Raw genomic sequence first — 144,179 nt, 5'->3', positions numbered from 1 at the left:
TGTGTTTTGGGTTTTGTTTGCCATTTTAAAGCATTTGAGATCATTTTAGCTGAGCAGCCAATTATTTTCTGCACTTCTTTATATGTTTTCCCCTCTCCAATCAACTTCTTGATCAAAGTTCTTTCTCCTTCGGTACAATGTCTGGAACGACCTGTTTTACTCACTGAGCAAGGGCTAAAACCAGCAGGTACAACATTTGCTGTCCTCCTTCTTTAAATAAGGCCCATCATTGACACCCTGTTTCTTCACAGAATGAATGACCTCACTAATTGATCTCCACACTGCTATTCATTTGAACATGCCTCTTTCATTAAATGAGTCAATTACACCCAATTAGCAGAGTGCCTGTCATGACTGTTGATTCTGTTGTTTGCCCATTACTCGGCTACGCCTATTTTTTCCCACGTTGTATTATCTTCTCATCTCATCTCATTATCTGTAGCCGCTTTATCCTTCTACAGGGTCGCAGGCAAGCTGGAGCCTATCCCAGCTGACTACGGGCGAAAGGCGGGGTACACCCTGGACAAGTCGCCAGGTCATCACAGGGCTGACACATAGACACAGACAACCATTCACACTCACATTCACACCTACGGTCAATTTAGAGCCACCAGTTAACCTAACCTGCATGTCTTTGGACTGTGGGGGAAACCGGAGCACCCGGAGGAAACCCACGCGGACACGGGGAGAACATGCAAACTCCGCACAGAAACGGCCACGGGGCTCGAACCCGGACCTTCTTGCTGTGAGGCGACAGCGCTAACCACTACACCACCGTGCCGCCTACATCCTAAATGTTTTTCTAATAATTATTGGGAATATACTAACAGCTCGTACCATTAATGAGCAATTTTATTGAGAATATATAAAGAAAAACTCTTGCCAGTCATTTCAACCCAGACACTGGTGCTGCGATTCTGACCCACCATTCCCAGAGGACTTTTCTGTGTTCCTTTCTTCTGTAGGTATTGCACGCGGCTTGAATTGATATGGTAATGCTTGTTTATCATGATCATCATCGCTATTCATGTAATTGTCTGAACTACTCGAGGAAATCGGTGAAGAAATGTCTCTGGCGCCATTTGTCCATTTTGTCGAATATGGCCGGGTACTGTAAGTGACGACATGACACCTTACGGAAACCATTCAGAAAGCAGCTCAGGTGTTTCCGGCGATATTTCCGCCTTTTTCCGTACAAGTGTAATATAACGCATAGTTTCAGCCTTGTTTTACGGGTAAAGACTTCAGATTTGTCCGTAAGTCAGTATTACATCTCATTAATACACTATTTCAGATGTATAGTGGAAAAAAATGGACATTGTCACCTTAGTAGACCTTTAAAAAAATCAATGGAAAAGCAAGAAATACAGAGAGAGAAATATTGTCGATCAACAATGTAGGGGAAAAGGCGGGCATTAGGTCTCAGTTTTGTTTAAAAAAATATAGTATAATGAATGTAACTTTTAGCAGTGTAATAGAACAAAAACACAATTACAAATTAACTGGTATCAAATCCAATGATAAAAGTGCAACAATTTTTCAAGAAGTCAAGTTTTATTTTTACAGTAGAGCCAATTCCCTACAGGTGTGGGGCAGTCAGCTCCCAGCAGAAGAGTCTGACTTTCAATTTCTATTTTATTTCATTTTACTGGGTTCAGTGATCACATATAGTATATCTGACTGGCTCGTGAGGAATCTGCAATAATGTCTGACATGCTGGTGATAAACTCTATGCGCTTTTGATGTAGTGGGGCTGAATACCCCACAGGGCCGAATACCCCCTTTGCCTTACTTGTTAAACACACAAACATGAGTGTTGAAAATACGTTCTGTAGGATATATACAGTGATCCTCTGGTTTACAGTCCTCACTTGGTGATTTTACATCCTTTGAACACTTATGTGCACTTGTTACATGCTCTCCTAACATATTGTTATTAACTATTTACAGGCCTCCGAGACATTCAGCCAAAGTTTTTCTGGAAGAGTTTGGTGAACTGTTGTCAGTCATTTGCTTAGAGTTTGACGGTCTTATTATATCTGGGGATTTTAACTTGCATGTAGATAATCCTGAAAACACTTATGCCAGAGAACTACTTGCACTTATTGACAACTTCAACCTAGTACAACATGTACAGGGGCCGACCCACTCTCGTGGTCATACCCTTGACCTCGTTATCGCAAAGGGTCTTACTGTTTCTACTACTGTTGTTGACCTGGCCTTATCTGATCATTTCTGTGTTTTCTCTGATGTTTCTATGTCCCCTCACATTCAGAACAGTTCAACGACTATGGGTAGGAGAGTCATAAACGACAACACGTGTTCTCTTTGAGCAAGCTCTCTCTCGGATCTCAACTAAAATGTCAGACTCTGTAGACGACTTACTGGAAATTTTAAATTTAAATATGACCCAAATTATGGATGATATTGCTCCATTCAAAATCAAAAGAGTCAATGATGAGCAGAAAGCACCATGGAAGCAGTACCCGGCTGTTAAACTGCTAAAGAGAGAATGTAGGAAGACTGAAAGAAAATGGCGCAAATCTAAACTTCACATCCATTATCAAATCCATAAACAGATGCTTTGTAAATATAATTATGAAATTGGTAAAGCAAGACAGTCTTTCTTCTCCAACATCATCAACAGGAATATGAACAATGCCCGTGTGCTATTTTCAACAGTAGAGAAGCTAACTAATCCCCCACCACAATTAGCACCTGAACTTCTCTCAGTTAATAAATGCAATGAGTTTGCATCCTTCTTCAAAGGTAAAATTGATAAAATACGGCAGAATATTGCTCATAATATATCTCCGTTGCAAATAACTGAAAAGCTGCAATCACCAGTGACACAGACAGACAATTTCAACACAATGTCAGAATTTTGTTTGATTGATTACGAGACTCTTGAAAAAACTGTACAAAATCTCAGTTCCTCAACATCTGAATTGGACGTTCTGCCCACCAACTTTAAGTCTGTTCTTCACCTTATAATTACAGATGTGCTTCAGATCATAAATACATCCCTAGAGACTGGCATTTTTCCTGTGTCCCTGAAAAAAGCCGTTGTAAAGCCCCTACTTAAAAAGAATAATCTGGATGCTTCAGTATTGAACAACTACAGGCCAATATCAAATCTACCATTCGTCGGGAAAATCCTTGAAAAAAATTGTCTTTAATCAATTAACTGCCTTCTTGATATCAAACAGCTGTTTTGATAACTTTCAGTCAGGATTTCGTGCCAATCATAGCACTGAAACAGCGCTGATTAAAGTTATAAATGACATATGTCTTAATACTGATGCAGGCAAAACATCGGTCCTGGTGTTACTGGACCTCAGTGCAGCTTTTGATACTGTTGATCACAACATACTGCCATATCGACTTGAACACTGGGTTGGGTTGACTGGTAAAGTTATCAATTGGTTAAAATCATACTTAAAAGATAGAAGCTTCTTTGTTACCATGGAAAATTGTACCTCAACATCAATGTCCTTGACCTGTGGTGTCCCCCAGGGGTCGGTCCTTGGGCCATTACTATTCAATCTTTATATGCTCCCACTTGGACAAATTATCAAGAACAACTCAATTTTGTATCACTGCTATGCAGATGACACCCAAATTTATTTTGCTCTATCACCTAATGATTATGCCCCCCTTGAATGTCTCTACCAGTGTATTGACCAAATCAACAACTGGATGTCACAAAATTTTCTTCAGCTGAACACAGATAAAACAGAAGTAATTCTATTTGGGGAAAAAAAGATGAAAGACTCAGGATTACCACTATTCTTGACACAAAGGGGATTAAAACAAAAGATATGGTTAAAAATCTTGGTGTTTTCATTGACAGCGAGCTAAACTTTGACAGTCACATGAAATCAATCACTAAATCAGCATTTTATCACCTAAAAACATTTCCAAACTAAGAGGACTTATGTCAAAAAATGATCTGGAAAAACTTATACATGCCTTCATCTCTAGTAGGGTTGACTACTGCAATGGCCTTTTCACAGGCCTGCCAAAAAAGACCATCAAACGACTTCAGCTGGTTCAAAATGCAGCGGCTAGGGTTCTCACATGAACAAAAAGAACAGAGCACATTACTCCAATTCTAAGGTCCCTTCACTGGCCTCCAGTAAGCTACAGAATTGACTTTAAAGCATTGCTGCTGGTGTACAAATCTCTAAATGGTACAGGGCCCAATTACCTCTCTGATATGTTGCAGCGGCCTAACCCAATCAGATCTACCAGATCGCAGCAGCAAAATTTACTGTTAAAACCTGTTGTTAAAACAAAGTGTGGTGAAGCAGCTTTTAGCTACTATGCAGTACAGCTATGGAACCAACTCCCAGAGGACATCAAAAATGCTCCTGCTGTTGGCAGCTTCAAATCTAGACTAAAGACCAAGTTGTTTTCAGATGCTTTCTGCTAACTGATAAATATCGTCATCTTTACATGTGGGCGGCACGGTGGTGTAGTGGTTAGCGCTGTCGCCTCACAGCAAGAAGGTCCGGGTTCGAGCCCCGTGGCCTGCGAGGGCCTTTCTGTGTGGAGTTTGCATGTTCTCCCCGTGTCCGCGTGGGTTTCCTCCGGGTGCTCCGGTTTCCCCCACAGTCCAAAGACATGCAGGTTAGGTTAACTGGTGACTCTAAATTGAGCGTAGGTGTGAATGTGAGTGTGAATGGTTGTCTGTGTCTATGTGTCAGCCCTGTGATGACCTGGCGACTTGTCCAGGATGTACCCCGCCTTTCGCCCGTAGTCAGCTGGGATAGGCTCCAGCTTGCCTGCGACCCTGTAGAACAGGATAAAGCGGCTACAGATAATGAGATGAGAATCATTAAGACGTGACGACAAAATGTGACACCATCTCCACTAGGTGTCCCTGTGGAGATGAATGTTGGATTGTTACGAAACCTTGAAACAATTTCTAGTATGACCGCTTCAGATATTTGTTTCACAAAGCCTCACTCTGCCCACCAACTGTTTTATAAAGAAATATGTTTGGCATGTACCGAGCAACAAATTATTTGTTTACGTGTTCATTACAAGTTCATTAACATCAAGAATAACAGAGTCAACTTTGGCAAATTATTTCAATGCTCACAAGACCTGCAGGACCAAAAGGTGCAACAATATAAACAGAGATCCTTAAAACTGAATTGTAAGCATTTATTCATTGTCCGTAGATTTTTGTCTTCGGAAGGACGCAAAGCATCTCGAAAAGCAGGTTGGCTGCAGTCAGAGCGGTGTTTCCTGTCAACAGAAGAGACAAAAATGTAACATTCATCAGAATAAAGGATCAGAAGTCTTAGCTGTTCATCTTAAATATTCCGGATGCGTGTTACCTGTAGTGTCGTACGGTGGGGAAACTTCCACCAAGTCACAGCCAACAAGGTTCAAACCTCGGCATCCACGAACGATCTCCAGTCCCTGAACACACAACGTGCAGCTTGTCATGTTACTGAGAAACCTCAAAAAAAAAAAAAAAAAAAAGCTGTCTTGAAGACTTTCCCATATGAGAAAATGTAAATCAAATAATAATATCAATATCATGTACAATATTTACTTTCACTGTCAGGTTAGTCTCTTACATGACACACCTTATTTCTATTGTCAGAATGCTAACTATCTAGGCACTGGTTTCTATCTCCCCACCATCTTAGTTTTTAATTCAGCCCTTTATGTGACCTACAGCATTTCTATTGTTATTTTACTGTTGTTTTATTAGGCACTGGGTTTTTTTGGCATTTATTACCTCACCCGCTACAGGGTAAACGGGGCAAGGTATTGTTTCTTCAGTCAGGTTTTTTTGTTAACGATATTACGGGAAAACGGCTGGACCAATCTTCATGAAACTTTCAGGATAGATGGGCATTGGTCTCAAATAGAACCTCCAACATTTTGAGGGTCATCTGGTCAAGGTCACCAAAAAGGTCAAAATCATTTTTATTGTGTCTACTGCCTCATATAGAGGTGCTAGCCACTACGTCATCATGCTGTAAGGATGGAAGTGTAATGATTGCGCACTGCGCATACACGTGTTCTGATTAAAATGGCCGGTGAGTGTATACAATTCGGTTCACCATTCGAAATAAATGGACTAAGAAATCGCTTTCAGACATGTTTATGCTTATTACAGAGGGAAAGTGCGTTCCACTGAGCTCTAGCGCCGGGCCATTTCCAGGAAATAAGAGTTCCGGTCATGGCGACAGCGTGTGTGTGTCAGCCTCGGTTAGGAGGTTTTAGTTTTGAAAACTGTAAGAGATAAAGAGTAGCATAATATAAAGTACAGACACTTGGTATATTTTACTTCTATGAGTTTTAAATTGTTTATTTTTGGATTACGCTTCATTTTTGTGGCTACTGCCTCATAGAGTAAATATATATATGCTATATTTACTGCATGGACACAGGATCAGAAAACTATTTTATTTATAATAATAATAATTTCAATTTATATAGCGCCTGTAGCCACATGTACCCATAGGCTACCTATTTTTTTCATGATATCTTCCTTCATATTCATTATAAGTGCTATGGGGTGAGGTTTGTTTTGCCTGGCAACACTTGTTTCTTGTACAGTTTTTTATTTTACATATGGTTTATTTTCAGCTTGTATTGTTGCATTTTAACATACTGTACTGCTATGGAGCAATTTCTGGCACAAGAATTTCCTTCAGGATTAATAAAGTTTTATCTTATAAGCTTTACTGCTGACCATTACAAAGAGCTGACATTGGAGACTACTCTCGTAAATGTTAAATAAACATCACCTTGCAGAAAACATCAATCTATCCATATCATCAATGTTATTCTTATTTAAGTTACATTTTTTTAAAAACTCTGTGAATGAGCTGTTATTATGGAAATGATACCTGTGATTTGCCTTGCAACACCTTCTCACTAATCAGGGGTGGGTTTCCCAAAAGCCTCTTAACGCTAAGAGCATCTTAACTAGGAGAGAGAGCATTTGTTGTGCTGCTCGATCTACCATTTAACGATGATCTTTGTGCTGCGATGCTTTTGGGAAACTCAGGCCAGATTTGAGAATTCAACAAAGTGGGCTATGTGTGCTGTATAAATATTTAGCAATGAAACTTAAATCATAACTTAAAATATTTGTACATTTGATACATTTTGTCATATTTTCAAATACACCATATTGATTTGTGGAATACCAACACAGCTAGAGAACTAGAAAGGAACTCGGTTGGGTGGATACCGGTACCAAGCCACAACAAAATCAACATCAGAATCAAATCACTTGAACTTAGGATAGTACTAAAGCTGTCCACCAAATTTCATCCAAATCTGTTCACTACTTTTTGAGTTACGCTGGGAACAGAAAAAAAATCCTGGATCTACATACATATCCGGATTTACATCAAATTCTAATCAATTGTTCCTTGGTCCATGGCTCACCTTTCCTCAAAATTTCATCAAAATCCATTCACTACTTTTTGAATTCATCTCATCTCATCTCATTATCTCAAGCTGCTTTATCCTTCTACAGGGTCGCAGGCAAGCTGGAGCCTATCCCAGCTGACTACGGGCGAAAGGCGGGGTACACCCTGGACAAGTCGCCAGGTCATCACAGGGCTGACACATAGACACAGACAACCATTCACACTCACATTCACACCTACGGTCAATTTAGAGTCACCAGTTAACCTAACCTGCATGTCTTTGGACTGTGGGGGAAACCGGAGCACCCGGAGGAAACCCACGCGGACACGGGGAGAACATGCAAACTCCGCACAGAAAGGCCCTCGCTGGCCATGGGGCTTGAACCCAGGACCTTCTTGCTGTGAGGCGACAGCGCTAACCACTACACCACCGTGCCGCCCTACTTTTTGAATTACGTTGGGAAAAGCAAACAAATGGAGTCAAAACCATAACTTCCTCCAACAAAGTTGGCAGAGGTAACTAGCTCCTTAGCTAATATTAGCATGAGTTATGCTACCAGTGCTATGCAGAATTGGAAATTCTCTGAAGCCTGATTGATGTATAGGCAAGGTTTAATGATAAAGGTTCAGCGATCAGTATATTAGTCACGGCATTACCTGAATAGGTGTGAGGCCTGCGATCTCAGGGGTTCCAGTGCCAGGGGCAAACGCAGGATCCAAAGCATCGATATCGAAGCTGAGGTAAACAGGCCCTTTACCCATTTGGGCCCGAACCTCTGTCATGAGTGGCACCAGAGATTTGTGCCAACACTCCTCGATCTGCACCACACGGAAACCCTGCAGAAAAGATTTCTTCTTTTCATCATGTACATATCATGCGTGAAATTTTCCAAATGTCAAAGCCTGGAGTAGCAGGAGCTCAAACGCACACTCCATCACGCCTCTCAAATTACAGACCAAAAGAGAACCACTGGCTCATCATCCTTTATCGCCAAAAGATATTAACAATCTTACAGGGCCTCCAGGTGGCTCAAAGGACTTCAGCGACTGCTTATTATTATTATTTCCTAACCTGTTCTCTGCTCCACTTATAAGCATCAGGTGTATAAGCAGTGCCCCGGAGTCCAATCTGAACCACACGTTTACAGTCGAGCAGTCCCTCCTCCACACAGCGCCTGAATGGTGTACCGTGAGTGATCTTCTCCCCCATGGCCACATCCCCTGTATCAGCATGAGCATCCACATGGACCAGACCTACTGGACCATGTCTGACACAAATGAAATCAACATCAGTTAGGAAAAGCCATGTGGCTCATGTTTTAGCTCACACTTTCACAAGAAAAGTTATGATAAATACAGACATTATTCCTGCCTACTTTTCTGCCACGGCCTGCAGAATCGGGTACGCAATCGTGTGATCGCCCCCTGTCAAAGCATACAGAGTTTTATTCCTGTGCAGAGGTTCAAGTTCCACAAACACATTTAATATGACAGTAAATCATTGATTGGCCTCATGTATCTGCTGGTAAAATACACAAACAAGGTTAATCATTTATAGAAGAAGCATCCGAGCTGCAGAAGATGAAAGTTCAGTCAGGGTGAAACAAGTTGAATGGAGTCATTCATTATTTTGCCTCAGACTGTTATACTGTATGACACAGTACAGTTTTGTCTTTCCCTGATTATTTTAGTTTGATCAGAGGAAATCTCACCCAGTGTAAGCGGGATGCAGCCAGTAGCCACGACTTTGCGATAAGCCTCACGAATCCGTTTGCAGGCATCTTTTAGGTCATACAAGTTCACATTGACGTCACCAATATCTGCAACCATCATGGACTCCCAGGGTGCAGCTCCTGTGCCACAGTAGTGCCTCAACATGGCCGATTCGGCTCGGATGTGCCGAGGGCCAAACCTGGCAACAGAGCATTCCACATTATTCAGCACAAATGAACATCTGAATCTGGAACTGTAATGACCATCTGGTGCAGGATACCCAACATGCCAAACTGAAATAAATGTCACTAGCAGATCACTAGATATGCCTGAGATAAGCAATAAGCTCATCTTGCATAATTTGGTGACTAGACAGCTCTGGAGTGACCTTGGGTTTGAACCTGGGCTTTCTGCCCAATGTCATATCACCCCATTCTATAAATCTGTCCATCTAGCACATCTAGCCGCCCTTGTCTAAGTAGACCAGGGCTCCACAGTGCGCACATTTCACTCGCATTTGTGAGCGAATTTTTCGGCATGTGAACGAGGAAAAAAACCACACACATTCGTGCGAGGGCTTCTTGCGGCCGACAATTTAGGAAAGCACTGAGCAAAGACGCGACGAGTTTAACATTCTAAAATGTATCAAACGTTAAACTGCAAAGTATGTAAATCCAGCACTGGATAGCCTACCTAATATAGTGTAACGAGTAACGGCCTGTATTGTTGTAAGTGTGTGTGTTCAGTGTTGTGTACGTGTGTGTGTTCTGTCTGCGCCTTGCTCCCTGTCTGTAGTTGCGTGCATTGCCTCTGTCTTGCACTGCGGTGGTTCCCATGGTAGCCGGGGTGGAGTGAAAAAGTTACATTTTTTTTTTTGCCGTTCTGCCATGCTAGTGCGTTTTACCGGGACTATGTTTTACTTTGACTTTGTACTTTAATTGTAATGACTTAGAGCCTTAGTTATTTGATTTTTTTTAATCAATTAGAATGAATCCCATACGCCATTATTTTTTACAGAACCTGCTGCATCTTGTGGAGATCCTGCTGGTTCTCCCTATTTCTGCAGCACAATGCAAGCAAGGCTTCTCTGCACAAAAGCGCATAAAAAGCTCACTGCGCAGCTGTTTGCATGTGTCTACAACAGAAGACCTAATAAGGATTGTGGCAGAGGGCCCATCTCTTGAATTGTTTGATCCCACAGAATGTGCCGAAAAGTGGCTTTCGGTCAGAAAAAGGTCACGACGACCAAATTACAAATCCTGGCCAACCGATAGTGACATGATTTTTGTTTAATAGAATAATGAGATGGAAAGCACACACCCCAGTGCAAACATTTAGATGGGAACATACAACACAACAGAAAAACAAATAATATACAGTATATACAAAGGGTTCATGTCACAACACAGCAGAAAAACAAAGAATATATTATATATATATATATATATATATATATATATATATATATATATATATACACACATACACACACACACACAACTGGGCGTGTTGAGTTGCAGATGTTAATTGCACATTAGTTATAGAAACTCAGTTCAGCTACAAAACTCAGGATATTGCACTGTATTTGGTATTGCATTGTATTAGGTATGGATGTAAAAGTGTAGAAATATAAATATAAAATATACAAAAGCTATAAAAACTAAAAAGTTCCTCTGTGAGGTTGCACTGTAATAAGTATTGCACTGTATCAGGTAAGTGTGAGAATATTGTCCTTTTAGGTCCTTGTTGGTGCATTGTTGCACCTGCCAGAAGTGGCATCAGTCAGTGCATGTAATTAGCCTTTTTCACATTACGTCACTTGCAGAAGAACCTCACATCCGTTTTCAGCCTTTTGAATGGAAGAAGAGGTGGCATGCTAATCTGCTGGCTAACAAGTAGCAACCATAGAAAGTCAGTAAACTTCCTTTCCAAAACAAGGCAGATAGGTGACTGGAATGGTCGCTAACAATACGTAATGATAAACAACAATGCGCAATATTATTATCATCAATCTTATCTGTGAATGACACGGTTTTGTTAACATATATTGCCGCCGTATACCTCTTCTTCCATTCAAAAGGCTGAAAACGGATACGAGTTCCCCTGCAAGTGATGTAATGTGAAAAAGGCTAATTGTTCAAGGTGGTTATGGCCTGTGGGAAAAAAAAACTGTTTCTGAGTCTGTTGGTCCTTGCTTTGATGCACCTGTAACGCCTGCCTGAGGGCAGCAAGTCAAAGAACTCAGAGCCAGGGTGGGAGCTGTCCTTGATGATGTTGTTAGCTCTGCTGAGCTCTGCTCTCTGTTTAGCTTCTGTTTGTTCATTCATTCAGTTGTTCGTTATTCATTTGTTTGTTCATTCATTCATTCGTTCGTTCATTCATTCATTCTCAATTGAATTTTGCGTTTTATGTGTTGGTGTGTCTAAGGTTTGCGCTGCAATAAACCTTTAAAATGAAAACCTACTTGTGCTTGTGCCCCCATTTTTTTCCCTGTGCTCCTAAAATTTTTAACTTAGGAGCACGTGTGCTCCTGAAAAAAAAGTTAGTGTAGAGCCCTGCAGTAGACACCAGACCATTAGGTTGTAGATGTCCTCATCATGACTTACACACAGGCCTATATCCGACCCCTGCTATATCATGCCATTTGATGAGAAGTGTCTCTTCTTCCTGGGTATTATTTAGAGTCCACTCTAGGACATATGCATTGATGCTACATCCATCCATCCATTATCCGTAACTGCTTATCCTGTGCAGAGTCGCAGGCAAGCTGGAGCCTATCCCAGCTATGGGCGAGAGGTGGGGTACACCCTGGACAAGTTGCCAGATCATCGCAGGGCTGACACATAAAGACAAACAACCATTCACACTCACAGTCACAACTACGGTCAATTTCTCATCTCATTTCATTATCTCTAGCCGCTTTATCCTGTTCTACAGGGTCGCAGGCAAGCTGGAGCCTATCCCAGCTGACTACGGGCGAAAGGCGGGGTACACCCTGGACAAGTCGCCAGGTCATCACAGGGCTGACACATAGACACAGACAACCATTCACACTCACATTCACACCTACGGTCAATTAATGCCACTTTTCCACTACCAACGCGGGTGAGTCGGGCTGAGCCGTGCCGTGCTGAGTTGGGCTGAGTCGAGCTGAGTGGGGCTGTTGGAGTTGCATTTCGACTACAACTGCGCTGAACCGTGCTGGCTGGAAGTGGGTGGACACATTGGGTGGAGTTAGCGAAAGTGGGTGGACGTCAGGTGATGTCGTTAAGGAGCGCAAACAGTGACATCAGTGAGCTTTTAAGCGGTAGTCTCACGACCCGAATAGTAAACAATAAACATGGAGGACATGGAGTCGTTAGTGTTGCTGGTCTTGGTTCTGTGGCTTGTTGTCACCGACAACGCCAACAGATACTGGCAAGAGCGTATAGATGAGGCGAGGCGCATAAGGCTTCAGAAATTCTCGTAATTCGTAATTATTCTTCTTCCGGGTTTACGGTGTTTACAGATCCCAGCGTGCTCGCGGGGCGTGTGTGGGCATGTGAGGACACTCCTCCTCACCAATCAGTGCACAGGGGAGTGTCTGCTCACACCCCCAGCCTCACTCGGCTCGCTTCAGCCCCACTCCAAAACGGTGCGAGTTTTAGGGGCTAAGCAGGGCTGAAGCAAGCTGAGTCGTGCTGTTCTTTGGTAGTCGAAACGCGAGCCGTGTCGGGCTGAAGTGAGCTGAAAAAGGGTAGTGGAAAAGGGCCATTAGAGTCACCAGTTAACCTAACCTGCATGTCTTTGGACTGTGGGGGAAACCGGAGCACCCGGAGAAAACCCATGCAGACACGGGGAGAACATGCAAACTCCGCACAGAAAGGCCCCTGTAAGCCACTGGGCTTGAACCCAGAACCTTCTTGCTGTGAAGTGACAGCGTTAACCACTACACCACCATCACCCAAATCCTGAAAAAAAATCCAGTTGAGCATTTTATTGGATGATAAGCTGCAAAATAAAGGCAGCCACTTATCAACTTAACCTGATGAGTTTTTAATAAAGTGCTATTTAAGATTCAGAGGAAGTTAAATGCATGAGCCTAGAGGAGGTTCTGTCTGCCATGAGCTTGGAAATATTCTACTTGTGCAACAGGTTTTCATATCACAAGCTAGTGCATGGTTTCTGAGAGATATGCAGGAGCAAACCTGGTTCCGGGTCGGTTGGAGGTCCCGGTGTCGATGGGTACCCCGATGAAGGCTGCGTCCAGACCCTCGGCTGTGTCCTGATATGGTAACTTGGCCATGGTGGCGATTCCGGACACGCGCGCGACAAACTTGGTGCTCGGAGGAACATTATATGTTTTGCTAGACATCAGTCTGCTCATGGTGGCTGTCCCTGTCCCCCTGACCACCCGATCCTGCATCAACACCATGCACGATCTCAGCTGGCCGATTCCTCTCATCTTCATGAAGTGAAACATGCTACAGCCGCGCTGCTCTTTGCACGCAGGAGATGAGATCTGCTCTGCTCTCCGTGTGTCCTCCTCTTATTATTTTCCGCTCCAATTCAGAGCTGAACTGTTGCACTCCTGTAACCCAACCCCAGAGGGGTGTGTCCTCTCCCTGCTGTTCATGGCAAATGTATTTCACTCATCCTGAAAACACTCGACAGTCTGTATTTGTGCAGGTAAAGGAAAATAATCAATCATGATTGGCGTGATTTGTATGGAATCAATTTTGTGCCAAAAATGTTCATACAATACTTTTGAAATATCAAACAAAAACGACAAATCAAAATACAAAAAAAGTCAGTTTTTTTAGACTGGCAAACAAATTATTCGTGTAATCGTGCAAAATATCAAAAATATGGAATCAATTTTGTGCCAAAATGTTTGATATTTTGTGCAAAATATCAAAATATGGAATCAATTTTGTGCCAAAATGTTCATACAATACTTTTGAAACATCAAACAAAAACGACAAATCAAAATTTAAAAAAGTCAATTTTTTTAGACTGGCAAACAAATTATTATTATAATTTATTATTATAATTATTTTAATTTAATTTATTTTAATGTATAATAATTATTATAATTATTATTATAATTATTATAATAACAAATTTATTACAAAATACAAAAAAAAGTCAGTTTTTTTAGACTGGCAAACAAATTATTCGTGTAATCGGGCAAAATATCAAAATATGGAATCAATTTTGTGCCAAAATGTTCATACAAGGGGCGGCACGGTGGTGTAGTGGTTAGCGCTGTCACCTCACAGCAAGAAGGTCCTGGGTTTGAGCCCCGGGGCTGGCGAGGGCCTTTCTGTGCGGTGTTTGCATGTTCTCCCCGTGTCCGCGTGGGTTTCCTCCGGGTGCTCCGGTTTCCCCCACAGTCCAAAGACATGCAGGTTAGGTTAACTGGTGACTCTAAATTGACCGTAGGTGTGAGTGTGAATGGTTGTCTGTGTCTATGTGTCAGCCCTGTGATGACCTGGCGACTTGTCCAGGGTGTACCCTGCCTTTCGCCCGTAGTCAGCTGGGATAGGCTCCAGCTTGCCTGCGACCCTGTAGAACAGGATAAAGCGGCTACAGATAATGAGATGTATGAACATTTTGGCACAAAATTGATTCCATATTTGTGCAGGTAAAGGAAAATAATCAATCATGATTGGCGTGATTTGTGGCCCAGCTTCCTATTTCCATCCATAAGTTGTCTATTTTCCTTCAACAGCATACCTCGTGGTGTTTTATTTCTCTTACACAAGAGCAATTTGCACCATTCTTACAGTTTTATCAACTTTATTTTTATCCCTTCATAGTTGTGGAATGTTCAAGAAATAAACGAGTTTGTGTTACAATATGTTCGAGCAGCTTTAAATAGACCTCCTGTCACCATAATGTTTTCTCACTTCAAATTAATAACAGAAAAAAACCCCTGCAGCTTGTTGTGTAACCTGAAAACTAAGACTTTCCTGACCTTTGGCACTGGAGACTGAGTCCATAAATGTTATATAAACATCTGCTTACAAAAGAATGTCACCATGTCAATGATCACCGGACTCGCCTGCTGTGTCTCACCCAGAGAGGTATGGAATCAATTTTGTGCCAAAATGTTCATACAATACTTTTGAAATATGAGCAATTCCAGCGTTATGGACGTGACACTTGAACTCAAAATGGCAACAAATGACCCAGTGCATGTTTTATTGTCTCCCAGTATTTAAACAGGTGTTGCATATTTTAAGGCTGTACCATACTGGAGAAGTGATAGAACAAGAACAATTCCCATAGTACATCTAGGGCATGCCAGAAAATGCCAATAAAAGATGCGTTATGGATGTGACAGAAAAAGTATCACTTTTCTTGGGTGACTGTACATTTTTATCAAACTCTGTGAAATTGTAAACCTAATGTCGAAATGGAGATATCCATTTGATAGAGGGGTCCAAGGTGAATATTAAAAAATCTTTGTTTAAAATATTTTGTATTTCATGCGGAGTTTCGGAAGGAAAAGTCAGCGTTATGGATGCGACGAAATTCCGTTATGGATGTGACGCGTCTGAAATAGACATGGCATATGTTTAGAAAATCAGCAATTTAACCACCATAACCCTTTGAAAAACTCTCTAAATATCAGCTAAAACTATCAAAGTTCTTAAATAATATTTAGGATGGCTATTGTTTTGCTGTTTTGTGGATTTTAGCATACATTTCTGTGGCTTGTGGCAATAATATAGAATTGTACATGATCAAAGTTGATTTTAGCTTGGGTTTTACATTATAAGAAAGAAAGACTGACAGTGACATTAGGTTGGTTACAAATTGGTTCAACTTATTCACATCTGTAAAATACAGGCCTAGGTGATATCTCTGGGAGTGGTTTTGATGTATTACATGTTGCTTTATTTTTGCATGGTGAGGTTGACATTTACATGGAATTGCCCATATCAAACAAAAACGACAAATCAAAATACACAAAAAGAAAAAAAAGTCAATTTTTTTAGACTGGCAAACAAATTATTCGTGTAATCGTGCAAAATATCAGTCTATTACTCTTCAGAAACCTTTTATTTTTGTTCCGCGTCTTTCTCAGTTTTGTTTGATGTAATTTATTTTGGTTGCGATTCCAGCTTTCTCGTTTGCGCTCCCTGACTTTTTGTTTGCAGTTTTGGCACAAACTTGACGTGTGGGTGGGCTGTCCAGGAATGCATTCCCATTGGCTAACTTGTGTTTGACTGACAGCTACGCTCAGCCATTCCCCCGGAGGCTGTTGCGGCCATTTCCTACTCGGATTCTGGCGGACTGTTTGACGAGTGACCGATCCATTGACGGTAAACAAGGATCGAGTGGACTTCAGTGGCGACTATAATATTGAATTAATTCAACAAAGTGTAAATTCAATATCATAGTCGCCACTGAAGTCCACTCGATCCTTGTTTACCGTCAATGGATCGGTCACTCGTCAAACAGTCCGCCAGAATCCGAGTAGGGAATGGCTGAGCGGAGCTGTCAGTCAAACACAAGTTAGCCAATGGGAATGCATTCCTGGACAGTCCACCCACACGTGAAGTTTGTGCCAAAACTGCAAGCAAAAAGTCAGGGAGCGCAAACGAGAAAGCTGGAATCGCTACCAAAATAAATTACGTCAAACAAAACTGAGAAAGACGCGGAACAAAAATAAAAGGTTTCTGAAGAGTAATAGACTGATATTTTGCACGATTACACAAATAATTTGTTTGCCAGTCTAAAAAAATTGACTTTTTTTTCTTTTTGTGTATTTTGATTTGTCGTTTTTGTTTGCTATTTCAAAAGTATTGTATGAACATTTTGGCACAAAATTGATTCCATAGAGAGGAGGCGCCGGAAGCGGTGTGAGAGAAAACAGAAGCGTGGCAAGCGCGGAGGCATTGCTGTGTTTTCATCTTTACGGAATCCTGGCTGAATAACAACATCCCGGACTCTGCACTGCAAAATTCTTGTTGAGAGAAAATATCTTTAATATGGGTGAATTTATCTATTATTTCTTATTAGAAGTTTACTAGAACTCAATTATAAGATTATTTAGCTTACTTTGAGATGCTTTTACTAATTTCAAGCCTTAAATGTTCTTATTCTATTGGCAGATAATTTTGCTTCTTTCTAGAATTGAATGCTTAAAGGTGGGGTGCGAGATTTTTTTCAGGAGTATTTTTTACCATATTGCTTGAAAAGCTCCTCACACCCATGTTACAAGCAGTACAATGGAAGGTTTGACCCAAAAACGAAATATTTTAATCCAGTCTACAGTGTAAAATAAAGGAAAAACGCCATCCAATCATATCGAGGTACCACCTCAAAATGATTGGATACTGACACGTCAATCAGACTGAAGCCCGCGAGCAGCCCGGCCCTTCTGTGTGAGAGAGCGAGCAGCCCCTCCCCCAACCCGCGCACTGCGAACAGTGTGTCACACAGAAAGTGCAGGATTTTCTCAGTGCGCTCCCTCCAAACAACGGGGATTTACACGAAAACGGAAGGAGATATTCACAAAATTCTTTCACAGTGAGTGCCACAAGGCTCTCCTGAACACACTGATGTATTTTTTTTGTCTGTAGTTTAAAAAATGAGGTCACTAGAGCGAGTTAAAAACGAGTGACTTTTCTGCCAAGTTCATAATGGGAGTCTATGGGGAAGCGCGCCTGTCCTCTCCTCACTTTCAGGCTTCTTATTCAAAAACCGCAAGTTCTATCGTGTAGGTAGACACATTGTGTGAATCAGGACAAGTGTGGCTACTACTTTTGAGAAAATTATGTGTGTGGAGTGAAAATTGGGGCTGAAAACACAGTTTAAATGAGAAAGTTTGAGCTATTTTTTCAAGCTCTCTGCACTCTAACTTAACGAGCTCCACTGGTGTGTAACGCAATAGACACCCATTATAAAGCCGGAATTTCTCAGGCTTTATAAGGGGGAGGAGGGGTGGAGACGCGGGGGGGGGGAGCATGGCGAGGGCGGGCGGGTTTCTTTTCAAAATATGGCTTGCGGGAACCGTTATTCCAAAATCTCGTACTCCACCTTTAAAATGAGCAAAATTATCTGCCAACAGAATAAGACAATTTAAGGCTTGAAATTAGTAAAAGCGTCTCAAAGTAAGCTAAATAATCTTAGAATTGAGTTCTAGTAAACTTCTAATAAGAAATAATAAATAAATTCACCCATATTAAAGATATTTTCTCTCAACAAGAGATCATTTTTTGCAGTGTGCTATCCAGCTAGCTGGGCTACTCTGCAAAAAATAAAAATCTTAGGAAGTTTATTTGTCTATTTTCAAGTCAAAACATCTAGCCACCCTTATTATAAGACATAATTGCCCAAAAAGCAAAACCTCATTTAGCTAGAAAGGCTAGTTTTTAGACAGTCCATCTTGAAAATCTTGTATAGACAAAATGTCTTGAAAAAGTCTTATTTGGAACACCTTTGAAAATAAAACAAGTTTTTTTTTTTTAACAAGTAAGTACATTTTGGACATTTGTCAAATGCGGTTCATCTTGTTTCAAGAAAAAAAAAACAAAGTATGCTTATTTTGGGAATAAATGAACTTTACTGAAATCTTTGAATCTTTCATTACAATTCAACTCCACCTTACAGATCCTAAGTTTACTGCGACTGTTTTCTCAGTCATTCAGAGTGAGCTCCTTCTAGATGCTGTACAGACTCTAGACCAGACAAGCGCCTTCAAAAAGGCTATTATGAGTGAGTGGAGGGCATTTTAGTGAGGGCTTTTTGGAATGCTGTGAGTTAAGTTCAGTGTTTTGTTTTGTTTTTGTGCCTGATCTTGTAAACCCCTCGTACACATGAATAGTCAGTGCCCCCAAAATGCACTGTTGCTTTGGCGTTGTGTAAGCACTAAGTCAAAATGCGTAGACTTTTTTATTTTTTTTGTGCCTGAGGTCCTGGGGAAGTGGAATCTTAAGAGATGTTTTAATGTTTGAATGTTGAAATGGGAAAAAAAATAAACTTGTTGCAATGCTACACGTGTCGTCAACTTGATTCAAGATAGTCTCTGGTCTCATATCTAGAGTATTTTACTAATTACAGGTCACAAAAGGAGAATCTTTTAAGCTAGCAATGCTTAGTTGTAGAATTTAACAATCCTAATATTAGTATATTTATCTTAAATTCAGTTTTTACTGCTAAGACTTTTTCATGAATTTAAGTGAAATACCCTTAAAATGAAATAAATAAAAATGACTTGAATGGCTAAATGTAAGAAGTACGATCTTGTTATAAGAACTATTTTGATTATTTTGAGTTAATCAGATCTCGCATAATAAGTTCCCCAATCTTATTTTGGAATTATTTCATCTAAAAACAGGTTAGATTTTTCATCTTACTTTAAGAAATCTTACCAAGTCAAATTTGACTAGTTTCACTGGCAGATTTTTTTTCACCTGATTCAAGCAAATATGCTTTGTTTTAATCTCATCTCATTATCTCTAGCCGCTTTATCCTGTTCTACAGGGTCACAGGCAAGCTGGAGCCTATCCCAGCTGACTACGGGTGAAAGGTGGGGTACACCCTGGACAAGTCGCCAGGTCATCACAGGGCTGACACATAGACACAGACAACCATTCACACTCACACCTACGGTCAATTTAGAGTCACCAGTTAACCTAACCTGCATGTCTTTGGACTGTGGGGGAAACCGGAGCACCCAGAGGAAACCCACGCGGACACGGGGAGAACATGCAAACTCCACACAGAAAGGCCCTCGCCGGCCATGGGGATCGAACCCGGACCTTCTTGCTGTGAGGCGACAGCGCTAACCACTACACCACCGTGCCGCCCATTGTTTTAATCTTTTATTTCTTATTTTTGAAAGGCCATTTTTTGCAGTGCATCAGTGAACAACAGACAGCGCACCCAGATGGATTCCTCATCGCAGCAGGTGACTTCAATCATGCAGATTTTAAAGGAACAGTCCACCGTACTTCCATAATGAAATATGCTCTTATCTGAATTGAGACGAGCTGCTCCGTACCTCTCCGAGCTTTGCGTGACCTCCCAGTCAGTCAGACGCAGTCAGACGCGCTGTCACTCCTGTTAGCAATGTAGCTAGGCTCAGTATGGCCAACGGTATTTTTTGGGGCTGTAGTTAGATGCGACCAAACTCTTCCGCGTTTTTCCTGTTTACATAGGTTTATATGACCAGTGATATGAAACAAGTTCAGTTAAAAAAATTGAAACGTAGCGATTTTCTATGCTATGGAAAGTCCGCACTATGACAGGCGTACTAACACCTTCTGCGCGCTTCGGCAGTGCACTGATATCTGAGCTCCGTATCAATGCGCTGCCGAAGCGCGCAGAAGGTGTTAGTATGCCTGTCATTATAGTGCGGACTTTCCATAGCATAGAAAATCGCTACGTTTCAATTTGTGTAACTGAACTTGTTTCATATCACTGGTCATATAAACCTATGTAAACAGGAAAAACACGGAAGAGTTTGGTTGCATCTAACTACAGCCCCAAAAAATACCATTGGCCATACTGAGCCTAGCTACATTGCTAACAGGAGTGACAGCGCGTCTGACTGCGTCTGACTGACTGGGAGGTCGCGCAAAGCTCGGAGAGGTACAAAGCAGCTCGTCTCAATTCAGATAAGAGCATATTTCATTATGGAAGTACGGTGGACTGTTCCTTTAAGGTTTTACTGCCCAAATTACATCAACATTTGGACTTTCCAACAGGAGGTGACAAGTTACTGGACTTGGTGTACACAACCCACAAATGAGCTTACAAGGCCTCCTACCTCCCCCACCTGGGTCTCTCTGATTACATGCTGAGACCTGCATATAGACCCTTTTCAGTCACGTGACCTTCGTAAACGCGACCGCCATTTTGGACATGTAGTGGACTTCGGCTCAAATCGGTTTGAATGCGAGGAAGGCGACAAACATAAAAGAAAAAGGAGCGAGATGCAGAAAACTGTATTTACTAGTTTACTGTAATTATGATCTGGCAGCTATTTACACCGGAGCCAACGTCCGAGGTTCCGGAGTGCGCTGGCTCCGGCCGGGCCGCGAGCGAGCGTGCTGGCTCCGGCCGGGCCGCGAGCGAGCGCGCTGCGGAAACTCGGACGTTTTCTCCGGCAGCTATTTACACTGGATCCGGTGTAAATAGCTGCCAGATCATAATTACAGTAAACTGGAATGGAATGTTAACAGCAATGTAATGCCTTTTCTGGCTAATTTTATTCGTCTTACCTCCAACAAAGTGGTCACTACACAAGCGTTGGTATGCCGCTATCCATCTTCTCCGTCGGTCAGCATCTACCGGGATCCGATAAAATGATAACCCTTGCCTTGTTTGTTGATGATTACTACATCCAGGTGCACAACAACATAGTGGCATGATGGAAGTCTTGCTGAAAATAAACACTTTCTTTGCTGCCGTTCCTCAATGCTGGCTGTGGTAAACTACTGGTAGTACATGTCCAAAATGGCGGCCGTGTTTGTCGTGACGTCACGTGAAAAGGGTCCACAGACCCAGAGTGAGAGCCATCAGACCAACACAAAAGGAGGTACGTGTGGGGCCAGAGGGGCGTCCTATGCTTTGAAAGACTGTTTTAGCACTACACACTGGGACATTTTCAAAGAAGCAGCCACTTACAATGACCACATAGACCAGGGGTCGGCAACCTTTTTGCCATGTAGTGCCAATTAGAAATTTTCTTGTTAGTGTGCCATTCAAATAGGTGTTGTTAACTATGTGTAATTAGACACCACACATTTTAGACAGATATGGATATTTAATGCATTGAGCAAATGTAAAACACCATTGCACTTGTTTTATGCCATTAACCTCACACACAAGGTTTAAGAACACCCCCCCCACACACACACACACACACATTGGATAACAACATTGCAAGCAGCTTATACAAATTCACAAAATAACATCCACAATCTTTCAGTAGGTAACAGGCCCAAGTTATTCACAATAAAGACGTAGCAGCCTAATGGAACTGATGAATAATAAAACTACAGAAAAGAAATTAAATAATGAGTGTCAGAGAACATTGACAAGTAGCCTACATAAAGTGGCTTAACAATAAACTGCAAATTTGAAGTAGCCTTGTTACATAATAAATGTTTTGCCTATCAGTCAGTGTGATCCCTGGCCCTGCTTCCCCTTACTTAGCTCCGAGATGTGGGGATGGTAATTGGTCACTTTGAGTTGGACGCATGCTTCCGAATGGCCCGTTGTCAGACGACTTCGGGAGGGGCAAAGTACATTCTTCATGTGCGAAAATATCTGTTCACACAGATATGTTGATCCAAACACTGACAATAAAGCCAGTGCGATATTGCGAACACAGCTGAACTTTTCGGGTAAAGATGCCCAGCAGGATTCATTGGCTTTAAACAGCAGAGCTCCTCTGTCACAGTCACATCACAGTATCTTGTCATCACTGCCAAACATGCCACATCATTCACATCTACGCTTTCGTCAAGCGCAATGCTAAATACCGCTGCATCTTTTATGCCAGTTGTTTGCTGCACCCTTACGTTTTCTGCCATTTCACCAATTCGTCGCTCAACAGTTCTGGCTGATACGGGCATGTCTTTTATTCTTGATTTTATTGTCTCTTTATTTGGCAGCCCCTCAAAAAGACTATCCGAGCTAGAGAGAAAGGCCTCCTTAATGTATTCACCGTCTGTGAACGTCTTTCCATGTTTAGCTATGCAGTGAGAAATTATATAGCTAGCTTCAGTGGCATTGTTTTTAGCTGAGGTAAAGACTGTTAAAGTGCCATTCCACCATTGGATGTATTCTTTGGCATAAAATACAATATATTTTGACAACATATATAAATGGTATCACTAGATAGAGAAATCTTTTAGCTTCAAAATGATCTCATCTCATCTCATTATCTCTAGCCGCTTTATCCTTCTACAGGGTCGCAGGCAAGCTGGAGCCTATCCCAGCTGACTACGGGCGAAAGGCGGGGTACACCCTGGACAAGTCGCCAGGTCATCACAGGGCGCTTCAAAATGATATATCAAACAATTTTTTGACAACGACAAGTATATTAATTTTGCGACCAAAGTCACCTACCCTTTTAATTTCCGCGTGTGATGTCATCGGCAGGTTCCCCTTCTTGTGTACCGACGTGGCACATATTATCAGCAATGGCGGATAGAACGCGATAAAAATAATACCAATAAATCTAGCTAATACCAATAAATCTAGCTAACTGAAAGATTAACTCAAAATTTTTCGCAATGTTTTGGCCCCCATATACGAGGAGAAATGACTCTCTCACTTTGGGGGTTTCCTGGTCTAAAAATAGACCGACACGTGGTACACAAGAAGGGGAACCTGCCGATGACATCACGTTTCACTACCGCGCGGAAATTAAAAGGGTAGGTGACTTTGGTTGCAAAATTAATATACTTGTCGTTGTCAAAAAATTATGTTTGATATATCATTTTGAAGCTAAAAGATTTCTCTGTCTAGTCATGTTGTCATAAAATATATTGTATTTTATGCCAAAGAATACATCCAATGGTGGAATGGCACTTTAAAGTGTGGGCTTGCTTCCCATATCTGCACACTGCGTGTGAGATTGATTCGTTCCTATCTGCCTGATCTTTGAAAGTCTTTTCGTGCTTTGCCTCGAAATGACATTTAACACTGGATGTTCGACACACAACACTTTCAAAACACAACGTGCACACAGCACGGTCCCTCTGAGAAACGAACCCATATTCTTTGGTCCACGAGGAGAGGAAAGCCCGAACTGTCGGCTTCTTTGCCATCTTAGCGCAACTGCTTCATCAAGTGGGCCCATCTCGTGAGAAATATGGGGAGGGGGAAGTGTTGCCAGATTGGGCAGTTTTAAATGCATTTTGGCGTGTTTTGAACATATTTTGGGATGGAAACCGTCAGCAGTATCTGGCAACACTGGGAGTGGGAGGGGGGGCGCTATATTGTTGTGTAGTCATGCTAAAAGAGCAGGCTCGCCATGCAACAGCCAATGACTGTTCAAGATGACGTTTGAACATTTTTAATGTGTTGAATAATTAGGTTTGTGTATCGTCGTCAGTGTGCCACTGGAAATTCCTCGGCGTGCCAGTTGTGGCACGCGTGCCTAGGGTTGCCGACCCCTGACATAGACTTATAAGAATACACCGAGGCCATCACAGCATACATTGCTAAATGCACTGATGATGTCACTCACTGCAAAACAATCACTGTTTGTGCTAACCAGAAGCCTTGGCTGACAGGAGAGGTTCACAGGCTCCTGGGGGCTCGGGACGCAGCCTTTAGGGCCGGCGACACCCCAGGTCTAGCAACAGCCAGAGCCAAAGGTGCACCTTCTCTGTTACAGATATTGTACTGTATTTGCATGACTGCTATTTTGTACATTGATTTTAGTGTATTTTTACCTATATTTATATATATTGTTTTTCTGTTTTTACAAGTAAGGTGAGAGAGAAATGGCATTTCGATTCTCCTATACGTCCTGGATATATAGTGAATTGACATTCAAGATTTTTTTTATTGTTTGCTAAATAACATCCATTGATTATTAGTTTTAGTGGTGAGTTTAATGATGACATGACAATTTAAAAGGATAGTGTTTATTTCATGTGATGTGATTAACAAGAACAAAACTGTCCCTTTAACAGAAACATATCTGTACATCTTCTTGCAATTACTTAGAAATAATGAATACACTCCTGATACTCCAGGTGTATTTCCACACTGTTTAGTCACATCCTATGTAAAACCCATGTCAAATCCGTCAAACAGGAAACGTACGAAGAGCAAGGAAAAGTGCATGTACATAAAGTGCCATCGCATCCACAGTGTTAACTCAGGAAACTACGTGCCGTCTCTGTGCTTTTCTCAAGATAAACACTCCAAACAACAGCTTCTCATAATCTAGCTCAGACGCTAACACTCGGCCATAGGTGTCGTCCGTACAGGAGGTATCCCGCTGCCGTGCGAAGCTCCTCCAGATCCAGGCTGGCGAGGAATCCTGTCTGGAGCTCGGCCTCCACCGAGGCACTGCCTCCACAGCCTTTAAGGAGAACTACAGCTGAGTGACATAGCAGCCAGTCAGCCATCTTCCCCATGCTGGCAGGGTTCAGGTTGGCTAGTGTGCGTTTGTCCCACAGGCTCAGGTGCAGGATATTGGCAGCCACACGTGCAGTGGGGCGCTAAGTGCAAAAAATAATACAGAAGAAGTCAGAGAGTGAGTGTAAAATAACACACACATTAACCCTCTGGGGTCGAGAGCTTCGCCGTCGAAGCTCGGCAGATTTAGAATCAGTCGGTCATGTATTTAGATAAATACCTTCATGAGTTTATCATCGTACGAGCATGATAAACGTATTGACAAACTTTATACTTTCCTGTGTGCCCACTGCCAAATAATATTATAGGTTTTTAAATGACCTAAATTAGACGAAACATAAAACTTGTCACCTTACTCGGTCACACCGGAGTCGGAGCACCGAGCGCCCACTTAGGCATTCATAGAAGACTATCACGCTGTTACCGTGTGAATGATCACTTTCACTCTTTCGGTTTCGATTGGTTTCTCTTTCGCGGTGGGAACACCCACTGTAAACAGGATAAAATCTATCAGCGACAGTGGTGCTTGAAAGTTTGTGAACTCTTTAGAATTTTCTATATTTCTACATAAATATGACCTAAAACAACATCAGATTTTCACACAAGTCCTAAAAATACATAAAAAGAACCCAGTTAAACAAATGAGGCAAAAATATTATACTTGGTCATTTATTTATTGAGGAAAATGATCCAATGTTACATATCTGTGAGTGGCAAAAGTATATGAACCTCCAGGATTAGCAGTTAATTTGAAGGTGAAATTAGAGTCAGGTGTTTTCAATCAATGGGATGACAATCAGGTGTGAGTGGGCACCCTGTTTTATTTAAAGAACAGGGATCTATCAAAGTCTGATCTTCACAACACGTGTTTGTGGAAGTACATCATGGCACGAACAAAGGAGATTTCTGAGGAGCTCAAAACGCGTTGTTGATGCTCATCAGGCTGTAAAAGGTTACAAAACCATCTCTAAAGAGTTTGGACTCCAACAATCCACAGTCAGACAGATTGTGTACAAATGGAGGAAATTCAAGACCCTTGTTACCCTCCCCAGGAGTGGTCGACCAACAAAGATCACTCCAAGAGCAAGGCGTGTAATGGTCGGCTAGGTCACAAAGGACCCCAGGGTAACTTCTAAGCAACTGAAGGCCTCTCTCACATTGGCTAATGTTCATGAGTCCACCATCAGGAGAACACTGAACAACAATTGTGTGCATGGCAGGGTTGCAAGGAGAAAGCCACTGCTCTCCAAAAAGAACATTGCTGCTTGTCTGCAGTTTGCTAAAGATCACGTGGACAAGCCAGAAGGCTATTGAAAAAAATGTTTTGTGGACGGATGAGACCAAAATAGAACTTTTTGGTTTAAATGAGAAGTGTTATGTTTGGAGAAAGGAAAACACTGCATTCCAGCATAAGAACCTTATCCCATCTGTGAAGCATGGTGGTGGTAGTATAATGGTTTGGGCCTGTTTTGCTGCACCTGACCCAGAACAGCTTGCCGTCATTGATGGAACAATGACTTCTGAATTATATCAGCAAATTCTAAAGGAAAATACCAGAACTGCTGTCCATGAACTGAATCTCAAAAGAAGGTGGGTCATGCAGCAAGACAATGACCCTAAGCACACAAGTCATTCTACCAAAGAATGGTTAAAGAAGAATAAAGTTAATATTTTGGAATGGCCAAGTCAAAGTCCTGACCTTAATCCAATCGAAATGTTGTGGAAGGACCTGAAGTGAGCAGTTCATGTGAGGAAACCCACCAACATCCCAGAGTTGAAGCTGTTCTGTACGGAGGAACGGGCTAAAATTCCTCCAAGCCGGTGTGCAGGACTGATCAACAGTTACTGGAAACGTTTAGTTGCAGTTATTGCTGCACAAGGGGGTCACACGGTGTGACCCCCTTGTGCAGCAATAACTGCAACTAAACGTTTCCAGTAACAGTAACTCATGCAGCAAGACAACGACCCTAAGCACACAAGTCATTCTACCAAAGAATGGGTAAAGAAGAATAAAGTTAATATTTTGGAATGGCCAAGTCAAAGTCCAAAATGACTGAGCAGTATCTGTGACACCAGATACTGAAAGCAAAGGTTCACATACTTTTGCCACTCACAGATATGTAATATTGTATCATTTTCCTCAATAAATAAATGACCAAGTATAATATTTTTGTCTCATTTGTTTAACTGGGTTCTCTTTATCTACTTTTAGGACTTGTGTGAAAATCTGATGATGTTTTAGGTCATATTTATGCAGAAATATAGAAAATTCTAAAGGGTTCACAAACTTTCAAGCACTACTATATAGTTCAGGCTGTTTGGAGGTAGAACTTGTTGCAAGATGGTACGTGGATTTTATGTGCTTTGGATGATTCAGGACAGTGATTCAATTCAATCTTGAGAACCGCAACACTGATGATGTTTGTTTATTTATTTTTTTAAACTTCGACTCGATCCGGCCAAAGATCAACTCAAGTAAGTATAAATATTTTTTATTTATTATGAGCAGATCGGTTGATATGTGTGCGCTGTAGTGTATACACAGGAAAAATGACTGAGCAATTTTCCCCAGAGTTAAAAGTATTTTCCTCAAAAATAGTTAATTTTGCTCTATTTTGAGTTTAGTGTGTAAAATTTGGAGTTGGAGCAAAATGACAGAGTAATTGTGTAACAGAGTTGGTTGTGGCTCTGAACTGAGTAAAATAGTACAAGAGTAAATTTCAAGACACACTGAATCGAGTCAAATACCAAAATAAAGTCAAATACCAGATAAATGAAGATGATGTTGTAAAAAGCAGTTTTAGAACTGTGTTGGAATGTGTGAAAAACAAGACCTTACCCATTGTGACTTGACCTGATGGGATTAAGAGTTGGCAGTGGGAGAGGTTTTCACTCTTCTCATTGAATGGAATGGAAATTTTGACTCTTCTCATTGAATACCCCTCCCACTGCCAACCCTTTATCCCAAAACAACAGGACGTACATTATTTTGATGGCCAGTTAATTGTCCAAATCAATGGAGCAGATTTAAGTTTTTGTGCTTAATACATTCCTAAGACTGAACAGAATCACCTCAAGTGACCAAAACGGTTCGTCACAATGGGTAAGGTCATGTTTTATCACACATTCCAACACAGTTCTAAAACTGCTTTTTACAACATCTTCATCTGTTATTTTTTTAAACTACAATCATGACATACAAGACTACATAGATATTATGGTAGCTGAACTTGTTCTGAATAGGGGGAAAAAAAAAAGTCATATGACTCTGAAAATAATGCTTAGATTTGTTGAAATTGACAACAAAATCAGAGCATGCCAAAATCATTAGAGTGCCAGAAAATCCCCTCAGACCCCAGAGGGTTAATATCAATGTTTTGACGTTAGATGTAACCCAAGATGGTATACGGGTTGCACGAGGAACGCTTACCTTATTAGGGTTCCTGCGCAGAAGCAGCCTCACCACCAGCTGTACAGGCGAAGGCACGCTGGCACCCATAAGAGGCAACTGTTTCTCGTGATAGGTGCGGCTTTCCAGGCCTGTGGCGCTGTAAAATGGGTTCGGTTGACCGAAGATCTCATAACCGATGGCTCCTACTGCCCATGCATCCGCCTTACTGTAATCAATCTCCACACCGTGGCCAGGCTTGGCTGTGGCCACCTGCATAGATTTGTATTAAATTAGATGCATCTGTATTGGATTTAAAGCCAGAGATTGTATTTTTTCCATGCTTACGGTGTGATCTACAGCCACAACAGGGTACCCCCAGGATTTTGAATCTGAAATTTAAGACTTAAGACATTTTTAAGACCACTGTAAATGAAATTTAAGACCAACGTCGCACCTTTCCTGGCATGCATATGTATGAAATATCAGAAAATAAATCAATCAAATCAAGCTTATAAATAACTTTTTAATGAACAATAAGCTCTACAAATATCAGCTGCAATCTCTCAACATAACACAACATAACAATAATGGTGCAAAGAGTGTACGCAAACATGCACACATCTGGGGGTGCACCCCTGTGTGGTTTTATTACAACAATATTGCTACAGCCAGGGATGAGAATGAAAAATATTTAAAAAGTCTGAAAAAAACGGGGCGGGGCCCATGGCCCAGGGGTTCTGGGGGCCAATGATTTTTGGCTATTTTTTTTTAACCCCAAAACCATTAATTTTATCAGCAAAAAGTTGCAATTTATTTGGAAATAAATTCCCCTTCTTGGTGGACTACCAGGTGAAAATGATTAGGTACAAGAGACTTGTTTTTAATCAATTCATATTTGATGATTTCAAAAAATCAATGCACCTTTTAATATAAACGAGCTCTACAGTATTACATTCCTGCATTTTTTGCTATTCATGTCTTTGAATACTCTAATCCTTTACAATGAAGTGCAAACCAGAAAAAAGTTCTATCATATAATTCTCTTAAGCTTTCTTCTGATGTTATCATGGTAGCAGGAGGTCTTACATATTAAGCAGGCAACATTCAACATCACTTATCACTTCCCTTTCAACTGTTGTGTGTACTAACTAGGTTTTATCTGGACAGGATGTTGTGTAACGTAATACAGATACCATATGGTCAATCTGAAGATCAAGACGGTGATTTTGAATTAAAGAACAGGCATGTACAATTGGCATTACATATTGGAAAATTTTTTTAAATCAAGAACTATAAGTTCACCTCAGCCTAAAAAATTTGGGCAGACGCTCCCGCGCGGCACATGCCAGCAATCCCCCCCCCCATGAAATGAGCAACACGGTATCATACCTAAAATTTTATCAGAAATATAGATACGATACTATGATTCTCCCCAACATGCTACATTAGACAAGCTAACCCCATTTATAAAAGATACACACTTATGATATGTATTTGATATATATGTGATATATATGATGTATATTCATACATTGTTACTTTACGGAAATCTTCAATAAGTTTGGTCTTTTCATGCCAGCCTGTTGTAGACCGAAATATAATGCACATGAAATGATACTCCTCACCTCAACATGTCCTTTACAATCATTTAAGCCACCATGGGCAATGCTGAAATCACTGCTGCAAACAGTACATCGCACGAAACTGTCATTATTGTTGACCCTTATTAGACAGGGAGATTCTTTTGTGTAATCTGAGCTGAAGTGGGTTTTGTACTTTGGTTTTTTGGGGCGCGCGCTCTCTCTCTGCCATGCCGATCCTGTAGGCCGCACTGACTCAACTGAAAACTTCGGTCCTCGAGAAAAGGGATAAAAGCCCGCCCACACTGAAAGCTGATTGGCTTATTTTGCTGAGTAACCCAATCAGGATGCTCTTTGTCTGGCATGCGCTACATGAACAGGCACACAGGCAGTGCTGCCACATTGGGCGGTTTTAAGTGCATTTTGGCGGGTTTTGAACATATTTTGGGATGGAAAACGTCAGCAGTGTCTGGCAACACTGCACACAGTCTCCCTCGCGCGCACATTCTAAGATGCGTGATGCAGACCTTAATGTTGCGCGCGCACGCTCTTGCTCGCTTCTATCAATATGCAGGAGACTCCCGGAAGTTCCGGGAGACTTGGGATGTCTGCGTTATAAGGTGACCACAGATCGTTAATCATACACCCCCCCGAAAATTTCTCAATGGATTTACATCGATCTCAAAAACGATCATTTTGGTCTGAAAAAGTCGGAAATCCGCCGATCGGCGGAAAATTCTCATCCCTGATCATGACAGAGCAGCCACTTCTGATTGGGCAGAACACATTAACCACGAGAAACGGAATACTGTTTGTTTGTGGGACTGAAAATAAGAGAGGGGGAAAATAATACTTGATGCACAAAATTTAAGACCTGCAAACGAAATCCAATACTTTTTCAAGGCCTTAATTTTCTAATAGTAAATTTAAGACTTTTTCAAGTTTTTAAGACCCCACGGGTACCTTGCACAATAAACCACCAGATGTGCTGATACATATAAACTATTATTTATAATTTTCCAAACCAGTTTTAGGCTCTCTTTAAAATCATACAACTAAACATTTTATGCATTTAACCCAAACAGCATCGCTGCTCTAAACGAGTAATCAGTTTTGCTTAAATAAATACACATCATAAATCATTGATGGAAACAATGATGGAATTATTCCAGGTTGCCATGTAATTTAATCCTGTCCAATTAGAGCTAAACAGAGAGCTTTTTGCAACACATCAATGAAATTCCCTGTTGTCCCAATACTTTAGAACCAAGATATTTATGAAGGGAAATGGTATTGACGATAGTCCTGTACCTCAGGTGCCATGAGGCAAGAGTTCCCTCCTCGGTACACATAGCGGCTGGTGAAGGGCAGCTTCAGTCCTAAACCTTCCTCTGCCAGGCAGCAGCCAAAGTCAGTGATGACCAGTCTGGGGCAACCCACTGCGGGACAAAAACGAAACACCTCATGAGTTCTATATTTGCACTCCATGTTGTGTTATGAGAAATGTATAGTGCACTAACCAGAGTCAAACTCCAAGAGGATGTTATCGGATTTGAGGTCTCTGTGGGCAATGCCCTGCCTGCACAGGTGATCCACACCCTCCAGTAACTGCAAAAGCATCATGGAGCCTTGTCTGGAGCTTGGCACACACACTTGCAGGTACTGGTGCAGGGTACATGGGTAACTGCAGCACAACATTATAACGAGCTGAATATCACGAGCAAAAAAGCAATACATTCATATCTATATTTATTCACGTGAACATTAAACGTGCAAACTGAAGGTAAATAAGGTCATGTAAGACTGAGACACTGTAGCATTTGTGTTCTGCACACTATTTGACCTAATGTACTGTCTGCATGTCTATGGAGGTCATGACCATAAACTGGATTTGTTTGTCGAATCTGCCAGAACACATTTTCATGTCTGTGTGGAAAACGAGTATTTGGAAAGAAAGTTCGATGTTTAACAAAGGAGGGGGCATTTTGGGCTCTTACTTCTTCATGACCAGGAAGAGTGTGTGGTTGTTGCCCAGGCCGGCAGGGTTGAGTCTGGCAGGCAGGACAGCAGGGTACTCGTCCAAAGCATCAGGCAGAAGTGGCACCTCAGCCGTGAAGGCCCGATACACTCGGATCACATTGGGGTGGGCCGGCACTCTTTTGAGTGTTTTTCCAAAATCACTGCCAAAAATAAATAAATAAATAAAATAAATAAATACAAAAGCATCAAGTTAAACCTACCTGCAGAAAAAAAAAAACCAACCTCAAACATGGAATCTGTACTCTAAAAATAACAAACTGCCCCTTTAATCTCATCTCATCTCATTATCTCTAGCCGCTTTATCCTGTTCTACAGGGTCGCAGGCAAGCTGGAGCCTATCCCAGCTGACTACGGGCGAAAGGCGGGGTACACCCTGGACAAGTCGCCAGGTCATCACAGAGCTGACACATAGACACAGACAACCATTCACACTCACATTCACACTTACGGTCAATTTAGAGTCACCAGTTAACCTAACCTGCATGTCTTTGGACTGTGGGGGAAACTGGAGCACCCGGAGGAAACCCACGGGGAGAACATGCAAACCCCACACAGAAAGGCCCTCGCCGGCCACAGGGCTCGAACCCGGACCGTCTTGCTGTGAGGCGACAGCGCTAACCACTACACCACTGTGCCACCCTACTGCCCCTTTAATATAAATTAGATTTCTGGGACACCATCATGCCTAAAGACTCACCCACTCAGGACAAGCTCTCCTTTTTCTTTCCTCAAAGCCTGAGGGCTTGCAGGAACCAGCTCTTGGGACATAGCATTCAGGATCGCCTCGCTAGAAGAACCTGCCTGCAATGCAGTTACAAAAAAACAAACAAAAAAAATGTAGGAATAAAAAAGCAGCTCATTTACTGTTGCACCACAGTGAATAATTCATAGTGCTGTTGGAACATACCCCAATATTCCACATCATTTTCACAGCCAGGGGGTAACTGAGTGAACTGGGGAATTTTAGATGAGCTCTGACATGACTTTCTTCTCCATTCTGTTTCAGCTCCACGAGGGAGCACTTGTCGTTAGCCCTGAGGGGAGCAAACGGAGCCGCAGCCTCGTAGACAGCAGCGTTGCAGCCTTTTCCTATCTGCTTCCCAATCACATAGTCCTCCAGTTTATATCCAGATGAGAATGGTTTTACAGGGCTTTGAAACTTCTTCTTTACAAAGAACGCCTTTAAGTCAGTGGACATAACAAGAATAAATCATTTCATTAACCAAACAGGTAAATATCATAAAGTGAAACAATTATTCTCAGTCATTTTCTGTATATTAAGCAGCACATCTAGAGCCTTATGATCCTTTAACTGTTTAAACTCTAGCATTTTAAAATCTAATTTAGAAACTTCTTTATATCATCTACAGTGCCTTGCAAAAAGTATTCATCCCCCTTGGTGTTTGTCCTGTTTTGTCGCATTACAAGCTGGAATTAAAATGGATTTTTGGAGGGTTAGCACCATTTGATTTACACAACATGACTACAGCTTTAAAGGTGAAAATTGTTGTTTTATTGTGACACAAACAATAATTAAGATGAAACAACAGAAATCTGGAGTGTGCATAGGTATTCACCCCCTTTCGTATGAAACCCCTAAATAAGAGCTGGTCCAACCAATTCACTTCATAAGTCACATAATTAGTTGATTAAGATCCACCTGTGTGCAATCAAAGTGTCGCATGATCTGTCACATGATGTCTGTATAAATCACCCTGTTCTGGAAGGATCCTGACTCTGCAACACTACTAAGCAAGCAACATGAAAACCAAGGAGCCTCCAAACAGGTCAGAGACAAAGTTATGGAGAAGTATAGATCAGGGTTGGGTTATAAAAAATATCCCACTCTTTGAATATCCCACAGAGCACCATTAAATCCATTATAGCAAAATGGAAAAAATATGGCACGACTACAAACCTGACAAGAGAAGGACGCCCACCAAAACTCACAGACTGGGCAAGGAGAGCATTAATCAGAGACGCAACAAAGACGCCAAAGATAACACTGAAGGAGCTGCAGAGGTCCACAGCGGAGATGGGAGTATCTGTCCATAGGACCACTTTAAGCCGTACACTCCACAGAGCGGGGCTTTATGGAAGAGTGGCCAGAAAAAAGCCACTGCTTAAGAAAACATGTTTGGAGTTTGCCCAACAGCATGTGGCAGACTCCCCAAACACATGGAAGATGATTCTCTGGTCAAATGAGACTAAAATTGATCTTTCTGGCCATCATGGGAAATGCCACGTGTGGCGCAAACCCAACACCCTGAGAACACCATTCCTACAGTGAAGCATGGTGGTGGCAACATCATGCTGTGGGGATGTTTTTCATCTGCAGGGACAGGAAAGCTGGTCAGGACTGAAGAAAAGATGGATGGCACTAAATGCAGGGCAATTCTGGATGAAAACCTGTTCGAGTCAGCCAGAGGTTTGAGACTAGGACGAAGGTTCACATTCCAGAAGAACAATAACCCTAACAAAACATACTGCTAAAGCTACACTGGAGTGGTTTAAAGGGAAAAATTTAAATATCTTGGAATGGCCTAGTCAACGCCCAGACCTCAATCCAATTGAGAATCTGTAGCATAACTTGATTGCTGTACACCAACGCAACCCATCTAACTTGAAGGAGTTGGAGCAGTTTTGCCTTGAGGAATGGGCAAAAATCCCAGTGGCTAGATGTGCTAAGCTAATAGAGACATACCTCAAGAGACTTGAAGCTGTAATTGCAGCAAAAGATGGCTTTACAAACAACTGACTTTGGGGGTGTGAACGCCTATGCACTAGGGATGTTAACCGATGACCGTTTGACCGGTGGTTGACCGAATCAGCGTCAACCGGTTAATTTTTTTTGGTTGTCGGTTAAAAAAAAATCAATCGTTTTGAAGCTGCCGATTTTGGAGCGGACAGCTGACAAATCAGAAACACCCATTCAGTCATGTCCCGCTCCAGTTAAAGACAGCTGACAAATCAGAAACACCCATTCAGTCATGTCCCGCCCAGCTGCCACTCGGTGAAAGAAAAGTGTAGACACCGGCTTTTTAGCTTACAAATTACTATTGTTTTTTTTTTTAAATTATTAGAAGGCACATGGAGTTTAGTCCTGCCTTGGCCAGTGCATTCTGAAAGTATGTTTTGGTCTGTAGCCAACAATGCATGTTATTGCAGATCATATCTCTCCACACAAACTAAAGGCGCAGATGCTGACTTTTTTTTTTTTAAATCGCGCAGATCCGTTTGGTTTTTTTTTTTGGGGGGGGGGGGGGGGGGGTTGGAGTGTCCGATTGTAATTTCAAGGTGGATTCTGTATTAAAATTACTAAATAGGCGGGTGCCGTTGCAGTCCATGAGGCGTGGGGGGTGTGAAAGAAGGGCAGTGGATCGGGGGGCTGCGCGCGTTTGCGCGGAAGCTGCGCAATCAGTAGATCAGAATGCACACATTAAATTTTGCGCGGGCGTGCGGCTTTCTGATTTGCTGTTTTCTTCTCGTGCTTGTACTTCCTGTGTTTCGTGGACTGTGGTGGCATTTGCTTATATGCAGAATTTGCTTTGATGAAGTTGTGGTCGGATGCTCCAACGCCCCCCCTTGGGAAAGGAAGGTCGGATCTGCGCGATTCAGCCGTGGGGAGGGTGGCATCTGCCAAAAGGCGCGCCGTTTGCATCCCTGTAATAATTCCAATTCTAGAATTTTAAACTCATAGGTTAACCGACTTTAACCGGCTAATGAGGCTTGGTGGTCGGTCAAGATTTTTTTTAGTTTTCGCCATCCCTACTATGCACACTCCAGATTTCTGTTTTTTCATCTTAATTATTGTTTGTGTCACAATGAAAAACAAATTTCACCTTTAAAGCTGTAGGCATGTTGTGTAAATCAAATGGTGCTAACCCTCCAAAAATCAATTTTAATTCCAGCTTGTAATGTGACAAAACAGGACAAACACGAAGGGGGATGAATACTTTTGCAAGATACTGTAAGTGCATGTTTTATCTTGTTTTGTATTGTGACTAGTGCTGCTTTCTCTTTAAATAAAATTAAGCAATAAATTGCAGTTATTTCGGTCTGATTTATATTTTAATTTTTGTTGAATTGAGCAGCACTTAGTCTTTAAATAAAGACAATAGAATGCCGTCTGGTGGATCGACACACCCAAGCTTTCAGTTCCCGGCTGTAATCAAATACAGGGCTCTACACTAACTTTTTTTTCAGGAGCACACGTGCTCCTAAGTTAAAAATTTTAGGAGCACAGGGAAAAAAATGGGGGCACAAGCACAAGTAGGTTTTCATTTTAAAGGTTTATTGCAGCGCAAAACTTAGACACACCAACACATAAAACGCAAAATTCAATTGAGAATGAATGAATGAACAAACAAATGAGTAACGAACAACTGAATGAATGAACAAACAGTAGCTAAACAGAGAGCAGAGCTCAGCAGAGCTAACAACATCATCAAGGACAGCTCCCACCCTGGCTCTGAGTTCTTTGACTTGCTGCCCTCAGGCAGGCGTTACAGGTGCATCAAAGCAAGGACCAACAGACTCAAAAACAGTTTTTTTTCCCCACAGGCCATAACCACCTTGAACAATTAGCCTTTTTCACATTACGTCACTTGCAGGGGAACTCGTATCCGTTTTCAGCCTTTTGAATGGAAGAAGAGGTATACGGCGGCAATATATGTTAACAAAACTGTGTCATTCACAGATAAGATTGATAATAATATTGCGCATTGTTGTTTATCATTACGTATTGTTAGCAACCATTCCAGTCACCTATCTGCCTTGTTTTGGAAAGGAAGTTTACTGACTTTCTATGGTTGCTACTTGTTAGCCAGCAGATTAGCATGCCACCTCTTCTTCCATTCAAAAGGCTGAAAACGGATGTGAGGTTCTTCTGCAAGTGACGTAATGTGAAAAAGGCTAATTACATGCACTGACTGATGCCACTTCTGGCAGGTGCAACAATGCACCAACAAGGACCTAAAAGGACAATATTCTCACACTTACCTGATACAGTGCAATACTTATTACAGTGCAACCTCACAGAGGAACTTTTTAGTTTTTATAGCTTTTATATATTTTATATTTCTACACTTTTACATCCATACCCAATACAATACCAAATACAGTGCAATATCCTGAGTTGTGTAGCTGCAAACTGAGTTTCTATAACTAATGTGCAATTAACATCTGCAACTCAACACGCCCAGTTGTGTATATATATATTCTTTGTTTTTCTGCTGTGTTGTGACATCCACCATTTGTATATACCAGGGTTTCCCATACATAGACCATTGTGTGGCGCAGCGCCACACAATGGATTCCTATCGCCACACAATCAGACTCGCGATTTTGGGAAAAAAAAAAAATTCCGTTGCGTATCGTTCCGTTCATTCATAGTGCTCTTTCTTCTCGTTCACACGCGTGCACAGACAGAGAGAGACGGAGAGGCATGTACACAGGCCTGCCGTTGCCTGTTAGGCTAATTAAAAATAACGCAGCCTTCCCGATTCGCCTTCCGACCCCTTATTTTAAAGGAACAGTCCACCGTATTTCCATAATGAAATATGTTCTTATCTGAATTGAGACGAGCTGATCCGTACCTCTCCGAGCTTTGTGCGACCTCCCAGTCAGTCAGACGCGCTGTCACTCCTGTTAGCAATGTAGCTAGGCTCAGCATGGCCAATGGTATTTTTTGGGGCTGTAGTTAGATGCGACCAAACTCTTCCACGTTTTTCCTGTTTACATAGGTTTATATGACCAGTGACATGACAAAGTTCAGTTACATAAATTGAAACGTGGCGATTTTCTATGCTATGGAAAGTCCGCACTATAATGACAAGCGTACTAACACCTTCTGCGCGCTTCGACAGCACATTGATACCTTCACAGTCCCATGGAAAAACTGCACTTCCAGGAGGGGCTGCCGTCTGCCTCCCGAGCCGGCCGAGAGCGCTCCTCGTCGGGCACGGCCAGGCAGGCGAATGCCCTGGTCCGTCCGCCCTGTCTAAAAAGAATGGTACAACTCGAGCCCCATGGTAAAACTGGGACTTTGTCATTTTTCCGCATGAGGCCCATGGTAAAACCACACTTCCAGGAGGAGCTGCTGTCTGCCTCCCAAGCCGGCCGAGAGCGCTCCTCGTCGGGCACGGCCAGGAGTGCTAACAGGAGTGACAGCGCATCTGACTGACTGGGAGGTCGCGCAAAGCTCGGAGAGGTACGGATAAGCTCGTCTCAATCCAGAGAAGAACATATTTCATTATGGAAATACGGTGGACTGTTCCTTTAAAGGTGCAACTGTAATATGAATTATAAATGTTCTAGATGTTAAAGGATAGTGTAGCAGTGTTTTACCCAGAAAAAAAATTAAAAGTCGGAGGTGAAATGTAGAATATCAACTTTACTGTCTAGAAGAACGACCCAAAAATCAAATTAAATCTTCCTGGGGTCTAATTTGCACCCTAAAATTGAATCCTGCGCTCTGATTGGCTGGCGAACAGGTCCGTTTTTTTTTTGTCAACATCTCATCTCATTATCTCTAGCCGCTTTATCCTGTTCTACAGGGTCGCAGGCAAGCTGGAGCCTATCCCAGCTGACTACGGGCGAAAGGCGGGGTACACCCTGGACAAGTCGCCAGGTCATCACAGGGCTGACACACAGAGACAGACAACCATTCACACTCACATTCACACCTACGGTCAATTTAGAGTCACCAGTTAACCTAACCTGCATGTCTTTGGACTGTGGGGGAAACCGGAGCACCCGGAGGAAACCCACGCGGACACGGGGAGAACATGCAAACTCCGCACAGAAAGGCCCTCGCCGGCCACGGGGCTCGAACCCAGACCTTCTTGCTGTGAGGCGACAGCGCTAACCACTACACCACCGTGCCACCCTTGTCAACATATTTATCTTTTTTTTTTACAACATTTATTTATAAGATTATCAAAAATCTTAATTTTTGCCAGCATTTCTCAGGAGAATAGCATTAATTTTACAGCATGGATAGCGATAACGACAGTGTTCACAGCGAAAGCGAGTTTTACTACCCTGAGGAAGAAGAAATAAAATAAAACATTTCAGGAGAAAGCTAAAAACCTCTAACTGTTGCTAACGCCGAGCAAAAACATGGCTGAATCCTGAATGACTCCTATTTATATAAATAGGGGACGACATAAGCGCCAAAATGTAGTTTTCCCCCTGCCATGGAAGTGCACTTGTATACCGAGGAGGAAGCCATTTGCATTACAGCCGTGAATGAGGATTCAAAATGGTGGCTCGGCTTGGTTTTCCTTTTCAGGTGCTCTCTTTTTCTGTTAGAATTTGGTAAAGAAAAAAAAATTACCAGCTTAAGGTCGGTCCGTATGGTGAAATACCGTGACCTCGGTCAGTACTTTCAAGACCTCGGTCACGGTATTTCACGATACGGACCTCCCAGCTGGTAAATAACATGTCACGGACAATAAAGGCCTCTGCATGCTCTTGCGACAAGGCTTTCGCAGATAGCTTTTCGCAGACAGTTGTAATTTATCGTTGAGCGGGGAGTAATAGGTGTGTGCGATGTTATTCACCGCCACAACGCAAGGGGGTGCGAAGTCGCGAAATCACTAGGAGTAGTTGGTGGGTGTGGTTAGTGGAGTGTTTATCCTCCAGTTACTTACAATGACTAGAACTGGAGTCGTATAGATGTACGTACTTCCTCACTTCCTTGATCAACCGCTCTTCGTGCTGCTCCATCTTCGCTCGTGTTTTTAAAAATGGCGGTCGTGAAAACAAACCATACCGGGAAAGCAGGGAAGCGGAAGTGCGTGTACAGCGGATGTAGAGTGGACCAATCAGAGCCCTCTTGTCTGCGAGGCTGTCTGCGGTGGTCACAATTTTTGGGAGGTGCGCGCAGAGCGTCTGCGAAGGGGGGGGGCTTCGCAGACGCCATCTGTGAGGACTGGGTTGTCAGCATAAATTGGCCTTAAGGTGGGATCTGTCTCGTCCTGTATCGTGGGGAGGTCACTGCCCGAGCAATAATGTCACATCCTGTTCTGTGTCGGGGGTTTTAGTAACAACCGGTTATTTATTTAACCCACTGCACATATTCATGTCATGACTCTTCATCATGTGACCTATTTCTCCATGTTCCCGGGACACAGTGTACAGCTTGGACTTCAACAACTCATGCATATGCCCCTTAAATATGTCCACTTTTCAAATTTGTATATTTAGGGCCCGAGCCCGAATGGGCGAAGGCCCTATTGTTCTTGTAAGAGTTCACTATTCTTCTTCTTCTTCCTTCTTCTTCTTCTTCTTCTTCTTTATTTTTCTCCGCTGTTGGGCCATTTTCGGGGCGCTTGCCATGGGCGAAAACGCACGAAATTTGGCACCAGTTCCGAGAATTGCCACCGCTATTCAGAACCAGAAGCCCAAACTTGGCCGGGGCTCAGGGCCTCTATAGCGCCCCCTAAGTCGTTGTGATTTTGGCCTCCCGCATTAAGGTGCCTGGTTGCCATGTAGTTTGTAGTAGTGGCATGCCATTTGGTACGCGTATGTATCTCACTAAGCCGGACAAAAATGTAATGCCAATGCATTAGCCACGCCCAACAGGAAGTGAGGTAATTTCACTTTTGTGCGAAATGCATGGCCACGAAGACGGCGCAACTCCTCCTCGACCGTTCATAGGAATGTCACCAAAATTGATACACATCATCTACAGACATGGCTGACAAAAGTTACTAAATACGTTTCACGTAGGATAAACCGTTCAGAAGTTATACGTCAATCAATTTTCAATGCAAAATTTTACATGCTTAAAAATTCATAACAAATCTTCTAATTGCTCAAAACTGCTCATACTTCACATGCAAATCACTCATTGGGCTTCTGACATGTTACCCAATTTCTGTGATATTTCGCCACTGGGGGCGCTATTTTTGGGCAAAAATTCCAATCTTTCCTCAAATTTGGTCAAACTTCACGGCCACCCTCTTACTACCTCCCATGTCATGTATACCACATTTTGGGAATTTTCGTCCATGGGGGGCGCTGTTTTTGGCCGACGCAATTGCTCCAAAACGGGTTTTTGGTAAATTATTCCTTAATGCTTTTCCTTCACACCACTGCCTTGTGATAGTACGTTGCTGTTGTAGACACTTATTTTTCCAACTCATAATCGCTCATGTACAGCATAGCGCCACCTACTGACATGGGAAAAACCAAAAAATTTATTCTTCACAAATCTATATCTCATCTTCTATTTACTCAATTGTCATCAAACTTCATACGCAAACTCTTCATAGCTCACCTGACATATACACCAAATTTTGTGCACTTTCGCCCCTGGGGGTGCTGGTTATGGCAAAAATGATATTGCAGCTTCTGATTTGTCAAACTTGGCAAGCAAACTCTTTACAAGACCCTTATTGGGGCGCTTGCCATGGTCGACAACGCACGAAATTTGGCTCCTTTTTCTTAGACTGCCACCGCAGGCGGGCCTCTGGGCCTCTACAGCGCCCCCTAACGTGTTGTGATTTTTGCCTCTCGCATTAAGGTGCCTGCTTGGCATATAGTTTCTAGTTATTATTATTATTATTATTATTAGGGCCCGAGCACCGTACAGTGCGAGACCCTATTGTTTTTGAAGGATTATTATTACTATTATTAGGCCCCGAGCACCGTACAGTGCGAGACCCTATTGTTGCCATGTGTCCAATTCTGTGCTTTGTCGCCATTGTGGGAGTACTGTCTCTTGCCGAAGAAGCTGTGGAAGGTATTTCGCGGGGACGCATGCCCCCGCCCCCCTTGGCCGCTGGCGCGAGGGCCCGTCAAGGCCGCTTGCGGCTTTAATTTAGATTCTACTTTTTTATTCTATGTATATAACTGCTTTTGTCTTTTTGCTCAAGTCTTTAACTGTTCAAGCACCAATTACCAAAGCAAATTCCTGGTATGTGAAAACAGACGTGGCAATAAACTTGATTCTGGTTCCGATTCTGATGTTCATTCCTCTGCCCAGTTTGTCGTCATGAATTATAAAAGTTTCAACTGAAATGAGCATTTGTGGGGGGAAAAACAGTTGTGTTCATCAATCTTTTTACTAATTTCTGCTGTTCTTGTTTTAAAGACTTTCTCGTCTTCTCAAGCATCACCTGACGATAAAAAATGTTAAAAAAAACAGCCTTATACATACTTTTGGTATTTATTGACTACCATACTGTACAGAACACAACTCTTCCTATAGAGATCGGTGCATGCATCATTCCACCGGACATTAACATTGCTGTAGAAAACACCAGGCGAGTGAAAGTACTACGAATAGCAGAATTTTTCTCGTTAATCTTTTTTTCCCCGATTTTTCTTCATGAACGAATGTATAAATGGCCTCACTACAAATAAAAACACCTAAAATAAAATAAACTATCTACTGTATTTTCCGGACTATACGTCGCTCCGGAGTTTAAGTCGCATCAGCCAAAAAATGCATTATGAAGACGAAAAAAACATATATACGTCGCACCGGACTATAAGTCGCACTTTTTTGAAGGGTTATTCTATCCATAGAATCTGTGATTGTATCTGATAAGCGGCGCGTGGTTACTGCGCGACTGCATTGTTTATTTAATAAACGAACAGCTGAGCAGTGATAACGCGCCCTTTGCCCTGTAAGTAGCCTAGTCTGATTATTTTAAATATCTACTACTATCTTTAATACTATCACTATCGTTATTACTAATAGCCTATATTATTATTATTATTATAACTAATATTAGTAGCCTATTACTGATGCATTAATCAGTTTGCTTTTAGATTATTTTTACCGGTAGGGCTTATTATCGCCCCATGGCTCTTTCATCTTTGTTATTAAAGCTGTAGTCATCATCGAGGAGAATCATTCTTCATTTTTGTCGAATTTTATTTCATTAAATCAGAGGTCAAGTAGGCTATAGGTATATCATCTCCAAAGACAACCGTCTAGTGAAAAAAACAACAACAACCGCTTTTAAATACCCTACTTAAATCCTTAAAAAGAGTAATTTAACTCATGTCTTGTGTGATCTGATCTCCAATGGTGAAATAAACCGGTTGTGATATGAGTAGTCTGTTATTTTAGAAGATAAATTTAATATATAATTTAATATATAGGGCGGCACGGTGGTGTAGTGGTTAGCGCTGTCGCCTCACAGCAAGAAGGTCCTGGGTTCGAGCCCCGGGGCCAGCGAGGGCCTTTCTGTGTGGAGTTTGCATGTTCTCCCCGTGTCCGCGTGGGTTTCCTCCGGGTGCTCCGGTTTCCCCCACAGTCCAAAGACATGCAGGTTAGGTTAACTGGTGACTCTAAATTGACCGTAGGTGTGAATGTGAGTGTGAATGGTTGTCTGTGTCTGTGTGTCAGCCCTGTGATGACCTGGCGACTTGTCCAGGGTGTACCCCGCCTTTCGCCCGTAGTCAGCTGGGATAGGCTCCAGCTTGCCTGCGACCCTGTAGAAGGATAAAGCGGCTAGAGATAATGTGATGTGTGTGTGATTTAATATATAGCCTAATAAAAATAATATTTTAGAACATATCACGACATATTACTGTCTGTAACTGTTCGTCACTAAAGCGTTTTCTAAGATCATAATGTCTGACATTATTATTATTATTTTACACACACAATAAGTGCGTGTGCGTAAAGTTATAGTAACCCCCCCCCCCTTTTTTTTTTTTTGAGTCGCCGGACCCACCCACCTCCTGCGTTCTGGGACCTCCCACTTCACAAATTAAGCACTGCCTAAAATCATTACATAACTTATTTAAATAACTATAGGCCTATCATTAATAATAAAACACAGGTCAATCAAGTTTATCAAGCTGATGATTTCACTCCAAATCAGCAAATCCATTGAATTCCTCATCCTCGGTGTCGCTTCTGAACAACTCTGCCAACTCCAGCAGCAGACGAAGCGCCGTTTCCTCTTCTTCTGCGTGGCTGTCGTCAGACTCAGCATCAGCTCCAGTTATTCCGCGGTGGAAAAAAAAAAAAAAACATATATACGTCGCACCGGAGTATAAGTCGCATGGCCAGCCGAACCGTGAAAAAAAGTGCGACTTATAGTCCGAAAAATACGGTATTTGATCAGGGCTCTACAGTGCGCACATTTCACTCGCATTTGCGAGCGAATTTTTCGGCATGCGAACGTCGAAAAAAAACACGCGCATTCGTGCGAGGGCTTCTTGCGGCCGACAATTTAGGAAAGCACTGAGCACAGATGCGATGAGTTTAACATTCTAAAATGTATCAAACGTTAAACTGCAAAGTATGTAAATCCAGCGCTGGATAGCCTACCTAATATAGTGTAACGAGTAACGGCCTGTATTGTTGTAAGTGTGTGTGTTCAGTGTTGTGTGTGTGTGTTGTGTGTTCTGCCTGCGCCTTGCTCCCTGTCTGTAGTTGCGTGCATTGCCTCTGTCTTGCACTGCGGTGGTTCCCACGGTAGCCGGTGGGGGGGGGAGTGAAAAAGTTACTTTTTTTTTGCCGTTCTGCCATGCTAGTGCGTTTTACCCGGACATGAGATTTCAGCATTTTTATTCTTCTCGGTCTGTAGCTTGAATAAGTTTAGGCTACTGAATAACACTTTCAGTTAAAGTTGAGTCTGGTGCTTTTGTGCTGACGCTACAATAGCCTACTATCACAATAAATATCCCCCGTAACATTTCCCGTTTTCTACTCATCTTTCTGTGATTGCCCCTCTTTCCCAGGTTGTATGTTGTGGGTGTGGCATTAGGTACAGCCCCAAAAAATACCATTGGCCATACTGAGCCTAGCTACATTGCTAACAGGAGTGACAGCGCGTCTGACTGACTGGGAGGTCGCACAAAGCTCGGAGAGGTACGGATCAGCTCGTCTCAATTCAGATAAGAGCATATTTCATTATGGAAATACGGTGGACTGTTCCTTTAATGGTTTCAGCCGGTGATAAACAAGATCACTGTACCTGGATTTCTTGGCATGTCGCTGCGTTCCTTCGGTCTTCGTCCAGCTGCTGATCGAGCAAACCCAAACCGACACCGAAAGCCAGAAAAACCGCTCTGTTTCTCGGAGAGCCGCCTCCGATTAGCCTCCTGAATCCGGCGGACTGGAGCTGCGCGGCGAGGCCGCTGACGGACGAGCGGAAATACCGGTAGCGAGCAGGCAGGAAAGTCCGAGGCTGCACGGCGCGGCCTGTCTGACTCACCCGCAGGCGATCACCTCGGAACTTGGCTGCAATTCGGCCCGCAGGTTTTAAGATTCCCAGCTGGAAAAGCGACCTTCCCAACTCCAGCCCACGACTAAGAGCATGTTTAACCGACATGGTTTACTTAAATGTTAAAAAATATATATATAACTATTGAACGAATCTTCTCCAGCCGCACTAACAGCTACACACCAAGGACACTGTTTACCTGATTCCTATTGGCTGAAAGGGCGCATATGCAGTCACGTGACATCTGTCACACCATTGCTTTATTTTTGTCAGAGATAAAAGTGTTAAAGACACAATAGACACGGAGACCGATGATACATTATGAGCACTGATATGTGAATTGAATAACACTGATTATTCTCTCCACATTCACTGCATATGAGCAATCGTGCGCTCTGATTGGCTAGTCTACTACTAGGCTATCAACTCATATAGACCCTTTTCAGTCACGTGACCTTCGTAAACGCGACCGCCATTTTGGACATGTAGTGGACTTCGGCTCGAATCAGTTTGAATGCGAGGAAGGCGACAAACGAAAAACATAAAAGAAAAAGGAGCGAGATGCAGAAAACACCTTCACTATCCAGCGACATAGGGCATTTACAGGGCGAGCAGAGGGAGAGGTATTTGCAAAAATTGAGGTTAGCAGGCTTAGAGAACGACGTTTACCTGCTTCCACCAGGATTGTTCACTGACGTACGGAAGTACACAAAGCCCTCGTCTTTACCTGACTTCGGCCCACATGATCTGTATACCTATGTCATTAAAAACCCATCGCCATACACATATACGCCAATGTCCGAGGTTCCGGAGCACGCTCCGGCTTGCTCCAGGAGTGCTCCGGCCGAGGTTACAGAGCGCACTCCGGCTTGCTCCGGAGCAAGCCGGAGCGCGCTGCTTAATTTGAGGGCAACCTCGGCCGGAGTGTGCTCCGGAACCTCGGCCAGAGCACTCCGGGAGCAAGCCGGCGCACGCTGCTTAATTTGAGGGAACCTCGGCCGGAGCACTCCAGGAGCAAGCCGGCACGCGCTGCTTAATTTGAGGGAGAGCAAGCCGGAGCGCGCTCCGGAACCTCGGACGTTGGCTCCGGCAGCTATTTATACTGGATCCGGTGTAAATAGCTGCCGGATCATAATTACAGTAAACTAGTAAATACAGTAAAGGAAAAACTTGAGACTGAAAGGTTTTAACAGTCATCCAAATGACTGAACGTAAACATTGCTACAGTAAAATACCAGCTACTTGTTGACATTAGCTAGTCAACAATAGCTACTACAGAAGAACAAAGAGGTTACAATGGGTTATTTTAGCCTATTTGGTTACACACTCGCCGCCACAGAATGTTAACAGCAATGTAATGCCTTTTCTGGCTAATTTTATTCGTCTTACCTCCAACAAAGTGGTCACTGCACAAGCGCTGGTATGCTGAGGGCTGCCAATCTGTTTATGGCCGCTATCCATCTTCTCCGTCGGGATCCGATAAAATGATAAACCTTGCCTTGTTTGTTGATGGTTACTACATCCAGGTGCACAACAATATAGTGGCATGATGGAAGTCTTGCTGAAAGTAAAAACTTTCTTTGCTGCCGTTCCTCAATGTTGGCTGTGGTAAACTACTGGTAGTACACGTCCAAAATGGCGGCCGCGTTTGTCGTGACGTCACGTGAAAAGGGTCCATACAGACATGATGTCACATGTCCTATGACCGTCTCTGATTCAGCTGTGTCTACCATTTTTGTGGAATAACACATGCGTAGCAACAAGTACCTTAAAGTGCATATTCTGGACCAGTTTCGTTTTTTTTTTTTTTAAATATGAAAGTATGTCCCTTTACACACTCATCCAGAAGGGTAATTTTGCACAAGGCCATCTGTCTACAGCAGAAAAAATAAAATAAAATAAAATAACAAAACGCGTCTGGAAAAATCCCAAGGGAGTCTGGAGCCAGATTCGTGACGTCACCTGCGGAAGCGCCAGCAGGCTGTGAGAGCTTGCGCGGTTTCAGTGCACAGCCTGTGTAAACCAAGCGCTCCCATTTCTCTCTCACTGTCTGGTCTTTTGGAAAATGATGAGTACTAATCCCATCATGATTGGTGTTGCTACACCCTCCTACTATTCGTCTGTTAACCATTTTAATAATTACGCGATAACGTTGAAGAAATTTGCAGAAAACCACCAGGTCGTTTTCTCATAAACAGACCAGCGCTGACGTAGGATTCAGAGGGAGGCGTCCCGCACGCGATGTCACGAAAGTCAATGTTTGCCGGGAAATTCAAATGCAAAATTTTTTCAGAGGCGGACCAATTCGCCTCAAATGGCTTGATTTCAACTGAATTTTTCTGGTATTGCGCAAGGTAAAAAAATTGCAGAGAATGCAGAATGTTACAGATATTTGACCAAAGTTTAATATAAAACAGGAGGATTACATTGATCTTGCTCCTGAATTTACCCGTGATATGCCCTTTAATACGAAATGCCGCAAGTTTGCGCAGTTATCGGGTGCTCAAACAATTCTGCTAAGGCTGGAGTCAGATTGTTTAGTTTACCCACTGTTACAATGCGAGAAAGACCCCAAATGGAAGCTCTAACCTGTACACGACAGAGACAGTGGCTTGCAAATCTGAACAGATGAGATATAAAAGAGACCAGCTACAAATATGTACAAGTATGTGCAGATCATTTCGTAAATGGTGTTTATATTTCTATCATTTATGTCATTGTTCGTTTAACCTTTTGTCAAATGGGGATGCTCTTGAGCCATTCGGCTGCATCGGTGTCAAGTTCTATTAGGCCTTCCAGGCCGTTTGGGGGTCACAAGGTTGGGCAGGCATGGATTAGGTGCTGCAATGTCTGTGGCAAACCACATTTGCAGGTATCATTATCACATGCACCAATGGATTTAAGGAATGTGCGAGTACTGCAACAGCCAGTGCGTATATGATTCAGTCGCGCCCAGGCCTTACGATCCAGCTGATGGCCACTGGGCTTGGCAGTGGGAGTCTTGATGAACATGTGGAGTCTTGTGTCGAGAGTATTCCACTCCTCTTGCCACCTGTTCTCCACCCAGGATGCCGACAGCAGTAGATGTTCTTCAAGCTTTGCAGCTCTAGTAGCAAAGTGCTGTCTCTGGATGCATTGCGGGGCTGCTGTAGGGTCGGGTAGGGGTACCAGGCTACCCCCCTCTTTAGCCTTCTTGGCCAGTTTAAGCACCTGGTAGTCACGTCGAATGGAGGGAGGAGGGATGCCAGAGACCACAGGTAACATGACCGTGGGGGTGGACTTTAGCGTTCCTGAAATCAGCCTCATTGTATCAACAGCCTTGGTGTGTGTACTGTGCGACCAGACAGCGGCAGCATATTCTGCTATAGAATAAACCAGGGCCAGGGTTGAAGTGCGTAGGGTGGGGAACTTGGCACCCCACTCGGCTCCGACAAGCTTCCTGATGATGTTGACCCATTTTGAAGCCTTCTCTGCCGTACTCTTCAGGTGAGGGCCGAAGGTCAGACTGTGGTCCAGGGAGATTCCAAGATAAACCGGCACAGGGTCGAACCTAAGCTTCTTACCATCCAGCTTTATCTCTAGCTCCATCTTTGCCAATCGATTGGCCAAATGGTATATGGAGCATACCATTTTGGTGTCACTTAATTTGAGGTGCCAGAGAGCAAGGTATCTACAAAGTGAAGTAAGATCAGCTTCCAGGGTAGATTGTATCTCTTCATAGGTTCGGGCTGAGTAGCCAATAGCGCTGTCATCCGCATACAGGTACTTGCTTGATATAGTAGATGGATAATCTGCTATATAGATGTTGAAGAGTATAGGGGCCAGGACAGACCCCTGAGGTAGGCCATTGCAGAGCTTCCATTTCCGACTACATTCGCCGCTTGTGGTTGTTATGTAGAAGGTGCGGTTTTGAAGCATGATCATGATGAACCTCACAAGCTTCACGTCGGGAATGAGTTGGAGCAGCTTCAAGTACAAGCCACGATGCCAAACAGTATTGTATGCGGCTGTTAAGTCAATGTACACAATGCCGAACTTCTTTCGTTGGAATGCGGCCTTGATGTCGTGGACCAGGTGCATTCCAACGAAAGGCGTGTACCATTTATGTGAACCAGGCCAGCCTTAAAAAAAATCTTTGTTGGGGGTAACATGACCAAATAAAATTCACCAGGCAGGCAGCATTTTTTTTTTTTTAGCCTCTCAGAGCCACCAGGGATTTGCGGGGATTTTTTTTTTTTTCCATCTCAGGCCCTCAGTATTTGCAAATCACTTGTGAATTACTGTATAAAGCCAAGATAAAAACATACATTGCAACCAACAATAATTTTATTAACTTCAGCATGAAAAATACACTGAATTTCAGACATTTCTTGCAATGATTGTTCATTTCTTCCTTTTCGCTCCAGCCAGAGGACCACGCGTGAGAGCTTTGTGTCCCTTCACCAAACAGTCCAGGCATACAGGAAGAACAGTTTTGAATTGCTTCTTTAGTGTCTGGTCAATATTTCCTGTACTGGAAGAACAGAATGCACAAGTGATTGGGCTGCCAAACTTGGATGCATAAAAAGCCCACTGGCTTGAACAAGAAATCCCCAGTCGAGAGAAGACGACCTTGTGAAGCACATGTTCTGCAGATAAAATAAGAACTGTGTTGAAATGAAATGCAGTTAATTTATCTCATCTCATTATCTCTAGCCGCTTTATCCTGTTCTACAGGGTCGCAGGCAAGCTGGAGCCTATCCCAGCTGACTACGGGTGAAAGGCGGGGTACACCCTGGACAAGTTGCCAGGTCATCGCAGGGCTGACACAGAGACACAGACAACCATTCACACTCACATTCACACCTACGGTCAATTTAGAGTCACCAGTTAACCTAACCTGCATGTCTTTGGACTGTGGGGGAAACCGGAGCACCCAGAGGAAACCCACACGACACGGGGAGAACATGCAAACTCCGCACAGAAAGGCCCTCGCCGGCCACGGGGCTCGAACCCGGACCTTCTTGCTGTGAGGCGACAGCGCTAACCACTACACCACCGTGCCGCCCCAGTTAATTTATTTTCACCAAAATAATGTATATTTTCTGAACCAATATCAACAAATAACCTGAGTGAAAATTTACCTTCTGGTGTTATGATGCTCCCACAAATGTACTCATGGAAACTCAGGAGTTTCTTCAGGCTTGTTGTCTGTCTTGATTAAAGCTCTTTTGTGGCATATATGCAGCGAGGTTTCTGGCATTCTGCACAAGAAGTGATGTGCTTGACATTCTGTCCTGTCAGTGTAGATGCTGGACACCCCTGAAACAAAATGACCCAGATATACTTTATTCCACATGATACTGACATTTCAATGCTTGATATTTAATTTATATATATACAGTATTTATGTATATATTTATGTTTGTATATATATACTCACTTGTTCTTCAGCAACAACAGTAGCTGTGGCAAAGCGAACCGATGGCCTGTTCTGATCAGTGGTGGCTGTACCAAGTACATCTGTGAAATTCTTGTAGTGACCAGAATCATCTATCACTGGATCTGGAATATACTGACGTTGAGTCGGGCCCCCTTGCCCATGCCATCAAACTCAGCACCAACTGACACAGTATCACACTTGGCATAATCAATCTCAGTGTCTGGCAGCAGTTTTTCGGCTACATCTTTGAGGATATCTACAAATGACTTCTTGCTAGGCAGCACGGTGGTGTAGTGGTTAGCACTGTCGCCTCACAGCAAGAAGGTCCGGGTTCGAGCCCCGTGGCCGGCGAGGGCCTTTCTGTGTGGAGTTTGCATGTTCTCCCCGTGTCCGCGTGGGTTTCCTCCGGGTGCTCCGGTTTCCCCCACAGTCCAAAGACATGCAGGTTAGGTTAACTGGTGACTCTAAATTGACCGTAGGTGTGAATGGTTGTCTGTGTCTATGTGTCAGCCCTGTGATGACCTGGCGACTTGTCCAGGGTGTACCCCGCCTTTCGCCCGTAGTCAGCTGGGATAGGCTCCAGCTTGCCTGCGACCCTGTAGAAGGATAAAGCGGCTAGAGATAATGAGATGAGATTTCTTGCTATTCACCCTTACCACACGATTTTTCACGTTTTTTTCATCTCATTGCTGTCAGTCACAATCGTGACCGAAATCAGTGTTGTTGGATCCACTGCTTCTGCCATTTTTGTTGTTTTGATGATGCTTAAAAATTCAGCCAATGAGAATCGCCGGTACAAAAATCCACCAATAGGAACACGTTTTGCATCTAATGTCGTTGGATAGTAAGGACTGGAAGCGCCAAAACTAGCCAATCAGTGACTATTTCACTCAAAATGGCCATTATTTAGAAGACGTGTTTCTTGACCGGCCTATATTGAATTTTTTTTCAGGAGAAAAAAACATTTATGGTGCATCAAAGAGAGTTACAGTCACGGAAAACATGTCGTGATTCTGGGGGTTTGATTGCGAGTCAGTTTTGCTACAGACACAACAATATATAGTGGTTGTTGACGTGCGCTCAGTTCCAAAAAAATGCGTGTTTTAAGGGTACCTGCATTCAAGCTCATGTAGCAAAAAATCCCCACCTATCATGGTATATCACGGGTAATATTTTTTAGTTCGTACTATAATTTGGAAGAAATACAGCATAGTGGTCATTGCAAAATTTTGTTCTGGGTATATGTTTTACTGAATGTCAGACATTCATCATTGAGTTAAATGACCAGATCAAAGGTACTATCGGTCCTTAGATAGTAATTACTAGTATGGAGTCCGAAAGCGTCAATAATTTTGCAGCCACAGAATGGTGTCTGAGAACAATCTTTTTTTTGTAGATTTTCTTCCCACCCGGCCGCTATATTTTTATTTTTTTTACTACCAAATCATCCACCCGGCCATTTTTTAGGGAAGTTTCAGCCCACCCGGCCGCGTTACTGCCAACAAGAATAACTTTAAGGCTGGCCCCATAGACAAAATATATATTTTGTTTATGGTTGCAACATACTGTAAATGATATACATGTAAGTGCTACTCCAATTTATATTGCAGTTACAAATGCATAGCACAAAGCCCCAGTAAAACGTAGATAGTTGAGCTTGGTAAAATGTTGCCTTAGAAGACGTCAATAATTAGGTTTTTTTTTTTTTGGTTTGTGTTTTGTGTAACATTTGCTCACATCAGGAACCTACTAGATCCTTACAGTAAACTTGCACTAAACGTTTGTATGCTTTCATCTGCTTCCCAGTGATGAAGCTAGTAGTTAACACCAGATAATTCACGATGTCTGTGTAATTCACACTCGGCCACATCTGTACATCATCTTCATACCTCACAAGCTCACATTGCTGTATGGATCCACCCCTGAACATTCTTTTATCTTTTCCCTGTACCTGACCTTGTCACTATTACTCAATTCGTGATATATTTGTGAAAAGTTACAGTTCGCCAATGTACTCTCCTCGGTCGCCATGGATGCTGTCCTGCAAAGATGGTGGACACAGCAAAATCAGAGAGCATCATAGGAGATTCGTGACATAAGTGCAAACGGTCTATAGATGACTTGCAACCACGTGATCAAAACGTGCTACGTCATGAGCGTCTGTCATGATGGTGGATCTACAGAGCAACTAGGATGGCAGCTGCTGAAAGCGTGTCTGTAAACGATGCTGAATTTTCTCAGTATTACCATGATTTGAGCGATTGAGCGCAGATAGATGTGTGTGGTTTTGACCCATATTATTTTAAAAAGTCAGACTTTTCTGAAGATAAGACGCTTCTACCGACCATCGAGTATGAATACAGGACACTTCGTTCAATGACCATTTCGTCCAATAGTTAAGACATTTCGTCCAAAGCCTTTTTCATACGCACTATCAATTATTTTATATTTCAGGTGTTTGTTTGAAAAAAGGAGGAATTCTCAATGGAATCTGACTGAAGCAAAACACATTTTTGTAAAGCAAATCAGTGCCATAGTATGTGTGCTTCGACACTAAAGATCACACTAAGGGGGGTTAACCACATCGGCTCGTGCCACTTGCTGACTCTGGGATGAGTTTAACTCCTTTGTCATTGCAGGCTGCTCGCTTGCATGTTTGTTTTCGGCTGGATCATGTTAAATCTTCAGGCGCTGAGCAGCGCTCTCATGGGGGCTTCGTTCATGAATCCTGGGCTGAGGCGCTGTCTTACTGACCTGAGACCATGCTCTTTCGAAGGGGGCAGCTTAGAGGGAGGTGCCTGTAAAATTTGGCTCCGCTCTGAGCTCCGTTGGCCGAGTTATTAATTTTTAAAGCCGGCTGGATCATGTTAAATCTTTAGGTGCGGAGCAGCGCTGCTGCGGGACTTGAATTCACGAACACAGGAATACCTGAAATATAAAATAATTGATAGTGCATATGAAAAAGGATTTGGACAAAACATCTTAACTATTGGATGAAATGGTCATTGGACAAAGTGTCCTGATTCCCTCGTCTCTGTACTAAGCCTCAGAGTTTCCTCACCCTCTTTCCAAATCACGGACAGAATTCTAAAAAATCGGAACGTACCACAGTCACGAGTACTGTTGTGACCACAACCATATACAGCACAAAGATATGGCATAGCTAAAAGAACACTTAAAGCAGTGGAAAAACAAAGAGAGTTGTGCACGCGTGACTATGTTTTGTATGGAATGTTGCTTGACCCCGCATTTGTATATCCACCAACATGGCCGACATCTGGGTTTCTATTTTGCTTTGATGTCACTTGCAAGTCAAGGATACCGTGAGTAGAGAAAAACAAAATGGCGGCGCGTGTTGCTGAACCTACTGAGGATGAAATAAAAACTCTACTCAAAAACAAAACCCCCCAAAACACAAAAAAGCAGCAAAATATGGAATGAAAGTATTTGATGGTAAGAACATATCTTTTTTTATTTTTCAAGAATTATTATAGCATTTTTCACAAATTGCTCCTGTCATTTCGCTGGTTTGTTTACATTCTAAGCGTAAACGATTTGGTTGGACATTTTGTATAAAGCTTTTATTTATCAAATTTGTAAAAAATAAATAAATAAAAATGCTCTGTTTCTCAAAATCTAGTGAATGTGGATATATACTAGTGCATCTAAAAAATTATAATATTGTGAAAAAGTTCAATATTTTCCATCAGTTATTTAAGAAAGTGAAAGTGTTATATATTATAGACTCATTACACATAAACTAAAATGTTTCAAGCATTTTTCTATTTTAATTTTAATCAGTATGGCATACAGTACTAAAACATAAAAAAACCCATCTCAAAATATTAGAATATTTCATTTCGAATTTGAGTAAAACAGTATGAACATAGTGTATCTCTCGGTCTAGTTCAGTACACACAACCACAATCATGGGGAAGACTGCTGACTTCACTGTTGTCCAGAAGATGATCACTGATGCCCTCCATAAGGAGGGTAAGCCACAAAAGGTCATTGCTGAAAAGGGTGGCTGGAAAAGGTGCACAAGCAACAGGGATGGCCGCAGTCTTGAGAGGATTGTCAAGAAAAGTTGATTCAAGAACTTGGGAGAGCTTCACAAGGAGTGGACTGAGGCTGAATATAGAATATACTAGTGCATCTCAAAAAATTTGAATACCATGAAAAAGTTCCTTTTTTCATAATTTAATTCAAAAAGGTAAACTTTCATATATTCTATATTCATTACATGCAAAGTGAAATATTTAAAGCCTTTTTTGTTTTAATTTTGATGATTATGGCTTATAGCTCATGAAAATCAGAAATCCAGTATCTCAAGTTATTAGAATATTCCCTCAATCAAAAAAAGGATTTACAATACAGAAATGTCCAACTTCTGAAAAGTATATTCATTTATACACTCAATACTTGGTTGGGGCTCCTTTACCATGAATTACTGTATCAATGCGGTGTGGCATGGAGGTGATCAGTCTGTGGCACTGCTGAGGTGTTATTGAAGCCCAGGTTGCTTTGATAGTGGCCTTCAGCGTATCTGTATTTTTGGGTCGGGTGTTTCTCATCTTCCTCTTGACAATACCCCATAGATTCTCTATGGGGTTCAGGTCAGGCAAGTTGGCTGGCCAATCCAACACAGTAATATCATGGTCAGCAAACCATTTGGTAGTAGTTTTGCTGGAAAAGGAAATCAGCATCTCCAAAAAGCTCGTCAGCAGATGGAAGCATGAAGTGCTCTAAAATCTCCTGGTAGATAGCTGTGTTGACTTTGGACTTGATAAAATACAGTGGACCAACACCAGCAGATGACATGGCACCCCAAATCATCACAGACTGTGGAAACTTCACACTGGGCTTCAAACCCCTTGGATTCTGTGCCTCTCCACTCTTCCTCCAGACTCTAGAACCATGATTTCCAAATTAAATGCAAAATGTACTTTCATCTGAAAAGAGGACTTTGGACCACTGAGCAACAGTCCATTTCTTTCTCTCCTTAGCCCAGATAAGACACTTCTGACATTGTCTCTAGCTCAGGAGTAGCTTGATATTAGGAATGCGAAAGTTGTATCCCCTTTCTTGAAGATGTCTGTTCGTGATGGGTCTTGATACACTGACACCAGCCTCAGTCCACTCCTTGTGAAGCTCTCCCAAGTTCTTGAATCAACTTTTCTTGACAATCCTCTCATGACTGCGGCCATCCCTGTTGCTTGCGCACCTTTTCCAGCCACCCTTTTCAGCAATGACCTTTTGTGGCTTACCCTCCTTGTGGAGGGCATCAGTGATCATCTTCTGGACAACAGTCAAGTCAGCAGTCTTCCCCATGATTGTGGTTGTGTGTACTGAACTAGACCGAGAGATACACTGTGTTCATACTGTTTTACTAAAACTCGAAATGAAATATTCTAATATTTTGAGATGGGTTTTTTATGTTTTTGTACTGTATTCCATACTGATTAAAATTAAAATAGAAAAATGCTTGAAACATTTTAGTTTATGTGTAATGAGTCTATAATATATAACATTTTCACTTTCTTAAATAATTGATGGAAAATATTGAACTTTTTCACAATATTCTAATTTTTTGAGATGCACTAGTATGAAAGTTTACCTTTTAGAATTAAATTATGAAAAAAAGGAACTTTTTCATGGTATTCTAATTTTTTGAGATGCACTAGTATACCTCGTCGGCTATCAACTCATGTATGACTATTTCGTGGAATAACTGTTAATTATCTCATTACAATAGCACCTGTCAAGGGGTGAGATACATTAGGCAGCAAGAGAACAGTCAGTTTTTGAAGTTACATAGGCCACAAAGGCTAGCCCATATGATCCAATCCCACAGAAGAGCTACTGTAGCACAAACTGCTGAAAGGCGGACACCTTTCTGTTTTAGGCAGCATTAACCTTTTCAGCAGGTTGTGCTACAGTAGCTCTTCTGTGGGATTGGACCATATGGGCTAGCCTTTGTGCCCTATGTGAATCAATGAGCCTTCGACACCCATGACCCTGTTGTCGGTTCACCAGTTGTCCTTCCTTGGACCACTTTTGTTCGGTACTAACCCCTACATACCGGGAACACCCCACAAGATGTGCCATTTTGGAGATGCTCAGACCCAGTCATCCAGCGATCAAAGTTTGGCCCTTGTCATAGTTGCTCAGATCCTTACGCTTGCCCATTTTTCCTGCTTCCAACACATCAACTTCAAGAACTGACTGTTCTCTTGCTGCTTAATAATATATCCCACCCCTTGACAGGTGCCAGTGAGATAATCAATGTTATTCACTTCACCTGTCAGTGGTTTTAATGTTATGGCTGATCAGTGGATAAGAATTAAGGAATAAAATAGGAAAATAATCAACAAAAGGGTGGTATGACACTCGCGGCCTCATAGAGTTAGTGTTACCACCCAAAACCAAATCAAGGTGTTATTCCTCTTATACCACAGCAAGTTGCCAACAATCACAATTTCGTTTATTAATGAACAATACATGCTTTAATAACCGCTTATACAGTCGTAGTTAACAAGTTAGTTTGTTTTATTACTTACTGCTTATAAAATAAACAGTTAAAATTGTTACCAAGTAAACAGAAAGGCCTCATGGCTTAAAACGTACTGACTGTTACAAAGCACTAACACTGGAGACTCTTCCACAAAGGATAAAAAGTCTCCTTACATGTCAACAATTATATATTTTTCTTTATTTTTTTAAGCAAGTTGTTACTACAGAAATGATAAGATTAGAATGAGCACACTAATGTAAACATGTGATCCAAACTCCAGCTGGAATTATTGTCAGAAGTGCTGTTATAGAAAATGAAATAACACCTTCTGACCAATCAAAACAAATAATTCAACAGTATAATAAAAGTATGTGGGATAAAATTTATATTTCATTCAGCAGTGAATAAAGCCCCTTAAATAATATTTCCTTTATTTCAGTCCTACTGAACAGTCACATCGAGGTTTATACATTTCACAGAACAGCAATCATATAAATATAATAAGATACACAATAAGCTTTCATACAGTCAACATTTTCATTCTCAAACACCATCAGATTTGTTCAATCAAATAATCGAATGTCTGTTTGTATGAGAATCAATTTTCACTTCAGCAAATCTTCAGGACCAAATGAGACAGGTAGGAGGTCCTTTACAGTCTTCGTTATGAAAGAGCCATCTGGTTTTGACAAATAAACTTCCCATTGCAGGCCAAACTGTGAAAGGAAGAAAAGCTCTGACATGCATTGATACTGTAGAATTACAAAATCAAGTACTTCAGAATGTAGGGTTGATTTGAGCAAGAAGCAATATGGTCAGTCTACAGCATGATAAAAAAGAAAAGAAAAAAAAACAACTAACCTCCCTCATGACCTGTCTGCAGCCACCACATGGTGAGATGAAAGTATCTACCATGTCACTATGAAAAAAAAACAACACCCCCACACATTTATGTTTATAAAATCATCCAAAATGTGAAAATTTCATTTATAAATAATCTAAAAGTAAATATTATTGATTAGAACCTGGCTATAGCAATGGCCTTGAACTCTCTATGTCCCTCTGACACAGCTTTGGAGATGGCAACTTTTTCAGCACAGATACCAAGAGTGAGGCAAGCGTTTTCTACATTACATCCTGTACGAGGAACAAGAAAAACAAAACATATCTAACTCATTAAAGTAATCATTAACAAAAAATATTAATTATAGAAATTTTCACTAACTTCAGATCAGACAAAACGTACAGTATTTGGAGCTAAGAGTGCCATTATTATTTGTCTTCTTTAGCATTGTGCTAGAATAACAAGAAGACAGAGTCATCTATATCCCCCACCCTATATACCAACTATATAACAAGCTTCAAGATATTATTTGTCACATTTTTCAAGTTCTGCTGCAGGAAACCAACCCTACCACTTTACACTGACCTCAGCAGCCCATGGCATAAACCCACCAGACCTTTGGTCCAGGTGAGCTAAAAATTAAAATTGCTCACATTTCTTAGTATCAAAAGGCACATATACATTACTTAATCAACACATACAGTGGTGCTTGAAAGTTTGTGAACCCTTTAGAATTTTCTATATTTCTGCATAAATATGACCTAAAACATCATCAGATTTTCACACAAGTCCTAAAAGTAGATAAAGAGAACCCAGTTAAACAAATGAGACAAAATATTATACTTGGTCATTTATTTATTGAGGAAAATGATCCAATATTACATATCTGTGAGTGGCAAAAGTATGTGAACCTTTGCTTTCAGTATCTGATGTGATCCCCCTGTGCAGCAATAACTGCAACTAAATGTTTCCGGTAACTGTTGATCGGTCCTGCACATCGGCCTGGAGGAATTTTAGCCCATTCCTCTGTACACAACAGCTTCAACTCTGGGATGTTGGTGGGTTTCCTCACATGAACTGCTCGCTTCAGGTCCTTCCACAACATTTCCATTGGATTAAGGTCAGGACTTTGACTGGGCCATTCCAAAACATTAACTTTATTCTTTTTTAACCATTCTTTGGTAGAACGACTTGTGTGCTTAGGGTCGTTATCTTGCTGCATGACCCACCTTCTCTTGAGATTCAGTTCATGGACAGATGTCCTGACATTTTCCTTTAGAATTCGGTGGTATCATTCAGAATTCATTGTTCCATCAATGATGGCAAGCCATCCTGGCCCAGATGCAGCAAAACAGGCCCAAACCATGACACTACCACCACCATGTTTCACAGATAGGATAAGGTTCTTAGGCTGGAATGCAGTGTTTTCCTTCCTCCAAACATAATGCTTCTCATTTAAACCAAAATTTCCATTTTGGTCTCATCTGTCCACAAAACATTTTTCCAATAGCCTTCTGACTTGTCCACATGACCTTTAGCAAACTGCAGATGAGCAGCAATGTTCTTTTTGGAGAGCAGTGGCTTTCTCCTTGCAACCCTGCCATGCACACCATTGTTGTTCAGTGTTCTCCTGATGGTGGACTCATGAACATTAACATTAGCCAATGTGAGAAAGGCCTTCAGTTGCTTAGAAGTTACCCTGGGGTCCTTTGTGACCTCACTGACTATTACACGCCTTGCTCTTGGAGTGATCTGTGTTGGTCGACCACTCCTGGGGAGGGTAACAATGGTATTGAATTTCCTCCATTTGTACACAATCTGTCTGACTGTGGATTGGTGAAGTCCAAACTCTTTAGAGATGGTTTTGTAACCTTTTCCAGCCTGATGAGCATCAACAATAATTTTTCTGAGGTCCTCAGAAATCTCCTTTGTTTGTGCCATGATACACTTCCACAAACATGTGTTGTGAAGATCAGACTTTGATAGATCCCTGTTCTTTAAATAAAACAGGGTGCTCACTCACACCTGATTGTCATCCCATTGATTGAAAACAACTGACTCTAATTTCACCTTCAAATTAACTGCTAATCCTAGAGGTTCACATACTTTTGCCACTCACAGATATGTAATATTGGATCATTTTCCTCAATAAATAAATGACCAGGTATAATATTTTTGTCTCATTTGTTTAACTGGTTTCTCTTTATCTACTTTTAGGACTTGTGTGAAAATCTGATGATGTTTTAGGTCATATTTATGCAGAAATATAGAAAATTCTAAAGGGTTCACAAACTTTCAAGCACCACTGTATACCAACTTTCAAGACCATACCACTCATAGTTTTCAAGTTCTGCTCCGGAAACAAAACCTACCCCTAAAACTAACCTGAGAGATTAAGTCTGAAATTGTTTCCATGGAAACATGAAAAATTAAAATTTCTCAAATTTCTTAGTATGAAAAGGCACAGCTACATCACCTTGTTAACATGTATACCAAGTTTCAAATCTGTATCATGAATAGTTTTGGATATATGCTCCGGAAACAAACATTGCTCTTAGAAACTAAGTCAAAATCTATTTATGTAAACATTTGAAAAATACTTTTTTTTTTTCAGAAATCCAAAATAGCAAAAGGCACCAGTTCACATGTTGCTTGATATGTTTACAAAGGTTCATGAAGAAATCTTCAGTCATTTTATAAAGATATGGCCCAGAAATGAAAATGTGACCAGATGGATGGCCAGACGGACGGACAGATGGACAGAAGGAACCTGTTTCTATATCCCCCGCCAAACTTCGTTTAGGCGGGGGAATAATAAGATTAACTGCTATAACCAAGGTTAACTGGCTATCATCATATTGTTCACCAAAATCATCATACTAGTGTCAAAATGAAGAAAATCACCCCTCTCATAACAGGACAGGTCAGTTTGGGCAATATCAAATGTATTGCAGGCCAAAATGTGATTGTGGCAGCGGGGGTGTGGTCAAGCGTCGGTCTGTGACCAGAGGGCGGAGTCAGGGAAGGTAAGTGGCAGAATCACTGCACCTGATGTCTATTAACGTTTGTGTGTCTTCCCCAGTGACCACGCCCTACATAAGGAGAGAGAGAGTAGAGGAAAGGAGCTCTCTCCCCAATCAAATGACTTGTGTGTGTGTGCGGGTGACTGGGAGAGTGTGGTTGCAAAGCTGAAAAGCAAAAAATAAAAGTTTTGAGAACTCAGTTCTGGCCTGCCGTCCTTCTGTGCTCCACCCACCCCTACAAATTGCAACAGTGATGGATTCTTATTGTAGTTACCATGGCAACAAGTGCCATGTGCTTCTGTTTTATGTGGATGTACAGTGCCTTACAAAAGTATTCATCCCCCTTGGTGTTTGTCCTGTTTTGCCGCATTACAAGCTGGAATTAAAATGAATTTTTGGGGAGTTAGCACCATTTAATTTACACAACATGCCTACCATTTTAAAGGTGCAAATTGTTTTTTTTTTTTATTTTGACACAAACAATAATTAAGATGAAAAAACAGAAATGTGGAGTGTGCATAGGTATTCACCCCCTTTCGTATGAAACCCCTAAATAAGAGCTGGTCCAACCAATTCACTTCATAAGTCACATAATTAGTTGATTATGATCCACCTGTGTGCAATCAAAGTGTCACATGATGTCTGTATAAATCACCCTGTTCTGGAAGGACCCTGACTCTGCTACACGACTAAGCAAGCAACATGAGAACCAAGGAGCCTCCAAACAGGTCAGAGACAAAGTTTGTGGAGAAGTATAGATCAGGGTTGGGTTATAAAAAATATCCCAAACTTTGAATATCTCACAGAGCACCATTAAATCCATTATAGCAAAATGGAAAGAATATAGCACCACTACAAACCTGACAAGAGAAGGCCGTTCACCAAAACTCACAGACCGGGCAAGGAGAGCATTAATCAGAGATGCAACAAAGACACCAAAGATAACACTGAAGGAGCTGCAAAGATCCACAGCAGAGATGGGAGTATCTGTCCATAGGACCACTTTAAGCCGTACACTCCACAGAGCGGGGCTTTATGGAAGAGTGGCCAGAAAAAAGCCATTGCTTAAGAAAACACGTTTGGAGTTTGCCCAACAGCATGTGGCAGACTCCCCAAACACATGGAAGAAGATTCTCTGGTCAAATGAGACAAAAATTGAACTTTTTGTCCATCAGGGGAAATGCCATGTGTTGCACAAACCCAACACCCTGAGAACACCATTCCTACAATGAAGCATGGTGGTGGCAGCATCATGCTGTGGGATGTTTTTCATCTGCAGGGACAGGAAAGCTGGTCAGGACTGAAGGAAAGATGGATGGCACTAAATGCAGGGCAATTCTGGAGGAAAACCTGTTTGAGTCAGCCAGAGGTTTGAGACTGGGATGAAGATTCACATTCCAGCAGGACAATGACCCTAAACATACTGCTAAAACCACACTGGAGTGGTTTAAAGGGAAACATTTAAATGTCTTGGAATGGCCTAATCAAAGCCCAGACCTCAATCCAATTGAGAATCTGTGGCATAACTTGAAGATTGCTGCCCACCAATGCAACCCATCTAACTTGAAGGAGTTGGAGCAGTTTTGCCTTGAGGAATGGGCAAAAATCCCAGTGGCTAGATGTGCTAAGCTAATAGAGACATACCCCAAGAGACTTGCAGCTGTAATTGTAGCAAAAAGTGGCTCTATAAAGTATTGACTTTGAGGGGGGTGAATACCTATGTACACTCCAGATTTCTGTTTTTTCATATTAATTATTGTTTGTGTCACAATAAAAAACAATGTGCAACTTTAAAGCGGTAGGCATGTTGTGTAAATCAAATGGTGCTGACCCTCCAAAAATCCATTTTAATTCCAGCTTGTAATGCGACAAAACAGGACAAACACCAAGGAGGATGAATACTTTTGCAAGGCACTGTAGTTTGTTGGCCATGTTTGGATATGAGTTTATCACCATAATCACATGGTATTAGGACTAGAAAGTAGAGAAGTTGGGATATTGCTCCTTTGTTACCTGGGATAAATGGGTGTGGACACCATTTTGGCCGTCAATTTGAATAACCACTTGATTCATCTTTATAGTTAACATTTTAAACACACTTTACATAAATTTCTCAAAATGGTTATGTATATTACCAAACAATGTCAGGGAGTTTTGAATTTAATGTGATAATAACTGGTAGTCATAAACTAGCAGCTCGCTGACATCGCCTCATGAAAAGAAACAAAGAAGCAAAATTTGCACACCAAATAAGTCTTAGTCAATAATCAAATTTCTCGAACCCCATTAAGTTTTGTTGTGGTTACCTGACAGGATTTTATAAACTTGTTTCTTCCCGTTGGTGTTGGGCATATCTAGTTTTAACGTCCGTACTTTTCTTTTGGTATAATAATATTTTAACTCGTTAAGCTAAACATACCACAGATGTTCTTGTATTAGATTTCACTAAAACCTACACAAGTAGCCTAATTGGAGGTCACAATTTTAGTTCCTCACAAAAAAACCACACCCAAAAACCCTCTGCAGTTTGCCATGTTGAACAGTTTTCTTTTATAGTTAATCTTCTACTTTTCCATGAACCCTTCATTTAACATTGAGCTGTGAAATGTGGCAGTGTTACAACAGACACACTATATTACATAATCTCTCTAAACCATGTGATATTTGCTGTATTTGTATTTTTTCCACTGGCACTGACTTGATGTCCTCAGCTGTTCACGTACAGAGACCCAGTGTTTGCTTGACAGACTAGAAACAGCATTTGGAAGAATAATTTAAGCCATAGCTGTGTTGATTATTAGCATCAAGCGGTGTAGTTTGTGGTTCCTTCTAGGAAACACCACAAAGAGCTTCATGCACTAGAATGTCAACCCAATATTATCTTTACTATTATTTACAGTAGCCTACAAGTAGTAGTAGTAGTAGTAGTAGTTTATAGTAGCAGTAGTATTTATAGTAGTAGTAGTAGTAGTAGTAGTTATAGTAGCAATATTATTAATAGTAGTACTCTTAGTAGAAGTAATTGTAATAAATACTAGTTAGTAGTATTAACATTAGTAGATGTAGTAGCAGTACTATTAACAGTAGTAGTATTAGCAGCGGCATAAGTAGAAAGTAATAGTAGTCGTAGTAGTAGTGGTGGTGGTGATGGTGGTGGTGGTAATAGGCGCTCTCATCATTTGGCATCTTTGAAAATTTCACTTCACTGTAAAAGATTTCTTGACATGAACCCTGAAGCCACATAAACAGTTCAGATTGTATTCCAATAGTTCACTGAACTCTTGTAGTTAATCAGTGATGAATGAACATCTAAAATGTAACGTATCCTTACCAGTAAAGACTGTTCCATCATGTGTGAGTAGAGCTGCTCCTACTCTGAACTTGCTGTACGGAGAGTAAGCAAATTTTTTCGCTTCCTGAGATATGATAATTAAATCCTGTGGAGTGCTGTTGATTTTAGCCATTATAATAACATCTGGTAAAAAATATCTAGTGAAAATTTTCCTGCTCCAGGACACTCCAGACACAACTGAAAGTACGTGTGTGTGAGCATGTCTGAGCCTGTGGGTGGGTGTATATGTGTGTGTGTGTGTGTGTGTGTGGACTGACTAATGTAATGATTACAGTAATGGGAATGTCACATTTCTCAGAGGACGTTGCAACAGTTTGATGGCGAGGTAGTGACATCCAGTCAAACATGCTTTTCAAACACACCTAGAAATATTGCTGGTTAAATAGTGGCTATTGGAAATTACAATACAAAATCTGTAGAAAGAACTAGACATGTGGCAGAGAAAGACTCAAGCAAAGCATGTTTAGCTGACTTCAGTGAATAATCACAAGTTCAGTCACAACAGAAATGTTCACACATTCGTGAAAAGAGTCAGACAGGGGTTGTACTTCCTGTGAAGTACAGTATGTTGTCACAAGCCTTGACTCATCACATCCTCCACATACTGTATAACTCTGTCATTGTACTCAGTGGAAACTACACTATTGTGTATATAGTGCAGAAGAAAAAACAACACTGCCTTCATTCAGATAGGATTAGTCAACATATCTGAGGGAACATCTCATCTCATCTCTAGCCGCTTTTATCCTGTTCTACAGGGTTGCAGGCAAGCTGGAGCCTATCCCAGCTGACTACGGGCGAAAGGCGGGGTACACTCTGGACAAGTCGCCAGGTCATCACAGGGCTGACACATAGACACAGACAACCATTCACACTCACATTCACACCTACGGTCAATTTAGAGTCACCAGTTAACCTAACCTGCATGTCTTTGGACTGTGGGGGAAACCGGAGCACCCGGAGGAAACCCACGCGGACACGGGGAGAACATGCAAACTCCACACAGAAAGGCCCTCGCCGGCCCCGGGGCTCGAACCTAGGACCTTCTTGCTGTGAGGCGACAGCGCTAACCACTACACCACCGTGCCGCCCTGAGGGAACATATGTTTAAAGAATAACACATTTACTTTTAAAGCTGAGGAACATCCAAGAAACAAGTCCCTGTTACAGCAGCTATAGACCCTTTTCAGTCACGTGACCTTCGTAAACGCGACCACCATTCTGGACATGTAGCGGACTTCGGCTCGAATTGCTTTGAATGCGAGGAAGGCGACAAACGGAGAACATACAAGAAAAAGGAGCGAGATGCAGAAAACACCTTCGCTATCCAGTGATGTAGGGCATTTACAGGGCGAGCAGAGGGAGAGGTATTTGCAAAAATTGAGGTTAGCAGGCTTAGAGAGCGACGTTTATCTGCTTCCGCCTGGATTGTTCACTGACGTACGGAAGTACACGAAGCCCTCGTCTTTACCTGACTTCGGCCCACATGATCTTTATACCTATGTCGTTAAAAACCCATCGCCATACACAGGTATTGATCTGAAAACTCTTGTTTGAACACTTATTTGTAGGCAGTGCTTAATTTGTAAAGTGGGAGGTCCCGGAGCGCAGAGGATGAGCGGCTTCGGTGCGGAAAAAAAGAGGGGGAGAGGGGGGCGCGGCGCTGCGCTTCTGGGCATGTTTTGTAATAACACTGCAAATTAAGTTCATCTGCAGATATTTTGTGGATATCGTTTCATGAGAGAAATCACCAACAAGACATATCAAAATCAGACATTAACACTAAATAAACTTGCATTTCTTTATTTAATTATTATTATTATTTTTTTTTTTGTTACATAGTCAAAAGAGGTGTCGGATCACCGGATCCAGTGTAAATAGCTGCCGGAGCCAACGCCCGAGGTTCCGGAGCGCGCTCCGGCTTGCTCCCCCTCAAATTAAGCGCTGTTTGTAGGACACTGCCTCTGATCTGTCCTACAGTCTACCAACAGCAAAGGAACACAACGCCAGCTAATGTCGTTAGCTAATAGCTACTACAGAAGAACAAAGAGGTTACAATGGGTTATTTTAGCCTATTTGGTTACACACTCGCCGCCACAGAATGTTAACAGCAATGTAATGCCTTTTCTGGCTAATTTTATTCGTCTTACCTCCAACAAAGTGGTCACTGCACAAGCGCTGGTATGCCGAGGGCTGCCAATCTTTCCTGTTTATGGCCGCTATCCATCTACCGGGATCCGATAAAATGATAACCCTTGCCTTGTGTGTTGATGGTTACTACATCCAGGTGCACAACAATATAGTGGCATGATGGAAGTCTTGCTGAAAATAAACACTTTCTTTGCTGCCGTTCCTCAATGCTGGCTGTGGTAAACTACTGGTAGTACATGTCCAAAATGGCGGCCGTGTTTGTCGTGACGTCACGTGAAAAGGGTCCATAAACCCACACTCACTCACTTTCTTGTGAAGTTAAAAAGAAACAAAAATTAAGAAAAAAAGCATCCACCATACACGTCCTATAGTTTTTATAGAAATGGGAGCATATTAGTCAAGTCAAGTCAAGTTAACTTTATTGTCAAATATGCTATACATGCTCGACATACAGCACAGATGAAATTTCAGTCCTCTCTGACCCACGGTGCAAACAGGCAATGCAATAAATAAATAAAAATAGAATAATTGAAAAAAACAAACAATATAAACAGTATAAACACTCTAGATAGGAACTAGACATAGACTAAACACTCAAACAATATAAACAGTATAAATAAACAGTATAAACACTAGATAAGAACAAGACATAGACTAAACACTCAGACAATATAAACAGTGTAAACACTAGATAAGAACTACACACAGACTAAACACTCAAACAGACAATATAACAGTATAAACACTCTAGATATGAACTAGACGTAGACTAAACACTCATATATAGTACACACACACACACACACACACACACACACACACACATAAATAAATTGGTTCAAATAATCAAACAGTCAAGGGCACTTGAGGTATAGCAGGTAAACATGAAACATGAAATAAGCAGTATAAACAAACTAGCAGCTGTTAAGATGAGGTAGTGCGGAATAGTGCAAATGAGCGAGGTAAAATGAGATGTGTGGTCCCTGAGTTCAGTGTGTTAATGAACGATGAGATGTGTGTGTGTGTGTGTGTGTGTGTGTGTGTGTGTGTGTTGGGGGGGAAACTGTGAGGATGACATGACAGATGCTGAAGGGGGGGCGGGGGGGGGTGCGAGCAGAATCTGTGGCAGGGGGCAGAGGGGGGAGGAGGGGCAGAACAGGGGGGGAGGAGGGGCAGAACAGGGAGGGAGTTGAGCCTCCTGACCGCCTGGTGAAAGAAACTGTTCTTGAGCCTGCTGGTTTTGGCCCGGAGACTCCGCAGTCTCCTCCCCCACGGCAGCAGGCTGAAGAGGCTGTGAGATGGGTGGGTGGGGTCACCTGCAATCCTGATGGCTTTGCGGGTGAGGCGGGAGTTATAAATATCCATTAGAGAAGGGAGAGAGACACCAATGATCCCCTCAGCTGCTCTCACGATGCACTGCAGAGACTTGCAGCAGGACACGGGGTGCAGGTACCATACCACACGGTGATGCAGCTGGTTAGAATGTTCTTGATGGTGCCTCTGTAGAAAGTGTGCATGATGGGGGCCGGGGCTCTTGCTCTCCTCAGTTTGCAGAGGAAGTACAGACGCTGTTGGGCTTTTTTGGCCAGTGATGCGGTGTTGTTGCTCCAGGACAGGTCTTAAGAGATGTGCACACCCAGAAACTTGGTGCTGCTCACCCTCTCCACTGCAGCACCATCGATAGATAGTGGAGCATGCTGGGTGTGCTCTCTCCTGAAGTCCACAACAATCTCCTTCGTCTTCTCCACATTCAGACTTAGATTGTTGTCCTTGCACCACATGGCCAAGCGGCTCACCTCACTCCTGTAGATTGTCTCATCGCCATTGTTGATGAGATCCACCACAGTCGTGTCATCTGCAAACTTAATGAAGAGATTTGAGCTGGATGTTGGTGTGCAGTCATGGGTCAGCAGAGTGAAGAGGAGGGGGCTTAGCACACATCCTTAGGGGGCCCCCGTTATATTAGAATGAGTGCATCAATATAGATCTGTGATTTGTAGCCGGATTTATTGTCAGAACTGCTTTTTGAAAAGTTTAATCAACATGTTCTGTAAAGTTATCCTACCTCTTGGATTTGTCCTACCAAGCCTACTGCGCATGCACGAAATCCAGGAGGGTAGGGAAATCCAACAAACTCGTCTGCCGAGCCGTGCTGCTTGTCAGGAAAATCCTACCTCAAGCTTCCAGCTGTTTTGACGCTGTTTTTTTTAATATTACATTCAAATTGTTTGATTTACTCAACCAAATAAGCTATATTCAATAATTACAATGTAGGCATATTTGCAATTCAGAAACGTATAAAATACAGTATTTATAAACAAACGAAACGATGCCCGTCATAACTTTGACTGCACAGAGCCCACTGCGTGACAGAATTAGCAAGTTCTCATACAAACCGTTTTATTATTCAAAACAAGTCATTACAAATTATTTGACTCGGCCAAAGACTCAACCAATATGCACAAAACATAAAAATCGGCAAATGCGTGAAATACTCACCGATTTTCTATCAGCCCAGCTGATCGGTAGGACAAAACTCAGTCCAAATTCCAAGATATGACGTCATGTGTTCTGCCCATGCGCAGTAGGCTTGGTAGGACAAATCCAAGAGGTAGGATAACTTTACAGAACACAACACCATATGACCAATCAGATTTGAGAATTCAACAGTGCTGTGGTATATTTAACAATTATTCCACGAAATCGAGTTGTACATGAGCTGACAGCCAACAAGGTCCATAACACCGAGTTGACTATAAGCCGTGTACGACGAGATTGAGTGGAATAATTGTTTTGTTCTATCCACATTCAGGGCGGCACGGTGGTGTAGTGGTTAGCGCTGTCGCCTCACAGCAAGAAGGTCCTGGGTTCAAGCCCCGGGGCCGGTGAGGGCCTTTCTGTGTGGAGTTTGCATGGTGTCCGCGTGGGTTTCCTCCGGGTGCTCCGGTTTCCCCCACAGTCCAAAGACACGCAGGTTAGGTTAACTGGTGACTCTAAATTGACCGTAGAATGTGAATGGTTGTCTGTGTCTATGTGTCAGCCCTGTGATGACCTGGCGACTTGTCCAGGGTGTACCCTGCCTTTCGCCCGTAGTCAGCTGGGATAGGCTCCAGCTTGCCTGCGACCCTGTAGAAGGATAAAGCGGCTAGAGATGATGAGATGAGATCCACATTCACTAGGTTTTGAGAAACAGAGCATTTTTATTTTTTGCAAATTCAATAAATAAAAACTTTATATGAAACATCCGACAAAATCATTTCCACTTAACAAACTGGCGAAATGACAGGAACAATTTGTGAAAAATGCTATAATAATTATTCTTGAAAAATAAAAAAAGATACGTTCTTACCATCAAATACTTTTATTCCATATTTTGTTGTTGTTTTCTTTTTGGTCTTTTTTGGGGTTTTGTTTTCGTGTAGTTTTTGTTCCATCCTCGTTTGGCTCAGCAAAACGCTCCATCATTTTGTTTTTCTTTACTTACGGTACATGAGCTGATATCCTAGTAGTAGAGTAGCCAGTCAGAGTGTGTGATTGCTCATATCCAGTGAATGTGGATAGAATAAATACATGTATTCAACTGTACATAATACTGGTGTTTATAGTATAACTGTACATACGACTCATTAAAATTTGTGCGCAGGATTCTTTCAATATTCTTTCTCTTCTTTCTTTAATATTTTTATTACAGGACTCCTCTTCTATTTTCTACTTTGAAGTTCAATGATTAAACTGATTTCTGATGTGATTCCAGCAACAGTTTATGAGAGTAACTCTGATGTTGCTAAAGTATATGAGTGGGTAAAAATGGACATGTTGAGGTTATGATTGATAGAATTTGAACAAAGTGACTGTCACTGGTAGGGTTATGATTTTAAAAAAAGTTATTACAGTCTGATATGAGATTTGAAATTGTTTATCTTCAACAGTTTGTACCAAAAAATTGGCTCCACAAGAATACCAAGGACAGTTAAAAATCCATCCATCCATTATCCATAACTGCTTATCCTGTGCAAGGTTGTGGGTGAGCTGAAGCCTATCCCAGCTGACTATGGGTGAGAGACAGGGTACACCCTGGACAAGTCGCCAAATCATCGCAGGGCTGGCACATAGAGACAAACAACCATTCACACTCACATTCACACCTATGGTCAATTTAGAGTCACCAATTAGTCTATAATAATTGGAGTTGATTTCAGAAGGAAAACACACTCTCATGAAATTGTCAAAGTATAATTTTGTTAATCAAGGGCTGTAACTCTAGTAAAATGTGACCCAATTTAACAAAATTACAATATATGTATTACCAACATATAACAAAGAATCCTGCCAAGTTTTGTGAAATTCCTCCAAAAATTGTGAGAGGAGTTGATTTCAGAAGTTGAACACCCTTCCTGGGACGGATGGACGGAAGGAAATCTCCAAGACATAATCCCCCTTTGGGCCTTTCGGCTAATGGGGGATAATAATAGTTATAACAGTAGTAGTCGTAATAGTAGACTACTTAGTTAGTTAGTAGTCTGGTATCACTGAACATACTGCAAATTTACATTTACCTCATCTGTACTGATATTCTTTATAAATAATCCAGAATCTTACTAACAGTAAGAGTGTTGTATTTTCCCCTGTTTGCTCAGCTTTTTAGTCACAATGAACCCGCTGTATAACTAACACTTGGATGACCTTAATTTGACGGATGTGTGTTTATCATTTACATTCAAACAGTAAATAAGTGCTTCAATCTTCAGTTCAGGAAACAACATTTTTTCATGATTAGAAATCAGAATTATGATTACTTATTCGCACTGATGAAAATGTGCATCCTTTATTGACAGACATTCAGTAAAACCCTGAAGCCATGATTATCTCATCTCATCTCATTATCTCTAGCTGCTTTATCCTGTTCTACAGGGTTGCAGGCAAGCTGGAGCCTATCCCAGCTGACTATGGGCGAAAGCCGGGGTACACCCTGGACAAGTCGCCAGGTCATCACAGGGCTGACACATAGACACAGACAACCATTCACACTCACATTCACACCTACGCTCAATTTAGAGTCACCAGTTAACCTAACCTGCATGTCTTTGGACTGTGGGGGAAACCAGAGCACCCAGAGGAAACCCACGCGGACATGGGGAGAACATGCAAACTCCGCACAGAAAGGCCCTCGCCGGCCACGGGGCTCGAACCCGGACCTTCTTGCTGTGAGGCGACAGCGCTAACCACTACACCACCATGCCACTCAGCCATGATTATATTATCTTAAATCACTTTTAATTTGTCCTACAATGTTTAATTGAACTCACTGAGTTGATCTGTGATGAGTGTGTGTAAAAGCTGTTCCATTACTCCTACTCTCGATTTACCGTATGGTGCAGGGACGGACTGGGACCAAAAATCGGCCCTGGGCTTTCCCCCCAAATAGGCCCACTATACTATAGTATACTATACTATAGTGCTATAGTAAAGTGCTATAGTGGTATATTGTCTGTCATAACAAAACCCACACAGATGAACTATTTATGATTGTTTATTCAAGAACACCTAATATTCAAGAACGACTAAACATCACTTGCATCTCCTAAACAAAAATGAACATAGACATTGTCTTTTATACTGCTATTTTACAGTCACTTCTATGCTTGCATTTTAAAGAGAAAAAAAATCTGTATCACTGATTTTGTAACTGACTTCGCCAACAATAATTACACTGAGCAGTCATTCTGAATGTTGGCTATTAAAGGTTGGTACAATTAGTGCTGAGGGAGAAGAAATTTCCTCAGAAGGTCACTGTTTTCTGCCACTCTGTCAATGATACAGTCACTATCCAGGGACATGAGGATGTCTTTTTCAGTAGCCATTAACAAGAAGGCCTCAAGGTATTATTTGGAATGACAACCTTTAAACCTGTACTTATACCTCAAAATTCTATTTTTAAAAACCAGCCAAAACTTTGGATAAACATAGCATTTGATACCTAGGCTACAGACAAGAAGAATAAAACAGATTTGGAGGTTTTTCCTAAATCCCAATTACATTTTTAGCCTTTTAGGTCTATTCTGTGTAAGAATTAGCCTGCTTGACACATTTTATAGTTTTAATATTATGCTGATTTTTTTGGTAGGTAAACCTGACAAACAGATCTAAAATTAGGCTATTAACAAATTGCACAATGCAATGCTGCTGTGATTAGTTACCGGTATGATACCATTCAACTAATCATCCTTCAAACAACATCTGTAGCCTATTCCACAGACATTCCACCACGCACCACGAAAAAGAAGACAAAGATAAATAGTGCCAAAATGGAAAACACTTCTCCCCCTCAAACTTTTGGTTAATGATAGGCTACTGTAGAGCTTTGGTTCTCTTGAACGTAAAGAGCCTAATCCAGAGCATTTTTTAAGGATTTTCCACTAGGAGACCAACTGGTCTGGGCAATACAATCACAGGCCCCAGAGTCCATGTGGCTGCACCGCTGCGGCATATTCTGTGATACAAAATGGTTCACCAATCACCATACAGACAAACACGCTACAGTGACTACACAGCTATCAAGAGCAATTACCAAGCACAAATGTTATTTTTAAGACACTCAAAGTTACACATTAATGACATTGGATTCTGACATCAGCCATCTCAGTAACCAAATTTTAGTTTTGTTTTTCTTAACCAACATGATCTTGTGTGTATATCTTATAATATAGATCTTTGTTTTCCTTGTTAAATGTATACTTACATGGTACAACCCCGATTCCAAAAAAGTTGGGACAAAGTACAAATTGTAAATAAAAACGGAATGCAATAATTTACAAATCTCAAAAACTGATATTGTATTCACAATAGAACATAGACAACATATCAAATGTTGAAAGTGAGACATTTTGAAATTTCATGCCAAATACTGGCTCATTTGAAATTTCATGACAGCAACACATCTCAAAAAAGTTGGGACAGGGGCTGGAAAAGTTAAAGGTACAAAAAAGGAGCAGCTGGAGGACCAAATTGCAACTCATTAGATCAATTGGCAATAGGTCATTAACATGACTGGGTATAAAAAGAGCATCTTGGAGTGGCAGCGGCTCTCAGAAGTAAAGATGGGAAGAGGATCACCAATCCCCCTAATTCTGTGCCGACAAATAGTGGAACAATATCAGAAAGGAGTTCAACAGTGTAAAATTGCAAAGAGTTTGAACATATCATCATCTACAGTGCATAATATCATCAAAAGATTCAGAGAATCTGGAAGAATCTCTGTGCGTAAGGGTCAAGGTCGGAAAACCATACTGGGTGCCTGTGATCTTCGGGCCCTTAGACGGCACTGTATCACATACAGGCATGCTTCTGTATTGGAAATCACAAAATGGGCTCAGGAATATTTCCAGAGAACATTATCTGTGAACACAATTCACCGTGCCATCCGCCGTTGGCAGCTAAAACTCTATAGTTCAAAGAAGAAGCCGTATCTAAACATGATCCAGAAGCGCAGATGTCTTCTCTGGGCCAAGGCTCATTTAAAATGGACTGTGGCAAAGTGGAAAACTGTTCTGTGGTCAGACGAATCAAAATGTGAAGCTCTTTATGGAAATCAGGGATGCTGTGTCATTCGGACTAAAGAGGAGAAGGACGACCCAAGTTGTTATCAGCGCTCAGTTCAGAAGCCTGCATCTCTGATGGTATGGGGTTGCATTAGTGCGTGTGGCATGGGCAGCTTACACATCTGGAAAGACACCATCAATGCTGAAAGGTATATCCAGGTTCTTGAGCAACATATGCTCCCATCCAGACGACGTCTCTTTCAGGGAAGACCTTGCATTTTCCAACATGACAATGCCAAACCACATACTGCATCAATTACAGCATCATGGCTGCGTAGAAGAAGGGTCCGGGTACTGAACTGGCCAGCCTGCAGTCCAGATCTTTCACCCATAGAAAACATTTGGCGCATCATAAAACAGAAGATACGACAAAAAAGACCTAAGACAGTTGAGCAACTAGAATCCTACATTAGACAAGAATGGGTTAACATTCCTATCCCTAAACTTGAGCAACTTGTCTCCTCAGTCCCCAGACGTTTACAGAATGCTGTAAAGAGAAAAGGGGATGTCTCACAGTGGTAAACATGGCCTTGTCCCAACTTTTTTGAGATGTGTTGTTGTCATGAAATTTAAAATCACCTAATTTTTCTCTTTAAATGATACATTTTCTCTGTTTAAACATTTAATGTCATCTATGTTCTATTCTGAATAAAATATGGAATTTTGAAACTCCCACATCATTGCATTCCGTTTTTATTTACAATTTACTTTGTTGGAATCGGGGTTGTACTTGGTTAATTAATTGCAACTGATTGAACCAAATGATAAGACATAACTTGGTTTAAAATTTGGTCTCCCAGTGAAGCTGGTTTGGCATTGACTAGGAGACCAAACTAGGAGACCAAATGTTAAAAAATGCTCTGGCCTTAATCTGCATGAATTATGCAGAGGTGAACATATGAAATCGCGGCCATTTGTGCTTGCCTATCTATTTATAATTGGCTTGCTTGGTAGTTACATGTTTGTTTTGACAGCAATAAACCACATATTTCTCATCATCACACCGCAAATCCAGTCAATAGAAGATTGGCCTACTATGAGAGGGGTCTATGAGTGGCCTTTACGTAACCTCTTTCGATTATGTTCATTATGTCTTATATTAAATATAGTTAGTTTTTTTTTCTTTTTTATCAGACATCTAGTTTTTGGGTTTGTTTACCTGACATGTTTCGATGTACGACTGTCGTCTTCCTCAGAGTGTCACCGGATGAGGGAGCATACATGCTCTCCCATACCTGGAGTGCCATCTTGCAGGGGACGAACAGACAGTATAAGGCGTGACCGACCTGTCAAACCAGACAAGAAGGCCATGCCTTCAGAAACATCAGCTGATAAAAGATGCGTCACCAATAACATCCGGTGACACTCTGAGGAAGACGACAGTCGTACGTTGAAACATGTCAGGTAAACAAACCCAAAAACTAGATGTCTGATAAAAAAGAAAAAAAAAAACTAACTTTACATAACCTGTTTTATGCTATGGTTTTACAGTGGGGCAAAAAAGTATTTAGTCAGTCACCAATTGTGCAAGTTCTCCCACTTAAAAAGATGAGAGAGGCCTGTAATTTTCATCATAGGTATACCTCAGGGGCGGCACGGTGGTGTAGTGGTTAGCGCTGTCGCCTCACAGCAAGAAGGTCCTGGGTTCGAGCCCAATGGCCGGCGAGGGCCTTTCTGTGTGGAGTTTGCATGTTCTCCCCGTGTCCGCGTGGGTTTCCTCCGGGTGCTCCGGTTTCCCCCACAGTCCAAAAACATGCAGGTTAGGTTAACTGGTGACTCTAAATTGACCGTAGGTGTGAATGTGAGTGTGAATGGTTGTCTGTGTCTATGTGTCAGCCCTGTGATGACCTGGCGACTTGTCCAGGGTGTACCCCGCCTTTCGCCCGTAGTCAGCTGGGATAGGCTCCAGCTTGCCTGTGACCCTGTAGAAGGATAAAGCGGCTAGAGATAATGAGATGAGATGAGATGAGATGAGATGAGATGAGGTATACCTCCACTATGAGAGACAAAATGAGAAAAAATAATCCAGAAAATCACAGTCTGATTTTTAAAGAATTTATTTGCAAATTATGGTGGAAAATAAGTATTTGGTCAATAACAAAAGTTCATCTCAATACTTTGTTATATACCCTTAGTTGGCAATGACAGAGGTCAAATGTTTTCTGTAAGTCTTCACAAGGTTTTCACACACTGTTGCTGGTATTTTGGCCCATTCCTCCATGCAGATCTCCTCTAGAACAGTGATGTTTTGGGGCTGTCGCTGGGCAACATGGACTTTCAACTCCCTCCAAAGATTTTCTATGGGGTTGAGATCTGGAGACTGGCTAGGCCACTCCAGGACCTTGAAATGCTTCTTACGAAGCCACTCCTTCATTGCCTGGGCAGTGTCTTTGGGATCATTGTCATGCTGAAAGACCCAGCCACGTTTCATCTTCAATGCCCTTGCTGATGGAAGGAGGTTTTCACTCAAAATCTCATGATACATGGCCCCATTCATTCTTTCCTTTACACGGATCAGTCGTCCTGGTCCCTTTGCAGAAAAACAGCCCCAAAGCATGATGTTTCCACCCCCATGCTTCACAGCAGGTATGGTGTTCTTTGGATGCAACTCAGCGTTCTTTCGCCTCCAAACATGACAAGTTGAGTTTTTACCAAAAAGTTCTATTTTGGTTTCATCTGACCATATGACATTCTCCCAATCCTCTTCTGGATCATCCAAATGCTCTCTAGCAAACTTCAGATGGGCCTGGACATGTACTGGCTTAAGCAGGGGGCACTGCAGGATTTGAGTCCCTGGCGGCGTAGTGTGTTACTGATGGTAGCCTTTGTTACTTTGGTCCCAGCTCTCTGCAGGTCATTCACTAGGTCCCCCTGTGTGGTTCTGGGATTTTTGCTCACCGTTCTTGTGATCATTTTGACCCCACGGGGTGAGATCTTGCGTAGAGCCCCAGATCAAGGGAGATTATCAGTGGTCTTGTATGTCTTCCATTTTCTAATAATTGCTCCCACAGTTGATTTCTTCACACCAAGCTGTTTACCTATTGCAGATTCAGTCTTCCCAGCCTGGTGCAGGTCTACAATTTTGTTTCTGGTGTCCTTTGACAGCTCTTTGATCTTGGCCATAGTGGAGTTTGGAGTGTGACTGTTTGAGGTTGTGGACAGGTGCCATTAATACAGGTAACGAGTGGAGGACAGAGGAGCCTCTTAAAGAAGAAGTTACAGGTCTGTGAGAGCCAGAAATCTTGCTTGTTTGTAGGTGACCAAATACTTATTTTACTGAGGAATTTACCAATTAATTAATTAAAAATCCTACAATGTGATTTCCTGGATTCTTTCCCCCCATTCTGTCTCTCATAGTTGAAGTGTACCTATGATGAAAATTACAGGCCTCTCTCATCTTTTTAAGTGAAAGAACTTGCACAATTGTTGGCTGACTAAATACTTTTTTGCCCCACTGTATGTCGTTGTCACTTACCGGTACCTCCTCCTCCGGTGAAATTCCCTCAGCTGCCTGCCCCTCATCATGACTGTCATCATCAGCATGTGGTTGGGCAGGTTGGATGTCCACCTGGTTCTCAGTCTCGCTCGGTGATAACGTGACATGAACGTTACTGCTGCTGCTTGCAGTTGCACTGCTGCCAAAAAGCTCTGTGAGCATTCTACATTTTGAAGCATCTTCTTCAAGTGACTTCACTTTCTTTTGTTTTAACTTTTCCCATCCACCTTTCTCCTTACATTTTCTGCTTGCCATCTTTCTGTTGACAGATATTAACGTTACTCTTCTTTGTTGGCTTTTAGGCCTATGGAATAATGATTGACGGATAAATTATCATCTTAGCACCACCTGTTGTTAGTTGATAGACTGAAAATTTTGGTTATTGAACAGGGCCGACAGCCATAGACCGGACAGCCGTTCTGGACTTTTCCAGAACGCACAGATTGCCAGTCCGCCCCTGGTATGGTGAGTAGGCAAATTCTTGTTGATTATAAAGACAATCCAGTGAATGTGTTCCAGATCCCACACACTCCATGTCCATACAAAGTAGTGTGAATGAATGAATGAATGAATGTGTGTGTGTGTGTGTGTGTGCGCGCCTAATTTCGTGATTTTTTTTCCCGATTGATTTTCTTTTTGTTTACTATAGTGGTTTACATATATTAAAAATCACCACCATGATGTAATTCTTTTCTTCAATACCCCTAAATAACACCTTTATTTATACTATTCTGAGATATAAACAATAATCAATTACAAATATTCGAAAGAAAGAAAGAAAGAAAGAAAGAAAGAAAGAAAGAAAGAAAGAGCCATTAGGCTACATGCATATCACCATGTTCACAAATTAAAGCTGGCATATGACAGAAAAGGATGAAATTAAAATGTGCTTTGACATTATATGATCATTAATCTAGACACTGCTGTTTCAGCAGAACTCAGTAGTCTTTAATTAGTTAATGAATTATGTATGTGGATATATGCCAAGGCTGTTTTTTTTCCGCAGATCAAGCTAAATTAACATGATTCCAGCGTTTTGTCTTATATGCATATTCTTAAAGCCCCTTATAATTGAGACTTGATTTTAGTCTGAATCTAAAACTTTTCCTAATTTTTTTAGGACTGGCTGTCACTTGTGATGATCCCAGTGATCCACTTGTTGTAATTCCTCACTTTGGTGTAGACACCTGGGTAGTAGGGATTGGCACAGCCTATTCCCCAGGACACAATGCCTTCCAGAAAGCCATTGCACATGAGGGGTCCCCCTGAGTCACCCTGTGGAAAACACAAATATAAATATATTTTGTAAAAAAAAAAAAAGCTCACTCTCAAAAGTGAACAGCAAGAAAATTACATTTAAAGATTCAAAGCTCCATTATGCAAGAATTGGCATTTTTGCTCCTGGGCTCCCCCTACAGTTGTGGAGAGTAATTCACTTTCACACCACTGTTGTAAATACAATTCATGCTTTGAGCCGCCTGGACAGCTGTACATGTGCATTTGTTGACAAACTGAAGGATACGGAAGCATCAGTGTAACACTGAATTCTGTGACCATTGTATTCTGTAGGTACTGTGGCCACTGGGCAGCTTTAACTCATTCACACAGACAAGTCCGTTATGTAAAAAACATAAGCTCACAGACAACAGTAAAGCTGGTTTTATACTGGACATTCGCTGCACAGATTCTCTCTTCTATTTATCAAGAAATAAACAGACAAAAAGGACAAACCATGCATTGCGGCATGGTGGTGTAAGTGGTTAGCACGGTCGCCTCACAGCAAGAAGGTTCTGGGTTCGAGCCCAGCGGCCGGCAGGGGCCTTTCTGTGTGGAGTTTGCATGTTCTCCCCGTGTCTGTGTGGGTTTCCTCCGGGTGCTCCGGTTTCCCCCACAGTCCAAAGACATGCAGTTAGGTTAATATGGGACGGCCTTGGGCTGACGTGCCCTTGAGCGAGGCACCTAACTCCGAACTGCTCCCCGGGCACTGTTAGCATGGCTACCCACTGCTCCGGGTATGTGTGTGTGCTCATTGCTCATGTGTGTGCATGTGTGTGTGTTCACTGCTTCAGATGGGTTAAATGCAGAGAGGAATTTCATAAGTGTTATGTTATTAGGTGCAGTCTAATAACTAAAAAGAATGACGACAACCGTTAACATGGAGGGTCTCCAGGTTTACTCAAACATGCCCAACATGTACAGGGTACCACACGTGACTCTCCAGAACAGTAGGGGGCAACAATCACTCATTAACACAACAATAAGTGTGTGATGAATAAAGTTGTGCTTTCTTTCTTTCTTTCTTTCTTTCTTTCTTACGGTATTTACTCTGGAGTAGACAGGCAAAGACAACGTCAGAAACCAAAGAACCATGTCAAATTACATACTTGCCAACCTCCAGAGAATGAAAAGCGGTAGATCAGATGGCATGACTCAGTCATGCCCTTCTATAGAGGTCTGGGGGTAGCCCCCTCCCCAGAAAATAAAATATACAGTGGTGCTTGAAAGTTTGTGAACCCTTTAGAATTTTCTATATTTCTGTATAAATATGACCTAAAACATCATCAGATTTTCACACAAGTCCTAAAAGTAGATAAAGAGAACACAGTTAAACAAATGAGACTAAAATATTATACTTGGCCATTTATTTATTGAGAAAATGATCCAATATTACATATCTGTGAGTGGCAAAAGTATGTGAACCTTGGCTTTCAGTATCTGGTGTGACCCCCTTGTGCAGCAATAACTGCAACTAAACGCTTCCAGTAACTGTTGATCAGTCCTGCACACCATCTTGGAGGAATTTTAGCCCATTCCTCTGTACAGAACAGCTTCAACTTTAGGATGTTGGTGGGTTTCCTCACATGAACTGCTCGCTTCAGGTCCTTCTACAACATTTCGATTGGATTAAGGTCAGGACTTTGACTTGGCCATTCCAAAATATTAACTTTATTCTTCTTTAACCATTCTTTGGTAGAACGACTTGTGTGCTTAGGGTCGTTGTCTTGCTGCATGACCCACCTTCTCTTGAGATTCAGTTCATAAACAGATGTCCTGTCATTTTCCTTTAGAATTCGCTGGTATAATTCAAAATTCATTGTTCCATCAATGATGGCAAGCCGTCCTGGCCCAGATGCAGCAAAACAGGCCCAAACCATGATACTACCACCACCATGTTTCACAGATGGGATAAGGTTCTTATGCTGGAATGCAGTGTTTTCCTTTCTCCAAACATAATGCTTCTCATTTAAACCAAAAAGTTCTATTTTGGTCTCATCTGTCCACTAAACATTTTTCCAATAGCCTTCTGCCTTGTCCACGTGATCTTTAGCAAACTGCAGATGAGCAGCAATGTTCTTTTTGGAGAGCAGTGGCTTTCTCCTTGTAACCCTGCCATGCACACCACTGTTGTTCAGTGTTCTCCTCATGGTGGACTCATGAACATTAACATTAGCCAATGTGAGAGAGGCCTTCAGTTGCTTAGAAGTTACCCTGGGGTCCTTTGTGACCTCGCCGACTATTACACACCTTGCTCTTGGAGTGATCTTTGTTGGTTGACCACTCCTGGGGAGGGTAACAATGGTCTTGAATTTCCTCTATTTGTACACAATCTGTCTGACTGTGGATTGGTGGAGTCCAAACTCTTTAGAGATTGTTTTGTAACCTTTTCCAGCCTGATGAGCATCAACAACGCTTTTTCTGAGGTCCTTAGAAATCTCCTTTGTTCGTGCCATGATACACTTCCACAAACATGTGTTGTGAAGATCAGACTTTGATAGATCCCTGTTCTCTAAATAAAACAGGGTGCCCACTCACACCTGATTGGCATCCCATTGACTGAAAACACCTGACTCTAATTTCACCTTCAAATTAACTGCTAATCCTCGAGGTTCACATACTTTTGCCACTTACAGATATGTAATACTGGATTATTTTCCTCAATAAATAAATGACCAAGTATAATATTTTTGTCTCATTTGTTTAACTGGGTTCTCTTTATCTACTTTTAAGACTTGTGTGAAAATCTGATGATATTTTAGGTCATATTTATGCAGAAATATAGAAAATTCTAAAGGGTTCACAAACTTTCAAGCACCACTGTAGGTGGTGTAAAATGGTGCATTTCCTGCATTTTAAGTGCAATATTTGAAGCAATCGTTATAGATTGAGAAATCGGACTGATGTACTTCCCAAAATGCCACTTCTCATCTTGCCTCAATGCTTTGATGCTGGATGATTTCATAACCAAGTGGCCTTGAACTTCTCATGGCGAATCTTTTTTTTTCTTCAGAGTTTTGATTGTTCGCGATCACCAGAGAATGTTTGAGTTTTACGCATACTGGGGCAATTTGTTGTAATATGTGACCTCATTGCCGACTGGCTAGAACCATAACGAGAAGCAATGGAATGGCGTGATGGAGCGATACAATTTAGATTCAACATAATTATTGCACCGTTCCATTGGCTCTCGGCTTTACCTAATATGACTATTTGATGCTATATACTGTATGTGTATCCCTGTGCTGAAAACAGCTGAAGCGAGATCAGAAGAGTGAATCCAACAGTGTTCACCGATTATTTTGTACCACGGTAGTTTTTCGAACTAAAAGCGATCAGCGGTACTCACCTGTCAAAAGCAGTAGACTACCGCGTGAATCGGTAGAGTTGGTAAGTATGGAATGACAAGGCAGAGAAATATTACAGGATTTTACACAAATGCAACTGCATAGTTTTATTTATTATGACACTGGAGATGAACACTCACATCACAAAATGAGTAATAAAAAAGAAGGACAGAAAGCTTTAGTTCTGCTTCAATACCATGTTTGCATTTTCAAGTCATATATACTGCTTGCTATTTGTTTGAAAGTAGAGTATGCGTGGAATCGACATGATATGGTGTACAGTATGTAACAATCTTGTCAGATGTACATACTAACCACAAAAAAACTCGGTGGTGTCATAACAATGTTATGTCTTCAAAACTTATGTCTTGAAGTCAACATGCAGTTGTCAAAGTTTGCACAAATATTGCATACAACTCAGAAAATTAGCATGCCAAGCTAATGTCATCAGAACAATAACAGTGACAAATCTATCTAGTCAACTAAATTAATCTTACAAAACCTGGATGCCTCCAACACAAAATGATGCCAACTTGGGTGGCAAGCTAGCCAGCGACGCTAGACAGCAATCTTATTATCAGTACTTATGTCCAAGTGTTACCAAGTAAGTTTGCTAACATCACCTCAAGATGTAGCTAGCGGCTAAACCTCTGCTGAAATGGAAACTAACTAACTTTTTTTTTCTCCCTATAATTGTAAAGCGGGCGGCACAGTGGTGTAGTGATTAGCGCTGTTGCCTCACAGCAAGAAGGTCCGGGTTCGAGCCCCGTGGCCGGCGAGGGCCTTTCTGTGTGGAGTTTGCATGTTCTCCCCGTGTCCGCGTGGGTTTCCTCCGGGTGCTCCGGTTTCCCCCACAGTCCAAAGACATGCAGGTTAGGTTAACTCATCTCATCTCATTATCTGTAGCCGCTTTATCCTGTTCTACAGGGTCGCAGGCAAGCTGGAGCCTATCCCAGCTGACTACGGGCGAAAGGCGGGGTACACCCTGGACAAGTCACCAGGTCATCACAGGGTTAGGTTAACTGGTGACTCTAAATTGACCGTAGGTGTGAATGTGAGTGTGAATGGTAGTCTGTGTCTGTGTCAGCCCTGTGATGACCTGGCGACTTGTCCAGGGTGTACCCCACCTTTCGCCCATTGTCAGCTGGGATAGGCTCCAGCTTGCCTGCGACCCTGTAGAACAGGATAAAGCGGCTAGAGATAATGAGATGAGATGAGATGAGATGAGATGAGATAATTGTAAAGCAACCTTGGGTTTGGAGAAAAGCGCTATATAAATTGAGATTATTATTATTATTATTATTCATTCATCTCATCTCATTATCTCTAGCCGCTTTATCCTTCTACAGGGTCGCAGGCAAGCTGGAGCCTATCCCAGCTGACTACGGGCGAAAGGCGGGGTACACCCTGGACAAGTCGCCAGGTCATCACAGAGCTGACACATAGACACAGACAACCATTCACACCTACGGTCAATTTAGAGTCACCAGTTAACCTAACCTGCATGTCTTTGGACTGTGGGGGAAACCGGAGCACCCGGAGGAAACCCACGCGGACACGGGGAGAACATGCAAACTCCGCACAGAAAGGCCCTCGCCGGCCACGGGGCTCGAACCCAGGACCTTCTTGCTGTGAGGCGACAGCGCTATTATTATTATTATCTCATCTCATCTCATCTCATTATCTCTAGCCGCTTTATCCTTCTACAGGGTCGCAGGCAAGCTGGAGCCTATCCCAGCTGACTACGGGCGAAAGGCGGGGTACACCCTGGACAAGTCGCCAGGTCATCACAGGGCTGACACATAGACACAGACAACCATTCACACTTACACCTACGGTCAATTTAGAGTCACCAGTTAACCTAACCTGCATGTCTTTGGACTGTGGGGGAAACCGGAGCACCCGGAGGAAACCCACGCGGACACGGGGAGAACATGCAAACTCCGCACAGAAAGGCCCTCGCTGGCCCTGGGGCTCGAACCCAGGACCTTCTTGCTGTGAGGCGACAGCGCTATTATTATTATTATTATTATTATTATTAATGACTCGACAACTTTGTTAACACAGCCAAACATCAAGCAAGTGCAACAATACAAGACATAGCAAGGCAGCTAAGTAATATTACTTACTAGTCCAACAGAAAGAAGCCCAGGTCGGCATCTGTCTTTCAGCCTTTTATCTTTCTTAGCTCTCGCCAATGAGGAAAAGCCAGTCCAATATTTACTCTTTTCCAGTTTCTTGCTCGGCCACTCTCTCTTTCAGAGGTGGACAGTAACGAAGTACATTTACTTGAGTACTGTACTGAAGTACACTTTTTTGAGTATCTGTACTTTACTTGAGGATTATTTTTTTTGGCAACTTATGACTTTAACTTCACTCTATTTGAAAGACAAATATTGTACTTTTTACTCCACTATATTTCTATCAAGGTCCTCATTACTTGTTACTATGAAGTGGCTTTGAAAGTGGATGTTTTTTTCTTTTCTAAAATGTGATTGTTTTTTTCCGCAGGTGACACTGAGACAGTCTATCAGTAATCAGTAGGGTCATGTCACCTTCATAGACTGAATAAAATCAAGATCAATGATTTCTCCGCAGCATTATATAACACGATCAGTTGATGGCAGAATGGAAGGAGGTGGTTCTTCTGGGGAATGCACGCACCCACGGTTCTATAGCTAGAACCCATGTTTCAGTTTTCTGAAAGGAATAAAGAGTTGTTTCATTTTAAATGTTTGCCTAAAACGGAACACATCACAGCCTATAAAAACTCGCCGTCCAACCTGCGGAAGCATATTGAGGGATGCAAACATTTTATTCCAAGAGAAAGTTTGGAATGAAGTTGTGTGTGCTTTTAGAGCTAGCAATAATGTTGCAATACCTAAGCAGTCTGGTTAGTCAAATGACTTTCTATGGATTTTTCTGCCAAGTTGCCATAGCCTTGCCCATGGTTAACGATAACACATAGCTAGTTAACTTGGACACTGTTAGTTAGCATGTAAAAACGGAGTTACGCTAACATGAATAACATTAACTTATCTGAAGTGCTTTCAGAAATATGTTTTAGCATAATCTTGCCAAATAAACAAAATGTAGAAATCTTTCTTTTCTAGTAACATTAGCTACCCAATATGATTTTGAGTTTGAAAAGATTTTGCTAGCATGTCAGGTGGAGCTTCACTGACTAGCTAGCTTAACATTAAACCACCATGATTCCACAGGCAGATTCATACGTGTTTGAATACATACACTTGCACAGGCGCGCACGTGAGACCTGTGAGATGGACAGTATTGTACTAGTCAGTCACAACAAATTGCTGGATTTTTTTGTTTTGATAATCAGATGATGGTCTTGCACTTTTTTGTTTTGTCTTGCTTCAAGCAGTGTTGCTGTTGGGCAGTTATTAAGCTCGAGGTGTGGACCTGGGTTTTAAGCAGGTTGGATTGTCCTTTTTATTTTCTGAGCAAGCTGCATTTACAGCTATTCCACTGTCTTCATGATTAACATACACATGCACGTGTGCACATAGATTTACATAGAAGACTAGATTCCTCACCGCGTATTCCAGAACGTCCGCACAGGGCGGCCATCTTACCACAGACAAGCTTTTCCACAGAATTTGTGGTACACTGAGGTAAACTGAGGTAAGACCATTGAGGTGCTTAAATGTTTATACTCTTATCTCGCTGAAATTTTGACGTATATACAAATGGTTTGATTTCTTAAAACATTATTAATGTGGTTGTAATTCTGGGTGCTTGAACATGCTAAAATCGTACCTCTGCTAACACTGGTTGTGTCCCTATTTTTTAAGCTTAGACTCCACCACATTGCCAAGATGACAACCCTTTCCTTACAGAACAACAGCATGAGACAGAAGCACAACAAAGCAGTACTGTTTAAAGGGCATTAGCCAAATATACAGTGTAAAAATTTTCAAGGGGTATGAAGACTTACGCAAGCACAGCACAGCCCAGCACTCACATTATGATTTACAGGAAATCAAAGTACTGACTTTGATGACAAGATGATGTGTGTGTCTGTGTATGTTTTAACTGTAGATGTTTATATCAGTATGTTTAGTTTTATTTTAACTGCACATTGGAGTCTAGTCAAATGAAATTTTAGTCTTCTGTGCTAACATATATTGACTTTGATATAATAATCAGCTTTGAATGTTCTTTTTGTAAATGTAAAGATATCTTTTTATCCTTGGAAGTATAACCACATGTGATTAATTAAATGCTTTTTTTGTCACAAACTACCGTGAGTCACTGTCACTGTTTTATACTATTACTTACTCGGGCAGTGCATTTGTTATTATGCTATGATGTGAGTTTACATTTGTTATTATGCTATGATGTGAGTGCATTAGGTTTTTGAGGTGGATGAAGTATTTCTGAAGTTTCAGAAGTGAGTAAGCTGTTTATTTAACTTTAGCTTCCCCTACGGCCCTATCACATGTAAAAATATTTTCACTAAAAATTGGAAATAAATTGTATGGTTATTTGTCCTAAGGCCGCAGTTATCCATAAGTATGCAGTGCTAGGCTTCTCACAGCAGAGGAATTTCAGCATGCATCCTGTCTTACAGTCTGTAGTAGCCTGAAATATTTTCGCCAAGCTATGCGTATTTTTTTAAAACATAAAATGATTATTCATCATTAATATCATAAATACATACTTCCATTTGTTTTTGTTATATAACAAACCAAACCGTTTGAATATCGATTGAAATTTGAGGAAGTTACGGTCATCTGAAAAGTACATATCGCTACCAACACAAGGTAATCAGTAAGCCAGCTGTCTGAGGTAAGATGGCCGCCATGTGCGGACGTTCGACTTCGTTGACGGGCAACGGGGACGAGGCATCTAGTCTTCTATGTAAATCTATGCGTGTGCACACACTGCCAGAGCTGGGTCAGAACACTACCATGCTGCTTTGTGGGGGTGGGGACGAGTGTTACAATTAAAAAAAAAAAAAATGAAAATGACAATGGCTCTTTTTCAGTTCAGTTGTGTTTCATTTTGTAACATTCTTCCAGGTGTTTATTCTATTTATTCTACAGGTTCTACAAGTTAGTCAGTTGCTTAAGAAGCGTTAGGTTTTGTAAGTGTTGTGGCAATAATACAATGATGCATTGACAGAAAATATACTTTTAATACTTAAGTATTTTTAAAAGCAAGTACTTCAGTACTTTAACTTAAGTAAAAATTTGACTTGTATTGGAGTAACATTTGACCAGTGGGATCTGTACTTTGACTTAAATAATGAAGTTAGGTACTTTGTCCACCTCTGCTCTCTTTTGCCTTGATGTCCAGAACTGACCTATGCCGTGTTTCCCAAAAGCATCACAACACAAAGATCATCGTTAAATGGTAGACCGAGCAGCACAATGAACACTCTCTCTCCTAGTTAAGATGATCTTAGCATTAAAGCGCATATTCTGGACCAATTTCATTTTTTTTAATGAAAGTATGTCGCTTTACACACTCATCCAGAAGAGTAATTTTGTAGCCTGGGCCCGCCCATCCTAAGCGTGACGCAACACGAGGACACAAAGCTCGTAGAGCTTTGCAGTCGCGTTAGCCAGACTAGTAATTTTGCACAAGGCCATCTGTCTACAGCAGAAAAAAATAAAATAACAAAATGCATCTGGAAAAATCCCAAGGGAGTCTGGAGCCAGATTTGTGACGTTATCTGCGGAAGCGCCAGCAGGCTGCGAGATCTTTGCGCAGTTTCAGTGCACAGCCTGTGTACACCAAGCGCTCCCATTTCTCTCTCATTGTCCGGTCTATTGGAAAATGATGAGTACTGATCCCATCAAGATTGGTGTTGCTACACCCTCCTACGATACGTCTGTTAACCATTTTAATAATTACGTGATAACGTTGAAGAAATTTGCAGAAAACCACCAGGTCGCTTTCTCATAAACAAACCAGCGCTGACGTAGGATTCAGAAGGAGGCGTCCCGTTCGTGATGTCACGAAAATCAATGTTTCCTGGGAAATCCAAATGCCAAGTTTTTTCAGAGGCGGACCAATTCGCCTCAAATGGCTTGATTTCAACTGAATTTTTCTGGTATTGCACAAAGTACAAAAATTGCAGAGAATGCAGAATGTTACAGATATTTGACCAAAGTTTAATATAAAATAGGAGAATTACATTGATCTTGCTCCTGAATTTACCTGTGATATGCACTTTAAAAGTAGATGGCCTTTCGATTTTATAAAATCGGTGAAATTTTGTTCCCTTAGAAATTTGGTCATTGTGATATATGTTTATATGTTTATTTCTGTAATATCTAAAAAAAAAAAAACCCAGACCATTCTGTGGCTGGGAAATTATTTAATTTGAGGGGATTAAAGCAAATAATGTGCATGAAATCGCTTGCTTCGCACAGTCAAGCAGACAGAGAAAGTCCAGTGTGCGCATGTGCAGGTTTACCTTCTTCTTCTTCTTTTCCTTCTTCTGTTGGCTTTTCTGTCATGTGGCATCCAGTATTGCATTACTTCCATCTACAGGCTTACCTTCACCATGCACTGACGGTTACATCATTCTGTTGCTAAACGAACAGCTGATCACACCGAGGAGCTCACTGACCGCTGATTTTTATTAGTTTGGTCCTGTGTTTCCTTTCCTTTGCAACATAACGTCTTTTCTTCTCGCTTTCCGTTACTGTAGTCAGTCTTTTACATTTCATTCGCACACTCACGTCCTCCATTTTCCTCTCCTGTTTGAAATTTGTATCCCACAATGCCTTGCACGAACGGGTAAGGGTAGTATCTCACTGGGCTGCGACAGCCTGCGACTAGTTGGAAACACAACAATTGCGATAAAATATGCGAATCAGCAACAATTTTGACTTGGAATCACATTGAATTGATAGTCGCATATTTTATCGCAATTGTTGTGTCTCCAACTAGTTGCAGGCTGTCGCAGCCCAGTGAGATACTACCCATACACTCACACTTCCTGTCTCACGGAAACTGACTTGAGAAGGGTTCGTGACGGCTTTGCGACACCAGCGACGCATTTGCAGCTATTTTGAGAGAAATTTTGTTGCATGAATTTTTTGAACATGTTCAAAATTTCAGCGACGAAGGAACGACACTTTGCGACTCATGCAAGGAAATTGAGAAGCCCCGCGAATGTTTCAAGACACTTTTGAAACTCTCTCGCGAATGACATTCGCAATTTGTCACAAGCTGTCGCAGCCCAGTGAGATACTGGCTTAAAGCCCACCATGTCATGCATGACATAGTATCTTGATTTGGGTCAGGGTGAAGCAGGAAAAATAGTTGAGAATTTAGGGCCACGTGGCCCTAAATTAATTAACTGTTCTATTTAAAAAAAACTAATAAAATTGGAAGCCTGTGATTTGAATTCAGCAGCTTTTGGTTCACTAAACAAAATAATTGGGTGTCAGGGAAAATTATTTTTATGACTTAAACTTGAAAAATCTGAATGTCAGTCTACCTTTCAGAGGCTTTGGGGAAACTGAGGACTATTATTAGGTAGCTAATACTTCATAGTTTTTAGTGTGTTACATGGTGCCATAAAGCATTACGCGGTTCTCATCAGAGCTCTCGCCAGGACGCTCAAAAAAGTTACATAGTGCTATAACTATTGAATCAGGCATAGAGTTGGGATGGAAGACAAATCCTTCTCCCTATTAGAAATCAATGTACCATCAAAATAATTTTGAAGCTGATATTTTAAGGTAAAAAAAATTCTACTTAATGTTGCTTTAACTCTGACTGCAGAGCCAGAACATCAGACATTTTGACAGATAGTATTACTCATTACAACACATAGCTATGCAACTTGATTAAAACATGACTTTCACTGTGTTTCAACTGTGAGGAACTCACACAGACCGAGCATAGATAGATTTTAGCCGTCTTTATGCCTGCTTTACCACTGCATTTGTTAAATAAATAACCTATCATTAATATGTCAAAGCTTCAACAAACACAAATATTACTGTTACATGATTACATAGTCCATGAAGCCTGTGATAGTATATACAGTAAAATACTGTACATATTTATATGTAAACATATGATTATAGAATATACTATGAATTTTCATCACCTCAAATAATCCCAATCAATTGTAATTAGGAGCTTATACTATAATAGGGGCTTGCTTTACTGTACTTTAGCTATGAAAAATGTTATTATTGTGTCATGTGCCTGACAAAGTGTTTTGTAGATTGTTAAAAGTGGGTTTGGTTTATTTTAACCATAGGAAAAAAAGGTTGTTATTGTATCTGTCATAGAATGGTAGGGTAGGATAGTTGAAATAGGGTTTGCCTTACTTGGCAAGAGTCTTTGCCTCCGAAGTGAGATCCAGCACATATCATGTTCCCATTGACCCTGAAATGGTAGTAGTACTGGCAGATGGGGATGTAGTTCACATCCACAGCACGGAGCACGGGGGACAGGTAGAAGCTGTAGATGCGTGTGACGCCCCAGCCGCTCACTGTGCAGGTATTTCCAGCAACTAGCAGAGGTGTACTCTCATCTGGGAGAGGAGCCGGCTGGACATATGCGTTTAGAACAGCTGGTTGACTCAGCTGCGAAATACAGCACAATTGTAAGATACAAATACATGTTCTATGGGGTTCCAAGAACCTTGACGTATAATCATGAGACACAATACAACCAGCCTTTAGAGAAAAGAGGGATGTGGGAATAAAGAGATGCAATCTTCACAGCTCAGGATCACCATATGTTATTCCCTGTAGCTGGCATAAAAAGCACAACAGCAGCTTAGCTAGAAATGAGAAACTGATTGACAAACCTAGCTAGCTAGCAACACAGTCCTTAGCTCTTAGCAAGTAGCAAGTATACGTTAACCTGCTGGTGCTAATAGATAGCGAAAGTTTACTGGTGAGCGAAATACCTGTATAGCATTTAACACAGTTTTATTTAATTTACATGACTAAGCTAGTTTGCTATATTAATTCAATCTCTGGGAATGTTTAAAAATGTAATTTCACATCTTTCTGGCAAAATTCTAACAACTCCCTGTAATTCTCACTCCGGATTTGCAGGCAATGCTTGACAAACTATCAGATTTCAACCTTTCTGAAATTTTTTTTTAAATGTTCTGTCTGGTGGCAGGTCCAAGTTTCTAGGGAAGGATTACAGTAGTGGTTTCCTGTTGCCTTCCACTGGATTATTTACAGAGGTTTACTCCTCTCAACCATTCACATACAGGCAATTTAGAGTAGCCAATTAACCTAAGGTGACCAGACGTCCCTGTTTTCCAGGGACAAGCCCCGTTTTTGGTGGCCTGTTCCCAGCTGGAGCTGTCCCCGGAAATGTCCCCATTTTTAACCACAGACCCGGGAAACAAACAAACAAACAAACAAACAAACAAACAAACAAACCTTCAACAACAACAACAAAAAAAAACAGACTGAAAAAACCAGACTGAAACATCTACCAGATTTCAGCAGATGCCTTGTGTATTTGTTTTGTGGTTCACTTTAAGATGGGCTTAGGCCAATACTAGAGATGCTCTAGAATATCTTTGGTGATCGCCTTTCCAGTATTTTGATTGGTGGAGCTGAGGAACAACTTTTTAGTGGAGTGCTTGAAAACCAGAAATGCCCCCCCCCCTTTTTATTACAAAGATGAAAACATTAGATATTTTCACCGCCGAACTGAAAATGTCCCCAGTTTTCTTCTCAGAAATCTGGTCACCTTAATCTAACCACATATCTTTGGGAGAAACCAGAGCACCCAGAGGAAACCCACACAGACAGAACATGCAAACTCCACACAGAAAGTCCACTGTCAGCCATTGGGCTTGAACCCAGATCCTTCTTGCTGTGAGGCAACAGTACTAACCACTGCACCACCCCTTTCTAAACTAGGATACTAAAAATAAAAGACCTATATGACACTGCTCACCTTCAGGAGCATGATGTCACTATTGTATGTTTTCGGGTTGTAGGTAGGGTTGGATATGATCTTGGACACATTGAAAACTTGCTCAGATCCATCCTCAGCCATCAGATTATGTGCACTCAGAACCACCTGAATGATGCTGCTCCTATTAAATAGAGAATATGCCAATTACTATGCAAAAAAAAAAAAATCAACCTTTGATCTTGAAACAGATATCATTTTGGACAGATTTAGAGCATATTCAATTCCACTGTATTTGTGTTGTGCTTTTAACAATGGATTTTGTTACAAAGCAGTTTTACAGAAATATATAAATTCTACAAATATTTTACATATATTTTGACGAATTTTACATATATGAATTTATCAATATATTTCTAATGAGCAAGCAAGAGGTGATGGTGGCAAGAAAAACTCCCTGAGATGATATGAGGAAGTGCAAGACTGTTCATGGCAATTGCAGTCCTAAAATTATCATGGCAATTGTAGTCCTAAGTCATCATAGCAAAACTGTTTATCAGTTGCAGCCCAGAGCCATTTTTATGGTTTCTAAGTGCATCTTGGGGCATCAGTCCACATGGGGCCATCCTCAGCAGGAGTGAAGTGATGAGAACCCCAACTAGAAGTAGGGCATCAGGATAGATTGGACAGGTCCGGAGGGCAGAAGGGTTCACAGGTATCTCAGGAGTAGCATGTGCAAATGTATTGTACAGGCCTGTTCTGTCTGGTTTTTTTTTTTTTTTAATAACAATTAAACTCTTCATTTCAAAGTGTGCTTTTACTTTCAACTGGTCTGGAGCAAGTGGTCAGATAGGCTATGAAGATTATGGAAAAAAGAAAGTGCATGTTCATTCATATAGAACTGGATTGGGTAAGGCTGTTTGCTTGCACAGTGCTTTATTATGTCTATGGAAGTTTATTGGATTGTTCAAGAGTGTCTGCATGAGTGGGTGAGATTTGTCAAGCATATCTGCAGGAGCAGGTACTGGTCTGCAGGACCAGCCAGGGTTGGTCAAGAGTATCTATGAGAGTTGGTGGGACTGGTCAAGAGTGTCTGCAAGAGTGGGCAAGATTGGTCAAACTTTCTGCAGGACCAGGTGGGATTGGTCAAGAGGGACTGGGCATGGTTGGTCAAAATTTCTGCAGGAATGAACAGAATTGCTTTGTTGAAAGAATGTGTGCAGGAGTAGGTGGGATTGGTTAAGAAAGTCTACAGGAGCAGGTCAATAGTGTCTGCAGAAGTGGGTGAGATTGTTCAGGTGTGTACATGTGAGCTGGCAGGATTGGTCAAACATTCTGCAGGAGCAGGTGGGATTGGTCAAGAGTATGTCCCAGAGTGGAAGGGATTGGTCAACAGTGTCTGCAAGATTGGTTGGGATTGATCAAGAGTGTCTGCTGGAGCAAGTGGGATTGGTCAAGAATTTATGCAGGACTGGGTGGGATTTTTCAAGGGTGTCTGCAGGAGTTGGCAAGATTGTGGACTTAAAAAAACAGTCCTGCATGCTCCACTAGTGCAAATACTGGCTATCTTCAAACAAAGACTGAAGACCTACCTCTCTGCAAAGGAGCACTTGTGTAACAGCACTAAATACAGAAAAAAATCCTCGACTTGTACTTTTGTTGCTATATACGTTGTTATAAGTTATCTTAACTACTTTCTAACAGCTTACTGTAATAAAGGTTTTAGCTTAATGTCTTAATAGTTTTAGAATCTTATCAAATTCTTTGGACAAGGCTGTGTGCTAGATGTAACAGTAAGGTCAACATGGCTGCAGTACTCACGGTCTCCAGCAGTGGGCAGCAGACACCACCCATTCCTCGTGGATCAGGATGCCTCCACAATAGTGATTTCTCTCATATTGAAGAGATGCTTGGTACTTGATGGAATGAGGTATGACTTCTTGGCCCCCAATGATCCTTTGGGTCAGTGAGTCTAATAATCAGAAAGAGGGCTGAAAACACAAAGCAAGTTCATCCAAGACCTACAGGAGATTACCATGACTATGTCCTGTGAATTATGAAGAACATGTGGAACAGCTAACATCTTCATGTCTCACCAGGTAAGAATTAAAACATTATAGTATATTTCAATCTATGGGCATATATTGATCTTGAAATAATTTTGCCCATCCATTATAATTTAGATATGATTATTAGGTTTAGATATGACTGATATGCTTTAGAACTGTTTCCCATTTTAGGGTCTCAAAACAACAACAACAACAACAACAACCTTCCATAAAGTCACATATAGCATTTAAATTGAAGAAAAAAACAGATAGGTGTTTAGGTTTCAAATATCTACCTTGGCTCAGCGTAGTTAGGACTAGGATCACTACCTCCCAGACCTGAGACATATCGTTAGCACCTGCTGCTGAACACACCAATTAATAATAATAAAATATCAATGTCATACAAGCAGAAACCATATCATTGCATAATTTATGAAGACAACTATGCAGATGTGTGGCACGAGTGTCCATTTGTATCCTGCATATCTCAGTGTCAGTCTGATTTATCACTCCGTGCATTTGAAAATGAAGGCTTTTGTCAGTTGCGTGTAGTTCCATTACAGTAAGTGATGCAAAATAAAGAGTATGTGATCCATCACAGTCTACACACAAAAATTTAATATGACTTTTTATATAGAAATTTATTACAAAAAGCTGAAAGACTCACCACACACACTCGTAATCAACTGCTTGGGATATGTGCAGATAGGACTGCAAGAGCTTCCCATAATGCTTTTATAATAGAGCCATATCTTTTGTGCATAGCTTTTGTTAGCATAGGGATTGACCTAGTACATGACAAAACATACAGTAGGAGTCCCTTGGTGTCCAATGACCAATTTTGAGCTTTCTTCACTCTCACGCTGTTGATTGTGGGTGTTGTCAGAGAGAACACCTCTCCACAGGAGAGATAAACACTAAGGAAAGGCATGAAAGAGATTGAAGTAATTGTCATGAAACAATAATGGGTTTGGCCAAAGGGGTAAAACAATTCTTGGTGGTGCAGAGGGAAAATGTGTTAATGGGAGTTGTTTCTGAACACATTCACAGTTCAAAAGTCTGTTTTCTGGGCGGCATTGCTCTAGGGTCTCCAGTTTGATCCTGAACTTGGGTTACTGTCTGTTTGTAGTTTTGCATGTTCTCCTTGGGTCCACTTAAATTTTGTCAAGGTTCTCTGGTTTGTTCCCACCTCCCAAAAACACTGCAGAAGGTGATTGGGTAAAAAAAAAAGCCCTTACTTGTAAATTAGTCTGTGAATTTGGTATTACTGAGATAAACTGGTGTCCCATCCAGGATTTATGCCCAGTGTTTCCAGGTTAAGCTGAAGATCTACTGTGACAAACCAGTAGAACTTTGCATACTTACATCAGGATCTATGTTCAGACCCTAATTTTAAGACAGTACAATCATTATTTGGTAATAAGACTAAAATCAATGGGTGGCATGGTGGTGTAGTGGTTAGCACTGTTGCCTCACAGCAAGAAGGTTCTGGGTTCAAGCCCAACGGCTGACGGGGGCCTTTCTGTGAAGGGTTTGCATGTTCTCTCTGTGTCTGCGTGGGTTTCCTCCAGGTGATCTGGTTTCCCCTATGCTCCAAAGACATGCAGGTTAGGCTAATCGGCGGCTTTCAATTGACCGTAGATGTGAGTGTGAATGGTTGTTTGTCTCTATGTGTCAGCCCTGTGATAATCTGGTGACTTGTCCAGGGTGTACCCCATCTCTCGTCCATATTCAGCTGGGATAGGCACCAGCTTGCCCGTGACCCTGCACAGGATAAGTGGTTATGGATAATGGATGGATGTCAAGAGCACCTGGGTACCCTTAGCACTTGAGTACCATTTTTTTTATGCTAATGTATGCCTCTCTAAAATGCTCTCCTCTGCCATACTTTTACCTTCTGTGAAGATGTATGATCCATAATGACATACAAATCACAGTTTTCTTTATGTATTATTATTATTATTATTATTATTATTATAGCAAATTAGCCTTCTTGGCTTATGAGATTGTAATAGTTGTAGCTTGAGAGACTGCTTGTGTTACTCCAACCTTGTGTTTATTTGTGTTCACTCTTTCTACTGTATATCTTGCCATTGTTTAGGGTCCAGTGGGGTAATTCCACTTTAACCCATCAAATAACAGAATTCTAATTTCCGCACATGCAGCTGCTATTAAAATGTATATTAAAACATAAAAAAGACACTTAAAAATATTCTACCATTACAGATTATTGGTCAAAACACCTGCTTTTATTTTGTATAATATCACAATTTTGAGATGCGGAGTTGAAGATGTCATTGCTCTAAGGCTCAATGAATTAATGACACTTGACTGCATTGAGATAATTAACTAAATCACTGAGAGCCATTTAATTAATTATTTACTTGAATTCCCTCAACTGCCACACCTTACCAAACCCAAATGACACCTTGCTTGGGTCAGTTACTGGAAACTTACAGCAGTATTTGTATTACTGTCAGCTCCAAATATAACAGCTCCAATCTTCTCTTGGATTGGATTTTGCCTCTCTTGTCACCCACTTTGGATAAAAAAAGCTGGCCAAATGAAATAAATATAATATAAAATGTAAAGATAATGGTACGCATGTAAACACTGTGATTCAAATCCTTTGCTTCTTAAGCCATGCATGAATTGAATCTAATTTGCTTGTATGGATTAAAAAATAAAGTACCATAACCGAAGAGCAGGGCGGCACGGTGGTGTAGTGGTTAGTGCTGTCGCCTCACAGCAAGAAGGTCCTGGGTTCGAACCCCGGGTCCGGCGAGGGCCTTTCTGTGTGGAGTTTGCATGTTCTCCCCGTGTCCGCGTGGGTTTCCTCCGGGTGCTCCGGTTTCCCCCACAGTCCAAAGACATGCAGGTTAGGTTAACTGGTGACTCTAAATTGACTGTGAGTGTGAATGGTTGTCTGTGTCTATGTGTCAGCCCTGTGATGACCTGGCGACTTGTCCAGGGTGTACCCCGCCTTTCGCCCGTAGTCAGCTGGGATAGGCTCCAGCTTGCCTGCGACCCTGAAGAAGGATAAAGCGGCTAGAGATAATGAGATGAGATGAGAACCGAAGAGCAATTACTGGGGATTATACAACTCCGATTCCAAAAAAGTTGGGACAAAGTACAAATTGTAAATAAAAACGGAATGCAATGATGTGGAAGTTTCAAAATTCCATATTTTATTCAGAATAGAACATAGATGACATATCAAATGTTTAAACTGAGAAAATGTATCATTTAAAGAGAAAAATTAGGTGATTTTAAATTTCATGACAACAACACATCTCAAAAAAGTTGGGACAAGGCCATGTTTACCACTGTGAGACATCCCCTTTTCTCTTTACAACAGTCTGTAAATGTCTGGGGACTGAGGAGACAAGTTGCTCAAGTTTAGGGATAGGAATGTTAACCCATTCTTGTCTAATGTAGGATTCTAGTTGCTCAACTGTCTTAGGTCTTTTTTGTCGTATCTTCCGTTTTATGATGCGCCAAATATTTTCTATGGGTGAAAGATCTGGACTGCAGGCTGGCTAGTTCAGTACCCGGACCCTTCTTCTACGCAGCCATGATGCTGTAATTGATGCAGTATGTGGTTTGGCATTGTCATGTTGGAAAATGCAAGGTCTTCCCTGAAAGAGACATCGTCTGGATGGGAGCATATGTTGCTCTAGAACCTGGATATACCTTTCAGCATTGATGGTGTCTTTCCAGATGTGTAAGCTGCCCATGCCACACGCACTAATGCAACCCCATACCATCAGAGATGCAGGCTTCTGAACTGAGTGCTGATAACAACTTGGGTCGTCCTTCTCCTCTTTAGTCCGAATGACACGGTGTCCCTGATTTCCATAAAGAACTTCAAATTTTGATTCGTCTGACCACAGAACAGTTTTCCACTTTGCCACAGTCCATTTTAAATGAGCCTTGGCCCAGAGAAGACGTCTGCGCTTCTGGATCATGTTTAGATACGGCTTCTTCTTTGAACTATAGAGTTTTAGCTGGCAACGGTGGATGGCGCGGTGAATTGTGTTCACAGATAATGTTCTCTGGAAATATTCCTGAGCCCATTTTGTGATTTCCAATACAGAAGCATGCCTGTATGTGATGCAGTGCCGTCTAAGAACCCGAAGATCACGGGCACCCAGTATGGTTTTCTGGCCTTGACCCTTATGCACAGAGATTCTTCCAGATTCTCTGAATCTTTTGATGATATTATGCACTGTAGATGATGATATGTTCAAACTCTTTGCAATTTTACACTGTTGAACTCCTTTCTGATATTGCTCCACTATTTGTCGGTGCAGAATTAAGGGGATTGGTGATCCTCTTCCCATCTTTACTTCTGAGAGCCGCTGCTACTCCAAGATGCTCTTTTTATACCCAGTCATGTTAATGACCTATTGCCAGTTGACCTAATGAGTTGCAATTTGGCCCTCCAGCTGTTCCTTTTTTGTACCTTTAACTTTTCCAGCCTCTTATTGCCCCTGTCCCAACTTTATTGAGATGTGTTGCTGTCATGAAATTTCAAATGAGCCAATATTTGGCATGAAATTTCAAAATGTCTCACTTTCGACATTTGATATGTTCTATTGTGAATACAATATCAGTTTTTGAGATTTGTAAATTATTGCATTCCATTTTTATTTACAATTTGTACTTTGTCCCAACTTTTTTGGAGTCGGGGTTGTACACGATATGATATATCTAAATGCTGTACAACAGTCTTACTTTACAAATGACTATCCTATAGTAAGCTTCACCATAACAGTAATTATACAGACTTCCCTTGACTTTAAAAAAAAAAAAACCTTTTCATTACTAACAGATTATTGTGGAATGTTTTCCATACAAGTCCCTGGAGAATCATCTTCCTCATGATGTTTCATAAAAACACCGACTGTTCATAGAACACCTTGCATGATGTATTTTACTTCTTCTTTAGTACTCATATGCTTTATATCATTGTGACCAATTTTAGTGTTTGATCTTCCACAAGGCTGTACCCCAATGATCCATCCATCCATTATCTATAACCACTTATCCTGTGCAGGGTTGCAGGCAAGCTGGAGCCTATCCTAGCTGACTATGGGCGAGAGGCGGGGTACACCCTGGACAAGTCACCAAATCATTGCAGGGCTGGCACATAGAGACAAACAACCATTCACACTCACGGTCAATTTAGAGCCACCAATTAGCCTAACCTTCATGTCTTTGGACTGTGGGGGAAACCAGAGCACCCGGAGGAAGCCCACGTAGACACGGGGAGAACATGCAAACTCCACACAGAAAAGCCCCTGTTAGCCACTGGGCTTGAGCCCAGAACCTTCTTGCTGTGAAGCGACAGTGCTAATCCATACACCACTGTGCTGTCCTGCACCCCAATGATACAGTATTTTATTTTTGTGTTAGGCTACAAGCCTTATTAGGGATTCACACAGAGACTATGGTAATCCGTAATATTTTATAGAGCTTCCAGTCACAGTTGGAATTTCCTTAAATGTCTACAAATCAGACTTCGTGTGCAGTCTAGAAAGAGACTAAAATCTGCACACTGGTTAAGTGCTCTTTTTAAAATTCTTAAATTGAAAGCAATATGTTTTGAGTACTAGTAAAATAAAATAAAAAAAACCCTCAGATATCAAAATGATTAACCACAGATAACTATGAGTCTCTCTCTCTCTCTCTCTTTCTGGTTGTCCATCGATGTTGATGATGACGTTCATTACTATATGTTGGATCCTTATAATCCAGAAGATTAGTCGAGAAAACCTGCACTATGAAAGGATTAGGGTTAGAGAGGGGTCGCACGATCCTGACAGTTCCACCATCTTGACACCTGAGCCTGTGACCCAGTAGCACGGGTAAACCTGTGATGACCGGCAGGAGCGGGTGCTGCAGCCTCATGCCAGAGTTCCAGTTTGTCAGAGTCTGCCTATGCTATGATGCACAGCAGGCTGGGCGGAGCTTTTGTGGCAGCTCCAACTCGCCAGATATCACCACCAATGAGATACAAAGGAATTTAATGAAGCAGGTGTTGCCAGCACCTGCTGCTAGCACCTGCCTTGCCTTCTCTCTGATAGTGATACTGCCAGTTGGTTCATGACTGCTTATTTGCCACACCATAAGGTGTAACGCTATTTGCAGCTAGCCATACTATTGTATGATCGTTCCTCATTGCACCACCTGGGGACACACTTGATGAGGGATAGTCGCCCCTCACAATGGCGGAACTGCTTACAGGTCCACCATGTTCTGGACCTGAGCAGTCACCAGGTGGGAACAAGCTACCACACTTCTGCAAGGTAACGGAGTTCCTTCTCCTAGTGGAGTGCGGCTCCTAGGACCATGGTAGAACTACGGTATGAGTAATAAACAACAGACTATCTATATAAAAAAATGGATGGCTATCCATGTCTTTGTTAACACCCTTCATTTTAGGCTAATTACTCCAAAGCTGGCCTTATGCAATCTTTTGTACATGAATAACTGATGACTACAAAGTCTAAATATCTCAAAGAGTACTGCATGTGAAAATTAAAGAAGCAAAAAGCGATTTAATTTTTACGGTCCTGCATTTCTATGCTCAGAGATTTTTACTACTTGCAAAATGTACTTCATTTAAAAACAAAAAACAAAATCCAAGTTTGAAGTGAAATGAAAATTCTAATTTGAATGTCTTTGAAAATGTGTGGCCATAGTTGTGGGTTGACGTCATGTGCTTTTGTTTATATTTTCATGTACTTTTGTTTCTGTTCTTGTACTGCCGCCACCCCGTCCTATCATTGGTGTGTTGCCCTATTGTGTGTACCTGTTCTGTGTTTAGTCCTTGATTAGTTTGTATATCTATACCCTGCTCTTTCTTTATCAATAAATGCATGATATGTTTTGATGTCTTGTTAAGTCTGAGTTCTGCATATCTTTGTCCCCTCACCTGTTTACCCCATTTTATGATGAATGATTATCCAATTTGTTGCTGTCTGCCTATGGTTAGGATTTTCAGATTTGCCCTAATAAAGCATATGTGAGTTTTCTGCCTCATTTCACTGCACATTACAAGCTCTGTTTTTTTTTCTTCTTCAAACAAGCCCATAGCAACATCCACATTCTGCAATTAGAGGTATATTTGACATCAACTGAAAGGTACTTGTGATAGATCAGTTGTTTTTCTAAGAACTCATGTTCTTGTCAGTAATAAATTCACTGATGTTCAAGCTTAAACTATCTCATCTAATCTCATCTCATTATCTCTAGCCACTTTATCCTGTTCTACAGGGTCGCAGGCAAGCTGGAGCCTATCCCAGCTGACTACGGGCGAAAGGCGGGGTACACCCTGGACAAGTCGCCAGGTCATCACAGAGCTTAAACTATCATTTAAAAAAAAATTATATATATTAGTAAAGCTAGACGGCCTTTCGATTTCCTAAAATCTGTGAAATTTAGTTCCCTCTGAAATTTGGTCATTGTGATATATGTTTATTTCTGCAATATCTAAAAAAAAAACCCAAATAAACAAAAGAGGCTATTCTGTGGCTGGGAAGTTATTTAATTTGAGGGGATTTCTGAGCAAATAATGTGCATGAAATCGCTCGCTTCGTGCGGTCAAGCAGACAGAGGAAGTCCTTGTGCACATGCGCAGGTTTACCTGCTTCTTCTGTTGGGTTTTCCAGCAGCTGGCATCCACAGTGTTGCATTACTGCCATCTACAGGTTCATCTTGACTGTGCACTGACAGTTACATCATTCTGTCACTAAACGAACAGCTGATCACACCAAGATGCTTACTGACTGCCAATATTTATTAGTTTGGTCCTGCGTTTCCTTTCCTTCGCAACATAATGTATTTTCTTCACACTTTCCGTTACTGTAGTTGGTCTTTCACGTTTCATTCACATCCTCCATTGTTCTGTCCTGTTTCAAATTTGTATCCCACAATGCTTTGCACGAACAGGGAAAGCTCACCACGTGATGCATGACGTAATGTCTTGTATTGCGTCATGGTGAAGCAAGAAAAAATAGCAGAGAATTTAGGGCCACGTGGCCCTAAAGTCATTAATTGTTCTATTTTAAAAACCTAATACAATTGGAAGTCTGCAATTCGACTTCAGTAGCTTTTGGTCCACTAAACAAAAATAATTGGCTGTCAGGGAAAATTCTTTTTATGACCTAAACTTGAAAAATCTGAAAGGCAGTCTACCTTTAAATGAAAGAAACTTTGAACGGATTAGTTCTTCAACTACATTATGGACAAAATGTATGTCATGTTACACTTAAAGCAAAATTCACCTTTAAAAATTCTGTTCAGTTCATTTTGCCATTGTTTGTTCAATACCAGCTAAAACTAGAAGGGCAGTCGGTTGAGTGAATACCTCCACCAAGCCACATATAATCAACAGCAAAATTAAATCGCTTGAACCTGCGATAATGCTAAAGCTAGACACCAAATTTCATCAAAATCCGTTCACTACTTTTTGAGTTACGTTGGGAACAGACAAAAAAAAAATTCTGGATCCACATACATATCTGGATTTACATCAAAATCTAATTAATTGTTCCATGGCCCATGGCTCACCTTTCGTCCAAATTTCATCAAAATCTGTTCAGTACTTTTTGAGTTACATTGGGAACAGACAAACAGACAAGCAAACAAACAGAGGTGAAAACAACCTCCTCCAACAAAGTTGGTGGAGGTACATGTGATTTTTTTTTTTGTAGTAAAAAGGGCAGTGGGTTTCACTTTGATCTTGAAGCATAGGATTATGTCTAATCACAAATCAGGATTAATGTATGGACATGTCATGATATGGACAAAGCATGATAATGTATAATTTTAATATTTTAAGGTTATTCAATGGTTCTACATGGTATGATACAAACTAAACCTTTAGCATACCCGAACAAGCATTTATATTAGTTAAAATGTAAAAAAGTACAGTACAAGTGTGACATAGTTGACAGTCAGCATGACATCATTGACATGAGTAACAAAATTGACCAAACACATTATTTATAATTTCAGTATACTTTTAGCATACCTGAAGATGCATTTCTCCCAGTTAAAATGTAAAAAATACAAGTGTACCATAGTTGACATGAGTAAGATAGTTGACCAAATGCATTATTAATAATCTGAATATTTACTTTACAACCTTCACAGTTTTATCATGACTCATGATCACCTCCATGACCCAAATCTCCACATGCAGCACAAAGCAGGGGAAGTGTGTCGCAGGTAGCAATTGCACATTATCAAAGGAACTTGCATCACATTGCAGCAGTGCAGTATATATTTAATATTACCCCAAGCTAAAATGCTGAAAGTAGGTCAATAAATATGTGTTACATGGAAGATGGCCTTTTAATTCATGTATGCTAAGAAGGAGCTCAGGAGCAGAGCAGTGGGTCAGCTGTAAAAAATGCCTGTGGTCAGCACCCAGGGGAATGAAGCATGAAATAGAGATGAGGGAGAGAAAGAGATATTGTAGCTGTAATGACCAAAGAAATGAATGAAGACTGCTGTGTCAGGCTCCAAAGATGGATATTAGCTACACTCTGTTTGGGGGATGTGTCCAGAGATATAATGGGGATGGAAGAGAGTGTCTCAGATAAACACTGACAGAGAGCAGCTCCAAGTTTATGGACTTCTCTGGAAACTAGCCTTCAGACATTTTTTACCATCATGGTCTCAGATTTGCAAATTCATAACAATTTAGGGGTGGGATGAACATTATCTTTTTTTTTTTAAATGACTTCATTTGGTGGGGCAGCACGGTGGTGTAGTGGTTAGCGCTATCGCCTCACAGCAAGAAGGTCTGGGTTCGAGCCCCGAGGCCGATGAGCGCCTTTCTGTGCGGAGTTTGCATGTTCTCCCCGTGTCCGCGTGGGTTTCCTCCGGGTGCTCCGGTTTCTCCCACAGTCCAAAGACATGCAGGTTAGGTTAACTGGTGACTCTAAATTGACCATAGATGTGAGTGTGAATGGTTGTCTGTGTCTATGTGTCAGCCCTGTGATGACCTGGCGACTTGTCCAGGATGTACCCCACCTTTCGCCCATAGTCAGCTGGGATAGGCTGCAGCTTGCCTGCGACCCTGTAAAACAGGATAAAGCGGCTAGAGATGAGATGAGACTTCATTTGGTTGAAATTTAGCTACAATGTCTCGGCTCTTTTGGATTTGTATCAATTTCTCATGAGATCAGGTTTAGATTTGGACGATGGGTATTCTGTTGAAATGTGGAAAATAATACTAGTGTATCTCAAACAATAAGAGCATGGTGAAAAAGTTCAATATCTTCCATCGGTTATTTATTCATTCATTCATTCATTCATTATCTCTAGCCGCTTTATCCTTCTACAGGGTCGCAGGCAAGCTGGAGCCTATCCCAGCTGACTACGGGCGAAAGGCGGGGTACACCCTGGACAAGTCGCCAGGTCATCACAGGGCTGACACATAGACACAGACAACCATTCACACCTACGGTCAATTTAGAGTCACCAGTTAACCTAACCTGCATGTCTTTGGACTGTGGGGGAAACCGGAGCACCCGGAGGAAACCCACGCGGACACGGGGAGAACATGCAAACTCCGCACAGAAAGGCCCTCGCCGGCCCCGGGGCTTGAACCCAGGACCTTCTTGCTGTGAGGCGACAGCGCTAACCACTACACCACCGTGCCATCGGTTATTTAAGAAAGTGAAATTTTAATACATTCCAGACTCACTACACATGAACTAAAATATTTCAAGCATTTTTCTATTTTAATTTTGATAATTATGGCTTAAGGCCAAGAAGGTCCTGGGTTCGAGCCCCGTGGCCGGCAAGGGCCTTTCTGTGCGGAGTTTGCATGTTCTCCCCGTGTCCGCGTGGGTTTCCTCCGGGTGCTCCGGTTTCCCCCACAGTCCAAAGACATGCAGGTTAGGTTAACTGGTGACTCTAAATTGACTGTAGGTGTGAATGTGAGTGTGAATGGTTGTCTGTGTCTATGTGTCAGCCCTGTGATGACCTGGCGACTTGTCCAGGGTGTACCCCGCCTTTCGCCCGTAGTCGGCTGGGATAGGCTCCAGCTTGCCTGCGACCCTGTTGAAGGATAAAGCGGCTACAGATAATGAGATGAGATGAGATGAGTTGAGATGAGATGGCTTAAGGCGGCATGGTGGTGTAGTGGTTAGTGCTGTTGTCTCACAGCAAGAGGGTCCGGGTTTGAGCCCCGTGACCGGCGAGGGTCTTTCTGTGTGGAGTTTGCATGTTCTCCCCGTGCCCACGTGGGTTTCCTCCGGGTGCTCCGGTTTCCCCCACAGTCCAAAGACATGCAGGTTAGGTTAACTGGTGACTCTAAATTGACCGTAGATGTGAATGTGAGTGTGAATGGTTGTCTGTGTCTATTGGCCCTTTTCCACTACCCTTTTTCAGCTCGCTTCAGCTCACTTCAGCCCGACACGGCTCGCGTTTCGACTACCAAAAAACAGCACGACTCGGCTCGCTTCAGCCCTGCTTAGCCCCTAAAACTCGCACCGTTTTGGAGTGGGGCTGAAGCGAACCAAACCGAGCCGAGTGAGGCTGGGGGCGTGAGCAGACACTCCCCTGTGCACTGATTGGTGAGGAGGAGTGTCCTCACATGCCCACACACGCCCCGCGAGCACGCTGGGATCTGTAAACACCGCAAACCCAGAAGAAGAAGAATTACGAATTACGAGAATTATGAAGCCTTATGCGCCTCGCCTCATCTATACGCTCTTGCCAGTATCTGTTGGCGTTGTCGGTGACAACAAGCCACAGCACCAAGACCAGCAACACTAACGACTCCATGTCCTCCATGTTTATTGTTTACTATTCGGGTCGTGAGACTACCGCTTAAAAGCTCACTGATGTCACTGTTTGCGCTGCTTAACGACATTACGTGATGTCCACCCACTTTCGCTAACTCCACCCAATGTGTCCACCCACTTCCAGCCAGCACGGTTCAGCACGGTTGTAGTCGAAATGCAACTCCAATAGCCCCGCTCAGCTCGACTCAGCCCAACTCAGCACGGCACGGCTCAGCCGCGTTTGTAGTGGAAAAGTGGCATAAGTGTCAGCCCTGTGATGACCTGGCGACTTGTCCAGGATGTACCCCGCCTTTCGCCCGTAGTCAGCTGGGATAGGCTCCAGCTTGCCTGCGACCCTGTAGAACAGGATAAAGCAGCTAGAGATAATAAGATGAGATAATAATGGCTTATAGCGGGGCGGCACAGTGGTGTCGCAGTTAGCACTGTCGTCTCACAGCAAGAAGGTCCTGGGTTTGAGCCCAGCGGCTGACAAGGGCCTTTCTGTGTGGAGTTTGCATGTTCTCCCCGTGTCTGTGTGGGTTTCCTCCAGGTGCTCCAGTTTCTCCCACAGTCCAAAGACATGCAGGTTAGGCTAATTGGTGGCTCTAAATTGACCATAAGTGTGAATGTGAGTGTGAATGGTTGTTTGTCTGTACGGTATGTGTTAGCTCTACGATGACCTAGCAACTTGTCCAGGGTGTACCCCGCTTCTTGCCCATAGTCAGCTGGGATAGACTCCAGCTTGCCTGTGACCCTGTATAGGATAAGCAGCTAGAGATAATGGATGAATGGATGGATGGCCTATAGCGCAAAAAAGAAATCTCAAATTATTAGAATATTTCATTTCGAGTTTGAGTAAAACAGGATAAATACCGGGTATCTCTAGTTCAGTACATGCAACCACAATCATGGGGAAGACTGCTGACTTGACAGTTGTCCAGAAGATGATCATCAACACCCTCCATAAGGAGGGTAAGACACAGAAGGTCATTGCTGAAAAGGTTGGCTGGAAAAGGTGGGCAAGCAACAGGGATGACCGCAGCCTTGAGAGGACTGTCATGAAAAATCCATTCAAGAACTTGGGAGAGCTTCACAAGGAGTGAACTGAGGCTGGTGTCAGTGCATCAAGAGCCACCACACACAGACGTCTTGAGGAAAGGGGCTACAACTATCACATTCCCCAAATCAAGCCACTTTTGAACCAGAGACAACGTCAGAAGCATTTTACCTGGGCTAAGGAGAGAAAGAACTGGACTGTTGCTCAGTGGTCCAAAGTCGTCTTTATAGATGAAAGTAAATTTTGCATTTCATTTGGAAATCAAGGTCCTAGAGTCTGGAGCAAGAGTGGAGAGGCACAGAATCCAAGGGGTTTGAAGTCCAGTCTGAAGTTTCTGCAGTGTGTGACGATTTGACTGTGAGCCTGTCATCTGCTGGTGTTGGTCCATTGTGTTTTATTAAGTCCAAAGTCAATGCAGCTGTCTATCAGGAGAGTTTAGAGCACTTCATGCTTCCATCTGCTTATGAGCTTTATGGAGATGCCGATTTTCTTTTCCAGCAGGACTTAGCACCTACCCACAGTGCCAAAACTACTACCAAATGGTTTGCTGACCATGATATTACTGTGTTTGATTGGCCAGCCAACTCACCTGAATTGAACCCCATAGAGAATCTATGTGGTATTGTCAGGAGGAAGATGAGAAACACCTGACCAAAAAATACAGATAAGCTGAAGGCTGCTATCAAAGCAACCTGGGCTTAACTAACACCTCAGCAGTGCCACGGGCTGATCAGCTCCATGCCACGCCACACTGATGCAGTAATTAATGGTAAAGGAACCCCAACCAAGTACTGAGTGTAGAAATGAACGTTTCAGAAGTTGGACATTTCTGTATTGTAAATCCTTTTTTGCTTGCTCTGTGGAAATATTTTAATAATTTGAGAGACTGGATTTCTGATTTTCATGAGCTATAAGCCATAAACATCAAAATTAAAACAAAAAAAGGCTTGAAATATTTCATTTTATGTGTAATTAATAAAGAATATATGAAATTTTACCTTTTGAATTAAATTACGAAAAAAAATAACTTTTTCACCATATTGTAATTGTTTCAGACGCACTAGTAGCTGCATTTTCAATCGATTCAGGTAGTGTAATAAATCTCATCTCATCTCATCTCATCTCATCTCATTATCTCTAGCCGCTTTATCCTGTTCTACAGGGTCGCAGGCAAGCTGGAGCCTATCCCAGCTGACTACGGGTGAAAGGCGGGGTACACCCTGGACAAGTCGCCAGGTCATCACAGGGCTGACAGACACAGACAACCATTCACACTCACATTCACACCTAAAAAACCCACAATGGTCACTAATCTTGACTAATCATCACACTGTCCTTAACCATTCATACCTTTTCATACTTTCCAAATGATTCCAATTGAATCACAGCGGTGACAAAATCCCTTGTAAACAGTCATGTTAAATTTTCAACGCAATGCAAATTAAACTTCATGCTAAGCAGATTGGAAAAGACAGCCTGAATCAAAAGGTCACAGGTGGGGTTAAGAAAGCTACACTTCAATTATATATTGTTTTGTGCCCTCTGCGCTTTCATGGTGTCCATGGAAACAGAAATCGGAACTGAGAAACCCGAGAACACTGAAATGATCCTTCCTTTGGAGAGCAATCAGAGTATGGGTTGGAAAGGTTCCTCTGAGTTCAGCTTGCTACCTGTGGATCCGCTCTCTCAATTCCTCCCTCCCTCTCTGTCTCTCTCTTTCTCCCATCTTACAGCATGAACCTGCTCACCTTTTTGCTCTGCATCCTGCTGGAAGTTCTCGCCGTCACCTGTAAGTAAAGCTGTGGACATTTGAATTAGGCTTCTTGAAGATAGTTTAGACATATAACTTAAGTGTGGCATGATTAAGACTATTAAAAAAACAAAAACAAACCTGGACTCGTTCAGTAAAATGAAAGAGGAAAAGCTGATAAATATAAAGGATTTCCAGTTCCTAAAGCAGGGTCCAAACACTACTGCAAATGAGATTTATCTTCTTGAGAGCTGTACGATTAACAATTGCTCATTTTTTTAAAAAAACATTGGCTTCTTCACGTCTGCAGTCTTTCAGGGTCTCAATATACCGTATGTCTCAGAATCACTAAACGTGCCACTAAATGTATTATTGTCATGAGTATTTTCTTATCTGCTTTTATTAGTCACTGAGTTTCATACTGTACCAAATGTCAGAAAAGGCCCATCTTTATCATTAAGTCACATGATGTTTTAAATATATTGATGGCAATACTGCAATATTTTATACATATTGTGTCTAATTTCTGCTCTTACTGTATTTTTAAATTAACGTACCATTAAATTATGCATAACATCTAAGCGATTTTTTTTTTATAACTGAAATGCATTTGCCCAAGGCAACATTTTAGGCATAATACTGTATAATTTATGGAGATGAAATCAACTGGTAAAGATTAAGCAGACATGAATATTACAGGAATGTGGATCCTAAGATAATGCTTTCATCAAAATGTGGAAATGTCATTCCTTTACACAGCTGGATGCCTGATGAGTATGAGTATGAGTGATTTCTTTGCAAGCGGGGCAAGGAGCTGCTAACCGAATCTCTTATACGCACTGATGCCAAAGCAGCTCTAAGAATGAAGAACTGATGCCAAATTCTGAGTACATTTGGGGATATTTATGCTCTGTTCCAACTCTCTGGTTTTAAAGCTCCTTTTAGGTTGCACACATAGACTTGCTTGGGACTAAGATGTCTTATAAAGAACCTAGTCTATATGTGATACCATTATTTATGAGCTGAAAGTGAAGTTGAGTTTCAGCTGATGGTAGGGATAAGGATAAAGATAAGCACATTTTCAGTAAACAGTTCCATGACCTTAGGATAAAACAAAACAAAATAAGACAAAACAAAACACAAATCATCCTGATCATCCTGTACTTTTTACGACTGACCGTCATTGATTTACTGACAGGTGTTTAAAGAGGTAATAAAACCTGACGGGGTGGTGCGAAGTTAACAACTTTAACAACAATAACACCACACCCCATACTGTTTTACTGCTCTTATACCAGAGGAATTTATTAACAATATATTTTTTTAAATTTATTAATGTCATGCTTTTTATTTAGTTAGTTAAATTGAGCATCAGCAAGACAAGTTAGTTTCCCTTATCACTCACCAGCCCATCTTGTTTTCTTTTTCTTCAAGTCAAGTCAAGTCAACTTTATTGTCAAATATGCTATACATGCTCGACATACAGCACAGATGAAATTTCAGTCCTCTCTGACCCACGGTGCAAACAGGCAATGCAATAAATGAAAATAAAAATAGAATAATTGAAAAAACAAACAAACAATATAAACAGTATAAACACTCTAGATAAGAACTAGACATAGACTAATAATGAAAAAAAATCATAATAATAATGCAGCTTGTCATGTTGCTAAAAAACCAGAATGTCTTTTAAAACCGTACAGACTGTTACAAACCCCCAATTCTGAAGACCCTTACATAAAACTTATCCTCACATGAATTAGCTGTTGCTATATTTGAACGAGTGCTTTAATATAAACCTGGTTTGACTTACTGATAGCACTACTATCAGAACATCTGATCAATCAGATTCGAGAACAGAGCTCTGGAATAAAATAAAATAAAAAAGCACAACGACAGCACAATAAATTTCCAACGATTCAATTCACTACTCAGGTTGTGTTATTGTTTGGTTCGCAATGGATTCAAACAGACACAATCATCCTTTCGAGAGGGCTTTCTTTCATCACTTTCTTTCAAAAATGAACTTTGAAAAAAGGGATATGATTCTCTGAGGTTTCCCTCTCGTGAGATTGCAGGCCTCAGGTGATCTGCTGTATATTGGGTTTCAATCGAGCGTGTCTATGTTTCACCTAGCAATCCAATCACCGTCACAAGGTCAATACGTTCAAGGGCGTGGCAGCTATGAATGTATGGTGGCACTTTGTGGGATGCATACTGTATTCATCAGAGCATCGCGATTTGTAAAGCAGTGAGAGAATCACATCATAGGCTCGGAGCATTGTTTGGCAAGATGGTAGAGGATTGGGTTACCATGCAACCAAATTAGCAGTCAGAACCTGAGACTGTGGGTTATGTTGCATCTCTCCTCCCTTTTATGCTCGGTTAGGCTGAGATGTAGATAGTCATAGATTAGTTAACACTAGGGATGGGCGATGTGATGATAAAAGTAACATGATAAAGACAGCGATCAAGGTAAGGCAGACCACAACATACCAAATATGTCAAAAATGATGTTCAGAATATTTGTTTATTTATTTGTATGTACAAATATTTTTCCTGGAGAAAATGTGACATTGGCAAGCTGCTACATGGATGTTATCACCCAGTGCTTGGATCTTGAGCAGTACAGCTCTTGTATAACAATACAGGTTGTTACACTATAGACTACCATTAGATGGTTCCTATGGTGTCGTCAGGCATCACTGGGTGTTCCCTGGGGCCTTACTGTGTGGCTCCTACTTATATTTAAAAGGTGAAGCTGGAATTCGTTGTTAAATAAAACTATGGAAGGAATAGTCAACCTTTCTTGTTGAAGCTATTTCTACAGTCAATATCAAAACAGTTATTTCCCATTTTAGATGCGTGGTCCCCACAAGGAAATTGCTGTTGTCTCATCTCATCTCATTATCTCTAGCCGCTTTATCCTGTTCTACAGGGTCGCAGGCAAGCTGGAGCCTATCTCAGCTGACTACGGGCGAAAGGCGGGGTACACCCTGGACAAGTCGCCAGGTCATCACAGGGCTGACACATAGACACAGACAACCATTCACACTCACATTCACACCTACGCTCAATTTAGAGTCACCAGTTAACCTAACCTGCATGTCTTTGGACTGTGGGGGAAACCGGAGCACCCGGAGGAAACCCACGCGGACACGGGGAGAACATGCAAACTCCGCACAGAAAGGCCCTCACTGGCCACGGGGCTCGAACCCGGACCTTCTTGCTGTGAGGCGACAGTGCTAACCACTACACCACCGTGCCGCCGAAATTGCTGTTGTGTTTTTTTTTAAACAAAAATTGACAAAAATAAAAGTCAAAAAGTTTCCTTTTCATTACTGAGGTTAAGGTTAAAGGAGAGACGCAGAACCTTTATTTTTAAATACATTTCTGACTGGATAATATCTCCATTCTTGACTCTTGTATGCTGCATAAATGGGAATTAAAAAAATATATTTTTGAGAGTTAAAATTGACCACTAAATTGGCATTCGAGCTGCCCCGCTGAGCCAGCCAGCCCTGAGTGCGTGATGTCACAGTGGTAACCGATTTTAAGGCCGAGGCCTTTGACAGCTATAGACCAAAGTCATATTGATAAAAATTGATGGTGAAAGTAAGAAATACCGTCACCGACTTGCTCAACTAAGACTGATTTGACTTCATTGATTGTGGGTTGACTCTCATTAAAACAGGATAGGTGTGCATGCATTTTCACTGATAAAACGTAAAAGGCTAATTAAATAATCTGATTAACTGAGACAATCACATTCTGAAGCAAATTAAATAATCTTATACCGGTAACTTAAACACACCAATACAAGTTACATGTACGGTATTAATCTAAATGCAGGTAAACAACGAGTGTTGTTTTTGTTGTTTTGTATCCAAATGAGAGTCGGAGCTTACCCGTCTGTGTTCTCGCTTCTTGAAGGCCGACCTTGTGGCCGATTGTTTTGAAACAATCTGACTTTCTGTTTTTTGTTCAGTTCTCCGTTCATTCACTTCTTTTACGTAAGGGCAAAATATTGCTGCTGAGGCAAGCATATCCAGCGGAGAAATCAGATGGCTGGTCTACTCATTCTCCATTTTCTCCATACTGAGTACTCCACAATTACTGCTCGGCTCAGGCAATTACTAAAACCTGGGACGGGATGTCACCGGTTTTAGCAACAACCGTGGGGAGGTCACTGCCCAAGCGATAATATGTCACGTCCCGTTCCATCCCGGGTTTTAGCAACAACCCTCGGCTCACACTCTGGGAGAACTGGTGCAACTGAACTTACTTTCCTTTTCTTGTAGTTTTCTTTTCCTTTAATTGTTGGTACTGCACCCTCTTTCAATATGGGCTTATAGCCAACGCTCCTCAACAGATCAGAGGTCTCGTACGAGTCTTCAGAGCAGAGGAGCAGAGCAGAGACCACTTCGTAGGCACCCAATGTGCCCGTGAACTTCTCACAAAATGCGTCCAAATCTTTGCAGTTTGAACATTCTTGGGCCATGAATGCAATGTAAATCCATCTTCTGTCGTGTTGCAGCACCCGCCAGCAACATATCTACATGGAATGGTGATAAATTAGCTCAAAATGGAGGATCGGAGTTGCAGTTAGCTCTGTGTTTTAGTATAGCGGAAATAGCGATGAAACCTATAGCCTTCCTGCGATGACATCACAGATGTCAAGGTCATTCACTCAGACCGCTACCTATATGAATCATTTTAATCGTAAAAATTTATTGTTAACACTTAAAACTATTCCTATGCCATTCTTGAGGTCTCAAGGCATTTATAAACAAAAAGTGAGGCTATGGTTCTGTGTATCTCCTTTAAGGTTAGGTTTAGGTGCAGGCACAGCATTAATTAACTGCAATAATAATTATGTCAGTGGAAGGTCCTCACAAGGATAGTGAGACAAATGTGTGTGTGTTCATGGAATTTGAGCAGAATGCTAACTTTGCCACTCAGTGGGTGATTCTGCCACTCAGTGGGTGTAACCTCAGAGACTTCCGCATATGGTGGTATCACATGCATACCCTCTAGCAAGAGACGATGTGACTGGTCACACAGTCTAGATATTCTAAATGCTGATAATGCAGCACAATTTCACTGGAAAAAACAATACAAAACTCTAATTTGAGCAAATTTTAAAGTTGCATACACTCTAGAGGTGTGTAAACACTATTTCTAAAATGCTGGAGGTGCACAAACACCATTTATCTGCATTACAGTCCTGATTACAGGACACTTTTCTGAGATGGTATAGTACAGTATAATGCACTATGTTGTTTAACCCCAGTGTGTATTTCTCAGGTCAGGAGATGATGCAGGATCGAATCATAGGCGGCTACACCCCTGCGCCCTACTCCATCAAGTACATGGTGTCCATCCAGACCATCGTGGGACAGCACTTCTGCGGTGGCACTCTGATTAACAAGTACTGGGTGCTGACAGCAGCACACTGCAATGTAGGGTAAGCTTCCTAAACAGGTCTCATTCAGGTGTGCTTATATACTGTAATGTCTCATCTCTAGCCGCTTTATCCTTCTACAGGGTCGCAGGCAAGCTGGAGCCTATCCCAGCTGACTACGGGCGAAAGGCGGGGTACACCCTGGACAAGTCGCCAGGTCATCACAGGGCTGACACATAGACACAGACAACCATTCACACTCACATTCACACCTACGGTCAATTTAGAGTCACCAGTTAACCTAACCTGCATGTCTTTGGACTGTGGGGGAAACCGGAGCACCCGGAGGAAACCCACGCGGACACGGGGAGAACATGCAAACTCCACACAGAAAGGCCCTCGCCGGACCCGGGGTTCGAACCCAGGACCTTCTTGCTGTGAGGCGACAGCGCTAACCACTACACCACCGTGCCGCCATACTGTAATGTGGTACTGTAATTGTTACAATGGCTGTTTTCTATGACAAATTCCTATAGCACTTTCATGGACATAAATGATCCATGCCAGTGATATTAAATGCTTAGGTCTGAGCAATGCATTATAGCACAAGGTCTCAGTGATGGCATAATAAGAATTATGTGGTTCAGATCATTACACATACAGCAAAGGCACACTTGAAGTCAGATATGCAGCTGCATTTTCTCCTGCATTTCTGAGAAAAAAATAAATATGATTGGGTAAATAGTCTGGGCGGCACGGTGGTGTAGTGGTTAGCGCTGTTGCCTCACAGCAAGAAGGTCTGGGTTCGAGCCCCATGGCCGACGAGGGCCTTTCTGTGCGGAGTTTGCATGTTCTGTCCGTGTGGGTTTCCTCCGGATGCTCCGGTTTCCCCCACAGTCCAAAGCCACGCAGGTTAGGTTAACTGGTGACTCTAAATTGACCGTAGGTGTGAATGTGAGTGTGAATGGTTGTCTGTGTCTATGTGTCAGCCCTGTGATGACCTGGCGACTTGTCCAGGGTGTACCCCGCCTTTCGCCCGTAGTCAGCTGGGATAGGCTCCAGCTTGCCTGCGACCCTGTAGAACAGGATAAAGCGGCTAGAGATAATGAGATGAGATGACAGAAGAAGAAATTATTTTTAAAGCCCTGTTCATTTGATTTACTGTGCAATATTTTGGTTTGTCCAGGAACGTTATTGACAAATAAAAAGTGTCGACTAAGGTCATAAAACATTATTCCAAAATTGTTCTATCAAAAAACACTACACTGTAAAAAAAAAATAGTTGAGAATACTTGAAATTTCAAGGCAACAGTCTGCATTAAGAATTTTATGTTTTGCCAACAATGTGCCCATGATAATCCAAACTATGATAAAACTGTTATCTTTATTAAGAATTCTTAATTAAGTCAATTTTCAATTCCTCATTCTGCCAACATAGATTTCTCTTTTTGCTGAACAGTGGCATTCACAGTAGTGCAAAAAGGCAATTGAGGTTATCACAATCTTTTTTTTTAGATTTTTTCATCTCTATTTGGATAGGACAGCATAGAGACAGGAAATGAGCGGGAGAGACGGGAAAATGACCTCGGGTCAGAACCGAACCCAGGTCCCCGGATTTATGGTATGGCGCCTTATCCACCTGAGCCACGACGCCATCACAATTTATCATTAAACTATACATGCCTTTTTTCATTGTTCTACACAATTACAAAACTTCAATATTGAAATAAAGTTTTTAAAACCCACATCGTGGGTGTGGCTCAGGTGGATAAGGTACCATACCATAAACCCGGGGACCCGGGTTCGATTCCAACCTGAGGTCATTTCCCGATCCCTCCCCGTCCCTCTCTCCTGCTCATTTCCTGTCTTTACACTGTCCTATCCAAATAAAGGTGAAAAAAGCCCCCCAAAAAAGTCTGATAACCTCAATTGCCTTTTTGTACTACTGTGAATGCCACTGTTCAGCAAAAAGAGAAATCTATGTTGGCAGAATGAGGAATTGAAAATTGACTTAATTAAGAATTCTTAATAAAGATAACAGTTTTATCATAGTTTGGATTATCATGGGCACATCATTGGCAAAACATAAAATTCTTAATGCAGACTGTTGCCTTGAAATTTCAAGTATTCTCAACTATTCTTTTTTTACAGTGAATGTTTAAGGGTAGCAATGAAAATCAAAATAAAGGCTTTAAAAAAGTTAATCAGATAAATACTGAAATGAAACAGCATGCTGTAATTATAATTTTGGAAGATAGCGCTTGTGTTTGTTGACTGTGATCTCTGGATATATATTATGTTATAATAATTGTAATAACATGTAAGAAATGCATTCAATCTCAAAAAGAATAAGTGCAGCAGAGAAAAAGCACTGTACTTTTATGTGTAACCTTTGCATGCCTGATTTACGATGCAATATTCTGGTTTATATTCATAACACTGCAGAATATATGATCTAATCATACTGTCCAGTTAAACCTTATGTATCTACGGTAGCTGTAGGAAATGCTAATTAAATTCCATATTTCAGTATTATGTCACATTTCCACTGTGTCCTTTTCTGGAGAAGCCTGACCAATTTTATGTGTTGTGTCCAGTGCCGGGAACATGAGGATTGTCAGTGGAGCTTATTCTATAAGTCTGTTTGAAGGGACAGAACAGTACCGCTCACCACAGCTCCTAGTACCTCACCCACAGTTCAACAAAACCACGAACAACGCAGACATCATGCTCATTAAGGTAACAGACTGTTATCTTCGATCTAAAATAAAAACACACTTGTTTACCTTGATCTATTCTTCAGGACTTAATTCATGATTTGGAGTAAATCGGATAGATTTACAGTCTTAGGAGACATAGGACTCGGAAAGTGTCGATTCATTTTCGACACAGCAGCTCTGAGCTTAATTCAGATCACAGAATCACACATCCTAATCACTGCTTACACCGGGACCTGTATGGTGGATACTCCAGAAACAGACTTAAAAAATGTGTGTAATAGTTGATATGTTGAAGTTCTCTGTGAGGAGACATTAGCATGTTTGACAAGAGTCTCCAATGTTAGTGCATTATAACTGTCAGTGATAAAGCACAACGCTGTTCCGGCTCAGGAAAGAGCAGAGAATGTTGCATTTTGCTGATTCTCTGTAACAAACAGTGTTTTTTTCATCTTACCCATTAAATGGAATTATAAATAGATAAAAATTATTACATGCTAGCATTGGGACATGGTATAAGATGAAAATAATCTTCTGGGTGGGTGGTATGGTGGTGTAGTGGTTAGCACTGTCTCCTCACAGCAAGAAGGTTCTGGGTTCGAGCCCAGTGGCCGACGGAGGCCTTTCTGTGCGGAGTTTGCATGTTCTTCCTGTGTCTGTGTGGGTTTCCTCCGGGTGCTCCGGTTTCCCCCACAGTCCAAAGACATGCTGGTTAGGCTAATTGGTGCACTGTAAAAAAATGTAACTTGCAAAATTGTTGAGTGAAAAAAGGATTCTAAGTTGAATGAACAAATTTCCCTTCTAATTGTTCAAGTAACTAAAAAAAAATAGTTGAGACGCCTTTCCTTCGCCACAAGTTCATAGGAATTGGATAATTAAGTTAAGTGAACTTATATATTCAAGTGCTGATTGACGCCCCTTAACCAATGCCACTGCGCATGCGCACTTCACAAGTTCGAAAGTTTCAACGGTCGGGTGGAGTGAGAGTCCGTGGAAACTGACACGAGACGTTGTATAGGAGTCTAGACTAAGCTTTCCTCAACAGAGGCCAGGGAATTCCCTCCTTGTATGTCGGTATTTGTTTCTGTTTGTGTACTAATAGGCAGAGTGAAGTAGAACTTAAGTGTTGAGAGGTTTGTGTTAACTAAAAAATGTAATGCACACTAAATCATTGTAAAAAAAAAAAAAGTCAAGCCAACTTAAAAATGTAACACAACCTGCTGCCAAAGGATTTTGAGTAAACTCAACTTAGAACCATGATGTGCCAACTTGCTCTTCTAAGTTAATTGGCATTATTATTTAAATTTATTTCAACTAAACAATTTGTTGGACTGAACTTCTAAAGGCAAGTCAAGTCAACTCAACATAAAATACTCTTCTATGTGAACTTAAAAGAACATTTTGGGGTGTCATGGCTCAGGTGGATAAGGTGCCATGCCATAAATCCGGGGACCTGGGTTTGATTCCGACCCGAGGTCATTTCCCAATCCCTCCCTGTCTCTCTCCTGCTCATTTCCTGTCTCTACACTGTCCTATCCAATAAAGGTGAAAAAAGCCCCCAAAAAATCTTAAAAAAAGAATAATTTAGGATAACTTAATGTTTTTTGTGCCAACTTGCTTTTCCAAGTTAATTGGAATGATTATTTCAATTTATTTCATCATCACAATTTGAATGCACTGAATTGCTAAATAAAGTAAGGTCAACATAAAATACTCATCTGTGTCAACTTAAAAGAGGAAGTCAGCACAACTATTTGGCCCGGAGTTGAGTTTACTCAAAATCCTTTGGCAGCAGGTTGCGTTACATTTTTAAGTTGGCTTGACTAATTTTTTTTTACAGTGTGGCTCTAAATTGATGGTAGGTGTGAATGTGAGTGTGAATGGTTGTTTGTTTCTGTGTGTCAGCTCTGTGATGACCTGGCAGTTTGTCTGGGGTGTACCCTGCCCTAAAATAAATACCTAAAAATTGAATACCTAAAAATAAATAAATAAAATAATGCTACCACCACCATACTACTACCACTACTACTACATTAATGGTATTTAGCAGATGCTCTTATCCAGAATGACATACAACATACCCAGAGCAGCCTGGGAAGCAGTTGGGGGTTTGATGCCTTGCCCAAAGGGACTTTAGCCATTCCTTCTAGTCCAGGAAATCAAACCAGCTACCTTTTGGTCCTGCTTCTCTAACCATTAGCCATGGCTTCCCCCTACTACTACTACTACTACTACTAGTGCTACTACTCCTACTACTACTGACTACTACTACTACTCATAATCTCATCTCATCTCATCTCATTATCTCTAGCCGCTTTATCCTGTTCTACAGGGTCGCAGGCAAGCTGGAGCCTATCCCAGCTGACTACGGGCGAAAGGCGGGGTACACCCCGGACAAGTTGCCAGGTCATCACAGGGCTGACACATAGACACAGGCAACCATTCACACTCACATTCACACCTACGCTCAATTTAGAGTCACCAGTTAACCTAACCTGCATGTCTTTGGACTGTGGGGGAAACCGGAGCACCCGGAGGAAACCCACGCGGACACGGGGAGAACATGCAAACTCCGCACAGAAAGGCCCTCGCTGGCCACGGGGCTCGAACCCGGACCTTCTTGCTGTGAAGCGACAGCGCTAACCACTACACCACCATGCCGCCACTACTCATAATAATAATAATAATAATAATAACAACAACAGTGGGGTAAAGTTGTGAATTTGCATGACATGTGGGAAGCTCATACTTTATTCGTTGTGAAGTGGGTAGCCAGTGTAACTATTGGAATATTTATCTAGTGTATGCTGAGTTCTTGGAATGACTGAGGCATCAAGCAGCTGAATTTTGAATCTGTTGAAGTTTAGGGATTTCCAAAAGATAAAAGCATTACAGTAAGATAAGCATTTAGTCATGAAACCATGAGCCACAGTTTCAGCATAAAGTCAGACAATGTTGTAGAGCTCAGAAATTGAAATGTTTGGGTACACAACCTGATATGGAGTTGAATAATATTGTGTTATGATAAATGAAACCTGAAATGGCTCAGGTCACTGAATTAAAGCCAAAAATAAACTCCTTTATACTGACAGATAATATCCAGACAAGACACGTTTGTTCACTTGTTCATATTTGTACCTGCATACTATGTACTATGATTTTACTTTAAAAGAAAAACAATGGCTTTGGGTGTGGACATCTTACTCTCTCTGAGGTTCAAATATTGTGCTCTGAGTACAAATTACACGACAGACTCGGAGACTGTGATGACACTTTCATGCTCCATGACTTACCGAGGCTGAGATCTAGTGGATACATTGCTTCTGAATTGTTGTAAACAACCCTGAAGATGCCCGAGTGTGAAGCGTTTGGGTGTGAAAAATAAGCCCGATCACTGAAGCAGTGAACACACACACACACACACACATGAGTAAACAATGAGTACACTCATACCCAGTCTTTTGGAGCCTTTTGCTGCCTATAAATGCTCCATTGCCGACTACTCACAGTGTTGTTGTTGTTGCTGTTTTTTAAATCCTTATATTTTTCTGTGACATGCTTTTGTTTGTTTTCACTCACTGAAAAAAGCGATCTTTTTTGACAGCAAGAATCGCATTGCTATGAAAACAACCATTATTTACTAGTATCTGTGTCAGTACTACGTATGCTTTATCTAGCCGAGTGAGATTTAAACTTCATAAAAGCGAAGTCTGTTGATTCGGGAATTTTGTTGCCAGTAAAAATCACATGGTTGCAGAAAATTTCTGATTAGATTTTTAGAATTAGAAGCCTTTATTTGTCACATATACATTACAGCACAGTGACGCTTTATTATATAAGAATTATATTCTTCTTGCTGCTTCTTTCCAATCATGAAAAGAGTCACTTTGATCTATGTATCTTGAATTATGTTCTAATTCAATACTTTTTCGCTCCAAAAGACTGGGTATTGTGCATTTTCATGAAAGGAATGAATAAAAAAGTTATTTCTCTGTATTTAACCCTGCTGAAGGAGTGAACACACACACACACACACACACACACACACACACACACACACACACACACACACGAGAGAGATACGAGCTCCAGTGCCTGGGGATTTCTTTTGAATTAGAAGTATTTATTTGATGGCTCAGCAATACTAAGGGAAACGGCGTTCTAGTGATCTGTGGGTGGTAAAAAAGAGCAACTGGACTTGCTTGAAGATTCTTGAAGACGTTTCATCTCTCATCCGAAAGGCTTCTTCGGTTCTGTCTGACTAAGGCCAAGTTTAGATTAGATCGTATCTGTCTCGTTTTCTTCGCGGATGCACTGTCCGTTTACATTAAAACGCCTGGAAACGCCGGGAAACGGGAATCCGCCAGGGTCCACGTATTCAATCCAGATCGTGTCTGGTCCGGTGCTGTGTAAACATTGAGAATACGCAGATATGTGGATACGCTGTGCTGAGCTCTAGCTGGCGTCGTCATTGGACAACGTCACTGTGACATCCACCTTCCTGATTCGCTGGCGTTGGTCATGTGACGCGACTGCTGAAAAACGGTGCGGACTTCCGCCTTGTATCACCTTTCATTAAAGAGTATAAAAGTATAAAAATACTGCAAATACTGATGCAAATACTGCCCATTGTGTAGTTATGATTGTCTTTAGGCTTGCCATCCTTCCACTTGCAAGTGGTAAGTGACGCGCATGCCCGACATGCACTGAGATCACACACACAGCGGCTCAGTCCCGAATCACTGCTTGTGTGCTTCACTCGCGCGCTCTGTGAGCTGCGCAGGGCCGGAGTGCGCACCCTCCAGAGGGCACTCGCTGTTCAGGGCGGAGTGATTTGGAGCGCAGGATGCCTGCGGAGCCGAGCGTATCTGTGTATTGGCGTTGCTGTGTGCACGCGAATCGTGTATTGGCGTTGCCGTGTGCACGCTAATCGTTTTAAAAACGTTAATCTGATGATCCGCTGATACGGTCTAATGTAAACCCCATTTAATAGGGAGTATCAGGTATTTATCCTGATACTCATGGATGAAAAGCAATCCTAAGGTGTCGTTGAGTCATCCTGTTGGTGTGGGTCACTGGGGGCTGGGTGTGAACAGCTTAGAGAGTCGTTGGGATGATCAATGGATAGTTGGTTCTCTCTGTCCTCTTGTGAGTCACTGAAAACAGCTGGGTTTTGGTGTGCATTCAGTTGTCTGGGAAGTGCGCCAAGGACTGCATTGTAGGTGGCTGATAAATGATGTCTTAGACCACCACCTCTGTTCAGTGATGGCCGTTCCAGGTTGACAAAAATGGCTTCTTTAACTCCTTGCTCATACCAATGATCCTCTCTGGCTAAAATGCATACGTTGCAATCCTGAAATGAGTGTCCTTTGTTGTTAAGATGAAGATAGACAGCAGAGTCCTGGCCTGAGGAACTGGCTCTCCTGTGTTGAGCCATGCGCCTGTGAAGTGGTTGATTTGTTTCCCCAATATACTAGGCCGTGCATTCCTCACTGAACTGAATTGCATACACTATGGTGTCCTGTCTGTGTCCGGCTACTCTGTCCTTAGGGTGGACCAGTTTCTGCTTCAGGGTGTTACTGGGTCTGTAATGTACCGGAATGTTGTGTTTGTAGAAGATCCTCCTAAGTTTCTCAGATAGACCAGAAATGTAGGGAATGACAATGTTCTTGTGTTTGTTCCTGTTATCCTCCTTGTCCGTTATGTTCCTATTTCTGCTCTTGAAATAGGAGATCACTAGAACAGACACGTTCTAGTGATCCAGTTACGTCACAAGCAGATATCCGGTTTCAGTGCAAATGGCTGTGGCCAGGTAAGCCTATTTTTAGCAATATCATAACTTTTAATGTGGATAAATTGTTGTTATAAAGTTTTATTTTTAATTTAAATGTGTATATATACAGTGGTGCTTGAAAGTTTGTGAACCCTTTAGAATTGTCTATATTTCTGCATAAGTATGACCTAAAACATCATCAAATTTCACACAAGTCCTAAAAGTAGATAAAGAGACCCCCATTAAAAAAGTGAGACAAAAATATTATACTTGGTCATTTATTTATTGAGAAAAATGATCCAATATTACATATCTGTGAGTGGCAAAAGTATGTGAACCATTGTTTTCAGTATCTGGTGTGACCCCCTTGTGCAGCAATAACTGCACCTAAACATTTCCGGTAACTGTTGATCAGTCCTGCACACCGGCTTGGAGGAATTTTAGCCCATTCATCCATACAGAACAGCTTCAACTCTGGGATGTTGGTGGGTTTCCTCACATGAACTGCTCACTTCAGGTCCTTCCACAACGTTTTGATTGGATTAAGGTCAGGACTTTGATTTGGCCATTCCAAAACATTATTCTTCTTTAACCATTCTTTGGTAGAATGACTTGTGTGCTTAGGGTCGTTGTCTTGCTGCATGACCCACCTTCTCTTGAGGTTCAGTTCATGGACAGATGTCCTGACATTTTCCTTTAGAATTTGCTGGTATAATTCAGAATTCATTGTTCCATCAATGATGGCAAGCCGTCCTGGCCCAGATGCAGCAAAACAGCCCCAAACCATGATACTACCACCACCATGTTTCACAGATGGGATAAGGTTCTAATGCTGGAATGCAGTGTTTTCCTTTCTCCAAACATAACGCTTCTCATTTAAACCAAAAAGTTCTATTTTGGTCTCATCTGTCCACAAAACATTTTGCAATAGCCTTCTGGCTTGCCCACATGATCTTTAGCAAACCGCAGATGAGCAGCAATGTTCTTTTTGGAGAGCAGTGACTTTCTCCTTGCAACCCTGCCATGCACACCATTGTTGTTCAGTGTTCTCCTGATGGTGGACTCATGAACATTAACATTAGCCAATGTGAGAGAGGCCTTCAGTTGCTTAGAAGTTACCCTGGGGTACTTTGTGACCTTGCCAACTATTACACACCTTGCTCTTGGAGTGATCTTTGTTGGTTGACCACTCCTGGGGAGGGTAACAATGGTCTTGAATTTCCTCCATTTGTACACAGTCTGTCTGACTGTGGATTGGTGGAGTCCAAACTCTTTAGAGATGGTTTTGTAACCTTTTCCAGGCTGATGAGCATCAACAACACTTTTTCTGAGGTCCTCAGAAATCTCCTTTGTTCATGGCATGATACACTTCCACAAACATGTGTTGTGAAGATCAGACTTTGATAGATCCCTGTTCTTTAAATAAAACAGGGTGCCCACTCACACCTGATTGCCATCCCATTGACTGAAAACATCTGGCTCTAATTTCACCTTCACATTAACTGCTAATCCTAGAGGTTCACATACTTTTGCCACTCACAGATATGTAATATTGGATCATTTTCCTCAATAAATAAATGACCAAGTATAGTATTTTTGTCTCATTTTTTTAACTGGGTCCTCTTTATCTACTTTTAGGACTTGTGTGAAAATCTGATGATGTTTTAGGTCATATTTATGCAGAAATATAGAAAATTCTAAAGGGTTCACAAACTTTCAAGCACCACTGTGTGTATATATATATATATATATATATATATATATATATATATATATATATATATATATATATATGGGGCGGGCATCAGGGCTCTTGCAGTGATTGGCAAACAGCATTTATTTTGGGGTTTTGTTTGACTTTAAATACTGCATTGGGACATGGGTAAGTGTCATCTCCTGTCACTGATTTTTCTCTTTATGGTTCATTTGGCTCAACAGGCAGCCATAAGTCTGCGAGTGTCTTATTCTATTACATTGTTCGAAGAGAAACAAATGTACTGGGTTTTAAAATGCACTGGGTTATTGGAAAACTCTCTGGGCTATTGCACGCTCTATAAACTTCTTTCAGGCACAACATATCCATGTAAACAGAGCATTTTAAATAAAAATAACCTATTACTGAGATGTAATTAGATATTTGGCTTGAAACATTGTTCCTGGAAGATGATTAAGATTAACTAGAATTATTTGAAAACAAAACAGCATTTATTGTTTCAGCATATGTCCTTGTGTATGAAAGCTAGAATTGTGTCATTGATTTTTCAGGGAAATTTAGTTCAGAGACGGCACGGTGGTGTAGTGGTTAGCGATGTCGCCTCACAGCAAGAAGGTCTGGGTTCAAGCCCCGTGGCCGATGAGGGCCTTTCTGTGCGGAGTTTGCATGTTCTCCCCATGTCTGCGTGGGTTTCCTCCGGGTGCTCCGGTTTCCCCCACAGTCCAAAGACATGCAGTTTAGGTTAACTGGTGACTCTAAATTGATCGTAGGTGTGAATGGTTGTCTGTGTCTATGTGTCAGCCCTGTGATGACCTGGCGACTTGTCCAGGGTGTACCCCACCTGTTGGCTGGGATAGGCTCCAGCTTGCCTGCGACCCTGTAGAACAGGATAAAGTGGCTAGAGATAATGAGATGAGATGAGATTTAGTTCAGAGTCCAAGTATATTTCCTCTAACAGCATGCCCTGTTGTAGGAAAGGGAAAAAAATCTTATGTAATCCATCCATCTATTATCTATAACATTTATCGGTCAGGGTCGCAGGGGAAACTGGAACCAATCCCAGCTGACTTCAGACAAGAGGTGGGGTTCACCCTGGGCAGATCACCAATATATCACAGTGCTAACACAGAGATGAACAACCATTCACACTCATGGCAAGTTAGAGTGGCCAGTTGACCTAACATACATGTCTTTGCACTGTGGGAGATAGTGTAGATTCTGTCTAGATTCTGCCAGGCTTATAGTACTCAAGTCCAGGACTCGGACTTTAGTCCAACTCATGCCCTAATTTTAAGAACTCGTGACTTGACTTGGACTTGAACACTGATGACTCGGACTTGGACTCGTGCATTAACTGCATTCGGACTTGTAAATTGGAGATGAGGACTCTGATTTTTTCTTTATTTTTTGTAACATGCCATAATAATTTGGCATAAGATATTTATATCTACATTAACTTTATACTAATTTCATGCAAGAGAATGCACATTCACCTGTTCATACGTCATGTTCAGGAACAAACTAACGTTAATGGTGCTAGAATGTCTGGAGAGAAGCCCCTATGATTGTCTGCTTTGCTTATACAGACTTGTAGTGCAGTGGGAAAAAATCCACTGCTATGTGTTCCATATGTAGAAGAACTATTGAGGAGACGACGGGGACAACCTCAAACTTCAATCGTCATTTGAACACTCCACCCAGAGAAGTAAACGACACACTATGTTCATTGCTCTGTTGATAGTGGGTTTTGTTTGCTGACCGATAAACTCCAAAAAACCGATTAACCCTCCGTCATGTTATTTGCCCTGTTAATAGTGGGCGGGGCTTGCTGAGCAATGAACAAGCTTTTTATCTGTAGCCTTGTAACTAAAATGGGGGCAGTCAAGCAGTAATGTTAGTCCAACACAGTAGCAGAGATGCTTTCACATAAAGGCAGCAACAGCCACCGTCAAATGGTGTGGTTGGAATCTTGTTCTCGGACTCGACTCAGATCAATAGTGGACTTGACTTGTAGTCGACTCAAAATTTTCTTGAATGACTTGGACTTGGGGCGGCATGGTGGTGTAGTGGTTAGTGCTGTCGCCTCACAGCAAGAAGGTCTGGGTTTGAGCCCCGTGGCCGGCGAGAGCCTTTCTGTGTGGAGTTTGCATGTTCTCCCCATATCCATGTGGGTTTCCTCCGGGTGCTCCGGTTTCCCCCACAGTCAAAACACATGCAGGTTAGGTTAACTGGTGACTCTAAATTGACCATAGGTGTGAGTGTGAATGGTTGTCTGTGTCTATGTGTCAGCCCTGTGATGACCTGGTGACTTGTCCAGGGTGTACCCCACCTTTCGCCCGTAGTCAGCTGGGATAGGCTCCAGCTTGCCTGCGACCCTGTAGAACAGGATAAAGCCACTAGAGATAATGAGATGAGACTTGGACTTGGGGTGGCACGGTGGTGTAGTGGTTAGTGCTGTCGCCTCACAGCAAGAAGGTCCGGGTTCGAGCCCCGTGGCCGGCAAGAGCCTTTCTGTGTGGAGTTTGCATGTTCTCCCCGTATCCACGTGGGTTTCCTCCGGGTGCTCCGGTTTCCCCCACAGTCAAAACACATGCAGGTTAGGTTAACTGGTGACTCTAAATTGACCGTAGGTGTGAGTGTGAATGGTTGTCTGTGTCTATGTGACAGCCCTGTGATGACCTGGCGACTTGTCCAGGGTGTACCCCACCTTTTGCCCGTAGTCAGCTGGGATAGGCTCCAGCTTGCCTGTGACCCTGTAGAACAGGATAAAGCGGCTAGAGATAATGAGATGAGATGAGACTTGGACTTGACTCGGACTTGAACACTGGGGACTTGAGACTGGACTCGGACTCGAGGTTTAGTGACTCAACTACAACATTGGATTCTGCTCAGGACATGGTACAGTAGACCACTTTAGTCTAGCACAGCTTTGTAAGGGGTCATGGGAGTATGCTACTCAAGACTGTGTTTTGGGGATTTGAAGAAGTTTGTGTGCCTCGACATTTGGTAATGGAGATCCTGCAGGGTATCTAGGTCACTACTTCATGCAGAGTTGTGTCATGCATCTAGAGTTGTGTCTACATTCTTGGTGTTAATTTGAGATTGTTTGATGAACAACTGACTGCAAAATACAACACTCTTTCTTATGAAGAGATTTGAGAAGGGACAAAGCTGAGGTTTTTCAACAAAGTTGATAAAGTCAGCAAAGTTGGCTAGACACTGATCAAATGTTATACCTGATCACTAAGACACACCCAGCTATAGTTAGTTAATAACTAAGAATAGTGAGTGCCAGCAACATGTTATCTAGCCCTTATGGCCTGGTAGGCCTTCAACATATTGCATACATGTCAACCCCAAATAGGCATCGCTTGTACTACAGTGTCTCAAAATCCTTACTTTCTATAAAAAAATCCATAATAACTACTGACATAACCATGCATAAAATAAGGTAATCTTACCTCCATTTGTTTCAGCAATAACTATTAAACTGCGATATGTTGCACACTGCATTTAATCCAAAATGATGTGCGATAAAATTGCAGAACACAACTTCGGATTTCACTACATTGTCACTACCAACTTTACTAGGTTGTTTCTGAGCAAAAAAATTTATTGGCTGCTGATTCTTTCTCTCTGTTACATTTCGCTGATGAAACTTCGATTTCATATAGTGACAGTTTGTACGGGTGGGTGGAGCACAGAAGGACAGCAGGCCAGAACTGAGTTCACAAAACTCTTTTTATTTTCACTTTTCAGTGTAAAACTTTAACTCTCCCAGCCATGCACACACACAGTCGTCTGGTTGGGGAGAGAGCTCCCTCTGCTCTCGCTCTCTCTCCTTAAATAGGGCGCGGTCACTGGGGAAGACACACAAACATTAATTAACATCAGGTGCAGTGATTCTGCCACTTACCTTCCCTGACTCCGCCCTCCAGTCACAGACCGACGCTTGACCACGCCCCCGCTGCCACACATATGTTCTTTTAGGTCATTGTCAGGTACAAGGTAGATGGATACAAGTGTAGAAGCATAAGTTTAATAATAAAGTACAGATATATACAATAGTGAACACAGACACACAGGCAAACAGTCCAAGTTGGCAGGCTAAATCCAAAATGTTAAACATGCAAAGGGTTGGGCGAGGAGCAAACAAGATATCAGAGGCAAAGTGAGAGCAAGAACGAAAAACAGGCACAGGAAACAGGAAATCAGAAACACGGGTAGTAAGGCTCAGTAATGCATACTGACATAGCGTAATACTTTGCACTGATCATGCGTCAGCACAGTCCTTAAATAGGTACACATATAGCTCCTTAATTGAGTTCAGGTGCGCATCATTAACGGCGCATGTGCTGGAATCCGCTCGATGCATGTGCAGCCTGGGGCGCACCTTCAGGTGCATGTGCCACAGCATGCAGAACTGACAGAGCCCCCCCAACAGCTCCCTCCAGGAGCAAAAATCCATCCTACTTGGCTCTGGTAGAGGCTCAGGTTCAGGCTCAGGACAAAACTTGGACTCCTGACTTGATATCTTGCACTGGTTTCGGGCTCTGGAGATGGCTCGGGCTTGATCTCTGGAGATGACTCGGGTTCTGGACTGGACTTGGGCCCGAGTTATGGAGATGACTTAAACTCTGGATTGGACACGGGCTCTGGAAATGACTTGGGCTATGTGCAGGAAGCGTGCAGAATTTGATTTGGACCCTGGTCTTGGCTTGGATCCAGGACTTACAGTGGACTTAAGCTCTGGACTGGATTCGAGCTGTGGAGATGACTTGAGCTTTGGGCTGAACTCTGGCTCCAGCTCAGGAGATGATTCAGGCTGGAGCTCTGGATTGGGCTTGGACGCAGGGCTGGTAGTGTGCTCGAGCTCAGGGCTGGACTTGAGCTCTGGAGATGACTCAGACCCTGGACTTGACTTGGACTCAGAGCTGGACTCAGGCATGGGCTCAAGCTCTGTCAGCGCATTGCTTCGGTCCTGGTTAGGACCTGGCGGTGGGATGACAATGACGTCTTCATAGCCAGGTGGTGGTGGGACAACGCAGATGTCTTCATAGCAAACTGAGGCAGAGGTCACTCTATCGTCCTCTAACACAGGTTCTGGAACAGGCTCAGGTTCTGGCACTGGCCCTGACTCTGGCATAGGTACTGGAGCTGGCGCAGGCTCCGACTTTGGCATTGGCTTTGATGCTTTAGCTGACACAGGCACTGGCTCTGGAGTAGACACTGACACAAGCTCTGACACTGGCTCTGGCACTGGAGCTGACTCCAACACTGGCACTGGTTCTGGAGTAGACACTGGTGCTGACTGACTCCAACTCTGGCACTGGCTCTGGAGCAGACACTGGTGTTGAATCTGACTCTGGCACTGGTTCTGGAGCTGACACTGGTGCTGACTCTGATGCTGGCACTGGTTCTGGAACAGATGCTGGCATTGGCTCTGGCACTGGAACAGACGCTGGCGCTGTCTTGGGTTCAGGCGCTGGCTCTGATGCAGGCTGTGGTACTGGTTCTGGTTCAGGTTCAGATGCTGGCTCTGGAACTGACTGTAGAACAGGCTGTGGGATTGGTTCTAAACTGACAGCCTTTAGGAGGTGCTCTAGGACAATGGCCTCCTCCGCTGCTGCTGCATTGGTCTCAGGCATGATAGCCCCCTCCCAGAAAATTTCATGGCGGTCCCTCTTTTCCAAAGATTCATAGATACACTAGAGCATGGCTAAAAAAGTCTGTGAGCTCTGAAGGCATGGGTGCTTGACCCTTACTAGATAATCCGCCCATCTGTGTGTTTGTCCAGCAATAAACATGAGGATAAAGCTTACCCAGATGGTTTCTGGTGGCTTGGGCTCTTGGAGGTCCTCAAAGAGCAAGTCATACTGAAGACTGAATCCCCTACGATGATATATTCAATAGTAGGGTGCCGGGGGACTCCAGTCAGAACTCAGCTGGAAATACGAGGCGAGGGGCCGAGACAGAGAAACCTGGAAGCGGCGTGGAATGGTGTACTGGAAAACTTCTGCTACATCCATTGTATAGCGAAATATTCTGTCAGGTACAAGGTAGACGGATGCAAATGCAGAAGTACAAGTTTAATAATAAAGTGCAGATATGTACAACACAGGCAAACAGTCCAAATCGGCAGACTAAATCCAAAACGTTAAACATGCAAAGGGTTGGGCTCAAAAAGGATATCAGAGGCAAAGCAAAAGTGAGAATGAGAACAAGAAACAGGCACAGGAATCAGGAAACAGAAAATCAGAAACACGGGTAGTAAGGCTCGGGAATGTGTACTGACATAGCATAATACTTTGCACAGATCGTGCATCAGCACAGTCCTTAAATAGGTGCACATATAGGTCCTTAATTGAGTTGAGGTGCACGTTGTTAATGGCGCGCTTGCTGGAGTCTGCTCGACGCGCATGGAGCTCGGGGTGCATGCGCCACAGCACGCAGGACTGACAGTCGTACAACCCCGATGCCACAACCTTAACATCCTGATTACAAAGTGAACAATTGGTGTTATCACTTCCTAGCTTCGATGGAAGAATAATGCCATCAAACATTTCCATCCATTCTGGAAGAAAATGATCCCCTGATTTTGTCTTCCATCATTTCTTTGGTGGAACCTCTACCATGACTCACCTTGTGTGCTTGAAAAATTTGTGCTCAGCTGGAAGATGACTACTTGCACAACTGCGCATGTGTGGACATTTGGATCAATTTGTGTTATTCTGGAAATGCAAATCGAGTAACTCTGAAGGTAAATGAAGGCGTCTTCTGCGATGTTTGTGTACTAAAACGTTGAACATTTTTTTAGGGTAAAAGCATAATTTCCGTAGCATTTTACCAATATGCCCGTATAAATTTAAAATGCCCAAAATCCATACTAAATATGGATAGGGGTTGACATGTATGATATTGTCCAGTTACAGATCAAAGCTATTTTATCTTGCACGTAGGAAGCACGACCCTTGGCCTTACCAGATCTAATAAGTAGGGGTTAAATCCCTACTTCTTCAAGGCACTCATAATGTCCTCATCCTAATGGTTGTGAGAGTCATTGGCAATGCAAATCTGGTGGGCATTGTACTTGTGTTCCTCACCTGCATGTTCCTTGGACCAACTTGTTTTTGACCTAAAATTTGTGGAGTTATAACAAAATGAGGCAAAGTTTTCACCTGGGTCCCAGTTTGGGTGCCAGAGTGGGATAGGCTTTGTCAAGGGTCTGCAATGGTAGTAAGTTATTCCCAAAGACCTCAGTGAGTAGTGTAAGCATTTAAATTTACATTCACACATTTCACTGATGCTTTTATCCAAAGTGACTTACAGTTGATTGGAAGAACAACCTTCTTATCGGTAGCAAAAAGCAATTGATCCATCTCTACAAAGGAAGTTGTCTTTACCATTGAAAAGAAACTCTTAGTCGGCTTTTCTTGGTTGTTGGATTCCTTTTCTGCCGTAAAAAACTGGAAAAATACTGAGCTTATCGATTCCGGGAGGTCCACCATCTGACTTCCTGGTTCACACAGACTTGGTAGCCTCTGCAGTAGACTGAAGGGTTGTGATACATTGCAGGTCTTTTGTACTGTGGCCTGAATTCAAGGCAGTCAAGATTCAATTACTACAAACATCGACATAACTCTGTCAAGAGTGCCTTTATGTGCTGTTCAAAGTGTTGCTAAAAGTTTGATCACATTTTCACTGTTCTTAGTTTGAATGTCACTTATATAACTTAATAACTGTAAATTAAAGGTGACCCCCAGAGAAGAAGGCTCCTCCATTAGTGGTAACCGAAAACAATGCTGTTTTACCTAATTATATTTGGCATTTAAATATCCTCAGACTTGGCTGCTCTTTTATATGGTATATAAAGATTAATAAGCGTTAAAGCTGATAAAAACAATGATACCACCTACTGTGATATTTGAAAGGCATTGGACAATGTTTATTCATTGTGGCCCCATTTGAAAGGTACATTATGTATGATGTCATAAGCAATGGTACCTCTCTAACTCTAGCCTTCACCTTTGCAACTTTTCATGCAAACTGCTTCTTTGCCCCGTCCAGATGCAGACTCCAGTGATTGTGAATAACTTTGTGTCCCCTGCACCGCTGCCCCGTCAAGGGGATAACTTAGCAGAGGGCCGTGTGTGTCGTGTATCTGGTTGGGGATTCACCAGCCCCACAGGGGGTACCCCAACATCTCTTCACACCGCCATAGTGCCCATCATCTCCAGTGCCTATTGCAACAGGACGGACTCCTACGATGGCAACATCACAGAAAACATGATCTGCGCTGGCTATGCTGATGGAGGAACAGATGCTTGTAATGTAAGTTACACATTTGTGACATTATTTCAAAATAATTGTCACATTATAGATTTTTAATTAGAACCAATTCGTGCAACAATCTGAGTAGTCATAGCAACTCACTTACTCATGGAGAACCACTTAATCAAGTTTAATGAAAATAGACATGTGTATAGAATCTGAATTAATAGGCTAAACAGAAACAGTTTCAGCATGTGATTTCAGTGTTTAGAAATATTGACACTTGCTTTGATTGTGCAGGGTGTCTAAGAGTTTCCACTTTGCAGGGTGACTCTGGCGGGCCACTGGTGTGTGAAGGTCGTGTCTACGGGATCGTGTCTTGGGGAAACAGTTGTGCAGATCCTCGGTATCCTGGAGTTTACACTGCTGTGTCGAAGTTTCGCAAGTGGATAGACAACACTGTATTTGGCTTTTATGGGAACTGTGGCAAGAACTAGACTATGCTACCTCAATACATTTTCAACCATTAACTTGAAACCACAAAGAGATGAACATGCCAAATTTTTTGAGTATATCTTCTTGTTGTGTTATTGTGTTAATAATGTTAAATGTAACTTATGATGCTTTATGCCACCTGCTGAATTCTCCGTTTGGATTGGAAGGAGTCTCCAGTCATTGTACAGTCATTGTTACATTCAGAGGTAAAGCTGTGGCTTTACATTTTCAGATAATGAAAACGTTTCAGGTCGGAGGATGTTGTGTTTTGCGGTTCCTTGGCAAGTTGCATTTTCTTTCTGTTATTAACTTTGTGAGAGAAAAAGGGAAGCTGGTGAGTACTGAATGACTGTTTATAACTGCTATATAGTAATAAGTGATAACAGGAACTAACTTGTTCCACAAATGTAAGTATAAAGAGATAAAAGGTACAGCATGTCGTTCTTTTAATTAAAAAAAATAATTGGCAAGTCACTGGTATAAGAGGAATAATCATCATCATATCTTGTCACACCAATGTGTAATCCATGCACTGTAAAAAATGTCCTAACCAAATACCACTGTTAATTTAACAGTAAGAATATGTTGAATTGATCATATTTTTTTTGTAGAATTTACAAATTGTTGTAGTTTAAACACAGACAAACTGTAATACTAAAACAGAATGTGATAGTTAAAATTACATCATTGCCCTGTTAAAAAAATAAAAAAAATGTCAGTAGAGGCTCTCCGGCACATTTCGTAAAACTCTAAATCAAATAAAATATCTGTCTAGTAGATCACTGCTTGTAACCATCATTTTGGAGCCACAAAAACCAATAATCGAGAACACTCGCAATTCATTCCTAGATGCTTTTTTTATTGTACAATGAATATCCGTAAAATTAACAGTTATGTATTGATTATTGTACATTGAATACCTAAATTTACATTTAGTTATCATTAATTGTACATGGAATCCCAGTGAAATGTACAAGTTATTCTGTAATGTTGTTTACATTTCACTGTATTTTTAACAGGATTATTCTGGCAACCACAGCTGCCAGTATTTTTCCGTAAAAACAACGGATTTTTTTTTACAGTGTGTGATCGCAGCACTGTTGCAAGATTTAAGGTCCTCTTCTGAACATGTACAGTAGGTCCTTGGGGGCAATCCTGGAGGATGTGATGCATGGTCTGAGAAGTTACGCCGCAAGGGAGGGCACCCAGCATCTGTGGAGAAACCCCATCTGTGGAGGGAGTCCCCAGTCTTCCCCACTCCTGCTTGTTCCCTATTTAATGTCACCCACTTCTTTCTCCCTCAGACTGACCCACTGGGTAACATTTCACCTGGACTTGGCAAAGCTTTGTTGTGGGGGTGTTGGCCAGTCTGTCCCCACCTGTCCAATCTGTAAGCCACTGCCTGTGCTTTATCCAGGCCCTCAACCATCATAAAGCTTCTGCATGATCTTAATTGCTGTTTCACTTTTCTGGTGACCATAGAGAGGGTGTCTTGGGTCATTTGCTTGTTTGTATTTCTCAACTTTCATGATGGTTTCACGTCGAATGTTTGGTGGTGGTATCCCAGCGAGTCTATATAATATAATACTGATGTTAGTGTAGCTTTCAGTGTCCCAGTGATTGTCCTGCATAACTTGTTCAGCTCTGAGTCCACTTTGTGTGCATGGCACATCCTTGCCCAGACTGGTGAGCAATATTCTGCAGTGGAATAGCAGAGTGCTAGAGCTGTTTGCCTCAAGGTTTTGGGATCTGCCCCCCCAACTGGTGTTGGCTAGTTTGCTGAGGAGATTATTCCTAGTTGACACTTTCCTCTTCAGTTTGTTGACATGTTCTTTAAAGGAAAGTGTTCTGTCAAGGGTGACGCCAAAGTAAACTGGGTACTGTTGGTGCTCCAGCTCCGTATTACCCCATTTGATCCTTAGCTTTCTGTTTTCTAGGTAGTTGTTGAGGTGGAAAGAGCTTACTTGTGAAGAGGAATAAAACACTTAGGGATGAACTGTTCTTGGAAAATTTGTTAGTAACTTAGGGATGGTAACAGTAACTCTGTGTCATACCGCCTCATTGTTGATTAACTTTCTTATAAGAGCACACCCCCAATTATTATTTTGTTACTTATTTAATAAACTAATTTAAGAAAGAAATATTTGGGGCATGTCACTACAAATTGAGTCCAGTCAGTCAAAAAAATTAAACGTTAATTATCTTTAAAATAAGGGGTGATTTTTTTCTTTTTCTTTTTAAATTTAGTGCAGTCATTCCAGAGTAATTAACAGAAAAGTTTCTTCTTCTTCCAGCTACTCCCATTAGGGGTGGCTACAGCAGTTCATCAGGAGCTGCATATTTGATTTGGCATAGGTTTTACACCAGATGCCCTTCCTGACACAACCCTCCCCAATCTATCTTGGGACCGGCGTTAAGCATGTACTGGCTTGTGTAGCCCCAGTGACTGGGTATTTTACCTAATCTACATGTCTTTGACCTGTGGGAGGAAACCAGAGCTTCCAGAGGAAACCCACACAGACACAGGGAGAACATGCAAACTCCACACAGAAACGCCCCCGTCGGCCGTGAGGTTTGAACCCAGAACCTTCTTGCTGTGAGACGACAGTGCTAACCACTACACCACCAATTAGCAAAATATTTTCAGGTAGCATAATCTTCACAGAAAATTAAAGTTTGGAGAAAATCAGCTGTAAACTTTGCGTGATGTGTAAATTGAAATTAATGTATAGCACACTTTTATTTGGCCTACAAAGTCATACTTACAAGTTGTTTTTACCATATAATATTTTGTTCACAGTTACAGTAAAGATTAAATAATATATTTACTGTAAAATTAGAAAAAAATGGTGGTTTTTTTTGATGCACTCTTATTTCAGATCACTGTATCTCAGAATGAACTTTGGCTACACTGGACTCATTTTGTGGTGACACACAAAATGGTTTACGAAATGTATAGCTAAACTAATAATTATATTTAAAGAAATTATATTTCCTCAGTTTTACTCGGCTAATTTTTAAAAAAATCTTTCTGAGAGTGTAACTGTGCAGTGTGAACTGTTGTGTATGTTCTTTAGTAGGTGCCATATTGTGTAGCACAAATATCATGTTAGTGGATCCAACAAATACAGTGTGCTCCACCCAATGAATTACCATTGATTATAAATCTAATATAAATTTGCATTTTTCTCAGAAATCCCAGTGCACTGACTCATTTCAAATTCTTTAAACTCTGTTACCTTCAAGTTGCTGAAAGAGACGTCTGTGAATCTTGCTGACATCAAACTGACTTCTGCTGTCAGCTCGTACACTGATTGACTTTCTAAAATGAGCTAAATTAGCAAAAGGCTACACACACAACTGTGTCTTTGCACCAAAAGCACCTTATAAGCAAAAGAAGCTGTCAGGATTTAGACAGTTTAGCCAACATACTTTAAAAGAAGTATGTTGTCCGTTTGGTTTTACGTTTGTGTTTTGAAAATTGGTTTTGATTATTGTCAAAATGACCCCTTGACTAGTTATGCCAATAAAGGCCTGGTTAACATTACAGAGTGTTATCCGATAACTAAAAACCACTATTAATGTCTCTGAGTAGTGTCTGCAATTGAACTTATTCTGGAGTCTAATAAATTGTTAATTGTACTGTATAAACACTGTTTGATATTTTAGTGGGGCTGTTAAGCTCTTATTATCAGAAGAATTGTGCACAAAATGAAAAAAGCATGAAACTTTCAGAGTTTGTTCTTGAAGGCATAAGCTTTAATTTGAGACGTGGAGGCATTCTCAGTTTGACCTCTGGGGTCAGCTAGAGGTCATTGACCTCCATGATGGCACATTTCTATGCATGAAATTAGAAAAGGCTGTATTTTAACACCTAAATGTGATGTAAATATAAAATAAATGTGTTTTTCCATGTTACTGGGCATGAAAAAATCATATATAATACTGATATTCCTCTTAGGGGTAACTTCAGGGGTCAGGTAGAGGTCATTGACCTTTGAAATTTGAAGTTTCTATGCATGGCATTCTAGACGGGTGTATCTTAGGATCTAAATGTGATAGAAATGTGAAATTAATGTGTATTTCCTTGTTTCTGACCATGAGAAACCCATTTTTAATACTGGTATTACTCTTACAGGTCATCTCTGGGGTCAGCTAGAGGTCACTGACCTCCAGCATAATGCATATCTATGCACGAAATTAGAAACGGGTGTATCTTAGGTTCTAAATGTGATAGAAATGTAAATTAAATGTGTATTTCCATGTTTCTGGCCATGATAAACTAATTTCTAATACTGATATCATTTTTATAAATCACCTCTGAGGTCAGCTAGAGGTCACTGACCTCCACGATAATGCATTTCTAAGCATGAAATTAGAAATAATCTATCTTTGGATTAAAATGTGAAATACTGTAAATGTAAAGTAAATATATGATTCCATGTTTCTGGACATGACACAACTCATTTCTGATAAGTAAAACGTCTCCAGTGGTCACAAACTATGTCAGAAGCTGAACACAGTTGCCCCATTTCCATTGATAATTTCAAAGTGAGTAATGTTTTGGAGCATTTGCTCTCATTTGCACTAGAGTTGAAGAATACAGTATATTGTAGTTTAATTTTCAGTCATTTTAATGTTGGACATTGATAGGGCAATTCTAAATTCACAGGAATAACTATATGTCAGTCTAGCAGAGGTAGAGATTCAACGGAATTTTCATGTTCATGTTTTGTGTGTAGCCCATTATTTTCCCGCGGTTCAGAGTGGGGCAAGGGGTGTGGTTTTCCAGTGTTCTGTTTTCAGTGTTTCTGTTTCAGTGTTCTGTTTTCAGTGTTCTGTTTTCCAGTGTTCTGTAGTTACAATTTGTAGGCCAACATTGTAATCCCCAAAGGTCAAGGCCCTTAGAATAAATGTAGATACTATAGTGATTTTAAAATGTTCTTTATGGAACCTGTTCAACTGTTTACACTGCATTTAGAGTTTTGATTGTAGTTCAAGTTTTTGATTAGTTAAAGTTTATAATTTCTGACAAGTTGAAGTATATTTCTGTCATGTTCATATTCATATGGAATTGTTTCTTACAATCCAAAACACATGAGATTTTTATATAGATTTATCAAAATGTGGGATGTTTCCCAACCTTGCCTGTTCTCCATGATGTTGACCTCTCAGAATGATATCAGTATCAAAAATGGGTTTCTCATGTACAGAATCATAGAAATACAAATTTAGTTTACATTTCTATCAAAAAATTGCGATGAAAGTTGCTGTGTTTTTTAGGTTTTTGTTGCGATTATATTGCAGGAGGAAGTGAAAGTTGCGAGAAATTGGTGCGATTTTCTCTTTTTGTGATTAAAATTGAGTGATATGTTAAATATTAAGTTATTACTGAAAAACTATTGATTAAAAAAACAAAGACACTGAGAAATGGTCCTATAAACAACTTTACCAATATAAAAGATTACCAGGACTACAAAAATGCAGAAAAATAGGATTTACTTATCCAACTGCACCTGTTGGTTCAAAAGTTAAAGTGCATAGAACCTCACAGCACAACATGAAGTTACCTTAAAATATAATATAAATGCCTCAGCTTTCATGTAAGAAAAAAAAAAACTATTAATACTAGTACTGTGTGCAGGCAGTCTCTCCTGAAGACTAAATTAAACAATAATTATAAACTAATAAAATAAATGGCTCAGGCTTCATAGAAGAAAAAAACAATTTGAACAGAATCTCACAGTATGATGCTGAAGCTGCCTAGACAATGGAAAATAAAATACCATTTTGGCGAAAATGTTGGCATCCATTAATTTCTTGTATTAAGTAAAAAATAATGTAAAGTGCATACAGTCCTTCACTGTAAACATAACACACTTTCAGTAACAGAATTTAAGCCTATATAAACACTGACTCGCACATGCTGCTTCTCTTGAACGTATACACAGAAGTAAGGTGGAAGGTAGTTTGTTGACGTCACCTCAAGACGACGCCAACGATTGGTCAAATTTGCGGGAAAGTTGCGGTGATTGGATATAATTGCAACACTGCCCTGAATTCGCGGGGATTGGTTGAGTTTGCGTTGATGTTGCAAATTGCAACATCGCGAAATCCTAGAGGGTCTGAATATTGCGCATGCACACATCGCTCTTTCTGAATAGAAACATCCGGCGATTCATCAAAACAATATGTTGAGTGAAATGCTTCGGAAATCATGTGAATAAACTGATAAATTTGATATGTAACCCGAATATCGGTGTATTTTGGCACTTGTCCGATTGGGCAAGTAACTGAGACGATGACCTTGTTCGACATAAAGTATCACTTGTCCCGGACAAGCGGACAAGCGTTAATGTTGAGCCCTGTAATCCCTTGCAAAATCCTTTGCCCTGTTGCTTTTTTGGTGTGTCTGGCTAAGTTTTGGCTGAGCTCAAGTCCCAGCTCTAATAGTAACGGTTTGCCATGGCTTAAAGTAATGATAGATGTCATTTCTGTTTACTTAGGTGAGCGGTTCTTGACATAATATGGATTACTACAGTTGTGGAATAGGGCTATTTACTCTATTTTTATCATTTACTATTTACTGTTTGATCTCAAACACCTTAAGAAGGCAAGAAATTAACTAATTAGAAATTAACTAATTAACTTTTGATGAGGCACACCTGTTAATTGAAACCCAGATAGCACACCTATGTCAGTCCAACGCTGGCCCACTGTCAGCTGCACTGATGGTCCATCAGACATATGACCAGCGAGCCTTTGTCGGGCCAACATTGGCAAGCTGATAAAGGGGGGAAAAAATGAGATCTCGTTACTCTCGTGTGTCCTGCCACCCACGAGCCGCAAAGTTACAATACTACCCTGCTGTTGTTATAATTGAATAATCTTTAGAATTTAAAAAAAAATATGAGAACAGTTAAAGTGAATATCTGCACCCTTTTTTTCCCCTCTATCGGCTTGCCAACGTCAGCACGATGAAGGCCCGCTGGTCATACCTCTGATAGACCATCAGCGCAGCCAATGGTGGACCGAAGTAAGTGTGCAATCTGGGAAAGCATTCCAGGTGACTATCTCATGAAGCTGGTTAAGACAATGCCAATAGTGTGTAAAGCATCATCAAGGTAAACAGTGGATACGCTGAAGAATCTAAAATATCAAACATTTTGTCTTTTTTTTTTTACACCTTTTTGTTTGCCACATAATTCCATATATGTTCCATGTGTTATTTCATAGTTTTGATCTCTTCAGCATTGTTCTACAATGTAGAAAATAGTCAAAATACAAGAAAAACCTATAAATGAGTAGGGGTATACAAACTTTTGAGTGGTACAATACATACAGTACTAATAAATGAAAGCAAATTCAGTTCTGTACCATCTATGTAGATGTGGTATAAAGCACAAATTCATAGCAAAACAACGCTCGGGTTTCACACTACAACCATCCTACAATGTTGCTGCTTTAAAAGCATTTTCTTGTATGATTTAATGGTGTTTTTGAGAGAAGGTCAAAAACATTAGTGTGATTGTTTGGCTAGAATTTATTATGGGTCAGTGTTAGAAACTGGCTCTTTGTATGTGAACGCAAAATAAAGACATTACTGTATAAAGCTACAGCCTTAATGCGCCTCTGCTTACTTTTACTGAACAACAGGGTTGGAAATGAACTTTTTTCAATCCTCCTGCCACTGTGGTTGGTGGATTCCAGAATCTACCACACTCGATGTTTTTTTAAACCAGCCATTTTCTTGGTTTAACTGAAAGAGTGTAACTGCATGTGAAAAATAATACAGTAAGAGCTACAATATTCAAGTATTATTATTTAGGTAAATAGGCTATTTTATTTCACAAGTTAAATATTTAAACTTGAGGAAAAGACTAACATTCTCTCTCTCTCTCTCTCTCATATGAGCACTCACACAACTGTGAACTGATGGAAGTTATGTTTGATGAGATTAAAAAATCACTAACCATTCACAGGACCATTCACATTGCTGGCTTTGCTCCACTTTTCATTAAAATTTGGCCTGCATCTCCTGGGAGGTTTTCTCTTCAGACCTCCTAACCTCTATGATATAACATTTTTTGTTTGTTTGCTGCAATGCTAGCCTCAGCTGCTTGACCTGAGGTAATTCTCTTTAACTGTCAGTTGATAGTTAGCGTTCTATGCTCACGTTAGCACTAGTTAGCATTCTATGCTCAAATTAGCGCTAGTTAGCATCCATCCATCCCATCCATCCATCCATCCATTATCTGTAGCCGCTTATCCTGTACAGCAGTGGTCCCCAAACTACGCCCCGCGGGCCGGATACGGCCCGCCTCCACATTTTGCCCGGCCCCCTGAACAATACCAGAGATGCATTATGATTTTTTTTTTCAGTCTGGCCGCGTGATCGCGACTTGTACATGCATAGAAATGTAACATTCTATTCCACCCTTCTGCAGTCTGTGCCATATCTGAAACCCCTCCCTCAAAAAAAAAAAAAAATCCTGGACACACCACTGTCAAATAACACGGAATAATGGCGAAAAGATTAGGTAAGAGAAAAATAGATTCAGAATGCAGGGTATTTAACCTGCAGTGGACAAATGATTATTTTTTTTGTTCAATGCAAAGAAAAGGCTGTTTGTCTCATCTGTCAAGAGACAGTGGCTGTATTCAAAGAATACAATCTGCGCCGACACTATGAATCCCGTCACAAAGACAAGTATGATAGCTTGCAAGGCCAAATGCGAGCAGACAAACTCTCAAAGCTAAAAAGTATACTGTTAGCTCAGCAGAATACATTTGTACGCCAAGCTCAGCTGAACCAGTCGTCTGTTCGAGCGAGCTTTCGGGTTGCTCAACTGATAGCTAGCAGCGGTAAACCTTTCACTGATGGAGAATTTGTCAAGAAATGTTTGAATGCTGTCGTGGAGGAGGTGTGTCCCGAGAAGAAAGATGTCTTTAATGCCATGAGTCTGTCGGCGACTACAATCACAAGACGCATTGAAGAACTTGGGGGTAATGTATATGCCCAGCTGCAGCAGAAGACGAAAGAATATGACTTTTTTTCATTAGCACTGGATGAGAGCACGGATGTGCAGGACACAGCGCAGCTGCTAATTTTTATTCGTGGAGTTAGCGCAAACTTTGAAATGTGCGAGGATCTGGCAGCCCTCCAAAGTCTCAAAGGGACTACGACGGGGGAGGATATTTTTGGCAAAGTATGCCAAACCATGGAAGACTTGAACCTGGACTGGTCAAAGCTTGTTAGCATCATGACTGACGGAGCTCCTAGTATGGTGGGTGCGTCTCGGGGTCTGATCGGGCTCGTGAACCGGGAGATGGAAGAACGGGGTCTTATCGCCCCGCTACAAGTCCACTGCCTAATTCACCAGCAAGCACTGTGCTGCAAAGTGTTGAAGTGGGATTCTGTCATGAAGGTTGTGGCGTCATGCATAAACTTCATCAGGGCAAAGGGACTTAAACACAGGCAGTTCCAACAATTCCTGTCTGAACTGGAGTCTGCGCATGGTGATGTGCTTTACTACACAGAGGTCAGATCAGGCCCGGCGCCATGGGGGGGGGTGAAAGGGGGCGTCGCCCCCTCGTGGCTACAGCCCCGCCCCCTCAACGGAGACTCAGATCACTTAATTGTTTTCTTATGAAAATATAATGTATTATAGACGTATTAATAATTTGCATTTTCAAATACGAAATATTAAGTGGTTGCGCATTGCACAAAAATACATTTCACATAAATCACTACTAAAACTGGCACAGTAGAACAAATCTGATTGGTTGTTATGATTCTTACGTTGCAATCGTAGAATTCAACTGTATTAAGGTAGGATTATTTCAAAAAGCCTGAATTTAATATTAACCCTGTTTTAGATATGTGTATCAATCCTAACTACTGGGGACTAGTTATTGTGGGTGTATGTGTGAAATGCTGACACAGCCGCGCACACACAGACCTGTGATAAGGACAAGGGGCGGGGTCGTGCGGGCGGGGGTTTTACATGTACACTTACAAGTGCACTGTCTCTGCAATATCCTGCAATATGCAGTCAGTTTACGGGAGTAGTCTTTCCCCTTTCGAATTAAACGAATTCAATCACAATATTGTGAATCCATTTTCTTTCTTTGTAGGCTAAGTTTATCTCCGTTTATGTTGGTGTATGTGTTCATATATGGTCCGCTTTGTGTGCAAATAGCGTAAGAATATGTGTCGTTGACGTCACCCCCCATGCAGCGGGGGTGAAAATTCATCACTTCAGAGTGTTTAGTCCCCTACACGCCTAAACTGGGATCGCGGATTAAGTGGTTAGCGTTGACTCGATGCGAGTCAGGAAGGCTATTACTGGTGCAGCCGCGGGGTCTGATTTTTTTTAATTATGATTTTGGTCGCCGAGCCAAGTACCTTAGACTTGCATTGACGTTTTGTTTTCATGCCGTGGAGCTATTTGTATGTATTTTAAATTTAAAGGACTTGCCTGTAGGTTTGTGTGTGTTGTTTTATGTTTGGCATCTTTCCGGTTGTACCGCGTGTCTGTGAGAAAATTGGAGGGGAGGGGTAACAGGTGGGCATGGGAGCTGATAAAGCGCAACTGCCCTGGTAATATGCCACATGATTTTCCCGGACTAAAGCAACCTTCGGGGCCGTGGTTTTGTGGTTGGCGCAGTTAATTGTTTGAAACACGTTGTCAGACCGCCATCACTACTACACACTATATGAAAAAATATTTGCCCCCTTGCAATTTCTAATTGCCCCCTTAGTAAACTGTTCCTGGCGCTGGGCCTGGGTCAGAT

General features: G+C 41.6%; 5 protein-coding genes across 8 annotated transcripts; 1 reads left to right on the top strand and 4 right to left on the bottom strand.

Annotated features, from left to right (window-relative positions):
- Positions 1 to 4,907: 4,907 nt before the first annotated feature.
- agmat (agmatine ureohydrolase (agmatinase)) lies at positions 4,908 to 13,693 on the bottom strand. The gene is made up of 7 exons (XM_060936790.1): positions 13,310 to 13,693; positions 9,122 to 9,321; positions 8,786 to 8,834; positions 8,482 to 8,677; positions 8,067 to 8,246; positions 5,349 to 5,433; positions 4,908 to 5,256 (listed from the first exon to the last, which is right to left on the bottom strand). The coding sequence occupies exons 1-7, from the start codon at positions 13,582 to 13,584 to the stop codon at positions 5,177 to 5,179; spliced, it is 1,065 nt and encodes a 354-aa protein (XP_060792773.1). The 5' UTR covers positions 13,585 to 13,693; the 3' UTR covers positions 4,908 to 5,176.
- An 11,018-nt stretch (positions 13,694 to 24,711) lies between these two features.
- Positions 24,712 to 45,660, bottom strand: pink1 (PTEN induced kinase 1). Its single transcript, XM_060937611.1, has 8 exons — positions 45,188 to 45,660; positions 33,145 to 33,417; positions 32,935 to 33,038; positions 32,195 to 32,377; positions 31,718 to 31,881; positions 31,509 to 31,636; positions 28,657 to 28,887; positions 24,712 to 25,309 (listed from the first exon to the last, which is right to left on the bottom strand). The coding sequence occupies exons 1-8, from the start codon at positions 45,542 to 45,544 to the stop codon at positions 25,037 to 25,039; spliced, it is 1,713 nt and encodes a 570-aa protein (XP_060793594.1). The 5' UTR covers positions 45,545 to 45,660; the 3' UTR covers positions 24,712 to 25,036.
- On the top strand, positions 45,030 to 133,430 carry zmp:0000001088 (trypsin). 4 transcript variants are annotated; one of them, XM_060937613.1, is made up of 5 exons: positions 45,030 to 45,081; positions 114,316 to 114,475; positions 117,010 to 117,151; positions 132,684 to 132,947; positions 133,214 to 133,430. In XM_060937613.1, the coding sequence occupies exons 2-5, from the start codon at positions 114,324 to 114,326 to the stop codon at positions 133,382 to 133,384; spliced, it is 729 nt and encodes a 242-aa protein (XP_060793596.1). In that variant the 5' UTR covers positions 45,030 to 45,081; positions 114,316 to 114,323; the 3' UTR covers positions 133,385 to 133,430. The 4 variants fall into 4 exon arrangements, 2 of the variants coding, with proteins under 2 accessions (XP_060793596.1, XP_060793595.1); XM_060937612.1 differs by lacking the exon at positions 45,030 to 45,081 and adding an exon at positions 108,993 to 109,047; XR_009656116.1 differs by lacking the exons at positions 114,316 to 114,475; positions 117,010 to 117,151; positions 132,684 to 132,947; positions 133,214 to 133,430 and adding exons at positions 85,844 to 85,896; positions 85,989 to 86,103; positions 86,274 to 86,605 and having other exon boundaries at positions 45,032 to 45,081.
- Positions 56,831 to 64,839, bottom strand: cdaa (cytidine deaminase a). The gene is made up of 4 exons (XM_060937610.1): positions 64,571 to 64,839; positions 58,398 to 58,509; positions 58,234 to 58,291; positions 56,831 to 58,088 (listed from the first exon to the last, which is right to left on the bottom strand). The coding sequence occupies exons 1-4, from the start codon at positions 64,701 to 64,703 to the stop codon at positions 57,978 to 57,980; spliced, it is 414 nt and encodes a 137-aa protein (XP_060793593.1). The 5' UTR covers positions 64,704 to 64,839; the 3' UTR covers positions 56,831 to 57,977.
- Positions 78,668 to 95,086, bottom strand: LOC132896635 (trypsin I-P1). The gene is made up of 6 exons (XM_060937614.1): positions 95,062 to 95,086; positions 94,688 to 94,756; positions 94,165 to 94,315; positions 92,386 to 92,527; positions 90,783 to 91,040; positions 78,668 to 79,111 (listed from the first exon to the last, which is right to left on the bottom strand). Exons 2-6 carry the CDS (start codon positions 94,737 to 94,739, stop codon positions 78,953 to 78,955), a joined length of 762 nt encoding a protein of 253 aa, XP_060793597.1. The 5' UTR covers positions 94,740 to 94,756; positions 95,062 to 95,086; the 3' UTR covers positions 78,668 to 78,952.
- Positions 133,431 to 144,179: the final 10,749 nt, after the last annotated feature.

Source organism: Neoarius graeffei, chromosome 13 (genome assembly GCF_027579695.1).
Source record: "Neoarius graeffei isolate fNeoGra1 chromosome 13, fNeoGra1.pri, whole genome shotgun sequence".
NCBI classification, from domain to species: Eukaryota; Metazoa; Chordata; class Actinopteri; order Siluriformes; family Ariidae; genus Neoarius; species Neoarius graeffei.
Note: the sequence above shows the minus strand (reverse complement) of the source record. Positions and strands in the feature narration are given on the sequence as shown.

What these genes read in the sequence shown, in the direction of transcription:
- agmat (XM_060936790.1), bottom strand. Translation starts at nt 13,584, where the DNA reads ATGTTTCACTTCATGAAGATGAGAGGAATCGGCCAGCTGAGATCGTGC. An exon ending in CTGCAGGCCGTGGCAGAAAA is followed by an intron (nt 8,678 to 8,785) that starts GTAGGCAGGAAT and finishes CATTTGTGTCAG; the next exon opens with ACATGGTCCAGTAGGTCTGG. An exon ending in CCCACCGTACGACACTACAG is followed by an intron (nt 5,257 to 5,348) that starts GTAACACGCATC and finishes TTCTGTTGACAG; the next exon opens with GAAACACCGCTCTGACTGCA.
- pink1 (XM_060937611.1), bottom strand. Translation starts at nt 45,544, where the DNA reads ATGTCGGTTAAACATGCTCTTAGTCGTGGGCTGGAGTTGGGAAGGTCG. An exon ending in CTCTTCCTGGTCATGAAGAA is followed by an intron (nt 31,882 to 32,194) that starts GTAAGAGCCCAA and finishes GTTGTGCTGCAG; the next exon opens with TTACCCATGTACCCTGCACC. An exon ending in CCTCTTGGAGTTTGACTCTG is followed by an intron (nt 31,637 to 31,717) that starts GTTAGTGCACTA and finishes TTTGTCCCGCAG; the next exon opens with TGGGTTGCCCCAGACTGGTC.
- cdaa (XM_060937610.1), bottom strand. Translation starts at nt 64,703, where the DNA reads ATGGCTAAAATCAACAGCACTCCACAGGATTTAATTATCATATCTCAG. An exon ending in TGATGGAACAGTCTTTACTG is followed by an intron (nt 58,510 to 64,570) that starts GTAAGGATACGT and finishes TTCCTCGTACAG; the next exon opens with GATGTAATGTAGAAAACGCT. An exon ending in GCAGACAGGTCATGAGGGAG is followed by an intron (nt 58,089 to 58,233) that starts GTTAGTTGTTTT and finishes TTCCTTTCACAG; the next exon opens with TTTGGCCTGCAATGGGAAGT.
- LOC132896635 (XM_060937614.1), bottom strand. Translation starts at nt 94,739, where the DNA reads ATGTCTCAGGTCTGGGAGGTAGTGATCCTAGTCCTAACTACGCTGAGC. An exon ending in GTGACATCATGCTCCTGAAG is followed by an intron (nt 91,041 to 92,385) that starts GTGAGCAGTGTC and finishes TGTATTTCGCAG; the next exon opens with CTGAGTCAACCAGCTGTTCT. An exon ending in GAGGCAAAGACTCTTGCCAA is followed by an intron (nt 79,112 to 90,782) that starts GTAAGGCAAACC and finishes TGTTTTCCACAG; the next exon opens with GGTGACTCAGGGGGACCCCT.
- zmp:0000001088 (XM_060937612.1), top strand. Translation starts at nt 108,993, where the DNA reads ATGAACCTGCTCACCTTTTTGCTCTGCATCCTGCTGGAAGTTCTCGCC. An exon ending in GGAAGTTCTCGCCGTCACCT is followed by an intron (nt 109,048 to 114,315) that starts GTAAGTAAAGCT and finishes TGTATTTCTCAG; the next exon opens with GTCAGGAGATGATGCAGGAT. An exon ending in GCAGCACACTGCAATGTAGG is followed by an intron (nt 114,476 to 117,009) that starts GTAAGCTTCCTA and finishes TGTTGTGTCCAG; the next exon opens with TGCCGGGAACATGAGGATTG.